Genomic DNA, 139763 nt, shown 5'->3' with positions numbered 1-139763 from the left:
GGTGCAGGCTTTGACAAGTGATATATTATTCTATATTATCTCCTGCTCAGTTTTATTGGATTCATTTCCCAGAAGCATAACAACGAAGGGAACAAGCGCTCCGCTTCAATGCGAAGGCCAGTTTAAAAAGCTGATTACTCAACATCCAAAGAAATGTTTTAAGCAAACTCTTAAAACCACAATGAAACAATTCTGCGGACAGGGTAAGGAGGAACACTTAAGCAGCTGAAGTAATTCAGAATGTCCACTAACCCTAATACACCATGTGGTTTGTGATCTCTGGAAAAGTGAAGCACTTGAAAACAGTCAGATTTGAATATAACCATCCCCCCTCCCATTCCTTCCTACTCTGTGGGAACAAACTCAGTGGGACGAGAGACCCTTGCATTTATTTTCTTTCAAAAATCTGAGTTATGGACTGTAATAATGCTGTCACCTCTTGTTCTTTTTGTCTGATCCAAGCTGTGTTTGTGGTAAATCTCCTGTCATACCAGCGGACGCAATGGCATTAACATTAGAAACCAGAGGAAGCCTGGTTGCAGGCCACCCAGGTTTTCCTGGGATCCAGAGAGCTAGGAAATATATATTTTGGACAAGTCACAGGAATACCCTCGCATTTCCTATTATTAATTTTGCGCAGGCGACCAACCCTGCTCTATAAATCATACCTGTGGTTTATAAAAGGCCAGTCAGTTTCTCCTCTCTGACTCCTCTGGTCTGCCTATTGTCTGTCTTCCTACCTGCTAATCTGCCTTCTTACCCCAACAAGCATGAATGTCACCTATAATGCAACACATACGCACGATATACTGGAGACTTTAAACGCTATTATGAGTCCAGCATGTTAGAAAATAAGTCTGGACAAGTGGAAACTGGAACATTTGTGTTATTACAACATCAGAGCTTCTTAGCAGAGGAAACTGCGGTGAGAGCTGGCAACTCAAAACATCCTTCGCCCTTCATCCTAATCAGACCAGGCTCGTGGATTATTTCTCCATGAATGTGGATGGAAGACAGACGCAGGGACTCAAACAGCAGGGTCAGACAGGCTGTTAACAGAATACTTTAAGACTATGCTTCTGAGTTGACAATAAACCAAGAAGTGGTTGCAACAGCTAAAGAAATTAAAACCCCTTTGATCCTTTGATGTTTTCTGTCTTCGTTTTCAGTTTTGAAATACCTGTTTATCTTTTTCTCCAAGCACATTGTACAGAACACACTGGTTTTTATCAGGGTGTGTCTTGGCTCGGTTTAGATTTATTGCTTTTACTGCCTTATTTACCACTTTGAACTTTATAAGTTGAAACTTTGCGCAGCTCCCAGCATCCTGAGAGAGGATGGGGCCGAAGGAACGAAGGAAGGAAAAGGAACCTTATTCGAGTTGAAAAATGTCAAATCTGGATCTGTCTGAGCACCAACAACTGATTTGGTATCAGCACGCACCTATTTGTAGTCAGAAACTCTTTCATTTCTGCGTAGTACCAGCAGACTGGAAACGCCTCTAAACAATGTTAAACAGTAGCTTGGGTCAAACTAAACCTCCTTAAGGTTGAAATTGATCTGCAGTCAAGATATCTGTAAACTTTCTACCAGAAAGCACTCTGGGACTATCAAGTTCATCTATTGTTTAACACAGCAGGCCATTCTACCCCCCACCCCCCTCTGTTATTGCATGGACCTTAATCCCATTTGTAAAAAAAAATTTGATTTTTATCTCTCTGGTGATTTCAGTGCTGGAAACACAGGAGAGGAACTGCTTGTGAAACCTTGAGCGATTACTAGAGTAATTTATTTTCGTGCCTGTGGCATTGACAGTGCGAGGAAGTGGCAGCTCCTGCTGTGATGCATGGCTTGAACATGAATGGGCATGAGCAGAGCTGTTGGCCATTGTATAGAGACAATGGCAGGCCCAGCTTATTTTACGCCCTGCGACGAACAGCCCCCCTCTGCCCCCCAAAGGAAATGAATAATATAAAGAGTAAAATAAATTGCTCAGATCCAGAACAATGAATTACTAAGATTCCACTATCCACTGGCTGTTGTAGTAAAGCTTCTTCTTAATAATGAAAAAATGGTCTATACTTTTTTTGATTGACTAATTACGTGACATGGTGCCTTAAATTCAAATAGTTGCTAACTCAGCAAGACTAAAAGCCAAACACCATCCTATGTATAAGCAGCAGCAACAGAGAAAGACGCTAACAGACACACGGATTTACATTAGGCTATGAAACTAACTGCAGATACAGGTGGTGAACATTGTTCTTAGAGAAACAAGAGCAAAAGTAATATTTATTTTTATTATTATTGTATTATTTATTAATGCCCCTACATTGCCCATGTCAAAAAAAGTTGTTTTGGTTCATTTATGTATCTGGTTCATTCTAGATACGAAATAAAGGGTGGTGGTAAATAGTTCATTTATTGTTTAGAAATGTATTACTCATGGTTACGAAATAGCCCAATTATGTGACCTTACAAAAGAAGACACAAGACAGAAATGGAAAACAAGTTTAGATTCTGTAATCATCAGTTATTAACAACAGCATGCAAGTGTCTGTGGTTACGTGATTGAAGAAAATAGATTTGAAGACCTTAATAAGTCACTGACCTTAGTTACACACCAGATTGGTCACAAATAGAGTCATCGACGGTGCAGTTGTGTTGCGTTATCTCCAACTATATGAGCACTTTTACAGCTAAAGTTGTAATAAAGTCAGAAGGTCCTTGTAATGACTTGCTATTATTAGTAATTTATTTGTGAATGGATCAATTGTGTTTTGTTTTCTTTTTATACAGCAATATGAAGTAAGAGCAGGAGACACTGGAGGGATGTTGTGGTGGTTCTTTCACTAGTAGTAACAGAGTAAATGTGCTGAGGAAACATATTTACTCAGAAATATTGCACAACTCAGTCATTTATTTTTCTGCACATAGATTAGTCAATTCCTTAATTTCTTAAAAAAAAGGTCCACCTCTCCAGATTTAAGTAAACACAATGCTACACTTCTCTAATTATACAAGCATGTTTGATCCAGGTCTTGACTAATTTAATGTTGTAAAAAAAGAAGAAAAAAAAACCACATCAACTGGGGCCAAATACTCAAACAATAAAAATTCCTCCCTTTACTGAGCATAATTCAAATCTTTGTTGATTTAGTGAGTGTCTGTCTGGCCGTGTTTACGTGCTGAGCGGTGAGAAACTTTGTCTTTCAGACAGCTGGACTCATAAAGAAGGACCTACATGGAATGTGCCAGTAAAGATGAGCGGTGGAGACTCTCTGTGTGAATGTGTTTAGATTCTGTGTCATCCAAGTGCATTAGGTTGAATGTAAACACCCGCCGCAGACATTTACTGAAACTGGTCTGCATACTTGCTCCCGGACCAAACAGACGGCACCCGGTGCCGCGTGCTAATGCCGTATCTGTTCAGCTGTATTGATTTAAACCCGCAAAGGTGCTTTTGTATGAGGTGGTCCGACATGTCCTCTCATCATCTTCTTCCAAATCGAGACTGATCGTTTGAAGAATGTCTAAACAAAGTGGAGGAAATTCATCATATCAAAACTGCTCTAGGTTTTATTTGGGCCTCTGGTATCTCTCATCTCTTTTGGAACATGACAGTAATTACTGCCATCAACGTGCTCGTCTGGAGCCATCAGCCAAGAGTGTGTAGGCTGCTTCTCCTCAGCTGATCGGACAAAGACTTCTGACATCAGCTCTGCTTTTGTTTAAACAGAGCCTGAAGTATAATGAAGATAATCGCAGACGAGGCCAGATTTATTCCTGCTTGTCACATTGGTCTAATTCATACATTAAGTTAATGGTTACTGGGAGGATAATCTTATAAACACGGTAAAGTATTAGCCACAGTAAAGAATGTGTGGCTAAAGCCAAGCTGAAATGGTCATAAAGAGACCTTTCTATTTGTTATATACCAGGGAGTCTGTTTAATGTCAACAGGGCCGTCTTCATTTATGTTAACATAAGCAGAAATGAAGGTTGTTAGCTGTAGACCGTTGGTTTGTAATCCTGTGTTGTGACTGGCTCGCAGTGCTAACAGCTAAAGGCTGACCTTGCATCAGTGTTTTACAGCAGCAGCATGCATGTGAGCTGCACATTTGTAAATGTTATCGACTTGTATGCCAGTGCAACCATGCCGCTACACTGAGCTCCTTTCTTCTTCCACTCGAGTTGCCAGCAACACTGGCGGGGAAAATAGGGCGCATTGCGGCAGTCAACAGAAGTCAAAGAAAAGTCAATTTTATAGAAAACATTGCAACACATTTCTGCCAGAGGTTCTTCCACTTGCTCAGGCACTTTCATAGACTTCCTTCCACAAAATAGCAGCCATCTGGCATCCTCAAAATGCAGTGACAAAAGAATAAAGGCATGCGTTTCCATTCTAGAATGGAGGAGTAAAACATCCCTCACAGTCTTCTGCTACTCTGCAGTGAAAGATTTGCCTCTAATATGGTTGTTCGATCCAGGGCTGCTGCTACAACAGAGGTAGAACAATTTCGATTCCAGGACCTTTGCAAGTGGGATGTTCAAAGACAGTGACAGACACCCTTTGTGTTGAAGACTACAGCTTTTCTGTGTCTGACCTGCTAACATTTTCCAACTTGACTGCACCATTTACGTCAAAGCTGACATTTTACAATGGGTCGTATATTGTAGCTAAAGTTTACAGCAACTTTTTAAAAGCCAAACACACCCACAAACAATCCTTCATCCTCAAATGTGCCTGACGATCTATAATAGGGTAGTCATGCAGAGTTTTGATATGAGTGTCCAGTGCAGCTGGATGCTGGAGGTTAAGTGCTTTGCTCAAGAGCACACTGATGTCATCACTGCAGGCAGGACAAAGAAGGAATCATTCCTCTCTCACTCTGTCAGACGTGCTGAGCCAAACTGGAGTTTTCACCTGGCGCCCAGCCAGTTCCATCCATGCTGATATACAGTAGTATGTAAAATTTGTAGTTGTCTTGTGTCAATGCAGAGAAGCAACATCACGATTTATATCTGTTTTAGTTAAGTTAATAAAAAAATCCCATCGACTCAAAAGACATAGACTGCTCTGTTGGGTGGGTCAGAAAAGTCTGTAGAGAGAATTAATATATGTGATAAATGTTGGGTACAATAAGACAAAAAACCACAGTCCAGCAGGAGTTGGCAGTTTGTCTTTACAATGTTCCATGAGCTGTGAACTGTGCTCCAATTTCATGCTTGTTTGACAATGTTGTCACCCTTTTCCCCCTTAAACATAAACCACTAAGCACACTTGTAAAAATTATGACTATTAAATGAAAATACAAATCGTCTTTCTGCATTAAAAGCGCTGACTGATTTGCAATTCTCATTAGGCGCTACTCGATAAGGTTTCACACCGTTATGTCTTATGATGTCAGCTTTTCCCTCGTAGCAACGGGCTCCGACACGTATTCACTCAAAGGGAACTGGCGTAGCTAAATCAAGCATAAAATCTTTATAATACCCCAATAAAACACAGGCGGGGAGAGAAAACAGGCACCTCTGGAGAGAGAAATGTGCATAACATCAACAATCGCCGGCAAAACGTGAAATAAAGACAGTGACCTCTGGTCCCGCCACTCTAGCCTCGCTCTCATTCATCAGCTGCGAGTCTCCACTAAAAGCAGCCTTAAAACTCGTTGGCACTCGTGCTCTAAAATATGTCCTACTGGATGGACACAAGTGTCAATGAGGTGGTATTTCTCAGGCCCCTCGTCTTTCCGTTATCACAGGATGTGGAGTCAGGGAGAGTGAGGGAGCAGAGAGGGGAGGACTGGAGCCCTAAAGCATGATTTACTTGACCTTGCAGTGCTGGAACTCACAGCCAGAGCCTCATTAATTCCCAGGGTCATTCCTTTTGGACATAAATTGGTTAGAAATGGGAACGTGTGGATGACTTCCAGACATACACAAAGAGTTATGAAATCTCTGGCCTTACCCAGCTCCTCCCCGGGTCTACTCAGACGCTCACTCCTGGTCCGAAACGTTTCTAAATCTTCAGGCCTAAATGCTCAAAGGAGGGAGACTACTCCTAATTCTGGGAGGAGGCTGATGGACCGTTTTGTGCTTATTAGGCAGCAAATATGCTGTTGTTTTAAGAGATGATCAACTGTGAATGGTTCTTCACTCCCATCCATTCTGAAGCCTTGGTCTGTCTTTTGTTTGGGGAAAAAGGAGCGCAAGGAGCAGCAGGGCTGAGAGAGAAGCCCAATAAATTACACTAATGCACACATTTAAAGGAGCTCATATTCCCCCTGGCCTGTTATCAAGACTCCTCCAGTGAGAATGTAAACTACCTCTTTCTGTCCCACTCCCCAGGCCCAATATTTAATGTTATCATGCTTTACAACAAGTCCACTGTTTATGTTATGACTAATAAAGGGCAGATTATTTCAACTTTTTCTCACTATATCATATTGGCTTAGTCATTAGTCAGGCAAATAGTTGTCTAATGGTGCTGGAGGGCTCATTAATTCAAGTAGATAGACCCAGATTTGTGTAAACACTGTGAAGTCAGGGTGGGTGAATCACACCTTGGGTTTATAGACAGAGACAGAGGGGGAGGACGGGCTATATGAGCCCACACAAGAAAGCCGTGGAAAGGAAAACAAGCGTAATCCTGCTGATAAAAGCTGGATTGTTTCAAAGTTTATTTGGACACGCGGTGCCTAGCTGAGGTTAACCCTAATGAGACAGCAGCCTGTCCAGGGTGGATTCATCACCCCGGGATTGGGGTTATCACCTTCTGTCGTGCTCCACTACTTTTAATCAGGCTCCTCTCTGGTCGCTCCCTATCAGCAGCCGTCCATCTCCAGAGCTGTCGGCATCCATCAGGAGCTGCAGACAGGCCCGGCGAGCACGTCTGAGGAGTGCATTAGTGAATTATTACCATTTGGTTAAGCCTCAGTGTCTGTCACGTCAGAAAACGTGAACACACTTTTATGTGCATGCACTTACCTCCTTGAGAAGTCATGGAAAAGTTGGTAGATGGGGCGAGGCAGTCGTGGGACCAGTGCTGTGATGCTGTAGAAGGTCAAGGCACTTCCATAGTGCAGATCCTTAGAAGTATAATGGTTTCAACTGGATCCAGCAAATGCTTTTTCAGACAGAGATCTATGAAGAATCCTTTGAGTCAAAAGGTTTCCAGGAGGAAGCCTTGTTCCACAGAGCACATTTACAGCCTAATTTGTACAAACCCCATCCAAAGCAGAGCAGCCTTAGTGGAACACCTTAAAGATCTTGATCTCATTCCTGCAGAACTATTTTGTTTTCAGAACTCCAGAAATCAAACCTGTTGAATGTTTAAATCAGCTAAAGATCCATCACTCTAAATAATAATAAGAATAATGCTTGTTTGGTGGATCTAAATTAATAAAACATTAAAGGTTAATGGAAATACCCACATGGGTTTCGGATGACAGTGGTATTCTACAAATAAATACGAGTATCTGTGATTTGGAGCAAACACAAATGAGGGTGGGGATAGATTATTTTCATGGTGAGGGTGATTTACTGATGTTGGGGTTGCTCACCACCATGACACGACCCACTCCCACCTAATCAACACGCCCCCGCAGCAGCAAACAAATCACAGTTACATCCATTTTGGTGTTGTTCTGCAGAGGCGAGGTGACGCGTTCCTGCAGATCTTCATCTGCATCCTTGTCCTAAAAGAATAAATAAAGCTATCTAAGTCTGCAGTGAAGTAAAATACACAAACCTTAGATGCTTGAGAGGGAACCTTAAATCACTCATTGTTGATGTTTAGACCAGTTAAGTCAATAATGTCCATCTTGTGCAGTGATAAGCGATATTGCAGGGTGACTCCTTACCATTACTTCTCTGTGGCAGGTGGAGTTTTCTTATAGCAAAAACATCACATGTTCTGTGGGAAAGCAGCCGCGAAGGTAAAGGAATAATAAGATTGTAGTTTAGGACACTTTTTTGTGACAGTGCCTGTGGGCAAAGAAGCATCGGGGTTGTGAGTGTTTGGTCAAGGTGATAATGAAGAGAAAAGCTTTCACTGTTTCGCTCTTCACTCCATAGGAGAGAAAAGAAAGAAATATTGAATTCCCCTCAGATTCTGCATGTAGAGAGTTAGAGCAGGAGGAGAAATGTGTTACCGGAAGCAAACAACATGTAATGACACAAACAAAGGAGGAGGAAGGGGGGGTCAGACCAGGGTCATAGCCATAATTTTAGTACTGAGGTCAAGCATGAGTCAAAGGGCCCCCAGTGCAACCACAACAGCCTCAGTGAAACAACAGTTTTTGCTGAATGAATTGCTAAATTGGGGGAGGGGGCATGTTTTGATGGCGCAAAAGAAGAAAGGGTTTCCATTGTTGTCAAGGTGTTAAGAAGTTCACTTTACATGATTTCCTGTAAACTACAATCATTTAGGTTCATAGGAGTTCGATGATGAATTTATCAAAAAAAACACGGAATACTCTCAGCAGATATATTCTATCCTATTGTTTCTATTATACCGGTGAGCTTTTTTTTAACATGCATTTTAGGAGGTGATCATAAACCGCTGGCCATTTCAAACCAAATCCTTTCCTTTCAGCTTCTCAAGAGTTATTTATCTTAGCTTTAGGCTGTTATCCATCAAAAATCCGCTGGCTTTGCGTAGCTGCAGGAGCGGCAGGAGCAATATGGAGATGTCATTTTTTGACTGGAAATCTGAGATGAGCATAATTTTGAAATGTCCGACATTTGCAGTGCAAATCTGCTACAGCGGACGGATTGATGACTGAAATAAGTTTTAGTTGTCATCCTGTAAAAATACGCAGCTGCGTTTCAACGATTGAGCCATTCGGCGGCGTGACAGCTCGAGATGAATTGAACGCTCGACCTCGCCGAATAATGGAAAATTTACACTAAACCTGTTTCAGCTTTAGATGACATACTCCTCTTCCCCCACAACATCCCATAGGCAATAATTACAGGCAGTGTAGCATGTGCACGTCGTGTGGCCCGCACTCGCGGCTGCGTACAGCCCTGTATTCCATCACAGACTTTAATGGAAGCCAGATGTTTCCTCGTCTTTTGAAGGCTTATAATCAATAGCCTCTCTCCGACTTTCTCTGCCTTTGACGACTTGTTGCGTGTCAAAGGCTTGTGCGTGTCTGCACTGCAAACAAGTGCGTCAAAAGTGAGATTAACTTATTGGATTCCCCCCGTGGGATGTTGTTTGGAGGAGGAGGGGGTTTTGGGTGCAAGAGGCGAGAGCTGATCCCTCCCTGTAGCCTCGACGAGCTACATGACACTGAAGCACTTTTTTTTTCTTGTTTTTTTTCCTCCCAGCGCTCACACATCATCACTGGGATACCAAGAGAAATCCTGGGGAGGGGATTCCCAGAGAAAAAAAGGGAAAATCTGTCCAAATAAATAACCTAAAGTGGTACTCGTGGTGACACAGTGCATCTCCATTTCCTGTGACTGTTTCCTGCAGTCAGGACCAGACTGACAGGATTGCTTTATATCTCAATGAACTAAGGTGCACCGGGGGAGCGCTACGAAGCAGATGCCCTTTGATTTCCAGTGTGAGTGGAAGCCAGGGGTACATGTAGCACCGGGTAACTGCGGGGTCCGACCTCCAACCTGTAACATGACCTGATGGATGTTACGAGCCTCAGGTCAAACGTGCACCGGAAACAAGGTGTCGCATGTGTGCAGCCAGGATGTTGGGTTCTTCAATTCAGTGAAATTCAACGGTTGAATTTTGTCCCCCCCCCACACACACACACACACATACAGGACACAGGCGAACGAGATGACCGAGAAAACCACATTGTCTAGAACGTGGATTCAAACCTTCTGTTTGGTTTTACTGTGCAGGCGTGTGGAAGCAATGCGATAAATCAGCTGCAAACTAAACAAATGAGCAAATGGCAAATGCACATATCTTTTTGCATCGCTGCAGTCCCACATACATTTGCTGAAGACATTGAAGCTGTTAAGCCAAAAAAATCCACCCCAAAAATTTGAGTTACTGCAGCTACTGGTGTCCTCATCCTATATAAAAAAAAAGAAAAGACATGCAGGGCGCAGCAGAGAGATTTCAGATTAATGACAGTTTGGATCGCATTCTTGCAGCTTTTGTTGTCCTCTTTAATTCAGCTGGTGTTGCCAGATTGTTTAAACTTTGATTTGGACACAAACTGGAATTCTGTCAGCAGCAAATGATGGATGCTTGTGATTTACAGTGCGGGTAATAATTCTGTGTGTTTTCAGCTTTCAAAGGCTGGGCGAGCTCGTGGCAGGAAAAGTGATCTCTTGGGGTGAACTGTCTGTCACTTTTCAGCTCGTCACCAGTCATTTGGTGTGTGTCATGCTTCCTGCATTTCATTTAACAGTATGGACAATAAATTAGACTGAAACACAACCCCTCTGCTGAGCTCATGAGAAATATGATTGTAATTCAGTTATATATGGGCAGGAATGTATTTATTTTTCATTTAAGGAATTCCAGAAGATATGTATTTTAGTGGTTTTTCTAAAACTTGACTATATTGTCTATAACTGACTACTTGACTAAGTTATGTAATATGGTGATGTCACAATAGGCTTCGGGTTAAAAGGTAAATTTCTACTTGTACAAACTGTTTGAGTGACAATCAAATATTTGTCATAATCTGAAAAATGTTTTATGAAATGTTTTATCACACTAATGGTGTGTGACCGTGTGCAGTAAGAAAAGAGTCTGTCGCAGGCTCCAGGTCGTCGTAAATGATCCTGCCGCTTGATCTGACGTGACCGTTTCTCCATCTGCCCGTGCGTGAGCGCAAACTGCCCTTTAATGTTCCTCGTGCGCTGGGGCAGGGGCTGTTCCTGATGAGCGCCGCAGAGAAAGTGAGCGCCAGATCTGCCTCGGCATTTGTCCCAAGTGGGAAGAACTCCATCCCCACTGATAGAGGCAGCTGGCTGTGGCGACGCTCAGTAAAGTTTTACAGTCAGATATGCACAGATGATCGGACCAGCTGTGCAGTGTGATGTATATTACTAAACAAACCCTGCAGGAACTGAACTCTCACCCCTTGCACATATGGGTTACAGGACTTGCACTCTTGCTCTTTTTCATGCACTTAAGTATGTGCAAACATTACCCATGCATTCACACACACACACACACACACACACACACACACACACACACACACACACACACACGCACACACATGCCGGCCTTTGGGTCAGAAAAGGAAGGTCACTATGCAACCGTTTGTGTTGAAATTATACTGAAGACACGTTACTGTTACAGTGACCACATTAATGCAAAGAGGGGCACTAATAATGATACCTCACCCGTGTCCAAATCTGTCTGCTAAATCAGTTAAAAGGAAGTGTGGAGGAAGTGAAACAACGCAACTTTCTATAAATCACCTGTTGACTCTCACTTGTGTGTCTCCTCTCTGGTTGCTGAGGTAACGAACATGTGGTGCATGCACAGACCAATTTGCTTCGATCAGAAGGAGCTGTGTGATACTTAGCAGGACCCGCAAAGCCCCCACGGTTCTCTCCTCCAATCGCTGTGTTTATTTTGGAACAAGAACAAGATAAACTGAAGTGACGTGTTATTTATTTCCCTCGCTCTTGCCCTCGCCTCCCCTTTACAAGCCGAGTTGGAACGGAGAATTCCTTAATAATCCATCAATATCAGTCCATAGTATGTGTTCGCTGGAGTGTCAGCATCAAACACACACACACACACACACACACACACACACACACTAACAAACATATGCATAATGGAGTGTGACCAGGTCCAATGCTACAACACGGGTAGATAATAAGAGGGCACTATCAGATAAAAGCCCATGAGCAATGAGCCGGCTGACAAGCTGATTGTGACTGTTGCCCGGGGTGGTCTTCCGGTGGAAAGTAAACAAAATCATGGTTTCCTGCATGGCTTTAAGGTGTGAAATTCAGTATTAAACTGCACTAAATCTCTTCAACTGTCAATGCACAGCTGTTCTATAGAAGACGACAGCTAAAAACAAAAGTTACAGATCAAAGGTTACAGATTAGGTTTACTATTTTTTTCTTTGCGTCAGAGCATCTGACTTCTATAGCTTTTCATGTGACTTCAGCAAATGACTTGACATTACTTTGGCTCCCATGATATGCACTTTGCCTCTTTTTTTTTTTTTTAAACAGTGTCGTTTCATTTTAGCTGTTCTCCATAAAACACCATCTGTGAACCGTGATAAGAACCAAAAACGGGAAATGAACAAACCTCAATCTATACTCAGCAGAGTTAGAATGCATCTCCAGAGAGGCCACGCAGGTGACTTGAGCTGCAGCGCATCAGACTGTAACAAAATGACTTTCAGATTTTCATTCTCATTACAGGTTTCTTGTATTTTATACAGTATGTCATAATGACGTTGTTTGATATTTTTTCAGATAATTTAAAATATGGTAAAGTCACTGTTGGAACAGTTTCACTTCATCTTCAGTTGCAGGTATATCACAGCACTACTGGTTCTCTGACTTGCTTTTAGTTCCACTGTTATGGACGGTTACTTGACAACTACAGGGAATTTATTTGTCCATGAACCACACACAGTGGGAGGTGTAGCTAAGGTAAGTTAGAGGTGGTTTTGTGGTATGATTTCATTTTCAGGCACAAAACCTTGAGAGGTTAGGAAAAAGCAATGAAGACAATGTATTTTGTTACTTGAAACATGTGATTGACAGAAGCAAGCTGTAATTTTTGTGAATTTGGAAGCCTTAAAACAACAATTTGTGAGGGGAGAATCGTTCAGCCACTAGACAACAGAGAGTACAAATTAAAAGTAGAGTGACGATGGATTAATAACAAAAACCTTTAATTGGGGCATTGTAAAATATGACTTTTACAGGTGAGGACATATTGAAGGGTGATTACCGGAGGGAAGTTAAGGCCAAACATGAGTTTACAAAGGGGGGAAGTGACTTTTGTTCACAACAGTTCTGTTTTTATGATTTGCTCTGTATTAGAAAGTCATGCGTGTATATTCAGAGCATGCACTTAAATAATTAGAAACTCAAATCCTCAATCTGGTGCCCTCACCAAGAGAAATAATAATTCCGTGCTCCTGAAAGCAGCGTTTCTCTCTCTCATTTGCAAGCGCGTAAAACATCAAGTGGATCTGATGTTTGGACTGAACCCACGGTTGGTTTGCAAGCCGCAAGCGTTTGCTGAGAGCCGAGTGAAAATTTGCTGCCGATGACAGGCCATGTGAAATAAATGTGCTTTTTACATCCTCCCTTTTGTGTTTGCGTCTCGGCGGGTGACCAGAGATCGGCCGTAACCCCCCCCCCCCCTTGTGCTTCGCTCAATGAATTTGGCCTCTGCAGACGTGAGCAGTCGGCCGGACCGCCGCCATTTCACAGCCCTAATTAATACCAAACCTCTGCGCCCTTCACAAATTATAGCATATACCACACAGAGTTGGCTCAAGACTGCAGTCTGCAGTCTGCAATAAAATGTTTCCTTCATGGCCACATTAAAACCAGGGCGGTAGGTGGGAGGACTGGAAGCTCCTGACTGGTTACTGTTGGCCATCCACTCTGACTTTTCAGGCTGTGCATTATTTGTGAAGGGTGGTGAGAGAAACTTGCTGTCCAGATGGTGAATCCTCCATTGTCGGAGCCATCCAAGGTCAAGCAGCAGAGCGTAAAGGGAGAACTTCTCTCCCAGGCTCTGAAGGGTGGATGGCCACCCCGCAATGCCCTGCAGGCCGTGGTCTGCAGCCAGTGCAGCAGTAGGTAACAGTGGAGCCAAGGTGGAGGGAGAAAGGAAGGGAGGAAACTCGGAGAGAAACCATGAAAAATGTGGAGCATGAAAATGTCTCCCTTGGTTTATGGCAGCACGGCCAGGCTTCCAAAAGAAACACATCTTTAAATTTAACTTGAGATGTCGTTTTTTGGGTTTTTTTTTTTTTTTGCTTCATCCACTCCCAACTGTTGGCAAGGGCATGGATCTGGAAGCTGTGCCAAGATGCTTGGAAACTGCGACCATGTTAAAAAAGCACTCAATAATGTGGCTTTTTTGGAAATGTGGTGACAGCTCCTGTAAGAGGGGCTCGGCTTTCAGCGCCGGCGAACATGTTTTGTACGTGTGCAGCTGCAGAACTGGCCTCAAGAAAAAAACCCTCCTCAAGGCATTTTCACCAGGGTTTAAGATGAAGTGTAAGGGAATATATCACTGAAATATGCAGATTATTTTGCTGATATTTCAGTTTCACGTGCAGTATATCTGAGTGTCTCGTGGCTTTTACAGTTTTTCCATATCAAATTCAGGCAAGCTCTTATTTCAGGGGGAAAACTTCTGGAATGGATGCCCATAAATAAAAGATTTGATACTGGTTATTCCAACAAACTGGGCTAAAATGATAGGGCTGTCTGGAAACACTTTGGCCTGTTATCAAATTAAAAGTTCTTCCCATGTAGTATTTTTCTGTTCTCGGGAGACAGTCACCTCTCACGCCAGCAGTTCACTGCTCATTTAGGAAAAGAGCATCCAGTCGATGCCATAAATCAGTGTCTGATGGAACAAACACACCAGTGGAGGAACCAGAGGCACCTCCAGAGCGCTGAGCTGATACAGCGTCTGTATAAAACGCTCCACTGATGGTGAACACATTTGCAGCGTAGCTCATCATAACCCAGAGTTAACACCTCCGATCGCTGCAGGCACCATGAGCATTGATTTGTGCCGCAGGGATTGAAAAATGTTGAATCACCTGTAATTGAAAGTGATATTGTGTTTCAGGTCAGAGGTTACGTTTGCAAGCTAACCCACTACAATAATCTGCAGGTTGTTTGTTATTTTACAAGGTAAAAATAGAAATGCCTGCAAAAAAAAAAACCATATGTTAACCAGGTTAAAATATTTAGTGTAATATACTTTATTTGTTTTCTTATTTGTGGAAGGTGTTTCATAAAAACTCTTATTATTTCCTGTATCAACCCACAGCAATATCAATTATTTTAAATATCAATCTTTTAAAATCTTTTTTTTGTCTATTTCTGTTTTTTAGTAAACTAATATTTCCATTTGTCTAACAGCAACATTACTAGCTGTAACTGATCTCGACCAAATTCAGCATGAATCCAAAACTTAAGCTAAATTGTAACCCAGTAATGTGAAGGAAATTACATTTAGTTCATCACCAAGCATGCTTGTTCTAATATTACAGAAAGATTTGATTTTTGGAAGGATTATTGGTACAAAACTTAAACTTCAAGGTGGTACATTCAGCTTAATAGGAAGTGGAATTATTTTCATTTTCATTTACACAACAAGTCCATCCTGATCCAATGAAACCACATGATTAATCATTTTGAAATAGATGTGTGTGTCACAGATTTGAGGTGTTTCCAACCTAAGTACCATCAGAAGATTATATCATCATCGCCACGTCATTAACGGAGTGAGGATGAAGAGTCGTGCGCTCGATTAGAGTTTTTTGATTAGACCAGCGTTCTTCCTTTTCCTCCTCGAGGCCTCCGTGTTGACACTGGAGAGGAAATCTCTATCAGGCTACAAAACAGCCCCACAAATAATGTTTCCAAGCTCGAGATACGTCAAAGGCTTCAGTCACGTTAATCCCACGGCCTCCCCTCTTCTCTCGGACGCAATTTGTTTTACGCAGTCGCTCTTTCAAAGCGTCAAGCCACGGCCAAACCTGCAGAGGCTGGTGTGTTTTACGGGTTGCCCTGCGCTGGGCTGCCAAAAGGGAAGAATAGGACAGCTTTTAATGGAAGGGGGGAAAGGCTGACATTAAATACAGGCCAGATGGACTTTCTCCGATCCTGCTCATAAAAAGTTCAGAAGACAGTTCACAAATCAAGGCCTCTCGGTATTATGTTAAGCGTTTGGATTGTTATTGTTATTGTACATTTGCAAATACTAATGTAATTTATGGATTTTTCGAGCATACCTCCAGACTCATCCAGCTGAGCAATTTAATATGTGAATGTTTTACAGTTAATATTAGCTTAATAAAGTGCCCGCTGCTTTTACAACCTTCCATGGAAACTGTGGCAACTATGACACCTTTTTCCTCAGCATTCAGCAAAGGTCGCGGATTAAAATGGCGGCTGGCGCTCGCCCCGTAAGCCGCCACGAGGCCCGTGTCTGTCCACCGAAACGTCTCTTGCTCACGGAAATATGTGGCAGCAGGTAAATCGTAGATCAGCGTGAAGGGAAAAGTGAAATTCAAGATGCTGAGATGGAAAAAATTCAGAGCTCTCTGGGGCTTGTTCCCCTTTCCGGACGAGGAGAAAGCGGACCCCATGGTGGCGAGATTCTGTGGTGGTCTGTATGTTTGGGTCATTCACTAGGATATTAATAGTTTTATGACAAAAAGTATGATTGAGACACCAACCTGAGACATAGAGTGATGCCATGAGTTAGATGGACTCTCTTACACTTTGATTACTGTCGATTTAGGAAGGACTTTTAAATTTTGAAGCTATTTTCCACATTAAAATAAAAAAAACATGTGAATGATAGAATATTTGAATACAGTTCAAAAGACTTGCAGACACATAGATGCAGTAATATTAGAGTAATTATAATTCTTCCTGCAATAAAAAAAAGTCTCACAATTTTAGTTTTGGGAGTGGTGTGGATATGCATTTGATTTATTCTTTATGGAAAAATACTGTTATTAATGAAATTTTTAAAAAGTATGACTGTAGAAACTGCAGGAGAGTGGCCAATAAAGGCAAACTGAGGAAGTGCAAAGATGTAAAACATTTACTTGTTTTAAATCCGAGTGGAAGCGTCACCAGCAGACGTCTTCTCCCAGCGACCGAGCCTCCGATGGTCCAGGCCAAACAGCCTAAAACGATGCCCGAGCGCTGGACCCAAGCAGCGTGACTCAAAGCTCTCGTCTTACACAACCAGCTGACACTGAGCTGCAGCTGCGTCTGAAAAACACTTATTCAGTAGGAATTTTCTGGAGAGGTCATCACGCATTAGCACCAAAAATCCTTTTTTTTTAGAGTATTTGACAGTTTTGACAGAGAACTGATGCTTAAAGTCACAGCCTCAGCACATTCTGTTTTTTAACGGAATCGCAATGAATTTTGCAGTTAACAGGGGAAAGTGTGGTTTATTTAAGATTTACAGGACTCTTTTAAATTATGATTCATCTGACAGAGGCAGGTGGACGTAAATGGACACGTGAAGGGAGGGAGTGTGAGATTACATCACATCATTAAACATCCTTAAACATGTTTAATGGGTCTCTGAGTGCAGTTGCAGGGAAAAGGTGAAATTCTTTTATCTTAAATCTTGAAAAGTCATCACTGACTGTCATGATGATGCTGTTTGAGAGACATGACTTTCCTCTTAATCTGTGAGTGGCGTAATAACCTTTATTAAAACAGAAGTGCAGCTCTGAGGTCAGCAGGGAGGTTATGAGCACCGCTATCAATGGAGGAGATTGTTGATTGTATCTTGAGTCTGGCACATAAAATATATTGACCCTATAGCTATCTGGAGCCAGTAAATATACACAAACTATAAATTAGCCCCTTCTTCTTCTTTAGGATTAATATTGAGTAAATATTTGTTACTTAAAGGAAGAGATTTTACAAGAGGAAGTACAATCAGTATATCTTGTACTTAATCTATTATTAATTTAACAACATTGCGTTAACCTACTCTTTTATTTACTGTATCTGTATATAGTTCCACATGTCTTTCAATTATTGATTATATTTTACCGTTATTGTTCTGTCTATTTATTCTACAGTTATAATAATAATAATAATAATAAAAAAAATAATTGTTCCGTTTTATAAGAAATACTTTATTTACATCACTTTCAGTGCAAATTATTACAAATTATTATTAACAAAAATAGCACAACTATATATGCAAGAGCGAAATAAACAAGAAGACGTGAGCCAAGTGCTCTTAACCTTCAATTCACAACTGCAGCTTTCCTTCAGACGAAGAAAAGAGACGCATGCAGAAGCTCTTGAGAAGAGCCCGACAGTGAGTGGAGGAGGCCAAGAGTCCATTTTATTAGAAATGTAAATAGTCTCTGCCGTCATCATCACAGCGACGGTTCGAAAGGAAGAAACACATTCATAAATTAAATCGGGCGTTTTTCTCTTGGGTTAAAGTAATGCTTAAACAGTAACAGCGTCGCTGCAGCTCCACTTCCTTGCAGGATTCAACCGGGGCCTTCGGAGCCCCGCTCCGGGGGAAGGGGAGCGTTGAAATCAGCGGCTCCTCCTGTCAGGATATTCAGACCTCGTTGCTGTAGTTCGTGGATCTCACCGTTTCCTTCATATCAGCACCTGGGAGGCCGCTGTGTCCGTGACACTGACCGCTGTCTGCGCGCTGCCCCCCGGCGCGCTCCCCGTCATGATCACGCTGGCTTTGTTCAGGTCAGAAACGTCCAAGTGCTCCTCGGAGTTGTCCTCCGGCGTCCCCGCGTCGGATTCACACTCGCTTCTTTCGTCGCTCTCACACTCCGAGTCTAGCGGCTCTTTGGCCTCCCTGTTGCCGGACTCTGACGCACTGGTGTCGGGCTGCTCCTTCTCCTTGTCCTTCTGAGCCTGGGCCTCTTTGGAGTGTCTCCACTTCATGCGCCTGTTCTGGAACCAGACCTTCACCTGAAAACGCAGGTGCAGACGACCACAGCTATAAACCGCTGTTATTATAATATGGTCTTCCCGTAAAAATGAGAGAGACTCAATGACCAAAATAATGGCTGACCCTCTTTATTTTTATATCCATATTAAAAATGAACGAAAACGCCTCCGTTGTGGCAGGTTCACGTACATTAACCTTTTTTTTTTTAATTCAAGCGTTTTGTTTGCTTGCTTGTAATATTTACAGCTGCTGCCGTGCGTGATAAACAGTTCAGATCACTTGCTCAATATGTAGAAAATTGCTATCTTTTTTTAGCTTGAATTAATATGATATTAACATGATATTAATTTAATAAAAGTGTCAATCCTCTCCTGGATCTTTCTTAGACCTTTTGCGATGTTATAACTGATGCTCAAAAATAAATTTCTTGCAATCTAGTCTTTGATATATAAGAGGAATTTTAAAGGATTTTTTTTCCCAAACTCATGGAAAAGGTGGCTGTATTGCATAAGGGAAAAAAATCCCAAACACATAGCAGCTGTTTAACTTCAAAAGGGTGAATATTTGCCTCAAAACCACTGAAAATTAAAAAATAAATAAACTGGTGAGAAAAGTCACATCTTGGACTTATTTTCTTCTCTAATCAAGGAATATTGTAAATAAAAACAAAACCTCAGGAAAGATGTTGCTAGATCATCTACATCAAAGGTTTTGCATGCAGAGCGTGTAATATTTATTTATTGTGGTTTTTTTAATTGCATTCGTGGACATTTTACGCGCCAGGTTTCTCTTCTCTCTCCTCATGTCCTACCTGCGCGTCTGTCAGGCCGAGCATGGCAGCCAGCTGTTTTCTGTCCGGTTTGGTGACGTATTTCTGGATCTCAAATCTCTTCTCCAGCCCCTTCCTCTGCAGGTTAGAGAAGACGGCCCTGGACCATGACCTTTTCCTCTTGTACGTCTGCGGCATGGTGTCCTTGGTCAGGACTGCGTAAGGCCCTGGAAGACACAAGGAGGAGGCGGTGGTGAGAGGAAAGAAGAACAGAAAGCTGGAGCCATCTTTCAGGTGTCATCAAACTGCGCTGTTCCAGCCTCCTGCCTGCTCCAGCCCCCAGCAGCCATGTCTCTACCTGGGAAGGTGTCCTGAAACTGATGCTGGCCTGTTTGCCTGCCGTTGCCGCCGGTGCTGCTGCCTAGTGCGCTCATCATGGAGGCCGCGTCACTCATCCCGGAGTCTATGGAGGAGAAGTACTGGCTGGCCGATGGTTGGACTGGGATGTGCATCCCTGACTGACGATTCGAGCTAACGATGGATGTGAGATCTGTTGCAGAGCGAGAGTTAAAAATTGGACTATTTATTTTTATTTATTGATTTATTTTTTGCGTGTCTGCCAGTGTTTTTGAACAAACGCCCCGCCGCTGCTGTTTGTAACTGATTTCTGACCTTTGACCTCTCTGATTTAGGAGCTAAAGAGGACTCAGGGCATGGGACGCTGAGGCCGTTTAAATTCTGCCTGCTTTCGTACGGGGTTAATTGGATTCCCTCGTAATACCAGTGAGAAGAAGTAGTCCCACTCTAATCTGTTCTCCCTTTTTACTTGGAACACTTGATAAAAACCCACTCTCACCTCTCAATGATGACTTTTCTCTGCCTTTTGGATCAAAGTCCGTCGATAATATCCGGTCAATTCCGAATTTAAGGTCTTTGCTGGAAGGCGGAGGGGCTTGCTGGGAGTTATAAGGCGTTCTGGAGACTGATGTGAGCTGTAGTCCGTGTCTGTGGTAAGGGGAGCCCGGGCTCATCCGCGGACCGTACACCGACGGCTCCGGTGCGACAGGAGAAGGACGCAGCGGCGAACTGCCGGGGTGCCCCTGTTGCGATCGGTGGTGCGCTACATGCACCATGAGGGCCGACGACCCCGGGATGTTCTCGACGTCTCCCGCCTGCAGAATATCGGCGATGCAAAACGACGGTTTCTTCACGGTATCCACGGCGAATCCCCCCGCGCAGTACGCGGACCACAGGCTAAAGTTTGACGCGTAAAACGGATTGAGCCCAGCCGTGTACATCATGCAGCCGCGAGTGTGCCCGAGAGTTTGTCGGTGGACTTTAAGAAAGCTCAGGCACGCAAAGGCAGAGAATAAAGCGCGTTTACAGCGAGGACAGACCACCGTCCTCTTTGCGCCAGTGCCAAAATCGTTCTCTTGACTCTGAAATCCAAACCCTGCAGTTCCACCCTGAGCGACTACCGACGCAGCGATTGGCTGCTCCCACCACCAATGGGATGGGCAGGATTAGCCGATGGCACGCCCTTGTAATTGAGATGAAGCGTAAAATACACGCACACACACACACTCACGCACGCACACGCAAACGAGCGAGAACACTCCAAGTAATTCTGATCCCGAGGTGATGGATGGATCACTTAAAGAGATGCTTCACTCCTCACTGCTTAAAAACAGACACCAACTTTTGTCTTATATATATTTAGTCTTTCGTAGAAATTGCCGTTAATATTATCCCCCAGTTTCCACATTCCCCTGCTTCATAAAAACCATTAAAAAGCCCAAAGCTTAAACTGTAGAAATGGAATAATACAGAACTAATAATGAAGCGTTCTCGGGCATTCATTATAACCCAGGAGAGCGACTATTAGCTCCGTCTCATCCTGTTTTTGATGGGCTGGGGTTCGTGTTAAATGAGCGGATATTCCTGCTAGATTTGCCCCCCAAAATAGAACCTGTATTAGTATTTTAGGATACAGAAGAAATCCTTATTTCTTCCGGAGCGGGGCTGCTGGTGGGGGGTGGACTTTATAATGACTGTTAGAACTTCCCTTTTTCAATATTTGTGCAACTTTATCTCGACCGGCAAGTTGCACGGTGACGCAAATCCGTCCCCACGCTCATAATAAACAGAGGAAACGTATTCTCCTCTAAAACGAAAACACAATTAACTTCAGAGGTGATACTTTATCCGCAAGGCCCCTCAAGATTCACACGTTGGTTCTTTTCTAAATGGGATTTTTTTTATCGTTTAGGATGAATAAGATGTCACTCTGCACAGATCGGGCATTGCGCCCTTTCTTACCCACGCGCGCTCCCGCGCAGCTCCCGATTCCCTTGCATCTTTGGAAACAATGGCCTCTGGATTCGGTTCCATGCGGTTTGGATCCATGCAGGCGGAAGGGCCGATGACCCTGGCTGCCTCCTATCATGCTGTTTTCGAGTGACACTTTTCCGGGTTAAATTTAGAAATAAGCTTGTTTTAACGTTTGCCCTCCATCACGCAGTCAAAACAATCCAGGGAAGAGGATGTAGCGGCGCGCAGCACGCTCGAGTTATTTCAGGTGCAGATCAGCTTTTTCAATGGGAAGTGTTGAAGCCCCCAACAGAACCAGGGCGGACTGAAGGGCCCAGATCAGCAGATGTGTTCACTTACAATGAAATAATGCCGAATGTTATAGTTGTTTTTAAAAAAAAAAAAAAAAAAAACAACCAAACATACATTTGTCCTATAATACGTTCAAATTTGAGGCATTTATCAATCGTAAAATGAAACACAAAAAAGAAGTAAACAAACAAAGCAATAAAATAAAATAAAATAGATAACCAATAACGCAATAGAAGTCTGTTTTACCCCCAGCTGCGGGTCCAGCAGGTCAGACGTCTGTCAACAGATTTAAAAATGAAACTACTTTCCATGAAAAGAATTTTAAAAACAGACCTCGAATCTTGTATGCATCGAAAATAAAGGTTTGTTCCTGATGTCAAATGGGCCTCAAGTAAAGTGACTTTTAACGGATATTAAAGGAAATAATTTTTGTCTCTCGAAATGATTAATAACATTACCACATGCACGTGCACGTTGTCAAAACAAAGACAAATCTTTCTAAAATTTGGTTAATTTCGCAGCCCTTCTCACCTCGTTTGGGCGTGCGTCTCTCTCGCGCGCGTGCTGACGTGACCGTCCCCAGCTCGTCCTCATCCTGCCGCCCCGCGCACGGGATCGGCCCGGACCGCACTTCCTTAGACGTCAGTGATCTTATAGAAGGTGTAACATAAGTGGAATCACATTGTATACAGCTGCTGATTTTACCAAACCGATCTATTTTTTTAAATTCTGCACTTAATTTGAATCGTTGCATTCAGATAATCAACTGAACAAACTCACCCCCCAATAAATGAGTTCATTGGAATGATTAGAATCAAGTATTCTGACATAAATGAAAGATTTATGGTGGACTCATAATTAGTGACATTCATGCCAGCAGTGGTTTAAACTTGTGATTATTTGTTAGTGTTTCAGACGCCGAGCCGAGCTGCTGCTGCCCACCTGAGGCTGAGGCTCACCCCCGTCTGCCCGGGCCCATTGTTGTCTCTTGATTGCTCCCTGTGTGTTTTTCAGGAAGTCTTATCAGCCAGGAGGAAACGTGAACGAGCACCTCGGAGCGTAGCTCTGCGGGATCACAGGACAGAATTAAACGATCTCCATTATTATACCGAGAATTATTGCTCCACCTCCGTAAGGCTGCGCCTCTAAACCAAGATTACTATTTCTGGCAATGTTTGTCTCAGGAAGGAACCTTCGCAGATTTAATGGGACCTGGGCTATTGTGCGGCCTTCTGTATGGCACCCTGCCATCATTTCCACAGGGAGGGAAAAAAGCAGCCGAGGATGTTGTCTAAAGTGAATTTCAAACAAGAGAGTTGTGTTTAAGTGATCCTGAATGCAGCCAATATATTTCCCACAGTCACGTCTCTGTAGGAGGAGATGAGTTTAATTTGTGTCAGGGCAATTTAAGATAAAGTAATGTTGAGCAATTTGCATGCTTTTATCTGACAAAAAAATGGGTGTTGTGATCAGCATAATGTCCAGGATGGATAAAACTGGAAATATAGCACCAAAATACATGTTACAGCTGCACCGGGATGAAAACTATTCAAGTTAATTAAATAAGTAACGCAGAAACTATTTATATTAAAAACCCAAGTAATTATTCACAAAATAAGTGATAACACAAAGCAAATAAAACAAAGAAGCTTCTCAAGTATCGATCATTGCCAAAGGGTTTTATAGTTTGGTTTTATATTTAGTGAGACTGCCTTAAATAAACTGTGCCAAACGTGAAATAGACACGATTACAACAAAGCTGCTGGAACAGGAAGCATTTAATTCTATTTTTGCTCGCAGCAGCACAGGCAGATTTATTTCAAATCTCTTTTTCTAAAGAAAAAATAAAAGGGTTTTGGTTACCGTGACCTTTGACCTCTGACCACCAATATCAAATCATTTTTCGATGGGATCCCTGAGACGCCGCAGTCGCAGCGCCTCCTCAGATAGCTGCTCCGGGGAGACGCAATTAATAACTGCAGCTGTCAGGAGGACGTGCACAAACGCAGCATCGCAACAAAACGCTGTTAAATGGCCGAAAATGGACGGTGAAGAGAGAGAACCTCATAATTATATTTCAGGAGTCTGAATATGAGCTCGGTGTGTGTGTGTGTGTGTGTGTGTGTGTGTGTGTGTGTGTGTGTGTGTGTGTGTGTGTGTGTGTGTAGAAGAAAGAATTTCTTCAGGGTTGATGGTTGAAACGGCTTATATAAAATAACAGATCTTGAGGTCACTGGATGCAGGTCATGTGATTAAAAGAAGAGAAAAATTCCACCGCAGCAGTTTGGGTAGGGGTTTGGGTGGGGGGGGGGGGGGGCGGGGTAAACATGACGGGTTCATTAACTGGACACTGGAGTGGGGCACTAATCACACTCTCCCTCAGCTATAAACAGCCTAAAGGAGCCGCTTTAATGGAACCTTTTTAAATACGACCGTGACTCTTGTCCCCCGTGTTTATGTTCCAACAGATTAAAGTTGCCTCTTGTGCCACAGGTCGGGGGCCTTTCTGCGGCTCCGGCGTGCGAGCGTACACACACTTAAATCATGTACAGTTATCTAAATACTGCAGGAGGGGAACTAATGGAAACACAAAAGGTCTTTATAACAAACTGCTAAGAGTTGCTGCTGCCGCCGTGTTTCTAATGAGCTGCCACCAGGAAGCATAAACCTCCACATAAATAAATATGTTTATATTGAACGTGGGCTTTTAATTCAACACCACAAGTTGCAGCTCTTGCCATGTGCTGCCTTTTCGTGGTTGGTTGTCGAGATGTCACTCAAAGGGCTGTTATTTCTCTTTTGATTTAGTGTTTAAAAGATGCCAAATGAAGGGTTCTAATAGATTTCTAAATGCTGTTAAATGTGTTGGGCCATGAGTCAGTCACGGTGCACAGTGGCAGCAGGCTGACGCAAAGCAGAGCGTCTCTCTAATAGTTCACGTCTCGGTCAATCTGCTGCTGTATGACTGCAGCAGTGGAAAAATATGATTCATCAGAGAGGAAAGTGCACAACAGCAGGTCTGAATGTAATCTATCTATCTATCTATCTATCTATCTATCTATCTATCTATCTATCTATCTATCTATCTATCTATCTATCTCTCTCTCTCTCTCTCTCTCTCTATCTCTATCTCTCTGTCTCTATCTGTCTATCTCTCTCTATCTATCTATCTATCTATCTGTCTATCTCTCTCTCTCTATCTATCTATCTTGGGCTTATTCTGACTGTTATTTTATGGGAATTATTTTGTGCTCATGGGAGGAAAATTTTGACTACTGGAAATGTTTTCCACAGTCCCCGTGGGAGCTTCTGCCCTGGCTTGTTATTATATCCAATTTTATTTATTTATTTCAACGTCAGAGGCTGTAGGTTCCCCTGCAGCTGCACTTAATCGTAGCTTTTATGGAAACTATAAATGGACACTCTTGTGTCTTCTACTTGCACGTGTGTTTCAAGTCATTTTGGTTATTGTGATCAGCTCCTATAAAGACCTTGATTAGATTCGCAGTAGTATTTACATTTTATGGCTAAATGCTGCCACCTAGTCGCCAAAAATATTATTAGCTGTGACTAACGTGAGGCACGTGCGCAGAAAACCATTAGTATGATGATGTAGCTTAAGAGGATTTACATATTTAATAGTTTGAAATTCTATTATTGTTTCTCATACATCTATCCATTTTAATCAGTAAAGTAAATCCAAGGTAACCATGTTGATAAATGCAGCCGGATGCGTGTTGTATATTAACCAACATGTATGTACTCAATTAACACATTTCCCTTCACCCAGATCCTGTTCCTGGACAGGGTCATGTGTGCAGATCCCAGGGGGCTTCTGGGCTTCACCTTTGACCCCGTGGTTGTGCACGCATGCGGCCTTCAGGGAGGGTAAAGAGGAAGCGAGGACAGGTGTCAGCTGCTGTTCACATTAGTGAGACTCCTGCATGTATAAGTACTGTAATACTTTCCTTTAATTTGTCCACTTAACTGTTTTTTCCCATCTATTACATCATATCTACTGCTGTTTTCTGCAGTGCAACAGTGAGTGAAACTTTGATTACACCATCCAAATGTGATTTATTGACGATTCCCTTTCTTCCCTATTTTATAGCCAACGCAGCAAACCAGAGGTCTGACAATGATGTGCTAACATGTGCACAATGTAATGTATGAGTTGTAAAAAAAAAAAAAAAACCACAGATGAAACTGCTGACCTCCACATCAGACAAAAGGGAAGCTTTTTTTTTAAAAAAAATAAAAAAACTATTTTAAAGTTAGAACTATGCAGATATTGTCCACAGTACACAGCCTGGTGTAACTGCTGTGTCAATTAAAATCAGTGACAATTAAAAAAATAACATTTCAAAATGTGCATCTGGTCAAGAAAATTGGAAAAACAAATTTAAAAGCTGTTTTTATAAGATGTTATTTAGTGAATCCATACTACTTCAGTTCAAGTCCTTAAAAAAAAAATCATAAAATAACCTGAGGCCAACGAGATGAGATTAAGGTTTTGTTGTGCACATGGTGACGACTGTGAAGTACTTCCTTTGACGTATTTGTCATTCAGATTGAAACGTGTTGAGGTATGATTAAAACGGACTATGGCTGACAGTGTGAAAGAAAGGTGACAGAGTCCAGAACACTGAGCCACCCTTTAGCTGTTGTCTGCACCCTGCACTCCTCCGTCACCCAACAGTCTCTCTCTTTCCTCTGCACTGTCCTCTGCGTTCGTCAGCGTGTTGCAGCACGGCAGCTTGGCCAGCAGGGGGCGGTGGAGTCCATTGTAAAGCGCCGTGCCCGCCAGCAGGACCAAGAAACCCAGCACCTGCAGGCCTTGAAACTTCTCCCACCCCAGCGCCAGGCTCACCACCCAGATGACCAGCGTGCGCAAGCTGTCCAGCACCATGCGGGTGGTGGCACTGATCTCTTTAGTGACACTGATCCCGGCGAAGTTGAAGAAGGCGATGCTGACGGTGTTGCCCAGCAGAGCCAACAAGATGAGGGGCTGGTTGCCGATCTGACAGAAGGCATCGATTGCATCCTCCAGGACTTGACGCGGGTTGTCACCGAAGCTCCCGACGGGAATAAAATACATGGGGATGAGGAGCAGCGACAGGACAACAAACCCAAAAAAACCTGGGAAGACACAACATTTACACAAGTTTGTAACATCAGTTTTAACTTAGAACCTGCTCATGGAAGCTTTCAAAGAAAACTTAAATTGTTTACTGAAGTAAGAACACATTTTCTAGTCCGGCAGCATTCCAGTAGCAAATATACCAGAGCAAGATAGAAGGGAATGTGTTCACTTTTGCTTTCAGAATCAATTTTCTAAACACAAACACACATAGATACACATAAAAACCACAAAAAGACGTGTTCCTGTTGGAAGTAAAACAGCTACAGTTGTGCAATTTAGAAATCAATCTGCACGAGAGGTGAAGAAAATGAAAATGTTTGGGAAACTGAAGGCAAATGTAGCAGAGTTGGAGGTTTTAGTTTCTGCAGCTCGTGTATTCACTTGCAAGTGGCTTGATAAGAAGTATTGACTTCCAAGGGTGTGTTTAGGTTTTCATCTGTCTGTCGTGACTTGAAACAGCAGATCGTCAATGAGTTCAGGGTTGTGGCCTGATAAAAGGATTGACCTTCTAGACATCTGCAAGTGGAATCGCTGATAATCATTAACTGACAACAACCACATCCTCTTTCCAGGCATAAATAAGAATATTGCTTCATAAAGCATCTAGAGCAGACAGGGTTGTCTTAAAGGGGTTTACAGGCACCTAGACCAACAGTGAAAAAGGGCATTTTCAGCAGCATCAGGGTCACTAAAAGATATTTATCAATTATGTAGTTTATACTGCATTAATGGTCAAAACTAATAAAAAAAATGATTTCCTGATATGTGACAATGACTTTTGCAGTTGTCACTATTGAGTTCTTCAGCTGTTCTGTAAAGGTCATGACCCTCGAACCCCTGGAATACCCATATTAAATTGCTGCTGTACCTTCCGTGCCGACAGCCCGGAGAGGATGGACGTCATGTTTGTAGACAAACTTCTCCTCCAGGACCATCTGGACCGAAACGATGATCTGAGCCATGATGATTAGAAGGTCTCCTGCAGGAAAGAGAGGACATCAGCTACTTGGATTAGGTCCGGTTCCATCGGATAACACAAGGGCGGGAGAACAAACCTGTGATGACTTCGCTGATTTTGTGTGAGTCATCGTGCCCGCTGAAGAGGTCGGCGAGCCCCACGATCACCAGCCCTAGGATGGTGATGAAGATGCCGATCCACTGACTGGGCGCCAGGCGTCGGCCCAGGAAGGCGACCGAGAGCAGGCCGGTGAAGATAATGACAGCCCCACGCAACATCTGGAAACTGGAGGCACTGGTCATGTTGAGAGCTACAACCAGAGACAAAAGGAAACAACATATCTAAAACACAAAAAAGTTAAAGAGTCCGGGGCCGATGGTGTCCACGTTCCTTCCTGAGGTACTTACCGACATACATGATGGAGGTGGCCATCATGTCACACATGGCAGGTGGGAAAAAGAGGAGCGGATTGAAGCTCTGACCCGGGTTCATCTTGGGTTCTGGGCTTTGTCTGTCACGACAAATTAAGATGTAGAAGACGACAAGGCAGCTCAACTCGCCCAGAAACATCCCCACTGCCTGTGGAGGAACAGAGGGGGGGGAAGCCTACGTTGATGCCTCACTTTAATCAGCCGATGCGTCAATCTCATAGTTTCACTTTCATACTTCACCTGGAGAAATGGGTGAGAGAACTTATGTTCAGGGTCGTCATGGCAACCCTTGGCTGAAAACATGTCGGCCCATCTGTCAGACAGAAAGACATAATTACAACGTAGTTACAGGAATAATTAACGATCGTTTTCCGAGGTAGACATGGATCATTTCACCCACATCTGCATCAAACTGAACTCAAACGCAAAGTGGAGAACTTTGATGACAACTTCTGCTTGATTTACCGTCTAGTGGAAAATCAGTAATACTGCAAAGTCATATGACCTGATTAAGCTACTGTCAAAGTTAATGAGTACGCATCCTGACGACTTTCAGTCAGATTGTCAGGGGAAGCATGACCAGCATGTGAGCAGACTGTCTGCAAAAAAAAAATGCAAGACAAGGGAATGAGGGCTGCAGAAGTGATGGCACAGCACTCGAAACACAACTAGTTTAAAGCTTATAAAAATGGGCTCCATGCCTCTAATGTAGCCTCTTATTTTTAGAGCATGTATTTCTTGATTGTACTAATGCATATAAGATACAGAACCTTAATTTTGACAGCAACATTTTTCCATGAAGTTGATTTCTTTGGATATGAACATGCGTGAGTGTGTGTGTTCCATGCTGTGAAGTGAGGACCAAATTGCACATTTTTGGGAAGTGAGAACATTTGGCTGGATTTCACATCTATGAAAGGCTGCCCAGGGTTGGTTTAAAGGTTAAAATGTGGGTGAAGGTTAGAACCAGGTTAGGCTTTTGGTTAGTGTGATGGGATGGAGAACGTAAAGTCAATGAAAGTCCTCACAAAGATAGAAGCATAACATACGCGTGTCAGCTCATTAGATTTAACCAGTAATTCAGCTACACTTATTATTAGGAAGAATCTACTTCCTGTTCTGAATTTGTGGACGGTCAATGGTTTCGTTTTGTATTGTTAAATAGTGGGTGAGAAACACTGAATCGACTCAAAATACAGGACAGTTTTTGATCTAAGATAAAAATGACTAACTGTAGATAAGTATCTGCTTCCTGGCATCATCAATCAGATCATCAATCGATCGGTTTCACTAACGTTGGGATTTCTATCTCCTTAGCCAATTTAAAGAATTTATCACGATGTTGATGGTTTGATGAGCTCTCTTGAAGCCCCCATACTAAATAGCCACTTAGCTCCTTATGTAGCAAGTTAGCGTTTGCAACGTGAACTACACATGTAAGTATACGGTGACAAGCTAATCGTTTGAACGTAATAAGCCACACAGCTTTGCAAATTACCTAAAGATTTGTTTATTAATCATACATACGCAATTAAGTATTTTAACTAACCTTCAGGACAGCCGACCTACATTGTAATAACGTAAACACATGACACTAATTGAAATACTGAAGTCACTCACTTTGCTGATAACGTATTAATTGAGCCCGTGGTGAGCATAAGTCCAGCCAGGAACAGTTGATAATTTGTCCAAGCCATGCTGGACGTTTGACGGGACAAACAGAGGAAGGAAAGCAACAACAGAAGTGGTTTTATTCACAAAGACCCAGGTCGGCATTGACACTCTCTCCTCCCTCGACCGTAAACGCCACATGACAACTCAGAGTCAGCTGACCACGGTGCTGCATTCAGGAGCATCGGAAATAACAAAGCCGACAGGGGTGCGACCGAAAGTGAAGGTAGAAACTTTTTTTTTAAAAAAGGTTTTAATTAAGGACATTTAATACAATCAGAATGATTAATTGAACCTAATCCTAATGATTAGTTGATTTGGATAGTTTAATTTGTTTTTACAACCGTTTTAAAACGCGGGTGTTAGAATCACAAAACGATTCAAGACCTGGAAAAAGTCGCTCATCTTAAAATGTATTAGTTAATCATTTACCATCATTCTCATATCGTCTTGTACAATCGCCTAATAAAGCACAAAAGGTTTTATTTTCGGTGAGGCTTTTGATGACCGAGCAGATCCCAGCAACGAAATGTTACATTTTTGCTCAAAAAATGAAGGTAAACGAAATATTTGCATTTAATTTTCTTCATGAATAAAAAAAAATCCGGTTGAAATCATCATTGTTTGCATAGTGCAGTTTGTCTGAAACAAAATAATTTGGGAGCAATAACACTGAGCTCTCCAAAGTTACAGTCCTCCAGACCATCAATCAACCAAGTGCCAAACTGGTCAGACTGGATAATGTTGACACGAAACATGAAAAGAACCCAGGAAACCAGCAGGGGGCGACAAAGTCCAGAAGGAAATAGAGGATTTAAGCGCAGCAGCAGTAAATTTCTTCCCCGTGTGGCCTCGAGTTATTTAAAAATAGGCCATGCACTCCATCATCCATGAGATTACTGTTCTTTGAAAACTGGAGGCCAAAAGCTAAAAATAAATGATCTAACAGTCAAAAGTTAAGATATCAATGAACCTGATGAGCCAGCATCACATGAGATAACTCCAGACACTGCACCAGGAAGAGCCTGGGAAAGCTTCAATACCTTCAAAACATTTGCGAGCTCAAACGTTTCATGATAAACACACACCAATTGTTATCAGGAATATGCTCTTGTCTACTGATTTCTTTTCTTTGTAAGCTCTGGAGACCGAACAGAGAGAATTGCTCTGGGATGCCTACAGAGGAAAGCTGGGTGGTCCACTTAATGAATTTAGAAAGAAAAAAAAAAGTGATTGTAAAACATTACATAGTGGATTTGAACAATCCTCTTTTATCGAGTCATCTCCAAAACCGATTACCACCAAAAGCCTGATTCCTTTAACAAAAGAAGAAATTGGCATTTTGTGTGAACTTATTAAGAAAAACCCTGACATAACATTGGCCCTAATGTGCCACAAATCCATGCGTGATGAAAGCAGCTACCCTCCAGCGATGCGAGGAAGGACCTGCGGAAGCACAGAGGTATCGGTGGGGGGGGGGGTCACTCAGCCAAGGCCGTGGAGGTGTGCCACGGTAAGCTGAGCAGCAGTTCACAGCTTCTTTTGCGGCGCCACGTCCACCTTTTATGCACTGAAGCTCAAAAGGCCAAACTGAGGTGAGTTCAGGATCACTGGGCTTCGCTCACCTGTGGCCACAGAGCAGACGCCTGCAGCCTCTGGGGTTATATAACACGTCCATCAGCAATCAGAGACCATTTGCATCAAACATCACCTGCTGGCAGCGAAACCATTAACTGCCTGACTCTAATCTCCCACAAGTCTTTTGAATGCATTTCGCTTGTCGTCACGTCATTTTTGCTGCTTTTGTTTTTCATTCCACTGAGAGATAAGAAACACTTTAGCTGGAGGTCACTCAAGAGCCACATTGATTGAGAGAAAAACGTGTTAATTGACCATTACAACCCGCTGACCTGTGCTTGCTCAATAGTCTCCAGGTGGATCGATAAACTTGGATGTGGTGAGCAGATGCAGTCCTGACCAGTGACGCCAGACCGTGTTATCAAGCCTCAGAGCAGGGTTTAATGTCATGTTCAAGTGGTTTGAGTGGATGTTGATCATGAAGTTATTTTTTTTCATGACGGTCTTCATCTCGCAAGACAATAATATTTGGATATTTAAGATAGCCGCTTTAAAAGAAGCCTATCTTAGGCGCATTAAAAGGGACGATAATCTGGTTTATTGTAACATTTTTATCACTTATACTGTATATGAGCAATATGCCACTTTAGGACTTGGGAGAAGGAAGAAAATAGTTCATGTTCAATCTGTAGCCAAACAAAACTGCAATGAATGTTTCAAAAGCATGATCATACCAGAAATATGAAACTATAACAGCTGTAACACGTGTGCATGCAATATATGAAGATAATGTCATAAGTTGAAGAATGAAGAATTAAAGAAATAATAGGAAGGATCAGACATCACATTCGGCGCAGAAATGACAGGATTGTATTTCACACAGAACAGGTTTGAACTACTGCTTTGCTGCACCTGACCTGTGACCCATTGTCTTTCCTGTCCTGTCGCCTCGTCCGTGTCACACTCTCACTGTATCATCAGCAAACCACTACTGTTGTCGTGACGATGCGTCAGCCACTGAGGGCTGTCATCAGTTATGCAATTGCTCTCCAGTGGTCCTCAATGCTCCTCGTGTGGCCTTGAAAGCCCCTGGAAAGCGCAGGAAATTTTAAATAAATGATCTATTTAAGTGGTATCGTGACTTTTATCGCTCTCTTTAGATCTGAATGAGTGCCGACGTGACCTTAGACAAGTAGAAAAGTGTGTGTGTCTTTTTAGAACATCTATTGCTGTTGGTACAGGAAGTGCCGTGATACATCATGAGGTCATCAAGGACAAAGTATTTTTCTTTCTTTGCTCATGCTGATAATTACATCATACCCTCGTGTCATTGTCCAGTTACTAAAGTTCAGCACTGAAGATCATGAACAAGTTGGAAATAAAGAAGAAAGATTTACTGCTTAAGAAAAACCGAGAGGCTGTGGGTTCCTGAGGGAATGTTCCTGTGATGGTAAAGCTTATGCTTTTCTTCTGAGCACATACTGATCACATGCTTCCATAATTAAAGTTGTTTCAGTGTTAAATCCTGATGATAGTTTATTATTCTGACTTGAATGTGTCGTTTTTGGATCAAAACAATGAAATCTCATGTGTAATAGTATTAGCAAGCTAATGCAAACACCAATAATCACTCAAAAATAAAGATTATTTGACTACCACCACAAAAAAAATGTAAAAAAAATCAATCAAATCCATTCATGGAACTAAAATTGGAACCTATTAGAATTTTATGATGCTGTCATTATTCACACCTGAGCCGTCCAGGAGCCATGTCACATTCCGCGCTGTTCTTACACAAGCCATGTGTATGAATTTCACAACGGTCACTTCCACTCACGTCTGCGCTGATTATCTAACCTTCGAGGAGCTCCGCTACAGTGCTGGGGCGTGCGATGGGGTGCGGAGGGCCTGGCAAATATTCCTGCGGATGTTCTTAGAGGACACCTAATCACAAGTGACACGGAGACAGCGCGGCAGTCCTGATAGTAATTCAAGCTGAAGCCAGAAACATTTCTGAGGCCCTCAGCAGTTCTTTCTGGATATGAGGGCATGTGCGCGGTGGTGATGCGGGCTGATACCTATTTCAGTCATTTACTGGTCGCACACTTTAGGCGGATTGTAACGTGATAAAAATAGGCTCTTTTTTTGCATGTATTCCACCATTTTTAAGTTGTTTAATGCTCTTTTTAAAATGAAATTGAAATAAACGGGTGTCAAAGCAGACACTCCGAGACTCTGACGCTCCGAGGTTGACGCGCTGCTTTTAAGGCTTGAAAATCAATGCACTGTGGCCTCAAAGAGAGAAAAAAGAAGTGGCCGAGGAGGGCAGAGAAGATGAAACGTCACATCTATATCAGAAAAAGAAAAGGCGCATTATGATGTGCTGTTTGAGCTCTTCCACCAGCTCCTCCTTCAGGGATGGATTAATAATTGGCACAGCTCGTTTGGGCACCGGTAGGTCGCCTCTCTCTGTCGGTCTCTTTTTCCCTCCTCACAGTTTCTGATGTCAGATCACGCTGGCAGACGCCCCCCCGTTAGTCACGTCCACCCTTGCAGACCCACTGATGATCCAACACCAGATACTTCAATCAGCAGGTCTCTGGCCCAGAGCTCAGATATGGCCTGTAAAAGCGCTTGATGTTCCTGCATCAGAAGACAGACCAGAGCTTAGGGAGGGTGGAGGGAGAGGTCACACGCAGAGCCCTGATGATCAAGACAATCTGCCACCCTGGGCTTTTTTTTATTAAGTAATCTGAACGTAAGCACCACTTATATGTACAGTATATGGTTGTTCAGGCTCCAGGAGGATCCTGCAGCTTGCAGCAACAGAGGTGAAAAGTGGGGGTAGTGGGGGTTGGAGCGGCATTAGGAGGCAGCAGAGCTTCGCCCGAGGTCACGCTTATGTAAGACCGCTAATGTCACACCGTCACATACTGTATGAGGAGACCCGCCCGGTCGCCGGCTGCCACTTCCCCTTTACGTCAGTGTGCAGAGGCCCAGTGATGTTTCCAAGTGGACGCCGTCTGAAGCAAGTGATGCGTAGGGCGCATCAGTCAGGGCGGACTAACGCAGAAAGTCAAGGATTTTTGCAAGAATGGCGTGCGGAAAAACTTTTGGAGAAGGGAGAATGACAGGAGGGGAAGAGGAAGCAAAATGGTGGTAGGAACTAGCAAAAGAAAGAACGGTGGGGGTCAGTGATTGGATCAAGATTGAAGCGGTAGCAGCTTTCATTGCAATGAAGTCACAGAACTCGTTGAACTTTTATTTAGATCCATTCTTGCCACTGATCCATCAATGCCTTCTGGTTTTGGATGCATGTGTACAAAGTCCTTTGGTAAAAGGATTTCCTGTTGCCAATAACATAGAGAGCAGGTGAGAGAAGGGCACTATCCAGTGATGCTGATATTTAGAAAGGCCATCAGGTGCTTCACTGACAACACATTCCCCTTCACTTATTAGATTTGAACTTTGTAAATGCTGATGAGGCATACTTTAACATAATGGGGTGATGTTGAGAGTCCTGCTGGTCTGTTAGAACTTGTTGACTATCAATAAATACTCAACTGTACTTACATCACATGTGACCAACAGGTGACGGGGCTGCAAGAGACACCCGACCAACTGAAACTGGAATTAAGGGTGAGCTATATACTGTATTTTACCATTAACATTTCTAATGACATAGACTTTGGCAATTGGATGTTTGTCACAATTTGCCTCCAAATTCCTGTTTGTGATTGAGGAAAATGCTTGTTGCTATGAACCTGAAGCTTCTGCAGCATCACTCTGATGCTAAAGGTTAGACGACCCTGGTCATTGAGCATTAGCTTACCTAGCACAGAGAGTACAGATTTACTGACTGCCAGCTCTCTCAATGACAAAGGCTTTCAGCTGAATCTTAAAAATAGGGAGTCAGCCTCCCTGGGGGGCTGAACACTGGAGGCTCAGCCACCCATTTGAGAGCAGACCACATACATCACTGCTTAGCTTTCCTACCCCAAAAATGTTTCTAGATTCTTTTGGTGTGGGGACACTTCAGGGGTTCTTTCCTTCGCCATTATTACATAACAGACTCAGCAACAACATGCAGGCAGCGGGCCGATAATTGTCATTTTTGATTTTGCATGATTTAATCTGGCTTTGGGAGGTGGCGTTGCATCAACATCTGGACACCATCAAAATGTTACAGCAATGCCAGCATGAGTTAACTGTCTGAGCTTGCAGTCAGACAGTAAAGTGGAAATAGCTTTTGATCGTGGCACAGCAGTGCAGAATAAAAGATTCAACTGAAGTTAAATAGAAAGTTGGGTGAATATGCATTTATTTGCCCTTTTGAAATGGACATGAAACTGGCGGCAACATTTCAAGAAGCAGCATTTAAATATCAGCTTGCCACGGAAATTAGAATGAATAAAAAGTCCTTTCTTGGTTTAAAATGGGCTCCTTGTTTGTGCATCATGGGACAAAGGACAAGCAAATAATATAAACAGGGGACTGTAAAAATTGGGACTTTTTAAGAGCTTTTTTTAGGTGACAAAGATCCTTGGGACTCTTCAAAAATGTTTCTGTTTTTGCAAGGAAGCTTCATCAGTGGGGAAAAAACAGGAAAGAAGGATTTGTGCAATATGCTGTTGCTGACAATGACATGCTAGCTGATAATATGTGATATGATGTTAGTTTCCTCCCGGAGAGACGGTTCTCAGCACATAAAAAGACATTTCCTCCCCGTGTGATTAACAACAGAGTGGAACGGGCCATTAACGGCATTCTCCGCTCATGAGATAAAGCTCCTGGCAGACAGCCGCTTTTTCAGTTCCCAGTGAAAAATGAGTTCCTTCAATGCAGAGAAATGCTGTTGAAATGTGAGGGGAACTCCATACTGAGCATTCCAAGCAGGGAAAAATTCAGCATCCACCAAGCAACTGCTGGCATCCTTCTCTGGTGACTTTGCTTCACCACCTTTGAAAGAGAAGAGTCTGAAGATTATTCTGAGCAGCAACGACGCGGCCAAAGAAGCAGGAAAAGCTGGGGGAGAGTGAAAGAACGCCGCTGTTTTAATAGTTTTCTTGTTTTTGAAGGATCAGGTTAACTAACATTAACTAACATTTGGAAAGATGTTTTTTTTTCTGATGAGGAAATCGTTGTGGGCACAGTTGTGGAAATAAATAACAAGGACACACACACACACACACACACACACTTCACTCTGTTTACAACTAATTTTAATTTCAAAATCACTTTAACGATCTTGAACTGAATAGTCTTGATTGCCACAATTAGACTGGAAGGTTATGACTTGAGTTGTTCTTGTGAACCCAGAAATTACTTTCGAGGCGCACAGCGGTCATGCCCCGCCCCCAAACCCTATTGTTAATTTTCGAACTCTTGATTAGACATCGTGTTGATTGGTCAGTGTTCCACTTTAAGAGGCCCTTTCATTTCTGTGATCATCATCAATTCTGTGGGCCTCGTTTGTAGAAGCTGAACACGAAACAGTGGGGGGGAGTTCCATACTTACATACTTAAAAACTCAATTTTGTGTAGCGACGCGCATAATTTCTCCATCTCTGTTGTGAAAGTTTATTGCCGACACAAATGTAGGATTTTTAGTCATCCGCTCGTAACCTTTTTAGGTTAATAGTACGGAAAATGGGTTTAGTTTAGGAGCCACTTCAGACTGAAGTATTAGTCCGTTCATTTGTCATGTCTAAACACACAGATCCCGCAGGGATACACACAGGAGACATGTTTTGTGAAAGCAAGATGCAAAGTTTTGGTTGGTAGAACTATTGATTCAACTTAATTTCCAAGTCTGGATTTGCTTATGGTAACCTAAAATGAAATAAACCAGTTTTATATTGAATAAAGGACAATTCACTGTTAACAATGGTACAAGCATCCAGATCCAGCAGGATCCACGCCACCATGTCACCATCACTGGGTCTGCTGGATGAAACAAACACGGAATCACATCTCAATTGCACAGTACAAATCAAGTGAAACTGAATTCAAACTGAAAGGTGTGGCAGTTATATAAAGGATATCATGCACAGGGATGACGAAACTCGGTCCTAATTTAAGGTTATGTAACTCTAAACCTCGCCGGGACATTTTCCCGTGATTAAACTGATGCGACACGGAGAAATATAAAGAATATTCAACATTTGCTGCGTCCGAACAGGCGAGCTCGTATGAGGGCCCGCTGACTAATTTATACTTTGTCTTACACACACCATCATAAACTTGCATATACATCACTATACTTACGCACACTCACTATTAAACTCCCTTTACACGAGTGCATAGTCGTGTACATGAGAGTGTAGTAGCGTGTGTGAGAATAATTTGAGAAAAATTCTCAGTTCTTGAATGGTTGTCCCTTAAGAGGCATGAGGGTTCACAGATATGACCCGTCTGCACAAGCATGACTGAGAGGGGAATCGGCAGAGTGGGAGAGATTCCTGGGAGCGTCATTAATGCGATAGTCTCTCACATACACAACTGTACACTTTCATATTTACATATATAAGGAGTATAATAGTGAGTTTGTGTAAGTAAAGTGGTGTATATGCAAGATTATGATAGTGTGTGTAAGAAAAGTTTGAATTACTTCATAGGCAGCCCCTAATAGAATATAGAACCACAGCAACACACACACACACACACACACACACACACACACACACACACACACACACGCGCGCACACACACACACACACACACACACACACACACACACACACACATACACACCAGAGCCATAAGGATGGGCCAGTGATGTTTTTACATTTTAACTGTCAATGGTAATTCGCATCACTCCAGTTTGTACATCAAATGACTCATTTCCTACTGAAATAAAATAATAAGATGCATACAAAAAAATGGAAAAATCTGCCACTCACGTTGAACAATTACTTTAATGTTTTAAGACATGGGCACACAGTTACATGTCCAAATGATCATGTATAGACTTAAGTTACCAGGGAGAAACAAAAGTCCACCGGTCGTTGTGATCTTTGTCCCTTGAAGTGAAGTAACAGAGTGGAGGTAGCGCTATCATTGAAGATTATGGTCCGGGGAGCCATCCTTGTGTCCGAAACAACCACAGCGGTGTGTACCTGGAGCCTTAATTTAGCAAGCTGAGGTGGAGGTTGCTCAGTGTGTGTGTGTGTGTGTGTGTGGTGTGTGTGTGTGTGTGTGTGTGTGTGTGTGTGTGTGTGCGTGCGTGCGTGCGTGCGTGCGTGTGTGTGTGTGTGTGTGTGTAAAGTGCAGTATCAAGGGAATCAGATTTTGTTTCTCATAACACCAATAGTCACGAGTAGCTATCGGTACGTTTCGAAAATCAAGTCTCTAAATGAGAAAATATTGAATATGAGACTTTCCCTTGGGTATTTTTGGAATTTTGGCCTTATTTACACACATTGCTTAAAAAAAAAAACCTCATTGGATAATCTGTCAACAGTAAATCACGATGAAGGGGTGAAAAAATTATAGACAACTAGAGATTTCAACATTAACAAGATCAAAACTATTATAGTCAACACTTAAATACTAAATGACCCTTTAAATTAAACCATATTCCATTCTGATGAATCAGAAGCTAAATAAAACTACAAAGAAGTCACCTGACTGTGTAACGTTCAGAGACACTTCTTTAACTCAGGTGGCTAAAGATCAAGTGTCCTTTGGTAGAAATGGAGCAAAGGTGTAAAAAAGTGCATGAGGTGCAAATGCTGAGGCCATTTATTAGTGAGGTGTAGTGCTCGGTCAACCATTAGTAACACAAAAAGTATAAAGTCAAAGATCTCAAACTGAAAAGAAAGAATAATGTAGGTGAATAATTTACACAAAACAGAACTCGGTTTTATTACATTTAAATTAAAATAGTGCACTGAAATCCAGTGTCCTGAAGCAACCGTCTCTCTGCGGTGCAGCAGTAAATAAGACATGACTCCTAACTAAGCGCGAAGTGAGCGTGCATGCTCTCAGAACAGAGTTACACCATGTGAAGACGTAATGGGTGGTGGGGTCTGATACGGGCAGCAGGGAGGATTTACAGAGATGTCCTCTAACAAGACGGTCAAGTCCTGCCTGCGAGCTCCTTCCCAATCAAAACAATCTCTCATTAAACCCTATATCACAGCTGATGCAACAAAGCCAAACAGTTGGGTCGAACCCGATCCTTAGTCACAGAAAAAAAAACATAAAAGCATGTAAAATTACTGAAAAAAATATGATTTTTGACCCCCCTACTGGTGTCAAAGTGTCCGCGTATATACACATTTACATTTATTTGAATTAAATGTTTTGTACAACCAAAATCGTCCCAACAACATGAAATACACCCCCAAACCCCTCTTTTTCTGTTAACACATTTAACACATAATGTGTGTGGAGAGAACATCCTTCAACATGTCATTTAACTTCCAATGTATGGAAAGAGAGCAACGCAACTCTGGCGGTTACAGTCCCGGAGTCTGTAAGGAACAGTCCTCAAACAAGCGTCTCTGAAGACGTTTGGGGGTTTTTGATCACTTAAACAGTTTGGTCTACGGATGGAAACCAGCTGGGATCCAGAGTCCCTTCCCCGACAGAAGAGCGAGGCCAGCTTCAGGAGAGGCGTGACTCCAGGAGGTCCTTGTATCCACCAGAGACCATCAGCTAAGTCAATGCTGTAACAGACGCTCTCTGCATCACTGCACGTCCACACCAGGGACCTTTCTGTGTCTCCTGCTGGATTAGATGGAGCTTCTGCGTTTGTTGAGCCGCCTGTAGTTGCTGATGCTGTGCAGACCGGTGGACACCGAGCTGATGCCTGAGTGACGTTGCAGGCTGCACACGCAGCCGTTAGAGTGCAGAGGGTTGGAAAAAGCCTCCCCCTGCTCCATGTACGTGTCGGAGGTGGAGAGGTCACGCGGGATAATCATGGGGATGGAGTATTGCAGCTTCTCTCTGCTCTTGTACCAAAGGCAGGAGCACATGGATTGGAAGTGCAGCACCTCAGCGTAAACGTTGCGCAGGCCGCGGCTCGCCGCCCCTCCTCCGCTTCCACCGACTGCGCTCACCCCGCCGCATCCGGACGGCGTGGAGGGCGAGGAGGTTGGGTCCGTGGAACAGTGGATGTGTCCGCCCGCCTGGCCGTTGTGAGCGAGCAGTGCCCTCTGCTCAGCATCCCGCTTCTCGTCCTCAGCGTTCATGGTCATGAAGCGCAGCACTGCCAAGTTGAGGAAGGCTCCGATCACGGCCAGTCCCGTCAGGATGTAGATGAAGCTGAAGGCCACGTATTTGGGCTTGGTCTGCAGAGCTTGTTCATTCTGCAGGGCCACGTAGTCCCCAAAGCCGATGGTGGTGAGCGTGATGAAGCAGTAGTAATAAGCGTGGAAGAAACTCCATCCTTCAAAGTGGGAAAAGGCCAGTGCCCCTATGCACAGCGTGCTCATGCAGGATATGACACCGATAATCAGCATGTTGACCATGGACACCTCTGTGCGCCTCATTCCCAGGCACTTTTTCAGGCGGTGAAGCAGATATCTGACACAAGTGTTGATGCGCTCACCAACGCTCTGGAACATGACCAAAGTGAGAGGGATGCCCAGAAGTGCGTACACCATACAGAATATCTTCCCTCCATCTGTGCTGGGTGCTGCATGGCCGTATCCTAGGAGGAGAGGGAGAAAGGAGCATGGTTACCGGAGCAGAATTTATTAAATCTGCAGAGGACAGGGGTCTTAGAACAAAAGGCTGCAGGCTGGGAAGGGTAGTCAAACCTGGAATTGACAGATAAATGACTGATTTCTATTCTTCAGGGAGCAGCGCTGATAAATTCAGAGACTCTTCAGTTCACGTTCTGTAATTAAAGATGATAATGCACAGCAGCCACTGGTATTGATCTTGCTCGTGGAGAGGGAGCCTGAATAATTCATTCGCAATCGGTCTGCTGTGGGGTACATTCACTGCTAATTAATCAAAGCAAACCAAAATAACAAGGTAGCCCATTGCAAATATCAGTCAGAGCCACGAGTGAAGGATCTGAGACTACCTGCAACGAGGAGGCAGTCACTAATGGAAAATACAGAGGAGAAGATTACTGAACTGGTAGGAGACCACAAAAGAGCAGTGGAGGTTGAAAAGCACACAGGTGAGCTATGTTAGGCAACCAATCACACGAGAGACAGCATCCATCCTGAGGAACAGGCAATCTGAAGTAAACTAATGGCCGATGTTAGGTTGATGCGTGTTCATGGGTTCATTTTTGTTTTAAACTGTCATTTTAATGACATAATTGTTCAGCGCAGCTATATGGCCTGCAGAAAAAAAACGTCGGTGGCTGCCTTCTTGGAGAGACTGCAACAGCCCGGGCAGCAAATAAAGTCTTCTGGCCTCACTTTAGTACAGTTGCAGTAAGTGATGACACACTACCCACTCTTTATTTTTTAAATCACTTTGTCAGGTTGTGACAAACCTTGAGAACAATATTCGAGCTCAAGACTTGAAGCACTCTCATCTGAAAAGACTTCCCGTGGAATATATCGTAAGATGACAGTCGCACTGACTTCCATGACTGTTTAACTACCGTACCAGTCTACCAATTTACTATCTCAGATTTATGCTCCTGTTTTTTAAACATTCATTCCATTCATACCATTGACTCAGTACAGTTTCATGCCAGTATTGCCGGTTGTGATTGTGATGCTACAGAAAACACTTCAGAAAAGCTTTCACACTTAAAATGCTGTGTGTTTCACAGGGATTTTCACAGTAGGTGTGCTATGTGCTAGGATTTTCATGGTTCATGATGCATGTTCTCAGCGTATGTACTCAGTGCCTTTCAAACAACCTACAATGGCAGGATGCTAATCTCACAAAAGCAAAAAAGAAAGTCGAAACTTCTTAACAATTCAGAGGAGGAAAAAGCTTGACGCATCTTCAGGTGAGGACAGAGACTGGAGCTGCAGGCCTGTCAAAGCTGTCAGCAGCTGGGAGCATCTTTCTGACGCAAGAGGATGACTGAGATGACAGTGGAACCCGTCACCCGTGGACGCGAGCGCTGGAATGGACATGACCAGCAGCCCCACTGCAGACTGAGGACACACACTCATGACATAGGCTCATTCTTCCTTCTCCTCCCCCCACTTGACACCCCCCCCCCCCCCCCCCACCCCCCCCCCAACCTCACATGTGACATAACATGCTGGCACACAGAATAAAGCCGCTGGGAGCACTTTTACTGTTTGTGTTGATCAGAATCATTTTGCAGCTCTGGGAGTGGTGACAGGACCAAAAGGTTGGATTGCATTGATGTGGAAATGTTGTTTCCAGTTACCCTGGTGACCCTGGTGACCCTGGCTAAAACATTTACCATATGAAAGGCTAAATGAAAATCACCCAGCAAAACACCGAGCCTTAAAAAGACAGACAGCAGGACCATCATCAACAGAACACAGGTGCACCAGCACATAGATTCCCTCCTTCATGTTGCTTCTCTTTACAGAATTTAAAGGCAGAATTAATTCCACGCAAAAAAGAAATATCCACTAGAATTAGTAGAAAGAATGATCTATTTGATACTGTAGTCATAGATGAAAAGTGATTGGTCAGATAATTGATTTTAGAGTTGAATCATCTGACATTCACTTTAATTTGCTTCAAATTATAATGTTTACCCTGCTCAGATGTGCTGAATGAAATTTCTGACGTGCGTGACTCCACCTTGTCAGGAACGGTATGTATCATAATCATTTCACCTTCGGGTCCGCTGATCTCTCTGAAGAAGACAGCTCACTTGTGTGGCACCTGTCTCGAAAGCACATCACCAACTGCATCCCGAGTCTTCATCAGCCTGTTTAATTATGTAGCAAGACAAACAGCTTTTGAAAATACATCAAAGACTGGCATAATGTGCCTGGTCGGGCTCCAGTTCTCTGTCAGCCAATTCAATTTTCAATGATTACCAGGAACAATGTGTTGGGTGTATTCTTTAAACACCTCATTGCACATTATGGGCACAATTCACAAAGATGTGCAGCAGGTCACTATTGGAAAAAATTGTATACGAGCCAAAGTGCCATTAATGAAGAGCCAAGATATTCAATATGTGCTTAGCTGGCCAATCAATGGGAAGGCAAGTGTTTTATAATACAATATATTGGCATGTGGTGTTTGTAACAAGATGGAGAATCTTCACACGTGTGGTCTCTGGAGAGGAGACGCTCGGACTGCAGATTCGGGAACAGAAACGCTCCCGGCAGCGCTGCTCTCCAGGGTTCAGTACGGACTTGATAATGTCCTCAGACATCTTTGTACCCCGGAGAACAGCTACTGCCATGATGTATAATGCACACACCAGTGCGGGTCTCCAGTTCAGCTTGAAAATTTTTAAAGAGAAAAAGCCCCTTTCTGGATTGTTCTGAACACATCTAGTCCTCTTTAGCTCTACTCTACATTTATGTTAAAAAATGAACAGTGACACTGACTCTTGAAGAAACATCCCATATTTATCTGTGCATCGCCGTGGTCAATGACGTCACTCCTCCTGCAGGGTTCGGAGGTGTCACACTCACAATAGTCACCAGAACATCGTCGTCCTAGTCCTCCAACGTCCATTTCACCTTCATCTGTGCTGGCGCCGTCAGCAACATGCTGCACATATCTGAGAATGTTCTGAGTAACCATGCAAATAAACACAGATCCGGTTGTCCTCTTGGTACACGCTGTCCACCCCCTGCTTCCCAGCACCGCTCACTTTGGTCCACAGCTGTGTCGGGCCAAACAAACCACCAGAATCCCCTCAGCTTCATGCAGTGACGCGGCGTGAGACGTCAAAAGCGCTCTTCGATTTCTCCCATATTATGTTTCGTCAGACAGAACCTCGTCAATTCCCACTCACAGACGCCTCAAACTCCGGGCGACCCCATGGATGTTTATTCAGGCAGTAAAACACAGTGCTGGTCCTCCCACCTCCCTCAATTACTCTGTCCAGCATTTGACCCACAAGGCCTTACTGACAACTGCTGGGCAGCCATGCATGTGAAAGCAACGAGTTCTAGGAACAGGTTTTATCAACGTTCTGTCCCCGTCGGACGTCAGAGACTTCTTTTGGTGATTATTTTGGCCAAAGGATTTTTGTTTTTCTCCCCCCCTCTTTTCTGTGTTAGTTTTATTTCTTCTCTGCATTTATCTTTGATTTAGAGTGAATATGATCTTGACTCCTCCTAAACTCAGACAAACCCTCTTTTCTGATATTAAAGACCAACAAAGCATAATCTGACAGAAACATCTGCTCTTGTAATTTGCACCTAAGAAACAATTGGATAATTGTTTCTTGAGTTAATTTAGATTTAATATCCAAGGAAAAGCACCATCACTGAGGCAGACTAAAGGGACTCTATCTCTTTTATTATGTGTAAAATGGCCGTGGTCCTGTAAGGATGTTTGCCCGACCAGAACAAATGTCATCAGTCTACTGTGGTTTAAACTCGCTGGTGTCTCTGAAACATCAGTCACACTGTTCAGGCAACTATTCAGAATTCCGGATTATAATTCCAGGCAGTTTCATGTTGCTGAGCAATTTATCATCCATTAATTTAGGTGCCAGAGAAAAGGATCAGAGATATAACAAATTTCCAGTTAAGAACTCCATTATTTTCAGACCAGTTCACTAAATTGTGTCTCCTCTTTGAGGGTGGAATCTTTCTGGTAACATATATGCAGTATATTGTCATTAAATCATGTCCTCTCACTAAAAATGACCACATGATCTCCTTTAAATGCCTTTTGGGTTCCAACAATTAAATCCGAGATTTAAGATTAGCTTGCTTGAACAAGTACTTCAGTGTTGTGTTTGGCTGGAATTTGAAGTCTTCTAGGTTAAAAGTTTGTTTCTTTTTTTGATTCTTTTAGACATTAAAACAATCTAGTGGGAAAAGACCATTTTAATGAATTCCTGTTGGAAAAACTAACTTCATTGGATTTAGGTAACATTTGAATGAAGAATAGAGCAATTAAGCATTCCTATCATTGCTTTTTATCTTGGACCAGACCCATTGGAAGGAGTTAGTATGTTATGTTCACTGCCTGTCAGTCTTATCTTCTACATTATCCTGCCACTGCTTTCAGCTGAGTGTACAATATTAAGACTAATCTCTCAAATCAGACTTTCATTATATTCGCGACAGCAAACAATGGGCCTGTCGAGTCTGTACAAGACAAAGCCAGACAAACACGCGGGAAAGAAGCGGAGGATATGGGATATATTCATCACAACGTGATCTGATGGGATGCCAGAGGAGACAGCACATTGGCAAAGCGTCTGTCTGGGTTCACTTTTAACTTGGTTACCACTGTGTGGGCTCCAAACCGGGCCTGGGAGCATGTGCTCTTACTCATCTCACAGCTGGGGCCCAAACACTAAAACATCACAAGCCTGAAGTCCAAAGTGACAAGAGGGTAAATCTGAGAGCTGTGAATCTGCTGCCTCTGCCCTGTTAAAGCACCTGTGATGTAGTAAAACCCTCTTGTCATCATGCAATACACCCACAACATTCACAGATTATGTGCAGAAGCACTTTATCCTCCATCAAAAGCACTACTCTACCATCTGTCTGCAGCGGAACATTCCACTCCTCTGTTTTGCTTCTGCTGTGAAAGAAAAAAAGAACCTTGCATCATGGTTTATATCCAAAAAAAGACTCTTTAGGTTCCTTTTTAGGGGATATGAAAAGCAACCTTGGCAGACCACATTTTTTTCCATGAGGTCAGTTTGCAAGGCCTTCTAAGAAGAATGTCAGCTCCCAGAGAGCATCGACTAATTGACCCAATATACAACTGATACTGATATGCAGCGGAGAGCAACATGCAGCTGGACAAACTAGGAATACCATTTTGTGCAACAAGTAATGCGCATGGCTGCCATGAGGAGACAGCGCTAGGTTAGTTCGAGGCATGACAGCAGACAAAAAGAGAGATGAATGATCTGACAATGTATGTGTTGCTGCAATGATTGACAGCCAATCCGACCAATCAGATGGGAGACGTGGCGGCAGGAGAGCTACCGGTGATAAGAAGGGTTGTCGCTCCGCTAACATCAATATGAATCAAGAGGAGAAAAAGGTCAGAACGAGAGCAGGCTCGTGCTCCGCTTGATGGCTTCTATGTTGTAAAAAAGAGAAGAAAAAAAATTTTGATCCCTCTTTCCAGAACAAGCCAGTCACGTAACTTCATTCATTATTTCAACCTGACAACTCGTAATCCTGCCCAACATTAATTTGTGCCACAAATTAATCACAAGCGTACAAGCAGAGTCCAGAATTTATTGATGCTTAAACTCCGTCCTGCTGCACTGCTGTGCCTGTTATAACATGTATTATCAGTTCACTGCTCCTGTGTGATTGCTGTGATTACCTCATTCAGTGATTGACAAGAGACTTCTTCATGTTAGAGATAACAGTAATTCAATTTTTACACAAACAGAATATCTTCACACTATGAAAGGGGCCAATTGCAGAATGAATTTAGACACAACCTTTATACACATAAATGGATTATATCGACTAGCTCACAACAAAATAGACCATCATATTAAAATAAGCATGAAACAGCAAGTCTGACTATCTGATTATTGTGTATTTTTTTTATAAGGGTAAAGAGAAATATTAAACCTAAATAAGCTGGCTTACTTAAGCAGTTTGGTTACCTAAAAGGATCAGACCGCTGATAACTCGCTGATAACTGGTTTTAAAAGCCAGTATGTGTTTATATAATTAATAACTACGCATAAACATTTGGAATCATTGAGGCTAAAAAGCCTGGCTAGCAGTGGGCTAATGAATAAAGGGCTTCAATGTCTAATGGGACACATCAACAGTTTAAAATAACTGATGCTAATGTATAAATGTTTGAAATGACAGAATATAATGGGTAAATGTTTACATAGCTGAAAGTGGTGTACAAGCACTTAAAATATATACTGGGTCTACATGGACACATGGTGAAATATCCAGATTCTGCAGTTTCAAGAGGAGCTGCTGGTTGGGAAAAAAAATGTACGGAGGCATTAGCTGCTGACATGTGGTTAAAATATCTGCAGTTATGTAACAGAACACCAAGTTCAGGTAAAATTACAGTCAAAAATTTGACTTCACCTCAGTGAAGAGGATCCGTGCCGCGCAGCAGGTGTTGGAACACGCTAGGGTCTGAATAACTGGATGCGTGTCACCGCCGGGGACGAGGATCATTTTCTCCAGAATATAAAAAGAGCAGAGACACACTTACATCTAGGCTAGGAACTGGGCCAACTGTGAATCATGAAAATTCACACTCTATTAGCAACATTTGAGTCATTTGCTCTCCAGACAGCTCCTGCTTTTTTTGCCACACCTGGAGGTGTCGAGACAGCTGATCCATCAGAGTGTAAACAACCGTTCTCCAGTCCAGCCCCGGAAAACTGCACATGAAAATAAGGAACGCGTCTTTCCGAATGCAGCTGCAAATGTGACGAGTAATTCGTGGTAGTCTGGTCTGCAGCTTGGTCATGTTTTATTCAGTCGGATGCTCTGTTAATAAATATCTGCCGTTGTGTCGCCAGGTCGCTCTTCACATTTGTTTTCCTCCCAGCTCTGACCGTCTCCAGGTCTCTATATCCACTCCTCGTGCACAGCTTTGTCACCTGGACTGTCACCTGGCTCCATGCACGCCTCGCTGCAGCTTGGATAAGGTGCTCTCCTGAACATGACGTCTGCTGGGTTACTTGTACATTGAGCCTTCCTTCCCCAGCAAAATGGAGACCATATAGAAAACAAACAGTGTTATTAATGCAAGCAATAAACATTCTCTGCCTTCCTGCTTGAAAGAAGATGAGGCCACAAATTGCCTCTGCCACATGCACAGCGCTTCAGCCTCATCAATATTACAGTGTTGCTGCAACATTAGGCTTTTTATTGTTACCGGTACACATAAGTTGAGCCTTTTTATGGAGGTAACTCTGCTGAAGAGATATTCATACAGGTGCATCAAACTATGGACTATCTAAATATTTTATGCCTCTAGTTGCTGGACTGAAGGTGAAAAAGCCCTAGAAATTAGGCCCAGTTGTCTTGTAGGCTCTATTCTGGTGGGCTACAGTTCTTCCTCCCACCATCGAGTAAAGGAAAAATCAGGCCAAACCAGAATCCTCTTTGTTTAATTAATTCCTTCTTTTGAGGTGTTGATCCTGATTTGGATTCACATGACAACAGGGATGAGGCGTCTATGGCAGTAGCTCTTTAAAGTCCTGACTTTGTCTGCACTGGCTTCAGCAGCATGGGGGTGTTAGAGACATGAACACACACGGAGGAGCGAGCAGATAGCAATGTTCTGCTGGAGACACTGTTGCCACAGTGGAAAGCTATCACATATCATGTCACGTGACCGTGTGGCGACCGTATGCAATTAAACCAAGGATCAGATCTTATTATGGTGTTATATGAACCTTTATAAGTGCTGCTGTGTCAGATCCTTGTCTGTGGTGTACTCAACAGAATGACTCCTATCGATCAATTGATGCTAATCTGAACAAAAGGGGGGTGGGGGGGGGGGGTTATTAGGGACATAATGCTATTTTATTTTGGCTTCCACTAAGTGACAAATGGTGGCTAAAGACTTAGCAATCAAACACTTTTGCTCTTTCATTAAGAGCAAAAGTAATGTAAAATACATACAGTACACAGACACACATCCTTGTATCTTTGCGAGGACTTTTATGGAAATAATGCATTCCCCAGCTCCTTACACTGCCCGTAACCATCCCACCTAACTCCTTAACCTTAATCTTTACCTGTAACCCTAACCAAAACCCAATTCTAACCTCAATTTTAAAAACAATGTCTTAATCTTCAGAGTCCCTAAGAATTATGAGGACCAGCTAAAATATTTTCACATCCTGAAAATGTTTTCACTAGTAGCATGGCTGATGTTATTTCTTTCTTTCCATATCCCACTTTAAATACTGGGTGAAGTCACTAGTATTGAACTGACCTTAATCCTGCCCTCCTTTTGGTCAGCCACATGACCAACAAACATGCTGTCCTTGGACGACTGAGCGACCACCCAGATATAAGTGTGCTGGGTCTCCTTGTCACCTTGGAGAGCTTAACCACCGCTTCGGGCTGCCCATATGGCGGACACGGACAGACAAGGAGCTGTGACTCAGCTCCACCTCCACTCAAGCTGCAGCCTCACCTCAACAGACTTGGGTCCCACCATACCTGAACATGTCTTTAATTTACGACAGCTCTTACTTGGAGATAATTAACTCTAATTTTAAAGGACAGGGACATGAACATGTAATTTCACTGAAGGTAGGATTCCAGTAATAATAAAATGTGTAGGTGTAGGTACTTATTTGAGAAAAAAGGATCAAATCTAAACTCAAAGTATTCTTTGGTTTTAAAAGCCACATTTTACTGTATGGACCACTGTATGGATCAGTTCCTGTTCCTGTTCCCATAATCCAGTGTCTCCCAAAATGAAGCATTTGATTTGTAATATTTGATTTATACTATAATCTTAGATCTCAACAGGAGTGTGAAGTGTTGATAATTATCCCTCGTACTGGGAAATAAAAGACTGATGAACATATCCATCACTTCCGCTAGATGCCGATGTGATTTCCTTATCAGAAAATGTAAAACAGATTGTTTTAAACTGCATCTCATGCAAACAGCTGGCCTGAAATCAAAGGAGGGAAAGATTTTACTTGAAGTGATAATTAAAGATTTTAAAAATGATGGAAAAGGTGACTTGTTTCTATTGATGACAACACGGCTTCAATCTGTGCTCAAGTCAGAATCAGGACAGGCTCGTGACTCTGATACAGGAAATAACTCACCGGTGAAGCACCATGACTCCTAAACTGCGTCTGCACGTGCAGTCCAGTAAATGAGTGTTGTGACACAGAGAGCAGTAACCAAACACCGTAAATATCAGCCGACATCACCTCTACTTTTACAGTGTCGGCAGGCAGGTTTACAGGAAAGCTATACATGTCTTTTTGTGATGTGGAGTTTTTTTTCCACTCCAAAGAAGGAGTTCAAATGCTCCCAGCTTTATGTTTGGATTTCCTCAAACTGGGAGGCGCAGGCGGTCTCATTAGTACCGCGCAGTGAAGGCAGAAAGCAGATTACTGGCACATCTGTTACAGCTGTGGTGATCCCACATATTTCCAAATAAATCGTTTTGCAGCTCACCAGGATCTATGATGGGATCTCCTTCTGCTTGGCTTAAATCATTCATGTTTGTTTCCCTAACAACAGTTATGCAGAAGGAAATGTTGTTTTAAGTTCTGAGGCTATAAACTGCACGGCAGAGAGGCCTGAAGGTGACAGGCTGATGCAGCTAGCATGTCCTATCTTCCTGTTCCCACTCTATGGGCCAGTGTGTGGGAGCCCTGCGCTCTAAAAGTTGTACTAGAAAAACTTTTTGAAAGCGAGACAAAAGATCTAGAGTGTCAGAATTCTATAAAAGCACTGGTTTAGACTGCGTACACATTTTCTTATTGTTTCTAATGCAAGGAAATCTCCAGAAATTAGGTTCAGCGTTAGCCCTCACACGCACTGGGGCTCGGGAACGTGGCTACTCTAAATCGAGACAAGAGCTGATCAAGCAACCCTGCTATGGGATGAAGTGATAAAAGATGGATCCATGGGTGTCAGCCTTAAAAACTAATCATATTATGTGATAGTAATGTCAGAGAAAAGATCATTATTGAAGAACTTTTTTGGAAGCCTCCGAATTTAAGCTGCCCCCTCTTGCAAAGAGCACAGGCGTGAAGAGGAAGCACGCTGCTGCTGACGGCTGTGATATTGGGATTATTCAGGAGAAAATAGGTTAGCAGCCAGCCCTTTTCTTTTTTTGTCCTTCAGTATGGATATTAAATGTGTACTCCTAAGCTCATAAGCTTGCGCTCTGATTGCAGCCCTCAGGGGTAAACATGACTCACCTATCACTGTTATTGTTATTATCATTAGGCCCCATTGTGTGACAGTCCACTTCATCCAGGTTGGCTTGTTGTGAGATTAAACAGATGCTGGAAACAAATTGGAAAATGAATTCCCCCAGGAGACAGTGCAGAGGCAGGTGAGCAACAGTCACCCCGAGATGTCAGGCGGGATCATTCCAGGGCTCTGAGCCAGTCGGGCTATAGCTCAAAGCTAACACAACATCCCAGCCCGCTGAAGCCTCCAAAAACAGCCCCTCGCCGCAGAGCTGGAGCCAGCCGCAGCCGTCAGGAGGGGAGTGAGTTGTGAGAAAATCACTACAGGTTGTTATGACGAGGACTGTGATGCAAGTGCTTCGCAACCGTAAACACGAGGAGTTAGCCTCTCACCTTTCTCTGCTGTGTTTACACAATGCTGCACAGCGATCCCGTCTGATGTGGAAAATTTGACTTCTTTGGCACGTGCGTGCTGCAAAGACAGCTCGGAGCTTCAGGAGTATAATCAACTGTTAGCTGACTGGTCCGAGCCCCGGAGAAATATGTGTGAGTCAGGTTTCGTGACTCTCTGTCCTCTGTGGGGACAATTTCTCTGGCTGTGTGGCAAAAGCTGCATATCAGCCGAGATATAAATCTAATTTCCGTGGCCTCTGGTGCCACTAATAGTTCCAAAGAAAAAGCAGCTTTGATTTTTAAGGCAACTAAGTGATAATGCTTGAGAGGCATTAGTGAGACAGAAGAATTTGTCTGCATTAGGGTTTTGGGAGGTTCAGCTTTAATGTAGAAAGAAGAGGTCAAGCACAGTACAACTTGTTCTAATTGTTATGAGCTTGACAGTGCAAATTTCTCAATACATTTTAAACCTTTTTACAGTGAAATAATCAGGCAGCCACTGTAGAATAGAATGATTGTGAGTCTTTGTGAACGCCGTTAGTGCCTAATGGCCACAACTTCATTATAGGCTGAAAATTGCCCCTTTAGTTTCCCCAAGTTGATGTACCTTGGCAATCAGACACTGACTCCCTTCAGTGCAATCTGAGGAAAAGATATAGCACAAAGGTAATTCACCTTTCATTATAATGACAAGCTTTCCTTTGAAAAGAGTTTATAGTTTCAGGATTGTTTTAATCGGAAAATTAGATAAATGGCAACATCAGATTTTGTAAATTTCCTCCCTTTGTTAAAGCTGCCAGTACAAAAGGTTAACGCTTCCAGTAAAACCATCATTTTTATTACGTCTGACCAGCATTGTTCCGGGAATCATACCCCAACCAAAGCATCTTCACAAGTTTCCAATACTTTTCCTTTTCGGGTCAGCGAAGGGGAAACGCACGGTGGCGCCGCTAAATTCAGAGACAGATTCACCGAACGTGTTGCGCAAACGTGACCCTGTCAAGAGCTGTGATGAGATTGAACCTAGATGTCATGTAACTGTCAGCGGTGGAGAATGAAAAAAGGAGGTGAAACGCTCTCTGAATATATGTGCATATGAAAACAGGAATTATGATTTCCAACTCAAAGGCAGGAAGCTCCGGTGACCAGGGCTTTGTGCTCAGGCCTCTGCACTACCACAGATAACAATAGAATATTCAGCAGCGACAGCACCGATGTGACACGTAGCTGTGAAGGTGTGAAGCACTGGGGCGCATCGCAGTTAATCTCACACTTTCACTGTAAGGATTAGGGCATTAATAGAGCAGCCCTCACTAAAAGCTCAGAGTCACATAGTCCAGGACATGAGATTATAGTCATTCTTCTGTTCAGAGGGGGGAAAAGAGGACAAATAGCTCTTATTTGTACTAAAATTAATCTTTTTTTTAAAGAGAGAATGAATCAAGGGCTGCAGATATACCAGATTCGCTGCTTCACAAAGCCAAATAAATACCAAGTCATATTTTCCTTTGTGAGCCAGGCAAGCGCTCAACTTTCCATTGAGGCAGCGTAGCATAAAGCAGACGTACAATAGATAAACATTCAGCGGCCATGTGAACAGAACAGCAGCCACAACTTGAGCACTTTCTCAGACATTACTCTTTCAGACAGAGCAGCAACAAGTTCACTCAGCCAAACACTTTTAACTCTTTAACCTTCTGCTGCAGCAACACAAAGCTAAAATATCAGCAGTGCTGCTAAAATACTGAAGTTTGCCAATGCAAATTTAACTGGTTTTAGTTAGCCGAGTAAAGTACAGTAAAGGTGGGTTTAAAGTGAGTACAGATCACATTAAATCTTTTTGTTCTTCTTTCCTTTGAGGTAAACACATTTGAGAAGCTGCGGTTATGATTTCACTTGACACGATTTAAAAAGGTCACACGGAAAAAGGTCACGTACAGTAAGCAGCAGAACGGCCACGTGCGCTCTCTGTCATGACACGATACTGTTACATATAATCATGTGACCTGACAAGATGCTTCCATGAAATGAGAGTTCTCTTTTTTTGGGCCTGAGCTTTCAGAGTGGTTGCGGCGCTAATTAGCATGGCGCTAATGTTCACATTCAGACCTCTGGGAAGACCTTTAAAAAGAGAAAAGAAGCTTAGTGATTCAGAAACAGAGGGCATTTCTTTTGTTTTGCATCGCTGTGTCACGTTACATCTGCGCGTGCAGTGTGGTGACTGAGGAGGAGCGCACGTCACTGCGAACCGCGATAAGGATCTGTGCGAGGTGATTTACTTTTTTGTTTGGCCCCTTTCATGCGAGCGTCAGGGAGAGTTCCAGGTACCTTATCTCCAGCACCGCCTGAATTACAGCAGCAGTGTTGCAGCAGGCCTGGTGATTCATTCACTCCCACTGTAAAACAAAACATGGATCTCCATACATTTGCTCTTCTACATCTGCACCACAGAACAGGTCACACTGGATTCTTTTTTTGCCAGAAGGCAACAGGACAAACATGGACGAGGACTCAAGTGTCAATCCCTGTTAGCAGGACAGAAACCTCAAACACAGCGGCGCTCTGAGCACAATAGATGGCTTGTTGATAAATCCATAAAGAAGGCAATGCTGAGAAAGGTGTGACGAGCCTCTGACAACCAAAAAAGGAGTACTCTTGCGTGTCTCGCAGCTCCACCACTGATCCTGGTGGGCCACGACTTTAGCAGAAGATGGTAGAACTCTTAAGAATTAGAATTTCAGCTCCGTTTTCTTCTCTGCCTGAGCTGGTGGCAGATGTGCCCCAGCAAGAACATCAGACCCGGGTTAATCATTTCCAATTAAGACCAATCAGTGTTGCTCTGCCTATTTTAATATTATTATTCCTGTGAGAATAATTGATCATAATTAAGAGCCGACCACACACCTGTAGTCCAGGCGGGGATGCAGCGAAGACGTAATAGCAAAGTAACAGCGAAGACACTAATGGAAGTGATTATCGTTAAGATCTCAGGAGGCATCCTGTAATGATGAAGTCCCAACTGACATCGCATAAAGGTGGATAAAGCATTAAATATTTAAAGTTTTGTTGTCACACTTATACAAAGATTAGAATCATTGCTCCACAGAGGGCAGGATGAACAGGTCTGCCTGTTTTCAGGGGCAGCTGCTTTACATTCACTCATTAATGTGCTGCCATATTTGGTAGCTTCCCTGCACATTAAGAGCTGATGGAGCGGAGCTGGAAGGGCATCTGCTCTCTCACTGCTGCCTGGAAAGCATATTTTCCTCACCAGACCGGAGCTTTGGATGTTTTTTTCCCCCCCTGACCCTCAGAGTTTGCACATCCTGAATGCATTTGCTCTCCATCCACAGATACCACGATCTCATTGACCACAGATGATCGGAGAAGCACTGAGCTCATGTCTGCGACGAAAAACTGCCAATAGCCTTTGAAGAAGTGAATCACAATAACAAAATTCCTTGCAGGTGATTTGGAAAGAATGTTTTTTTAAAGTGCAACCATATGGTGGCAGCCCTATTCCTGGAGAGTTGTTGTTTGGTGGCAGAAGAAAAAGATTAATGACCTCAGACATTAGAAATTAGATGAGAAGACACAAATGAGAAGGCCGTTGCTCTCAGTGACCTCAAAACAAACCAAAAAAATGAAATGATACATATGATACGAACAATATCCATTACCAATTGCACCAAATAAAATAGTGACATAATTACTTGGATTACTGTCACCAGGAGGGCACCATTAATGCAGTTCTACAAACTCATTGAAGGTTAGTGAAGGTTAGTGCGTGTCAGTGCAATTTCCCCGATGTGGGATCAATAAAGTCTTTTATCCTTATCCTTATCCTTAGTGGCTTACATGACCACAACTGCATTAATGCATTAGTTCAAAACTAAAACTCACGGCTTCTCCGCTGACCCGTAAGCATATAAAAATGCATTTTTGAATATGTATATGTCTTCTGTAGATTTGACTTCAGGTCTGTGTGTGTGTGTTCTTGTACAGGCCACAAACTGAGGACCAGAATTTGCCTTTCACTACCTCAGTGGGGACCTTTTGGCTGGTTCTCACAACTTTAAAGGTCAATTTTAGAGGTAGGAGTAAGATTGAGGTTAGAATTTGGGTTACGTTTCGGGTCAGGCTTGCAGATGTGTCTAATAAAGTCCGTGTAAGGTTCTAGAGAATGATTTATGTTATGAATGTCATCACAAAGCTAGTGTGTGCATATCGTATCACGTGTCATCAGGACTATTCTGTTTAAACAATGGATAAAAATAAAGAAATGAGATGGAAAAAACCAACAGATGACATGGGGATGACCCACTATTGGGTTTCACCTGAGGGTTCAGACAGTGAGGATAAGCATTTCCACTGCCCCCTGGTGGTAGGTTGCTGTAAATAATTAAATAAAGTCAGATTTCTTATTTGTCCAATCACAGGCGAGCTGTGCTTGCCAGGTCCCTTTTTGTTGTTAAAAACTAGCTTGTTTCAAAATCGCCAGTTCTTAACTGCTTTATTGTGCACATTTGTCTTTGGCGGAATATATCTTGCCCTTAAACTCCTGCATTAATCTTGTTTTATTCCTCAGTAGATGAAGGAGGTTTGGCTTGTTTTTACTGTAAATGTTCCTCCATATAGATAATTAGATGTGCTCATTTAGAGGATTAGCTGTTGTCCCCATTAGTGTTTGGATATTGAATGTACAGTGCAGAAGCTGCGGTGTTAATGTTGTGTACCAGAAGGCCAATGGAGCCGAGAGGATCTGCTGTTGTCATTAATACTTAATAAGAGGCTGTGGAGCCAATCACTGTGTGTCTAGCAGCCTCTGGACTCACAATTACAGGACGCGGCCACTAACACCCGGGGTTGGGTTAGCATACAGATAGCATCTGATAGCGTTACAAGTCACAGGTCACAACACAACAGCCCCAGTCACCAAATACACGGGGGAAGGCTCAAATAAGAGAGGCGGACAAAGAAGGCTAGTAAATAAATGAGAGGAATTAGTTAAAGGAGGTGGTATCGCTGCAAAAGTCGGAAAAGAAGATGCGGTCCGCTCACGTGCTCTGTCACCGCGGCCTTATTTGGTCGGGTTCATAGATTGTATATAAAGAAGGATTACACGTCTTCCCTTCCTCTCTCTGTCTGAACTAAATGTGAATTTCAAAGCTGCTCAGATATGACAGCTGTTGATATCTTGGAGCGGGTAAGTGACCCTGCGGTGGCGCGGCACCACCGACTTCCAGCCCAAACCTGTCTGAGTCGTGGTGGCGACTGTCAGTCGGAGGACATTATTGTCTGCTCTACAGCAGCGATCTTCAGACCTAGGCTCCAAGGGTGCATCTCTGTGTCTATAGCAGGTTCAGGTCAGCAGGTGACGCCTTCAAAAGAATGGATTCCAAAATAAGCGGTGCGTACGTGAGCAGAATGTTAAACTCAATTTGTCCTCTTAAAGTGTTTCCAGCTTCGATTGGTGCAACTGGTGCAAAACAAAATGAGAAACTCCTGAGTTCTCCTGAGTTAAGAGTTATGGCCTGATTTAAGATAAGCGTGGAAAAGACAGATTTATAGGAGCGCAATCTGAACGTCAGGGGTGTCATTACTCTCTTCCATTTACATTTTGCAACAAGCTCAACTCAGATTGATGAGCTGGGAGAGAATCATATTTCCTATTGCCAGTTCAAATAAAGTTTAATTTAAGGTTGTTGTTATAAGATTGTTATGCAACCAGAGGAGCAAACAGGCCGTGTGAGTAAAGAGCTGGGAGCTTTGTGATCTTGGAGGGCCTTTAAGATCACTCCTAACTCCTAAAGTGAGAGCGCATGAACGTCTCATCTGGAATTTCCAGGAGCATCATTTTAATGACAACTTTTGGTTCTGGATAAGAGAATTTCATTTGGAGTGATGTCCGTCCTTAATCGTCCTCGGCTCAACTTCCACAGATTTGAATTTTAGGACAAACATTTAAAAAAAAAAGGAGAAGCTCAGATGACAACTTCATTTGAAAAACCAAACAGTGGGAACTCTGTCTCTTCAATTCAGTTTGATGAATTTAAACAAAGAATTTCAACCATCTCTGACTTGGGAGAAGACTAATAAATAATAATTAACTAGTTAATTAGCAACTAATAATTTACATACATGAGACATACTTGTGTGATACTCACTGTGCGCTTTTCATATGATATCAATGTATAATCTTACCCCAAAAAATGTATGTTATTATTATATTTTAATAGCATTTAAAAATAATATCAATGTTACATGGCCCAATATTTATTTATAAGTCAAAAGTGATGTGTTTCTAAGTCTTTTGGGGTAATATAGTTGTATTTACTGTAATAGATAGATAGATAGATAGATAGATAGATAGATAGATAGATAGATAGATAGATAGATAGATAGATAGATAGATAGATAGATAGATAGATAGATAGATAGATAGATAGATAGATAGATAGATAGATAGATAGATAGAGACGATATTTCAGGCTTTTTTGCGTAATTTCAGCGTTTTACCTGCCGTAAGTAAGACAAGCAAGAAGCTTGAACTTATTATCTCCATTCAAAGTTGGCCGTGAAGCGCTCTTACCGATGGTTGTGATCACCGTGATGGCGAAGTAAAAGGAGCCGGCGAATTTCCACTGCATGCCGGCTTTGTGCGGCTTCAGCTGCAGGACCACCTTCTCCAGCCGGTCAAAGTCCGCCTCGGTCAAGTTAAACGCGCTGAGCAGTTCCCTCTTCTTCCTGTCCAGCGCATTCCTCTGGGTCGTCTCCGTCCGGGACTCCAGCGCGTCGAAGATCGCCGCTCCAACTATCAGGTAGGTGAAGGTGCAGATGATGAGGGCCAGGGTCCTCACGTTTTGCCTCTTCATGGTGTGTGCGGTGCGTCAGGGGGACGAGCTGAGTGTCTGCGCGGCTCTGGAGGACGGAGAGCTCGGCTGGTTCATGACTGTCCGCGCTGCTCTAGCGGCGCTGAGAGGCTCTGATGACTTTATGAGGACAGGAGCTGTTCATTCAGCACCACCCCTCCGTCCCTCCCTCCATCCATCCCTCCCTCCCTCCCTCCTCCATCCTTTCATCCAGGCAGGGCTCATTCACTGTTCAGTAAGCAGAACATTTTCTGAAGAGCAATACCTCAAGGGAGCACTGCGAGAACTTTTCAACAAGAAAAATGACACAAACTGGCTTCGACAGCCCTAATTATTCTTTAAAATCGAACCAAGCAAGATTGAAATGTGCATATCCGTCCCTGAAAGCCATTATTTATGTATCTATATATTTGTTTATTTATTGCAAACTAACAAATGAGTCGACAAAGTTTGGCTATAATGTCAGTGTTCGACCAGAGAACAGATTTAATCAAAATTATGATTTTTTTTATTGTATTTTTTTTAACACTTTTCACCCTGGTGGCCTATAGGCCTCCTTAACTGTGGCTTGTGGGTTCAAGCCCAATCTTACATGTTTTGTCCAAACACATGTGAAGTTTTGATGGAGCACCATTTGCAGGTATCAACTTTGAGCTTTCTCCCTTTGATGCTTCACTCTTCTTCATTCTGATTTACCTTTTATTACCTTTTATTATCCAGGCAGACTCCACCACTGAACTCACTACTTGTCTGTAGACATTAGCATCCCGGGAGACTACAACAATGGCTAACCTCAACATTTGGTGGTGTTTTTTCCTTCAACAAGCCGACCACCACAATCGACAGAGCGCCCGCTGTATCGGGGAATGAAGCATCATCTTTAACGTCAACAACGGCCACGCCTCCTCTAGAGGCTGAAATCTACTGGAGTCAGTAAGCATCACAACAGGGGTTAAACTCTGTCGACTTCAATACCTTAAGCTAAGAGGTCAAAATAAACCAGAAAACTGAGACCTAAAATGCGTTGTTTGTCTTCTCCCTTTGGGGGCTGGGGGTGAAATCCTTCCGAACTCGCGTCCATGCTGTGAGAGGATGTCACATGAAAGAAAACGACTGCGTTCATATGATACATGAAATGTCTCCCAATAAAGCCTCTCCGCCATCCAGCTGTGACGTTTCCTCTGGGGTAAAGTAAAATGTTTTGCTCTCCGAGCATATCCATCCCACTCCAGGGTAAATAAATTCAATTATTGTGTGTTTACACTGAGCAACGACGTTTTTTGTTTTTTTTAAGCTGAAAAAGAAACATGTGATGACGATTATTTGGCGCTGGGACCCGAAATTTCAAGTGAAAACATAACTGGAACTCAATGTGATGACCCCGAGTGTCACATGTTTCCAGCCCGCAGTTCCCTGATGTGCTATACGTCTTTGAGATGGAGACAATTCCGGCGAATATGTTACGTCCAAGATTTCGTGCCTTTTATCCCATCATTAAGCTCGTTTTTTCTCACAGATTTTCTTCTGAGCGCGGACAGATTTGTGTTTCCTTAAAGCAGTTTTACACTTCCTGTTCCTCTTCCTGTGACCACCTGCTCTGCCATTAACTGACAGAGCCTGGCTAATCTTAAGGTTGTGATCCTGTGGCCAAAAATAGCTCTGGCTTCAATAACCAGGTCGATCTGGTCACCAGCGACTGAGCGTGTTTAAATCCTCGCAAACCCAGATGCTGCATGCATCCGACTCATCAATACGTCAATTAATCCATGACAATTTGCTAGAAATTGTGGCCTTTAGGGGGAATGATCGTCTCTTCAATTCTCTTCAGTTATCTACTATCGCCTCTCATCCTATGCAGACAGATGTGTGGGCGGAGCCTAAGCCAACAATTGACAAGTCGTTTGTTCATCGCAGGGTTGTTCCAGTGACGATATATCGGCGTGTATCTTGTTAAATGTTAAATATGACTCATAGGTGAGTTTAAAAGTGCCCTTCGTCAGGGTGTCTTTTCAGTTGAATGGAAAGTGGATTAAAGTCACACAATGACCCGGCAACCAGTGTGATTCATTGTCCACTGTCTGTTGGAATTTATTCCTGACTCCTACTCTCATCATTCTAGCTGCAACCTCTCATAATCGGTTGCAGGCCGCCTCCATGATGACTTCTTACCCGTGTGTGACAGGATAGGCCTGAGATGCCTGCGACACCGGCAGACCAAAGTTGCAATTTCCCAGCTTAGGATCAATGCAGAGCATCTCTTCTATCCGACAGCATGTGTGCAGCTGACACGGGCTGCGCTCCTCACGACAGCACAGATAACATTACATAATGCCATCATATGAGGACATCATTAAGGCAACACCACGGAGACAAAAGTCATAACAACACCCCAGAGCATTCTGGGAGGGGGTCCCCTCAGCTGCCAGTATCTCGTTGTGCGGCGGTTCGGCGTGCCCGCAGCTCCCCGCTGACATTCAATTAGATCCCTTCATTTTGTCTTTGTTTGTTTCGCTCCCGTGACTCCGCTGCAGCTCCTGCTGCCATTTGTCAATTATTCCAAACAGCTCTTCAGTTACAGTTATGGGCTCAGGAGCTCTGTCGCACCAGTGCGACACACCCGTGCACCTGCTCCTTAACCTGCTTCGATATGTGAGTCTTCATTCATTTGAAACCATGGCTAGTTTCTCTAAATATGGCTGCGATATAATGATTGATTGCACAAAAAGACCTCATTGAGGTGCTTTGACCCTAGTGCAACCGTGCAGCTTCATTTGTGTAAAGTCTGCACAATTGACATGAAACGTGCTTTGCTGGTGTTTGACCATGTGATGAAGCTAGTTCCCTGGCTGGAATGGGGGGGGGGGGGGTGATGTTTGATGATGATATTACATTGAAATGACTGAATCTCTGGTTACTCCAGAGTCTTCGAAAAGCTCCACCTGTACAGCCTGCGATTATTCTGCACACAAGTTCTCCCCCAGATCGTGTCTGCGCCGGCCTTTTAACTCTTCCAGACATCTCAAATATAAATGCCAGCCTGCCAACCCTGCTTTCATCTCTGTCCGTGCCGCATTAACATCATCTGCATTAATAAACGCAGTCATGTGTCTGATGCGCTATTACGTAACACTAGTTGCGACCACGTTCCTTGATGACTGACAGAGCATATATGGGGAACTTGCCTGGAGATCATCTTGAATGTAAATGATGCTATGTAAATAAAACCAAATCAAATGTACTGAGGGCGGCAGTGGTTAACAAGGATTAGCCAGTTCATTATGACTATTAATTCATCAATAAAGTAAACTATATATATTATTTCACATTTTTATTTCAGGTTTCAGCTGCTTTTAGCATTATGATGACAGCACAATATCATATTCAATGATCTGGAAAGCGTGATACAGAAGATGTCTTGTATTTCACACAGTCCAATGAACACCTGGTCGATTTGACCTGGACGTGAAGTTCTCTGAACGACCCACACACTCCTGGCTGTGTGAGGGAAACATACTTGTTGGATTTGCTGTTAATTGAATCCACTTCTCTCCAAAGTTCTGTGCTTTGCTGCGACACTGACAGCACTTAGTGACGCTTGATGGGATGGAAGGAGGTTCAAAAAGCAAGAGCTTTAAACTGCACTCAGAGAGAAAAAGCAGCATTTCAAGGTGTGTTTGAGCGGGGTGGCGGGCCGCATGATGAGATTTATTCCTCGGCTGGAAATATGTGCAGCTGCAGGCAGTGGCCAGAACTCCTGCACAGATATGTGAACCAATGTGACCACACTACAGTTCTTGTTCTGTGCCCTCCCTCTTTGGTAATAAAGGTCAATGTCGAGCACCAGGACATTCACACACTGCACATTAAATCCCTTTGTGTCTGTGGTTTCCATAAGAACAAAGGAAAATGATAAAATAAAATAAAAATAATAATAATTAAAAATCCCAAATCTTCAGAAAAACATCCTATAATATTCACAACATCATAAGCTAAAGCTAAAAACTGCATGAATTAGACAATACAGAAGCAGGTTGTTACACAGACTGATAAATGTGTGTTAAACCCACTCAGGTGGCTTAAAACCCTTCATGTTTTATATATTTTGCCGACCATCAAAAGCAGCTGAATATCATCAGCAGATGTGCATAAACTCAGTGCTGAAGCAATGTGAAAGCGACAGATTCATCTGAGATGACTGAAACCTTCCAACTAATGTCCTCGGGACTTTGCCAGACTGACCTAATAATTTATGGATGATATTCAGGTACATATAGAATTAAAATCTCTGGGGTAAGATGTGGCTTTAACTGTCAACTGATTAATTCTTGAGACGAACCTGCTGATCTTCTTCCTCCATGTGTTATTAATGAGGCTTGGGTTCACGACACAGTCCTTCTCTTCAAGTGTTGCCTGGGGCTTTGGACTGCACCTTAAAAGCTTGAGCGTCTTTTAGAGCGGCATCCTTGTGCAGACGGAAAGGTTTACCTAATAAGATATGTCATGTCTTGTTGACACAGGAAGTGTGTCTCTGGAATGCTTCATGAGGTTCATAATGTGCTCCTTCTGCACAAGTGAAAATGAAAGTAGTAAATCTTAAAAATGAAGTTCGGGAATACAAGCTTTCATAAAAACAGAAACAGGCGTTCTTCAGAATTTTTTGCAACCAGTATATAAGCCCTTTAGAAAAGAAGCATAATCTAATCATAATTTTTCCATAATCTAAAACTGCATAACAAGGTCCTCATCTGTGCTGAGTTATAATAAATATATAAGTAGGTGCCCAAATGGTATTGGTGTGCAACCCTGAAGGGTTTCAAATTCATCTCGTGTAGTTCGTATTTCCACCGCTAGGTGGTACTATATCCCACACATGGACCTTTCACGTTTGGTGCTGACGAGAAATGAAATAAACATTTCGTGAATCTTTTCAAACTCAACAGTAAGATTTTTGCACTGTTGAGATGGGGGGGTTTCACACAGGTCAAGGATGAATTTTTGATTACCTATTAATCACACAATGTGACAGCTTTATATGAATATTACAATATTTAGTTGATGCTTCCATCATGATTTGGTTATGCAGTCAAAGACCAAGAATAGACTAAACAGTGGCCGTGTTCTGCCGTAAATTGAATTTGCGAATCAAATCAAAGTAGACCTGACATAAATCTGTCACACTGATGGCTTTGGTCATTTGATAGTCTGGGTGATATTGTTTATAAAAACTATTTTAAGGCATAACGTGGGCGTGAGCAGACTGGAAAATGTATTACGCAGCAATTATACACTGATAAGAGATTTATCCCCAAGCTGTTTTTGAGTGGAGAGAGCAGGGGTCAGCAGTTCTGACCACATGCGACTCCCATAATCACACCACGGGACACATTTGCATCTGAAGGGAAACTGGACCACACACAAGTGAAGAACGCTGCTGTTTATGCTTTTAGAGATAAGGAGCATCAGGATTTACATTATCAGCCACATGGATAAGTAGCGGACAACTCTTCTGGTACCTTAAAGATGCTACAACAGCCCCATCTTGAGGAGATGTTTTATACAGTTGCGCATTAGAAACGTTACTTTTGTGCCACGTTATATACGTGTATATATATGTAGGTATTTTATTCCAGGGTTATTCTATTCAAAGAAGACCACTGGCTGAAAATTGTAAGTTTTGTATTTAGAAATGCCAAAATGATGTTTGTGACAAAAATAAAGAACATACATAAATATATCAAGAGCCCGTTCAGAGTTATCACCATCAAGATGAAACGTTAGGGAGCTAGTTCCTTAAAAAAACAAATAAAAATATTTAAAATACCTAATATCTCACTGCTTGCATATTTATAAATCTATATAATTGATAATTAAATGTTATCAATGTATCGTTACAGCATGGCCACAAGGTGGCAGCAGTTCTCGGCCGTTGTAAACACAACTTTATGATGAACTTCAACGTTTTAGCCATTTGGAAAATCATAACAAAAAAAAACATCAATTAGAATGTGTTTATCCTCAATAATGAAGCTCCAACGCAAGATTTAGTGCCGGAGGGCCGCTCGGCGCCTCCTGACATCAGTCGCACGGCGAACACCGCGACGCAGACGGAGGAGAAACGAGGCGGCGCTACGCTGGAGCAGATGGGTCATATCCTGCACGCAGTCACTTTCCTCGGTCCGCCTTTCGCACTTTATCTCCTGGAAACCTCTGCAGGGACGTAGTGGGACTCAGTCAGCATGGAGGGAGCCAAAGGAGAGGAACGATCCGCCGAACAGGCTGCGTCCCTTTTTGGGACCCCAGAGGTGGAGAGTCAGAGAGGGAACACTGGAGCGGGCAAGAAGAGTAACTGGAAAATCCTTATAGGGGTATGTTTTGACCATAATTCCTATCTGCCTATTCCAAAAGAGCCTAGTTTTTGCCCACATGAGAAGTAGCTACCCCAACTAAGATGTATTTCCCCCCACGATGCAAGCAATAAATCGGATTATTGTAATTTATAGATATGTTCTGGTAGTGCTGGACGTGGACCACGAGGAGCTCACGCGATCCAATGTTTTAAACATTTTTTTTTTAAATTGTTAAACCAAGGCAGAAAGAAAGTTCTGTTTCCAGCAGTTCCCAGCGCAGAAACGTGTGTGAATTGGACTCAGCATCATCACAGCAGTGGTGTTAAAGGACAGAGGAGGCCACTATCACACCTACAGGCCGGCAGTGCTGTAGGTGTGAACGTGGAAAACAAACTGTTGCCACTCAAGTGCAAAGAAACAGGCGCCAAGAGAGTCTGCAGGAGGGGGTGAGGAAAACAATGAAAAGCGAGGAACACGAGGACAGTTCATTCATGGGAGCACACAGTACATGGGATTTACCAATGACAGACCACTCCATACTGACTAAACTCAGTCGTGTCCTGACAGCTCACACATTCAGCCTTTTGCCATTGTGAAATAAGCGCACACTGGGCTGCAGTGTGTTCCTGTTTGTTTGAGCCTGTAAATGCTGTTGCAACATTTTAGATGACAAAGACTTTGGTCATTAATCTTCAAGGCAACTTCAAAACTCTTCAATGGCGCCAACAGTGGAGTTACAGGTGAGCTGAGGAATCTGGCCTGTTTTTCGACAGCCTGGGCTCCATCCGGGTCTCTGTTCCTCTCCTCCAAACGCAGCTGTTCAGAAGTGCAGCCAGGCAGACACGTCATCCATGTGGCACTTTTCGCTGTTGTCAAGGCGTTCCCATCTGTGAATTAGAATAAATTAAAAGCTTTCTGACTCCACATGGATGAAATGAGCTTGATTACCTTCGTATGCCTGGCGATGATAATGATAAGAGTTAAACAGCCCTTCCCTGAACTAAAGTCTTACTTTTCCAAAATGCTCCTCTAATTACATACAGATAAGTTGGGGCTGCAGAAGCCTGCAGCCGACAGAGCTCTGCCTACACCCCCCCTTTGACTTTTTTGATTATAGAGCACCAAAACCAGCGTTGGGACAGTTGGAGATGGCGGTCAGGGAATTTTAAAATGACGGGCACGGCAGCTTTTCATTACATCCAGAATAAAGGACAAATGTCATTCTGGGATTGCAAAAGTCAGAAAAGAGTCCATATTAAGACACGCTAGCATCACAGTGTAACTTTTTAGGAATCGACCCGCCGCGCCTGGTTTTGGGTGAAGCGTAAGGCTGATAATGTTGCCACAGAAGTTGTGCTTATGAGGATTGGTACAGTTTGGAGTCCGGTAGATTTAAGGGCTGTTAGCAGAAACGTTCCTATGTTTCAGTCTGATTACCTACAGATGTCAGCAGCAGGCGGCTCACCAACTGTTCTCATCACTCCTGACATTTGTCGTCTGCCTTCCAGGTGGTGCTGCTGTTGCTACTGGTGGTCATCCTGGCTGTGGTGTTTTCTGTGACCAAGAGCCACGATGAATCAAGTGAGTGTAAACAAAGACTTCCGTGTGCATGCGGACAAAAGCGTTGAAATGTGAGCCCCACCCCTCTAATCTCTTAGCCACAGAGTTTTGCCTGTAATCAGACAGGAAAGAGGTGAAAATATGAGTCAGTGTTTTGGAGTCGTTAAAGGTTTTGCCACCCTCCTCAATTAGAGAATGTGCATTTCTATGAAATATCAGTTTAAACCTATCAAAATGATTGTCACTGACATTAACAGTCATCCTTAAATAAGAATCGTGTCCCTCACGTCAGCCCCAAATTCATGCGAATAGAACCAGTTTTAATAGAGTCCAGCCAAATAGAACTGTAGTGATCGTCCAGGAAAGTAAACATTTTGTAACTCTCGTCCCATGTTTGTGCTCTCAGTGAAGGGTCTCTCTGTTTACCGCAGACAGACAGGAATAACCGTCCTCTCAGGTTACATGTTGGGACGTTCCAGCATGATGACAATGCGAACTCCTGAACAATCAAATAATCTGTGTCCTGGGACCAACTAAGTGAAATTGCCGAGTCGTGCAAGAGCTCCCCTGTGAAGCGTTTAAGAAACTCCGCAGGAGCTCGAGTTACCGACCAGCTGGGGTTAGGGTTAGGGTTAGCAGGCAGAGGAGCGTTAACCCCCAGCGTATGAGCAGTTCATGGGATTTATTTCTGTCAGGCTCCAGTGATGAGGCTTTTTTAGCCCACCGTTCCAAAAACACGTCACAAACACACGTTTGAGTGACACGGGAATGTTCACCCGAGGCTGGCATGTTTTCCAACTCTCCCTCCAAGACGTGGGCAGCAGCGTCGCTGCGCTCTTTGTGCAGAAACCCACCTCGTCCATTTTGGGGGCGGCGGTTCGGACTGCGGGCAACTGCCGCCAGGATGGGTGGGGCTTTTTCTCTACTGTGGCATTCCGCTTTAATTCATAGCAAGCTAATACCAAAGCCAAATGGGCTATTTTCTCCTCATGACTCACTCGCAAACATGTACTTTCTCTCACTTTGATGCAACTTTGCAGGAAACTTCACATTTTTCACCAGGCTGCTATTGGAAGTGCAGCCTTTGGACAAAGATGGAAATAAAAAATAAATACTGTTAGATAAAGATAAAGTTAAACCCAAAACTGTTGTTTCCTGGAGACAGAGCACCCCAGTGTCTGACCTGGAGGGGCAGCGAGGAAGGGCGTCTCATAAATATGCTCTTCCTCTGTCCTGTCCTTTATTTTCATAAATATACGTGGAACTAGTTCAAGTTGGGCCTTGAAAAAACCTGTGAGGTGGTGATGTAGCTTCCTGGATGTAGAACTTGTGCCCTTAGTAGTGACCTTTAGAATGAGTTTCCAAACACACCCGACAGTAGACAATCACAGGTAGGATGTCATATACTCCCACGGTGCGGAAAACACTCTGATTTATCAAATTATCTGATCAGGATCTCTCACAGTCAAACACAGATGTTCACAGATGTCTTATTTCATAACTGGAACAGGAAAAATATATATGAATGTTCCTGGAGAAGAAAAGGTGAAAGTAGGTTAATAACAATTCATTTCCTTTTTCCTTTTTATGCCTTTGACCCACAGATCAAACTAAGGATTCACCAGGTTAATATCTGCTATCTGTCCAGGACTTAGTGTACAGATGGCTCTGGTATCCATGACAACACAGACCAGTGGTCAAGATTCTGTGATTCATTTCTTTGTGTGAAACAACTAATGTATTTTCCCAGCGAATCGCATAAATGATGCAGTAACACAGATAATAACACTCTTAACTTATCAGCTAAGCTGCATTTCCCTTTGACACCATTAGACCGTGTGTTTTTCATCCTTATTTGGAAATGAGTTTTACATCACATTAATGAGAATGTTAAGAGGAAAAAAATGCTCATCTCTTCATCAGGAGGAGAACTCTGGCTGCAGCAGACCGATGAAGGAATTCAGCAGCCACAGTGTCCATCGGGGTAACGTGATGTTTTTGTTTTTACACCTGTAAAGTCAGAAATGAGGCCGTTACAGTGGAAAGTTCTGTCTATCTTCTATTACATCATCTCCTCTCATCTGTGTCTTTCGTCATTGTTGGTGGCCGACCAAGAAAAAAGTCACCATCTATATGAGAACTAGGCTAACTGCAGCGATGAATGCGTCCTGTGTGGTTGTACACGGTCAAAAGCTTTTGTTTGCTTTTCTCTCCTGCTGAGGGTGTAACCAGACAGACTTTAACGCTGTGGAACGAAAAAGTTATGACTATAAATAAAGTTGTGTTTAGTTTGAAAGTGTCCTTTCAAATTCCTTAAGTCGGCAATTACACATGCTTACACTTACTCAGTCAGTTATTTTTATCACTCCTTTGGCCAGACTACACTTGCGGATGATTTGTTCTCAAAAGATGTCTATATTTTTGTTTTTTAAATGCTAACTTTTCTGAAAACATGTTGGCCTGTAGTTTATGGGCAACAGTTGAGACCTCCGGCAGCTAGAGGGCAGCGTGACAGTTTGTCTTCAGCTGTTTGACACTGTAGCCAAGTGTAACAACAAAACTAAGAATCAAGAACTCAATATGTCGTAACTACAGTTTATATAGATGTACAACCTAACAGCCCTCCTACGTAAAGTGAAGCATCTTAGTACCAGATATTTATTTAGTCTTCTGTTTTTCTTCCTGTTGTTACCACTTTTTGCAGCTTTTCCAAGCCTCCCCTCATCCTGGTGTCTCTGGACGGTTTCCGGGCAGAATACCTGAAAGACCACAGTAGCCACATTCCCGTCATCAATAAGCTGCGTAAGTCAGCAGCAGAGTTGATTCCTGAGCTGGTGGTGTGTTTGGACCGCATGAGGAGTGACAGACGAACACTCTGTTGCAGGAAAGGCTGGAACCACAACAGCACACCTGAGGCCTGTCTATCCCACAAAGACCTTCCCCAACCATTACACCATCGTCACTGTGAGTTGTAGCCTTTATCTGTGATCTACAAAAGTTAAGGAGGATTTTATTACAAGTACAAGAACATTTCCTCCTCCACCAATCGCATGAAACGATGGAAATATATATAATATAACCTGAACAAACAAACAAAAATAGCCAAGTTAAAATATGCTAGCACCCCCGGCTGAAATGCTGCCAGAGGAAATGGAATCCATGTGTGCAACAGACCAGAAAGCAGAAGTTGCATGTGGTGGAGCAGCTCAACTGCCACCAGACCTCTGTGGCATTTATATTGTAATTGTTCAGTCATTCACATTGATGCAGCATTTAAGGTTAATTAGTCTGTGAATCTGAACATTTGAACCGATCGGGGGTGAAGCTCTTTCTGTGGGGCGTTCAAGGTACCCCAATTGTTTTTGGTGTGTTTTAGTTTCCTGATATACACCAACTCTGACTCGACTTTACAGTGGGACTGTTCAGTGTGCCGCGCTGCTGTTTGAGATCATCATTTGGAGTTTTTCCCTTCATGGAATCCACAGTACTATTAAGATTTTTTTCAAAGAGCAGCCGCAGAGCTGGCAGGGAGTTCCTGGAATCACACCCAGACATTTCTGTGGTTACTACAGTATTTATGACCCCATGACGTCCCTGCAGCCAAAAGCAGCCGGCGTTGATTGAGCGTTGTTATCTGCCACTGCTGCAGGGTCTGTATCCCGAGTCTCACGGGATCGTGGACAACAAGATGTACGATGTGTCCCGGAACGCTTTCTTCAGCCTGAAGACGGAAGAGAAGTTTAACTCAAAGTGGTACCAAGGAGAGCCAGTAAGTGAAGGATGGGCTTCCCGGTCGGGAGATCGAATCTGTGGCAAATCTGAGGCATTTTCATGGAATTATTCTGTCACGCTCCGGCCTGACAAAGATGGATTTTCACCACTGATTAATGACCAATAGTGCTTCATCAATCTCATCCCTTCTCCTTGCGATAGGAAGCCCTCTCAAATAGAGCATGCAGGGTCAGCGGCTCTGTCAGGAACAGAGAGGAAAAATCACTCTTAATGCAGCTTTTCCCAATGATCGAAATAATGGAACCGCTGCTGCACGAAGGGACAATCAGATATTGAGCCATCTCTGGACTCTGAGAGGTTCCATTGAACTTGACTCCATTTAGCTTGATGGCTTTAGGAGCATATGTGACCTTCGACCCCTTTGAATTGAGTTTACAGCATCTTCCCCACATCTGAGCCTGACCCAGAGTTCTAATCCTTCAGTAAAAAATGAAAGGAGTTCAAGCTCTAAGTGAACGTAGGGGTGATTTTCAAAGGGCGTTTAATCGAGTGAAACGTGTGTGAAGTGGTCGTGTCACCTTCTCAGATCTGGGTCACAGCCATTCGTCAGAAACTGAAGACGGCGACCTTCTTCTGGCCCGGGTCAGACGTCGCCATCAACGGCACCTTTCCGAACTTGTACAAGAAGTATGACAGGTAAGAGCGGCTCCGTGTTACAGGCTCAGTCCCACAGGATCCTGTTTAGTTTCTAGGTCGCGTCTTCTAAAGTTAAAGAAAAGCAGCAGATGTGGCGATCTCGCACTCACGGTCCATTTCTTCGTGGTGCACAGGAGCGTTTCCTTCGAGGACAGAGTGGCGACGCTGTTCGACTGGCTCAGTTTACCTGAAGATCAAAGGTAAATCTGGCGCCTCAAAGCTACGGGAATCTGCCGCGTTCCTGGTCATCACGGCAGCTGTTGTTGTTTCAGGCCTGACTTTTACACCCTGTACCTGGAGGAACCGGATGCATCCGGTCATCGATACGGCCCGACGAGCAGCGAGGTCAGACATTCTCTTAATATTTATCCTGCGGGATTTTGCCTCGTTTAAGGGAGAGAGGTGTCACAGCACCCTGGTGGGGTCAAAGTTCAACCTGGGAAAGCAGCTGAATTCAGACACCCCTTCATCAACTGTGGCAGCAGCATCTGTTGCCACAAGACGGCGTTGTCTATTTAGCATGTTTGACAGGAAGTGATGTCAGTGGCCACTTCTGTGCCTTCAGGTGGTCAGCGCTTTGAGAAAAGTCGATGGAATTCTGGGAATTCTGATGGACGGGCTGATCCAGAGAGGCCTGCTGCGCTGCGTCAACGTGATCGTTGTGTCGGATCACGGTGAGCTCGCTGTCACACACACACACACACACACACACAAAAAGAGAATCCTTTATGGGAAAGAGAACGGGTTGATGTTGTTGTTGTGTGTCACAGGTATGGAGGAGGCCTCGTGTGAAAGGGCCGTATTTGTGTCAAACTACCTGGAAAATACGGACGACTTCAACCTCATCCAGGGCCCGGCTGCTCGCATCAGACCCACCCGCCTCCCTGAGAACTACTTCTCCTGTGAGTTCCCGTGCACGGCATCATTGAGCGTGTGTCTCATTTCTGACCGCCGGCCTCTGTTTTTCCCCCTCAGTCAACTACGAGGGCCTGGTGAAGAACCTATCGGTATGCCAACTATTCCAAATGGATAATTTTGTACTCATAATGGGGATGAGGGACGATCCCACAGTTCAGCTCCGTGAGAAACAAGTCTTCTGTCCCTGACTCCCGTCTGCTGTGTGTATTCTGAAGTGCAGGACCGCTAATCAGGTAATGACACCATACCTGAAAGAAAACCTCCCCAAACGGCTGCACTTCGCCTACAACAACCGCATCGAGAGAGGTCACCTGTACATGAAGAGTGGATGGCAGGCTGCGCTGTGAGTCTCTTCGGCCCGTTCAGGTCGCAGCGAGGCAGAGTCACGTGGCGTAAATTTCTGTCTCTCTTCAGGGGGTGCTATAAACGGCTATTGTACAATGATCACCTATCCATTTTGTTATGCTGTGTAGCCTAAATGTGGAGAAGATAAAGAAAAACCAAAGCAATATCAGGAAAAGTGATTATATGCGTTTATAGGATCAATTTAAAACCACGTAGCATAAAGAAATAACAAACTGACTCAATTCTGCTCAGCCGGATGTGATCTGATGGTATAAAATCACTTTATAAGCGTGTGTGAGCCAGATTTTAAGGTATCAGGGCAACGGCGCCGCTATCATTTATGATGAATGTTGGACAAAATGTGGGAGACGAGGGATGGTAGCAATCATGCAATCATGGAACCATACGGCTGAAATGACTCAGCGTTTAAGTTACTTAGAGTTCAGCTTTGCCCACCCTGGAATTCTTTAGGATTAATGGAGCCGCATTGCTCTCATCCCTGTGTTTACTTTCCCTGTCTGGACAAGCCTTTTCCTTTCTCTCTCTCAACAGCAACCGCAAGGAAGTCAAATACTGCACGGGGGGATTCCACGGCTCTGATAACCTCTTCACCAACATGCAGGTCAGAGGGCTCCTCACTGTTACATCTTCCTAATCTAGCATCATAATCTGGAAGAACGACGGGAGCGGCTCGCTGTTGTTCCGTTCTGTTTGTAGTGCTGTTGAATTACAGCCGGAACGGATCCATCCGTATATGGATTTTCATTTTTGGCATCCTCAAGTCCCTCCCCTGTGAGATGGAGGTATCAGTTGTAATTTCACTGCTTTGAAAGACACAGGAAGTCCCACCAGGGTGTTGCGTGGTGCTCTAAATGCTACTCCAAAGCCTTCATTTGAACTTGCTGCGATCGCGTTTGTTTCTGTCTGCCACGTTCAAGTCAGTCATCATAATGCGTCTGTTTTTGTTGCCAGACGTGGTTTACACTGGAATTCAAATAAGTATAATTGGCTTACAAGGTTGAGTTGGAAGAAAAGTAAACAGTCCGGCCAGTTGCTTTTTTCCCTGCCCACACACAGCAGTAGAAGAGCCGCGAGGGCCCGGCACACACACTCCTCTTCCCGGCACATACACTCCTCTTCCCGGCACACACACTTCTTTCCCCTGCACATGTGTCTAAATCCCACCCAGATGGCCCCTTTCCAAGGTTATGTGAGGTCATTCTGCTGCGTTAGTTTATTTTAGCTCTTTGTGCAGGTTGTGTGGATTTTGATACCGGCGTTGCAGCTAAAATGGTCCTCAAACACAAATGAATCAAAGAACAAATGTCACTCTTCCGCAGGCGATCTTCCTTGGTCACGGTCCAGGATTTAAGTACAACACAGTCGTGGAGCCCTTTGAAAACATTGAAATATATAACCTCATGTGTGGTAAGTATATCTTCATATCTCTATTGCAAATTGACATCAACAAACATGCTGAGTTTGCCATGAGAGAAGGATATGAAATCTGGATATGATACAGGTTGCCAGGCAACCAGAGAACACACTTTGGTACAAAACAATCTCTCTGCATTCAAATAGTATGGTTAAAATGTGATTTTAATTGAAATGACTAGCATTAGCAGTGCTGGGCTCACTCGTGATGGCATCTTAAACCACTCTAGAAGTGTTTGGTTTTCATTTTTTTTAAATGTTTCTTTTCATCAGCTGCTTTGAATGAGTACAATTTCCAACCTTTGATGTTATCAAAGCTCACCACTGCAGCCTTTTATGGGGCGGCAGCCTGAGAGGGCAGTGAGGACGGTAGTGTTGCGACCTGTGATCGGCAGCTTGTTTAGATGGCAGTAATTTCGATCTTTTTGTTGAGAACATGATCACAGTGATCACTTTTTGGTGATATTTGTCATAGTTTTGGCAGTTCAAAAGAAGGACCAGGTGAACTGACTCCTGAATGTAGCTTAAAGCTAAAATCACTTGGGCAATCTGGACGTCACAACGGAGAAGAACCTAACTTCTGCCTCACAATCTTTACACAATCATATTACACACAGGCTGATTAGTTGTCTTCCTCGATGTGATGGATTAAATGTAGGCAGCAACAGCCACATCACCTCCATGCTCTCCATTTCCTCTCCAGACCTCCTTGGGATCCGTCCTGCTCCAAACAATGGCTCGCACGGCAGTCTGAATCACCTCTTGAGGCGTCCCGTCCACTTACCGGTGCATCCGGCACAGCTCTCACATGACAGCCAGTGCGAGGCCAACTCCTCCGTCCCAGCCCCCCATCCACCATGTGCCTGCAGTTTCCAAACCCAGGAAATGGTACGTGTTGATCCGGGCCGCCGAACATTCTCACTGGTGCAAGGTGGCGGCCTCGCACGCAAGCTAACAGTGGCGATTTCCTTTCAGGAGGCCGCCCTGAACAGCCAGATGCAGATTAATGACAGTAGGTTTCTTATTGTTTCTTTTAGTGCTCATTTCCTTTTGCATCAACATTCTCACCTTTTTCATCCAGGCACTAAAGCGAAGCTCCGTCGCCTCCACCAACCTTTCGGCACCCCCGGAGTCCTCCAGGCCGGGGTCACCTTCTGCCTCCTCCATCACGTCGACTACCTCAACGGCTACAGCCGCGACCGCCTCATGCCCCTCTGGGTGTCTTACACCATCCAACCGGTTGTGAGTTCTGCCACTCGTGTTTCATGTGGGGTTCTAGTTTGACGGGAGAGTGTGAGAGGGTGTTTGGTATTTAAAACAGCTTCTCTGAGCAACTAAAACACTTGTCTTTCTCGCGGTGCAGTTGGGCTTTAGTGTAAACGATGACCTCAGGGCGAGCCGCCTCCTCTGGGAGGGTTCACACTGTTGTGCTTTGCTGTCTCAATGATGGAGCATCGAAGCGCTATTGATGTTAGCTTTATAAGGAGTCTTTCCCGTTCAAACCGAGCAGGCTGACATTTCTATTCCTGCACGTACAGGCTATTTTGCAATTAAATAATTAACCAGCGCCTTTATTTAAACCTTTGAAGTAAAAATAGTTTTACAGATTCAACAAGGCGCCCAGCGATGGGTGTTTTTTTCAGTAATTCAGCTCAATCTCAAAGGGGATTTTCAGATAAACTGTTCCAAATGTGAACATATCGGTATGGAAAATGTTACCATGCTGAAATTTTAAATCTGCATGAATGTTCATGTCTAGTGAACATCCATCTGTTAACATTTCATTGAGCCTGCTCATGTTTAGCTGTGCTTGGAGGTGTTAGCAAATGTCATGTGTGTCGTGTATTGCTGCAAGTGCGGTATTCTCATTCACATTTAAAAAAAAAAAAAGTTCCTCCATTTGGCTCTGCATCTTTGTGTCTACAGTTTATCTTAGTCTGTTCGTTAATTCATAATAATAGACATTTTTTCCCCACACTGTTGCTACTCACGGATCATTTCTCTCAGACCAGAGTCCAACCCCTGAGCCCGGGGTCAGTGGAGTGTGTTCGTGCTGACGTGCGAGTTCCAGCAGCCACCGGCCAGCTGTGTCTGCCCTATGGCCTCCTGCACCCCCCTAGTGAGTGTGTGTCCGTGTGTGTGTGTGTGTGTGTTTGAGGACATGCTGTCCTCAGCTTGGTGTTGAATTCAACATGACATGTTTTAGAGGCACATTCAGATGTAAAAATGCACCCGCACGCTCATCCTGTTAACTCACGTGTCTCTGAAGAGAAATGAATTTCATTTTTAACATGAAACTTACTAATGTAAAGGACTTAAAACAATTCTACTGGTAGTTGTTTCCTTGATTGTGACACCGCCATCACAGGAATTCTATGTTTGAATATGTACCCTTATTTCAAAGATTTTAGAGTTGCTGAATTGTCCCTTTCGCTGTTTAGATCTGAGCGTCCTGGGGTCTCCCACAGACTCTAAGATCACGAGCAACGTAGCACCAATGTTCCCTGCATTCACAGGTGAGACGGAGACTTAATTTGTTCGACTTCTGCGGTGGAATTTATATAAAATAATTCAACTTGGTTATGAAACGGGTCTGATTTATAGACTGGCCTGTCGCCCGGCTGCATTAAAGGTGATTCAGATAGAATGACACACAAGTTAAAGTAGACCTTTGACTTAAGCTAGTCATTATGTAATTATGATCCCATGCAGCAGCATACAGCATGTGCGTAGTTCGCAAACATTTGGTCATTTGTTGTGTGTGTGTGTGTGTGTGTTTTGGGGTTTTTTTGCCAGAGGATTTAATCAATGGGAGGGACACAAATAGCTTTGGAACTTTACAGGGGCCACCCATATTGTGAATGGAAACTCTGAGATGAGGGATCCCGCAGAGAGAAAATTCCCCGCAAACTTTATATTATGCACCGATAGTGCCTCCTGGTGGCACATATGTGGAATTACAGCGAGGAGCGGGCTGTGGGAAATGGCCAGGTTTGAGATAAAACTTGGAAATAAATTTAAAAAACAACAAAAAAGTCAAAGTCAATTGACTTTAACTGGTAATGGCCAAGACTGAATTTGTGTTATCATGCTTACCAGGTAGGATTTATCATTCTTGCTTTTTTTGTGCTTTGTGTGATCTTCCCACAGGTGTTTGGAATCATATACACGATGTTCTCCTCCCAAAGTATTCCCAAGAGCTGAACGGCGTGAACGTCATGAGCGGGCCCATATTCGATAAAGACTTTGACGGAAATGTTGATCCCCTGGAAGCGAGCTCAGGGTAGGGCGCGCGTTGGTGCAAGACAGAGTTTACAGTTTGCCAGTTGACCGGCATTGTGTCATTTCCCGTCTGTTCACCTTAAGAAATCTTTTTCGCCATCAGCTTCTCAAGTTTTCATGTTAATCCGCAAGCTCACGTTCGTTTGTCAACTGTTGCCGTTAAACTTTTTTTTTTTAAACACAATGAATTTCCTCCTTTTTTTCTTCTTTTTTGACCATTTTATCCCTTTGAGGGGATGACAGGGTGGACGCTGCATAAGGGCAAAGGCAGATCAGCAGTAGAAAGCTAAATTTATTGTATTTAAAAATATCCTGGTGGTCCGGTGCTGTCCAGCAGCCCACTCTGCGCCACTAACTTTATTAACAAGTTGAAAATCGGATCAGCTTTTTTTCCTGCCAGCTCAATAAATCGAAGAACTCAGTGAGGGTTGCAGTTTCTGATCTTGTTCCTTTGCCGTCCAGGAACGGGGCCCTGGGCTCGCCCACACATTTCTTCATCATCCTGACCAGCTGCAGGAACCCGACCTTCAGCCCCGTCGACTGTGTGGGTCCCCTGCGGGTCCGGTCCTTCGTCCTACCTCACAGAGAGGATCACACAGAGAGCTGCGCTGTGAGTGACCCCTCTGGCTGCCTCTGCAGGACCCAGCTGACACATCCCACACTGGAAAACATGATCGTGCATCACATCCCTTCACTTTTTTCCTCAGATGGGGTCAGACCTGACGTGGGTGGAGGACTGGCTGCAGCTCCACGTGTCCCGAGTGCGAGACATCGAGCTCCTGACTGGACTGAGCTTCTACCACGACAGGCTGTCGGTGGAGGAGACGCTAGAGCTGAAGACTTTTATACACAGTGCACAAAATCACTGACTGAATCCGTAACGTCCAGAAGGAGCCATGTCCATTCTGTCCATCAAGACTCCGTCCACAGAGACACGGACAGAGGACCTACAGCGTGGGTCTGAAAACCATCCCTGTGCTCACATTTCCAGCCAGATTTTTCCTTTGATTTTGTATCTGTAATTTGGAATATTTTATAAAGTTCTGACTCTGATCTGTCTGGGGTTTTTTCCCATGCTGATACAAATATTTTTTTGGAACCAAAGACACATCTGCTGAGCAGCTGCACTGTTTTCTTAAAACGTTATCATGACCGAAATAAAAGATAGAGGAGTGGAAGAGGTTCTGAGCCTTTCATCCGAACTTCGTTGCGTTTCGGCCTGTGGTTTTTTAGGTCACATCGTCCCACCCTTGCACAAGCCTTTGTGAATTTCCCATTTGGCGCCACCACGCCAAACAAGCCATTTGTAGAAAAATGAGCACCTTCCATTTTCATTTCAGGGCTGGATTTTCTTTTCTACTGCAGACTCATCACGTCTGCACTTACCTGCTCTCAGACGCTTTGCAGGCAGAAAAACTGAACTTTCGCATGGTAGATGGTGCTTTTTGGGGGGTGGGGGGGGGGGGGGTGCTTCAGATTGCACAACATGTGTGAAACCCAAAAGGAAGGAAACTGAGCTCTTTTATCTTTCGTGCTGTGTATAAATTCTGCCACTTCCTCTGGCTGACCACTCCAGTACAGCGGGCCTGATGGTAAGATCTTTGCAGTCTTCTCTCCTCTGTGTGTGTGTGTGTGTGTTGTGTGTGTGTGTGGGGGGGGGGGGGGTTAAAAGGGGCACGTCAGTAGACTCAACATTGTGGGTCGCACCTCAATGGTGACCTTTGACATTCCAGTTTTGATCCCAATCGATTTGATCCCTCGGCAGACCAGTCAGATCTCCCACCGTGTTGAACATAGTTTGCCAACACCCCCTGAAAGAACCCGTCTGCTCAGTGAAACAGAAACCTGGTTGCTGCTGTCGCACAGCTTCCACTATGTGGTGATCAGGCTGCATCACAGTGGTCTTCCAGGAAGACACCACGTGAGCAGGGTTTTTTCTTTCCTCGTCTACTCTTCCATATTTGGGTGACAGCATCTACGCTCTAGTGTCCTTTACTGTCACTGCTGCGGTGGGCTCACGCCCCTTCTTCTTAGATAGGAACTCGCACTCATTACCGAACTGACCTGAATCATGAGTGCGCTCTTCGTGGGAAATGCCAAATGAGTCTGTTGACGTGCCAATGGTCGTGTCACGCCGGGTTCCCTGGAACCCTTCGAACCAGGAGATCTTTAAATAACACCTTACAGAGTAGAATCGACAACTGACCCTGAGTCAGCCTGTACGGCAACCAAACTAAGGTCCGCCCGTGCAAAAATGGGACATAGGGCCCCCACAACCACGCAAGGGTGCACAAAATTGTTGCTCAAAGGGGCAAAACTCACAAGGACACAGGGCGAAAGACAGATGAACTGACCGGCAGACAAAAAGAAGGAAGTGCAGCACACCGTGGGCCATCAATAATGCAAGGCTTGGCATTTAGTTTGTTGTGGCATCAGTGAAGCACCACTGCTCTTCCTGCCACCGAGGGACCAGGAGCAGTGGATGAGGGAGGGGAGGACGAGGACGCGCAGCAGAGAATCAGCCGCGCCTCTGAGTTTCACTCCTCCTCAGATCCTGTATGGGGAGGTTCTCGCTGACTGTGCCACCATGTCGACTTGGTGCCTGCATCAATATTGAAACAGGGGCTTTTTGCAAACGCTCGTGGAGCTCTGACGTGGACAGAGATCAGCGTCAGGAGACGAGGGGACGCCGCAGATTAAAAATAACCCTCTCTCCCTCTCTCTCTTTGTCTTCTCAAAGAGGAGGGACCTGTAGGGGGAGGTTTTAAGAGACGCAGAGAGAGAGAGAGAGAGCCAGAGAGATGAGCGCCAGTGACTGTTTTCTGAAGATGGATTTAGGTTTGCTTCAGTCTCAGGAGCGAGAAAGAGTCCTGGAGGTTCTCAGAAGGGACAAGCAGCTGCGCACCATAGAGGAGAACAGGATAAGGTGAGGCTTTATGGGCAGGAACCCACAAATATAATGGTTATCAAACTTTTCCACTGCTCAGTTTAAAGACTGCTTGTCACTGTCCTCAGGAGGATGAAGCATGAACTCCAGGAGCTGCGAAGGAGAGGCGCAAAGAGCTACACCCGCCAGTACGGCGAGCGGACGTGTGCCCGCTGCCAGAGGCCACTGGGAAAGTTCTGGAACTTGGGTGCCGTGTGCCTCGGATGCAGCCACAGGATCTGCAGCAAGTGCCGCGTGGGCGTGGGAACGGAGGACTGGAGGTGCACGGTCTGCCACGCCTGCAGGTTAACCTCATTCTTGACTTACTGTTACTGAGCACGCCATCCAAACTTGGTGCACGAGCACCTGAACCTCATAATTGCTCATGATGTCATGAGAACTTTGTTTTTGGTACATGACCGGATAGTTAAATGTCTTGGAGGATGTGAATGCCACAATAAACCTGCAAACAAGCTTTTCTGCTGCTACCACAGGGCTACAAATGTTACTACTAGTTTATTCGTGGTCGAAAATGAAACAACTTTTTCAAATTTGAAGTCTGTGAAGACTGTGATCTTCAACTGGTGCATTTTAAATGTGCAAAAAGTACAACTTGCTGGGGAAAACGTGGAGAGACAGTAAAGGAGCAAAGCTTTTCCAAAGACTGAATAAACATTAAAGATGAGCGGTTGTTTTCATTTGTTTTTCCTTTCAGAGAAGTGAAGTTCAGATCAGGAGACTGGTTCATAGAGATGAGGGCAAACAAATTTCCAGTCACCGCAGGTTTGTTTAAATGACTATATTTTTTAAAGGTTCAATGCAATATTGATGTTCTATTCTGAGCGATAAAATATGGAGGATCCCAGCAGAATTTACACAGTGAATCCATGTGTGTGTGTGTGTGTGTGTGTACGCACTCGCGCGCGCGATGTAACATTTCTTGTCTTTTCCTCAGACAAATACGAGACCACTGGAGAGAAGCTGTTACAGGCGTACAGCGTCCACAGGTGCTCTTCAGTGTTCTCTTATCCATTTTAAATGCTTCTGAAAAAGGCACACTGGAAAATCTTACTCTCCCCTCACTCATTTTTAGCAGCCACATATCAGTCATACCTCCTACTCCTCCACCTCACATGGATCAGCAGTTCCTGAGCAGACTGGGGGTAAGGCATGCACATGTTTCCAGTGTTACTGATGACATGGGGGTGTTGAACGTGCAACCTGAGGGACAAATGAACGTTCTGCTCCACAGGATTTTAAAGACTCAAAGCCTTTCACCAAGTCTGTTGAGGATCTGATGGTGTCCTTCACAAGTCAAATTAAAAGTAAGTTTTGCTTTTGAGTGTGGAGTTATGCAACTTGACGAGATTAGATGCTAGATTTCAATCACACACACAGATACACGCACACACAAACCGCAAAGGAAGCAGCGCCTCACCGTCCAAACAGCTTAAGCAGAAACTGCAGATGCAGGATGATGAAGACAGATTAGTCTTTTAAACTGAGCTCAGTCCTTCCGCTTTGCGCTTCCTCAAAACAGAGATTTCCACCTCACAAAACGACGTGAGAGGAGATCTGCTGAGTGTCAACAGCAACCGGAGACGGTCCCACTTTCAGTACAGCACACAGAAGAGCCTGTCTGACACCGAAATCAACAAATCCGGCCACGTGAGTAGCTGCAGCAATAGAACAGACATGCCTGAATGAGGGTAACCTGGGAAATTAACCAGTCTGCTACTGATGGTCCAGCTCTACCATGGTCCCAGTTTACCAAACCTGTTCAAAAAAGACAGTGACCAGGAAGAGTCTTCCACTGGAGCAGAAGAAGAGACCTCCTTTGGTTCTGATTATTCAATAGGGAAGAGGGTAGGAAGATTAAAATACTACTAAAAATCTGCTCTGGTCTCGGAGTCTGGAGTCATTCTGCCTTTGCAAGTGTAAAACGGGGCCTTCTGTCTGTGTTGGACCCCCCTCAGGGCAGCAACAGCAGCAACAGCACAGACTGCGGAGTGTTCGAGAGCGTCAGTGTGACGGGAGAGCTGGAACTTTCCCTCAGCTACAACGCCAAGAATTCCTGTCTGGAGGTCACGGTGGGCGCCGGCAGAAATCTCAGCTATGGAGACCCCAAGAAGAAGAAGTGTCACCCGTGAGCTTAGTGTCCTCTACAGCACGCCTTCGCCTCCGTGCAACACCAACCTCAGCATCTTGCACGTCTCTTCTCAGATACGTCAAACTGTGCGTGCTTCCAGAGAAGAGCAGCAAACTGAAGACGGCCGTAAAGAAAAACACCACAGATCCCATTTTCAATGAGGTTTTAAAGGTAAATGTAATTATTTGGATTGTTAACTCTTTGTGTTCTGTAGTTTCATTTGTCTGTTTCGCAGTATCGCGTAGAGCGCCACCTGCTGCTTGGGAAACGACTCCAGGCCTCCGTGTGGCATTCAAGGACCCTGAAACGGAAATCCTTCCTCGGTGAGGTCCTCATCCCCCTGGACGGCTGGAGGTTCGAGGACAAGGCTTTCCAGTACTCCAACTGGTATCCGCTCAGTCCGAAGGTGAAACAACGAGGTTCATTTATTATCTGTGATCAAAATAATATTGATATGGGGGCAAAAGATTCAAAACGTCTGCGTCTTCTAAAAAAACCTTCCAGCTCTTATTCTTCTGTAAAGCTATTAAATTGTTACTCATGTTTCATTATAAAGTTGCCTATAAGGTTTCCCTCCTTATATGTCTTTAGGTTTTAATCTGGACACAGTCAGGCTAACTCTTATTTCCAGTCTTTAGCTGAACTAATGGCCTCCAATAAGCACCAGGATGTAGTAAAACTCAATATGAAACATAAGTTAATAAGGTGGATGCATTCTTTTTTCTTTTCTTTTTTTTTGGTTAAATGTAATTTGCCATCTTTGGAATGTCTTTGCAAGAGTAAGTGTTTTGATTGCTTTATGACTACATGTTTTTAATAATACTGTAGTGTAATATATATGCATTTATATTTAGTTTTTACTTATTCTTACATCGACCTTCAAACCATGAAAGCCATATGGTTAAAAATAATATTTCTGCTTATTTTGACTTAATTTCTTTCTGATTTCCTGTTCCAACCTTAGTGTCCTGAAGGTAGCGCTCTGGAGCTGGACTGAGGAATACTGAGCTGCATCAGCGACAGTAAGAATTATACTCTTATATTATAAATCGATCCTTTTCGATTAATAGTTAATCGATTAATGCATCACAAAAAAATAAATTCATGGGTTGAGTCTATGGTTATCATATGGTGACCGTAAACCATCCTAGATGAAGTGATAAGTGATGGTCACTAGAGGGCGGTATAGCACTCATTTTGAACACTTGTTCGGTTTCGGTTAAACCGCTTGTTACAATGATCAAGTGCCTTCATTAAAGTTGCCAAACACCTTCTGTCTGCAAACAATTTAGGACACATGTGTCAGAGTGTAAATATGCTGCATTGTAGTTCTGCACAAGGTGCGTCCTGTGTGTTCTGGAGTGTTTCTTTTAATCAATACATAAGAGACTTAAGGGTTTAATAAGCATGAGTGTGTATTTATGTCAATTATTTGTGTGTGTGTGTGTGTGTGTGTGTGTGTGTGTGTGTGTGTGTGTGTGTGTGTGTGTGTGTGTGTGCGCGCGTGCGTGCGTGCTTAGGTGTCTGATGCTAGGAGGAGGCTCTCACAGACAACTCCCACTCCAAAGGGTGACACCAGATTTCACAAAGACCATCCCTTTTTATGAGACAGAGGACTTCTGTTTATTTATGTCATAAATTAATTACACTATTGTTATCTCTATTTACTTGTATTGAATAAACTATATATGGCTTATGAAACGTGAATGTGTCTGAATTTACACTCTTCATCCTACTGTCATCGTAAGGATAAATACATTCATAATCAAGAAAATGTATTTGTATATATTAGAAACTGCAAAATTTAACATAGATATATCTACAATAGAGCTTAGAGTAATGGTAACATTTAGAGATCACTTTTTTGTGGATAATACATATAGCTGTTTGTTGAACTGGAGTAAATTATTTTATTCTACTCATATTTCGAGTTAATAAAAAAATCCTAAAAAGACATAATAAAGCTAAAATTTACCATTGAACTATATATAAGTGTAAATAGTCCCAGTTTTAAAATCCTGGAAGAGACACTTGATGAGAGTCGCAGGAAAGGAAGTGACTTTAGAATGAGCTCTTGCGATGTTTCCGTCTGTACAAAGAAGCCTTTGTAGTGCCAGTGGAAGCCTGCTGGATGTGAAAGAAATCCTCAGGCTCTGGTTTCTAAGGAAAAAAGAAAACCTGTAGGAGATCTGCTGATGTCACGCACCCGGTATTCTCCATTAACCCCCTTTTATCTGCTGGGTTTCCACAACGACCAGTGTGAGATCAGCAGTCCTGAGCTATTGATCACGTATTGCTGGAGCAGATCCTCAGGGAAACATGAATATATTTAAAGTTGATTCATCCTGTGGAGGTGAGAGGTCCAGTTTCTCATTTACAGAAAACTTTAGGATGGAAACAGTAATCCTCAGTCAAAATGATGAATAATATTTTTAATCGTCAATACATTGAAGACTTAATTATAAAATCCTGTTCATATAGAAAGGCCAGCAGTGCCGTTTCCAGCGTGTTTCGTCATGGTATTTATGACTCTAGTCCACGTGCACAGAGGTGAGATGCTGGCTGGATCACTCTGCCATCACTAAGTGGCAAAATTTCCACAGAAAATGGACCACAGCCCTCAAGTTGACTCCTGCCAAGATCCAAAAAACTTTTCTTTCTGCACTATGAGAACCAACCAGGACAGAGAAAGGCCGCTCAGGATGCTGCAAGCACGTTCAAAACCAGCGCTTACATCTCACTCCAGCAGTGACACAATGGTGAAAAAAGAGAAGAAACATGCACGAACGTCCCAGTTAGCATACGGGTCCAGGGATAAAGACATGCTGTCAACTGCAAAATCATAATAAACAATAATAATCAAAAGTACCTAATCTCCTTTACTGATTCAATGACATGGAGCTGGATATGTCCAACAGTAAATAATAATAAGTTACAGGTAAATCTCTTTAATATAGTGATTTAAAAGACAATCATACCGGAACATAAGACTGCACTCATTTTGGTCAAAATATAACATTTTTAAAAGTTTGCAGTATAATTAGAAGATAAAATAGCAAAAATATACAAACCAAGATGAAATCCCCTTTTTTGTATCCCGTATACATACATAAATATCTAAACTAGATATGATTTTAAACTACTGTATCACAATATTAAACATAGATGCAGGTGCTCAAATATAATAGAAAACAATGACATCGTGCCATTTCCCTCCTTGCACTGTTTTGCCCTTTCTGAGTGGTCGCTATAACAACAGGCTGTCCATTCTTCCATCAAAACAAAGCCGGATTTTACTGCATACTGTATGTGCACATGAAATTTAATTAAAAAATAAAAATAAAAATAAAAATAACAGGTGAGTTACACTCTTTCAACACCCCTCTGGATCAGAAGACTAAATATATCAGTGGTGACTTGTGACTAATTGAGGTTCGATAATGGAAATAAGTTCGAAAATGAACAGGAGACGAAGGTTTTGGCACTAAGATTTCTGGCAAAAGCCCCGCTGGGCCGTCCGTGATGGGAGCGCGTCTCTCGGCGCCGCTTCAGTGTGCGTCGCCGCGTGTTAATGTGCGTCAGTCAAATAGCGAGACGGAGTGACCAGTCAGAAAGGGTCGGTTATCTGAAGGTCCAAGACGCTCTTTTGTTTCCTTTTTCTTTACATGGCTTCAAACTCGTCGATCCTCTGCTTTGTGTTGCCCTGCCGGATCTGTCGCAGCGTCTTGTATTTGTCCCGGCCGGCCTTGACGTTGTCGCTGTGAAGGAGGTCGTTCTGGGTGTCTTTGGATTCGTCGCGCGCCTGGGCCAGCTCTTGTGTCAAGGTCTGAGGGACGCACAGAGATAGAGAGGTCGGTCGTACAGAACAGACTGAAGTTAGAGTGTAAAACATGAAGCAGACACGCAAGCCTCCATTAGGGTGAAGAGCCCGTATAATCTGGGGGCGTCACAGTGGCGAATCTCACCAAACCTGCTCAGGTAAAACGAACTTGGCTCGTTTGGTTTCGAAACAGTTGGGAAAGAAGCGGCGCGGTATCTCTCTGACCTTCAGCTGCTTCTGAACGCGCTCGTTCTTCTCAGCCTCGGTGAGACGGTCCTCCTCCCTGCGGTGATCGTTGATGCCGTCGATGTGCAGGTCGGCGCTGTGCGTGCTGTTGTTCTCCTCGCTGTCGCTGTTGTCGTCCATGTGGTCGTACATGGGGGGAGGCGGGGGAGGAGGGGGCGCCACCATCACCATGTGCAGCTCATCCCTGGTCTTCTGCAGATCTTCCTGGGCTTCCTTTGCCTGGTTCAAAGACGGAACAAGTCAATCACAGACACGTTTGTGTCTCAATGAGAGGCGCTAGAACAGGGGTGGGCAAACATTTTGATTCGTGGGCCACAATGGGTTTTAACATTTGACAAAGGGGCCGGACCAGGAGCTGATGGATGGATGGAGAGCTTTGGTAACCTCACCTCATTGGAGAAAAAATACACATCTTGGGATATGGAGAAAACATGTGCTTTAATTTCAAATGAAAATGGAGACAAAATATCTGACTTTGGAATGAGTCTTAAAACACTTAAAATCAAATGAATAAAATGTGCCTTTTAAAAAAAATTAATAACCATTTCTATTTTAAAGCACTGAAAGTTCTGTTATCCTTCAGGATATCACCATCACTCTCCTCCTGACTGTCTTTTTTCTAGTGGGAAAACACCAGAATTGCAGTGAAAATTTAACATTAACAAGGTTTATTCATTTAATTTGTCAAGTTTGGCGGGCCGGATTAAAACGTTTAACGGGCCGCGTGTGGCCCCCGGGCCTTAGTTTGCCCATGCCTGCGCTAGAATAACAAAATCTAGCATCTTAATTACAATCACCAGTCACTCCTGAAGACAAAGGCAAGACTACTTAAAACTACATTCATTCTGGCTATAGATTAGAACTACGAGCAGCGACATGAGTTCATTCTGACCTTATTCTGCCACAACATGGCATCCTCTTCTTTGCGTTTCTTGGCATCCTCGAGCGCGGCGATCCGGGCGGTGTAATCTGCCAGCTCTGCCGCCTGAAACGATAGAACAGCAGAGCACTTCCTGAGGGCTGCAGGCGTAGTACCGGGTGAAGCAAGAGCAGCTGTTTATACCACATGCAGAGGCAGGCTGTCACTTAAATGTGACACTTTAGTTGCATGTGAAGCGGAGGCGCAGTAACAACTGACACACCCGTTCGCTGCGCATCTGCACAGAAAATGAAAATACTCACCAGCATTCAGTGCTACAAAACAGTGTCACCATTTTTCCCCGTCACAGGTGAAGCAGCGTCCACTGTATGTTTGTTTTTCTACAGGAGCCACAGTAACCGTGCGTCTATGCAAACCGGACGCCTGAATTGTGGATTGTGTTGCTAAAGTCTGGCCAAAGTATTAGCATACTGACCAGCTGCTCTTTGCTTTTCTGCTGGGATTCAGCCAGACAGGCCAGTTCCTCTTTAGCCAACAGAGCAGACTGGCGTTCTGACTCCAGACGAGCTGCATCATCCTTCGCACGCCTCCACTCCTCTTCCAGCATCGTGGCTCTCTCGACCTGGTCCTTCATTTCTGGAAGTACATTGTAAAAAAAATAAATAATGTGGATCTCATTTGCGCTTAAATTCCTTTATGCCTGTAAGCACCAAGTTCAGTTTTAGCTATTATTGAAGCCTATGTAATGTATATGCTCTTTGTCCTGAGAGCTGCAAAATGATTTAAGAGCAGGATAATGTCACATGTCCAGAAACCACAGCAGAGGCTAGCTTCAACAGTAAAGACAATTAAGGCCTCACCCTTCTCTGATTTCTTCATCTGCTCTTTAAACTGGTACAGCTTCAACATCAGATCCTTGTTCTCTCGCTCCATCTGCTCCTTCTCTCTCTCGATGCTCATTCTCTCCTTCCTCTCTTTCTCCAGCTGCTCTCTGCAGGTGAGACACAGTCACAGCAGATGCGTCAAATCTTCTAGAACAAACTACAACTTTAACCAAAGTGTGTCGCACAATATTACTCTTAAGGAAATATTGAAAGTCTGATGCCAAGCAGATAAATGAAGAGTCCGAGTATCGCTAAGAACACGCAAAACACGTTGTGGTAATTTGTTTTTTGTCCTTTACACTTTTCATTTGTCTAGAATTCTGTGGGAAAGCTTCCGGTAAGTGAAAATGTTTATTGTGGGATTTGGTGTGTCGGCTCAACAGCTCATTAGCTTATTAGCTGCAGCAACAGGCTGATGTGTCTCTTAAGGTTAAATTAAGTCGACATTAACCATCTCAAGGGACCCACAAGCCTCGTGCTGGACACCAGCCTGACTTCTCTTACAAACAGTGAGTGCTACTGTCAGCTACTGTTTGCATGTCCACTGGGGCCTGATGGTGTCAGTCTTCTCCCCCTGGTATTTACTATGTTGTCTGCTTGATGTTACATCACCCTGTTTGGACAGCTGGAAAGAGCAGACAGCAGGTCGGCAGCTGTGGTCGAGGCTGAGGTCAACATCCATTCACTCTCTGCTAAGGATATTCAGGAGGCAGATTTCCTCTGCTTTCAACAGGAATGTCTCCTTTCATCCAATTAATGGTCTCATTTTACTCCCTGGAATACTTGTAGAAAAGCTGGATAAGAAGAAATAGACTAAAACTGACGTGCTAATCTGTTGGATCATAGGAATTGTTCATTCTACAGAAAAAACTACACAAGTAGTTCCCTATGTATCTAATTTTTATACAGGCATTCATCAGGGAAAGAACCTACAGATGAATTCATTCTGGAGAAAGGGAAATTCCAGATGTTTCGGGGCATCTCATTACCTTTTCTTCTGCTTCTGCTGCTTCTCGTCGCGGGCCTGAGCTTTCATCTGCTGCACCTCGATGGTGTCGGGCTTGCGGCGGCGCATGTACAGCTCGTGGTTGCCCATGCACAGCTGCAGGATGCGCTTGTTTATGCGCAGTCTTGGCGTGTAAAAGACAAAGTCCTGAGATTGCGGTGGAGAGGGATAAATAAACATAAACGGCCACATGTGGTGATGTGATGCCACAAGCAAACCGTAACAAGAGACGGAGGAAAATTTGGGCTGAGAAGAGGGAAATATAAACGCAGGCAGCTGCCGCCAATGTGATACTCACAGGAGACTTTTTGTCGATGGGCTTGATGATAAACTTCTTATCGTTAAAGGAAATGTTTCTGATCTCACTCCACGGAAAACCGATCTTTGGGGTCAGTCTGAGGAAGACAGCGCAGGAAGATTAGCGTTAAACTTGACACAGAATCACAGAAAACCACCACAATAAGACAGGAGAAGAGAAAAAAAGGAAAAATCCAAAATTAGTTTAAATTAATGGCTAGAACTAAACTTTTATTTATTACAAGTAAGAGTTTTGATATAACTATCATGCCCACTTCCTCTCATACCTGCCTAGTGGTGCTAGAAACACCTGCAGTATTGCTGTAGTTTAGAGAAGAAGCCACTAACCAGCAGCAAAATACTTTGGAAGCGTGTTGACTGACTGCACTGGAAGGTCACTATCAGCTTTTGACCTTGATTCTTACGGAACATGAAAAACAGAAACAATGCAAAATATGCAGTTCCTCTTCACTTCGGATAATGCAAATTGAAAAGGTTTATTAGCGATTAGCGATCTGCTAATACAAGACACAGACAAGCAGTTTGCTGATCCAGCAGATAATTACTGTAGCCAAGACCAACAACTGTTTGGAACCCTCTGAAGGTAAAGACTTATGGTTCAACAGAACAGCAGATAACAAAAGGTAACAAAGAGTTAACCAGAATGAAGTCTTGGCTGCACTGCTGCATTGTGGGCCAGCTGCCCCCATTAGAGCCATGGCATTGTAGGTTAGCTTCACATTCTTAAGTGCCGCGCAGCTTGAAAAACCAGTTGATGTAGCCATGGTTACGGCAGAGGGCACCGTGGAGAAGAGGTAATACTTACTGAAGCCGGCAAGAACATAAAAACACAGACTCTTGACAGGAAAGTTGCTGAAACTTTAAAACATGCCAGAAGAAATGGGCCAAACACTAATCACAACAGAAGATACAGTTAATAAGTCCTTTTATCTGAAAATAAAGACTAAAACGAAAGCTTCTACTAATACAGGAAAAATATTGCATCAGCCAGGAAAGCCAGATTAATGTAAAAAGACACACAGGCTGGCAACAGGTAATAAAGGCTGGAGAACTTTATTACCCAGGTTCAATTTTTAAACGGAAGGCAAGTCCTGGAGGCAGAAGTGTGCGTTTAACGCAGTCCACTTTGCTCCACGAAAGCTACAGAACAGATTGTATTTCAGCAGTTGGGAGGTGTTTACTCCCAACAATGACCAGCTCAACAAAACATGGCAATCTCAGCCAAGGCCTGGCTGGATTGTGCCAAAATCGCTTCCACAAAATGTCGACACAATGCCAACAAAGAGAAGCAATCGCTGTGCACACACTCAGATCTGGCCCAACAGGTCTGCCTGAGTGTTACAATTTTAGGAAAAATGCAGCTCCGAGTCAGTCAGTAGAAATAACAGAAGATAAAGTTGGTGCAAGAGCAACCACTGCCATCTAAATGCAACATATAGCATATTTAGAGTAAGAATGAGTATACATCAGCATTTTTGTTATTCATTTGATTATTTTAGTCCGGATGCAGCTAGGGAATGTGTTTGGGTGTGGATTAGTATGAAGAATGAAACAGTAAAAATGTTAAAATGGTACACACAAGCTCATGCTAAAGAGGAACTAATATGCCGTGTTCCTATGTAATCTAGGTGTGAACAAACAAACTCTTAATTAAATTAAAACCACAAAGCTTTAGCGACACTCTAACATATCACAAATGAATCTGTCTGCAGTTTGTTGTTAAATGTCCCAAACATCCAATCTGGCCTTCAGCATTACTCCTGTCACACATGTAGAAGAATGGTGCAGCACAGACCAGGACCTGGCTCAGCCTGTTTATCTCTGTCACATGACCGCACTAAACCTCATGCTAGAACAGACAAAACGGTTTCATCCTGTCAAAGAACAGTGCTTACTTGTCTTCCTTCTCATAGATGTTGAGTCCCAGGGCATCTACTCCCAGCCACAGCGCGGTTCCCTTCTTATTCTTAATCTCAAAGTAGTTGACTCCATACATCTCCAGGTCTTGGGCAATCTTTAGATACTCCATCATGGCATCCTCTCTGCAGGGAGGATGAAATGGCATCATGCTTTCAGTCAAAAAGAATGGCAGAGAACAATAATCCCTTTATGTAATATACTCACTTTATTGTCCCACTATGCTCTTCGTGCCACACCTGAATCCTCTCCTCCCACTGTTCTCTGGACAACTTGTGTTGCTCCATAACTCTACGGAGAGCAAAGACGAAGAGACCATTTAAACATACGTGACATACCGACTCATTCAATTCAACTTTATTTATAAAGAGTCTGTTACAATCGAGATTGTCATTGTATTTGTGGAAAACCAGAGCACAGAAAGCAAGCGGCATAAGGGAAAGAACAGGAGGAGTCTCGTATTAGGGGACCCTGTTGCTGGTGGCCAGGCGGCTAAAGGAGGAGAAGGTGAGATAGGGGAGCGCAAAAGAGTGAGAGGGAACTTGCACTTCCTGTACAGATTCTATAATTAAATCTATGTTTGTGCTCCACTTCAAAGAAGCTGCTAATCTGATTCTATTCATTTCTTTCTTTGTGTAATTCAGGACACATCTGGCAGTCACAATGGCTGCACTGACCCAACCATTATGATTCATGGAGCAACGCTGGCCAAGAGCCTGGGGAATATCTTCAGGTTTAGGCGTGTCTCACCTGTGCGGCAGCAAGCGTTCAGACACCAGGTATCCGGGTCGGTGGAGCTCTTTGTTGTAGTCTTCAAACTTGGCCTGGACGGAGTAGGAGGCGAGCAGAACGGCTGTCTCTGGTGGACAGTAGACCTCGTCGCTCAAGATGCTCTCCTTCACCTGCAGGAAGAAAAGCTTCTGGGTGATGCTCTGGATCAGCTCCTCCGACACATCCTCCGGAAAGAACTTGGCCCGAAATTTGAACTGCAGCGGGTTCTCCTTCTTAACATCCTGTGACGTGACCTAAAGAGAAAGCACAGGATTTAAGTCACATCATGTGAGCATTAAGAGCAACGAGGACATTATGGAATCAATGCCTGGAGCTTTTCAGATCAGCTGAAATTAGAGGAACAACCACCATCCAGGTCCAAATAATGGGCCCCTTTTACCACTTCAAGGCCTCACTGGTTTTATTTACAAGTGACTTATTTATGGTATATCTTGTTTTCTATTTAACTGATTGGCTAATCATTTTGGCTTTAGGGCTAATCTTAACAGTCAGTTTGGCACATTTTGTGCACTGATGAAACACGTCACACCTCCTTTGTTTCAGGGTGTCCTGCTGTTTTCAAAAGTGGTTTGATTATCATTCTCGTTTTATGGAAATGTGATTTAATAAGTCCTTGCTGCTCTATGTACTCACACAATGTACCTCTTCCTTTGATTCTGAACGGGGACAAAGCAGTCTTGACAAGGACAAAGTGAACAACAATAAAGACGTTTCAGACAGGAATTATCTTTGAAAAAAAGGGTAAAGTTGTCTTCTAAAAAAATGTGACTCAGTTTTCACTACATTAAAGTCTTTAAGGAAATCCTTCACCCCACCCCCTGGTTCTAATCTGTTCTATATGGGACCAGAGGGGTCATGAGCAGCTTCACGGACACAAAGTAACTTTACTTTAGTTGGGGACACCTGAGGAGGGGGAGCTGTGCTGGGTCACACTAAGTTCATCATGCTCAGATCAAATAAACCACATCCAGATGACTCCATGCAGAGAGCAAGGGTCTAAACACGGCCGTAAAGGCAAACACTAAGCTACGATTGTATCGACAAATCAGAGGAATGCATTCTTCTTCTACATTTAGAGATTTTGACCTCATAAAGAGAGGTGAGTGGCTGGGACATTAAATAACCATCGAGGTATGCAGGTAGCTGAATGAGTGAGACAATAGTGGAATTTCACTCTACCCGACTGAAAACTGTGACATCATTTCATCTCCAACCAGGTTGTACTGACCACCTGCGTGTAACAGTACCGACGACCATAATGACGTCTGAGGACCAGGAGTGGAAAAGTTTCCCCACCTTCTGTGGAAAAATACCACCATACTAGATCTTACCTTTTTGTCCAGTCTTAGCCAAGTGGTGTAGCCTTTGTTGTCGGTGTACTGAAGTCCAAAGTACCAGATCTCACGTAAACCGATGGTTTTCACCACCTGCGGAGGAAGAACAAACAAATCGAAACGGGTTTTGCTCATTTTAGGCGCTGTGAGAACTTCACATGCTGCTTTTCTCATAGCCAGAAATCAAGATGTAATGGTTTGAGCACAGCTTTGCGGTTCAACAATGCACAAAATACTTCAATAAAAGCAAACAATTCGGATCGTATGACAGGAACAAAAGACTCTCAAAAGGTTTTACAGACGCTGCTAATGTTACCTAATGATGACATGTCCAGAGGGATAATCTAGTGAACAGCCCATGTAACATTATAGGCCTGAGTTTAGCTAATGACCATCCATCTACAGACAGTCATAAAATTTCTCTTGGAAATATACAATATGTCATAAAATGGAAGATAAATGTTTTTATGGAGGGACACATAAGCCCTTAAAATTAATCACTAGTTTAATTATTCAATGTTGCTTTTGCATTGTGTTATTATTACTATCATTTATTTATTTATGGATCTCACTGTTCCTGCCAGACAGTGAAAACAGAGTTTGGGCATGTATTTGGATAGTTTTGTGATTTTAAAAAAAATAGGGTCTCAATATCAGCTTTTCTCAACTATTTTTTCCAGCAACACATGCACCACTCCGGTCTGTTGCCCCAGAACACAACCAAGCATTGATCTTTCACAGAGTGGTCCTATTGTTTGAACAGTGAGGAGGAGGGATACAGTGTAACAAGGGTGTGCTGCATAACCAGCGTCCTGTCATTGACCCTAGAAACGGACTCGCTAATTTGGGGTGAGGCGGCAGCAGAGGAAGGAGGTGTGTTGCGTCAATGCTTGACAAATCATGAACATTTCATATTTCGATTACAAATACACCGGAGGCAATTTTTTTTAAAGAAGACTGATCGGAAGACGTTACTGTTCGTCCAGTCTCTCATTGGGAGACTCTAGCAGAGAGTGAAACGACACTTATATGTGTGGAAAAATCATATGTGCTGCAGAGAGTTACTATTTTCCACTGACTTCTGTGGGAAAAACCCTCAGCAAGCACAGACTCTTTAGACGGAGTGATTTTTCCAACAGACCCATATTGCTGTTTTGACTTTTTTTGCATGCAGCTGACCCTTCTGGGTGCACTGCTGCAAAATGTTCCACCAAAGCTAGTGGCTGTGTGTTACCCTGCCTGGGAGAAGTCAGACTAGACTCCATTCAAGCCTATTGCCAAAGATAATCTCCAGACAAGGTTAAAATTAAATTCAAACTCCTCCCTCTCGCTGGATGACCTAAAATATAGGGCAGGCTGACCTGTGGGGGTAGAAATTAATGGTTTTTGTTCACAGTCTTTTTTCTTGGTGGTTTGCTGGAGGAGACTTGAAATAAGAGCGCACTAAACACGGAGCCTCACCTGTAATGAAACTTATCAGGCCCCTGAAAACAATCAACCCTTTCATGGTCATTCTGCTTTGAGGGGCACCAGGGGAGAGGATACCAGAATTTCTCAGGGGTAAAGCTACTGTGCAGGGCTTTGGTGCAACACTTACGCTTTCAGAGAGGTAGCAAATATCTGCACCAACAGGTAAAAACAAGCAGTAATAACATGCCATAAGTGATCCGATCGGTAGCAAAGGAAAACTGAAGATAACGACTAAAGTTCATCAGAAGAAGATTAAATCTGAATCCGGAGATTTGGCTTTCAGAGAGGTTGGTTTGGTAGACTGCCCTGACCTGAGTCAAAGGGATTAACCGCTACTAATTAAAATTAGGGCGAGAACTGGCTCCAATGCAAAACCCACTAATGCTGCAGGCTGTCCCACAGGATGTTGACTGCAGCGTCCTCCTGCGCCAATGAGACTGGGAATACAGTGTACAGCAACCTGAATACTGAGGCCGAAGTTGTGCAGCGGCCGACGAGGGGAAGGGAGGAGGCCACTCAATCACGGCCCAGACAGGCACAAATATTAAGGTACTGCTCAGTCACATACGTGATGTTGCTAAAAGTTAGCAGTGCGATAGCTCTGCAAGGCCACAGAGGAAAGAACTTCCTCCGGAGTTCGGATTCTTGCTTAGACATGTACGTTGGGCGTGTAAAACTGTGCTGGTTTCACAATTGTTATTTCTATTATAGAGACTTGGAATGAGTTCAAAACATCATTGCTTTGTTTTTCAATGATGCAATCTTTTAGTCGTCACACTGGTCCTGTTTTTCCACCCATCCGACCAGGTTTTCATGCACTGTAGCGACAGTTTTAGTTCCTTTCTTAACCACATTTATGCAAAGAGATCGTCGGGTGTCAGGGCGATGAGAGGTGTCTCAACATGGCAAAATAAACCGGCTGCAGACAAAATTCAACTGCATTCAACTGCAGCAGGAGCAGCACACTCAAGTATGGATGTGAAACAGAATAAGGGTGTGTTGGGGAGCGGCAGAGGTTTCAAGGTGTTTCATAGCAGCCTGACAGTGACGAAGGTTGGGATCAGCGTTAGCCACAGGGGCCACGCCAGACCTCACACTTGCCTATGAAATGACCTCACCGCTGTTACTCAGCATTTCCACATAACATGTTTAACAACTTGTACTTACAGAATGTTCCTTCACAGCTGACGGCCAGCCGAACGCAGCGGTTTGCAGTCGAGCTCCAGACCGACCAATAAAGCTAAATGTCAGCCACGCTGAGAACAGCTGCTGTTTGAGATAAGGCTATTCAGGTTCAAATAAAGCCCTGAACTGTCACTGACACTATCACAGGGAATGTGTGGTTATCTGGGGCACACCCCGCTGAGGGCCATTCTCACAAGCAGGCGGAGGATTTCACCTCAAAATGGAGATGTCACATGTTGATGCTTGATTGCTGACCGGAGCCCCATTCATTGGTCCAGTGGAGAAATAAATCAGGAGCGTCTCCCTGTCTGTCCCTTTGCACAGGCAGCACAGCAGCACAATCGGTTAATTCCATCCATTTAATAATTCCACTTCTATTTAGAATTCACTTACACGTATGACACAAACTTCCAGTCTCAATAAGGCAGAAACAGAGGTCAACGCAGGGGAGCAGCGAGGAGCCCAAACCACTGACTATATGTGACATCACCATAGTCCACGTCTAATAAGGAGCTAATTATTTGTTTCTGTTTCCATTGAAGGGCCGTTTAAATGCAGGATTCAGATCTGAGCAGATAACCCCATAAGGTATTCTGATAACCTTTAACACCGCCTCCTGTCAAAGCGGCAGCAGCATCTCTATTATTTCCTTATTTTCTGGCCCTGTGTTTTTTCTCTTCACAGTAATGAGCACGGATTTCAGCTCTTAATGCGTTAGAGACTGAATGCTGCAGTTTGTCAAAGTGTAAGAAGTTTACGTGTCATACGGAAAAAGTCATACGACCCTTGGGGGGGGGGGGGGGGTCACATCTCTGTTCATGGTAGGGCTTTAATAACTAACATCTCTGAGTCTTTGTGAGGGTAGAACATGGACAGGGATCCTAAATGGTGTCCTTATGATTTTGTACAAAAAATAAAGAATTAATTTGTCATCCCGCATTTATTGGCCTGGAGAGAGTCTGGAGGATGTGAGAGACCGCAGTGCCAGAGGAGAGGTGCGGTTGGAGGACATGGGGATGTGGCTGACCACACTGAGCCACGTCCGACTGACTGCCAACGGCAGCAAGATGAGCAGGACACACATGAATATAGGAATAATTTGAAGAGAGAAAGAGGAACATGCAGGTAAGAGTGAAAAGACCACATATCCTCAGAGCTCTTGGATCTTTTCAGCATCATGGGACTGTCTTAGGACCAAGAAGCCCACGCAATGATCTCAGAGTCCAAAAATAAAGACATCTGCGTTCACACCCAGCTCCTCTGGGCAAAATCCTGATTAAGTCGGGATTAAAGTGCATATGTGAAAAGGGCATTTGGCTAAAGACAAAAGGAAGACATGGGAAACCTACCAGCAAATGCAACTGATGCTCAAATCCCTTTAGAGAAAATCAACACGGCATGATAGGATTTATGTTTGGTTTTAGGGTTTTTTTTTAAGTGCAGACGCGACTTCTCTGACGTGCTGTCAGCTACACTTGCCATTGAAAAACCAGTTATACAGGATGCAGCTAAAACAATGTCTTTCCTCCCACAGTGCTGTGACAGGAGGAGCTCGATCTAATCAGGCCTCATCTACGTTTGGATTTTAGAGCCTTCACAATAGAATTTTACAGCACAAAAGCTGGGCCAATACAAATGCAAGGCCACACAAGACAATGAGTGTTTTAATATACATTACAATTCAGCATAAGGCCACCCCTCGGTATTAGATCACCTCATCCGCTACAATGTACAGACAAAGCCCTTAATGCAATATTCAATACAAATCTGGTGACAGAGCTGCGAACAATCAGAAATAGCAGTATTCCCTTATTATTATTAGACTATTATTATTCAACTTGCTTTAAAAAACAAAACAATAGTCAGTTTCCTAAAACTGTGCCAGAAACTAGCAGTATATCATGGCAATGCCAATTTAATCATGGAAATCAGCACCCTCTATGAATGGATGTTTCTGTTCCTGGCCACTATTCCTTTTTCTGCACTTACAATTGTGCAGGAACTGTTTCTTTTTTAATACCCTCCTCGCCAGGGCGACAGACCAGGCCCATGTTGTCTCATCTGTCAGAGGTAAGTTTTCAGCCCAGGAAGTAATGAAAGGAACAAACTCTGACGATGATAACAGACAAACGCGCTCTCTCTGGGTGAGAATGATGGCTGTCTGAGCGCAGAAAGAAAAATGTCAGCGCACCAGTTCACTTAGGCTTTGTTTTATTAGGTGAAATATACCTTCAACCTTTTAGATTTTACCAGAGTGATCAATATCGATTTCACAGCATGTTGATGCACTACAATATTTACCTGCAGCAACATTATGGTTCATGCATTAGTAAAAGCAGAAATATAATGAACTTTTCTTTCCAATTCCATGAAATCGATTTTATTTAAAAAATGGGTTTTTCCTTTTTTTTTTCATGGTGCAGTATCAGTATGACTGGGTTTAAAACTGATGCAGTACCTGCTCCAACAACTGCTTCCCCAAAGTGCTGGGCTGGATGGCAAACTCCAGCTCAGCGTCCATGGTAATGACGTGAACATTGATCTGTGGAAAGATGAGAGAAAACAGAGGTTCAAATGCTGCTACAGCAACAGGGAGGGGTTTCCCCCATAAGGGCTAACAGACAGTAAAGCACACGGAGTGAGCGAGTGAGCGAGTGAGTGTGTGTGTGTGTGTGTGTGTGTGTGTGTGTGTGTGTGTGTGTGTGTGTGTGTGTGTGTGTGTGAGTGAGTGTGTGTGTGTGTGCGCGCTAAGGGGGTGTATTTGCACAGTAAACACACAGGGCTCTGTGTTTATCTCCGCTTCTTCTGAGCCAAACGGGCTGAATGTGACCAGAATTCTGTTGCAAAGCTGTTTTTGGAAACAATGTATGAATGAAGCATTAAGGAAAACTGGTGTGTTGGAAGGCCGGTCCCACTCAATACGAAGCAAACTCAATGAAAGATCCACTGCTGCACCACTGAATCCACCCGCAGAAACTCGGGCTTTTGGTGGTGTGGTTAATAATTGATCAGAATGTCCAATGTAAATAAAAAAGATTCCTTTTTCGGAGAACCTCTCAACGAGCAGGCATTTTTATGTCTACCTAGAACGCCCCGCCAGAGCCATTATTGTGTGACTGGAACCACCGCAAGAGTAGCATGCTAATAAAGTGGCATCTTTGTAGCACATTGTGATCGGCGCCGCGGCTCAATTCAGTGACGTCCGAGTTGTGGCTGTAGTGACAATCTGGTGACTCATGGGCTACACAAGCTGAGCAACTAACTGACAGGCTCTAATCCCGAGAGACGGGCAAATCCAATCACAGCGCTGCCTGATAAGCACCTCTGCGCTGTCCAGGATACTGGAAGGACACCGTTTGTCTAGACAGTGGATGTTCAAATGTGCTTTCTTTACCAAAAGATTAAGAGTTGCGCAACCTTCGGGGGCGTTTACACAGAAAACTGAGTAAATGGGTTGGTCATACGCCACATGTGCATTCACTCTACACCACCGTACAAAGATCCCCTTTTACCCCAACCGTCAGCTGGTTTCTGCTGGGCTCGTTTGTAAAGTTCAACAGTTTTTACTTTGAACACTTTGAAAATCGTCTGGGAGGAAAGTGTTTCAGTAGCAGCAGCTCGTCTTGCATCAGCGTCCATCAAGAGCTGGTGCTGAAGGAGCGGGAAGAAAGGAAAAAAAGCTGCTCCAACATGCAGAGAATGGAACATAAGAAAGTGCCAGCAGAAACCACTGACTGGTGTGTGATCCGAAACTGAGTCACAATAAACTCAGCCCATGCAGAGCGGTAAAGAAAACATGGCACATATACTAAAAATATACCCGGCAAAGACTTGGGGCTCCACAATCAGTCATTTCAGTCGGGGGGAACGTACAGCGGGAACAAATAGTCTACATAAACCCCCACTTTCCAACTCAGGACTGTAAATACTGGCTTATGTGTTTCACCTAAAGGAGGGTCTTCTCACAGCTGACAGGAGGGCATTCACGCAGGAAAAAGGTAGAGGACACAGTTTCCAGGTGGATGGTGCTGCAGGAACTAGTGTAATGTTCCTGGAACTATTTTTCTGGAGTATGTTCAACTAATAGTTGTACTTACAATTATATATGTCACATATCAACAGATGTTCCAAACCCCTAAAGGACAAGCACAGACAGTCCTCCCCTATTCAATGAAACCAGGAATGGAAAATCCTTCATCCTCATGGTAACAATAAGTTAGAGAAATGAGGCGGTCGTCAACTCTAAACTCAACTGTGGATAGGAGACGCTGCATTCTACTGCATGGACCGTACAATATTTAACCTCCTGTAGTCTGACCTCCTTCACCAGAGTCTGTTGTAATGGAGGTCACCATGGGGATTGTGAGTGTGATGCACTCATAAACGTCACATTTCGGTCTACACGGGCGATCAGTGGAGGGGACGAGAAAGCTTATGGTGGTTTCACGGGTTATCGCGTTTTGGGTTTTTTGAGGGGGTTTTACCACATTATCGGAAGTCGCTGTGCTTTTGTTTTCTATGTTTCCTGTATGAACGCTCAGGAAGGGTGTAGGCAGTATAAAAAGCAACAAATGAGGTTTTTACAGTGCATCACTCCAACAGGGGCAGTCTTACATCATAAAAAAATAGCAGAAAGTTGTTGTTTTTTCCAAGCCTGGCTACTGGAAACCACAGGATAGTGTTGGCTAATTTGGCTAGCTGGACACTTGTGTGACCAAGCAGCTATGGAGGCACTCCACAGGGCACCTTGCTAGGCAACTGTAAATGTTATTATTCCTGTCAGCTCTTTAGCATAGTCCAGAAAGACGTTATCATCCATGTACAGAACAATGTTGTTGCGCACCACTCTCCACACTGACAGTTGTAGTTAAGATATTGAGATTATTTCAACGTTACATTAAACTACATGCAGCACGGCTCTGAGATGTTAAAGGAACCATAACTGATAAGCCCATCAAGCCTGAGAGTCAACACACTGTTTACTGTAAAACCACCAACTAAAAACAACGTGACTAGAGTCTGTGCTGGTAACCACACCTTGTACCGGTTGTGTCACCCGGCCGCGGAGAAAATGAGGCACTGGGAGAGTCGGGGAAGACTATCGTTTTCTTTTGACAATGTCTCATTCAGATGAGCCAAACATGACTCACACAAGCATCAGTGATGAAGACTTCCAATAGCTGCTGGGCGTCTCGGGCCGTAGCAGTTAAAACAAATATATTGCCTTTGTTTCCGCACACACTGTCCTGTTGGGTTTTTTGCACAGGGGCCGTTTAAGCACCTTGTTTCCAGTTTGAACCTGCTAATTAACAATTTTCTTTTGGTAATTTCTACTGTTAATCAGTTGGTAAACTCATCAGGAGCCTGTTTTTTATTTTGGGGGGGGGGGGGGTTACGTCTAGATTTATAAAGGTGAGCCCTTTTGTTAAAATCCTTTAAACCAGTTTTTCCAGGAAGTGTTTCCCCTGTTTCTGGTTCATATCCAGTAAATTCAGGAGGCTCTGATAAAAGACTGAAATCAAAAGGAAACCTTGTGTCAAAACTGATTTGTTTTTTCCTCTTTAACACGAAAGGCGATATGCTACCAGACAGCGATGACATCATTTCCACAGCGATGCTCATGACAACCGTACTAAACAAACTGACAACATTCTTGTCCTCAAAGAGTGTTTGAGTACCTCAACATGGGCTTTCTTCACTTTCCTCACATGCTCTCTGTCCAGCAGAAATAAGCTGCGACGCTCTCGTTTCCCCTGGACTTACGAAAACCTTTTTGAGTTCACTGACTTCACAAATGACTGAACTTTCTATTCAAGTTTAAATTTGAGGAACAGATGTTTGGATAAAAATGAGGTAATTCATATGTGTAATTCAAACAAAATGATCCTATCAGGATGCCCTCAACTTCTCCTTTAAGCTGTATAACAACAGTCAGCAAAGAAACTTTTTTGCCACCTATAAGCAAAAAACTGGAGGAGGGACACATGACGTTCTGTGCTATAATAGCTGGGGTGGGGCCAATTAGTAAAGGATAATTAAAAGAAAAACATGTTTTATTAATAATGACAGTTTCTTTTTATTTAAACAGATTTCTAACTGCATCAAATTAAAATCAAAAAGTTTTTCTGCAGCAAAGTTGCTGATGGATCCTGAAACGTATGGACCCGTGGGTGTGTGAGGAGCATGTGATCTGAGGGTAACACAGGAACCCATTGATGTTTTAATCGTCTGTGATACAATGGAAAATTGCATTGCTTTATTCTGGTTGTGGCCTGCTCAATAAATGAACCACGTTTAAGCCCCTTTTGGCTTTTTTTCTGGATTCATTAGCGTGGAATTTGTGTTATGCAATAAATAAAAAGTTCACAGATCACTCAGCCGCCCTGAACGCACCACGGAGGTCTTCTGTCATTCCCATCTGTCATTCAAAATATCATTAAAAACACACTTCATACAAATTTAACAAATCTCTTTCCATTTCGCTTTTAAGTTTCACATTTTTAAGTTAGAAACCTACTTCGCCAGTCCGGCATCCTTCACCGACCTGCCTATTCATTCAATTGACGAAGCCAACTTTTTAAGATAGAATTTTGTAAATGTGATGATCTTCCCCCTCATGCTACAATTTCCAACACTTAACTTAAAAGAAATAGTAACTTACCGCTTTCGGCATGTTTGAGTCCTCTGAGGAGCCACAGAAAAGGCGAAAAAATGTTTCCAAGCGGAAAAGGGTGTTTACCGTGTGGCTGTACTTCTCACTGTACCGATCTGAAAAGAGAGCAAGTGAAAAGACGGAATTCAGTCACTTGTGCGCTACTTAAAGCCGGCGATGAGAAGCGCGACACTCCCGCAGGCGACAGTCATCAGGCTGAATCACCAAAGTGAAACTGAACGCAGCTAACGCGGACGATAACGGAAGTGATCTACGGGCGTTTCAAAATAAATGTACAATAACGATCCTGCGTTATTAAAGTTTAGATGAAAATAGACTTGCTTCGTTAACTTAGTATGCATCCGACACAGTTACGTGTATTCGGTTTGTAAATAAAGTACTACACTAAAGCTGCAAATCAAGAGTACTATTCACTGCAACCTATTAAAATTCAATGTAAGACTGTTAAAAAGGTGCTCACTAGTGTAGTCCTGTCAGCAATCTGGCTTTCACAGGCAACTATTTCTTACACTGAAATTCCTTTTAGCTTAGCCTCAATGGTAAATGATGCGTAAAGCCAACAGGGAATTTGTTATCGCTATGGCCGTTGTTTGACCAGTTACACAGATCAGCGTTTTAAAATGCAAGTAAAAAGCTTATTAGTAACACATGCTTGCAGCCATTTTTGGAAAGGTATATGGATTTCTTTTCTTTTTTTTAAATGTAAAAAAAAAAAAAAGAAAGAAAGAAATAGTTACACCATTTATTAGCTACTATGCAGGCCGATTTTTATGAGATAACTGCTTTGTTATCTTTGTTCACTCATTAAAAGAATAAACTAGTCGCTGAAGTGATGTCATTCCTACTGTCTGGCATTTGACTTAACTGGAATGCGCCACGTTTTAATATCTGTCCCCCTGCGTTCCCTCAGGTGGAATTCTGATTTAGGAGCGTTTCTAACGACAGCTGCCTTGGAAATCAAAGTACCGACGTAGTTTTTTTCTGAAAAGTGAAACCGGAAATGCTACATTTTTATTCTACCTTTACATCACTTAGTCATTCAAGTACCACAGGTTAAATATGGTACTCAGAATGCCTCACCCACTACAGAAACTGTTAAACAGTTCCCACCTCACTCTGTTTTAGTCTGGATTTGACATCATTATTTCCTAAGAAACTTTCACCTCTCTTGGGATTAATAGCTGCCATTTGTTCTGGAAATTAAGTAACTGTAATCACCTCGCCTCGCCAGTCTGATACATCAGCGCAATATACTCTTATGTTTAAGATATACAAATACAGTATTACAAATTGAGGGCGTTCCTGGCTGTCTTGTTATGCACAGGTACACACCCACGGATCCGCCATCCGATCGAACGAGGCAATTATATTTCCAAAAGTTTTGCATAAAGAGAATACCGGTGTGCGTTAAAAGAGGTTATATTGGTCCTCTTTGTGCGGAAGCTTCCTTTGATTTTCCCTATTGTAATCCCTCTGACACCTGTTGTGATGTCAGCTTTACTCCTGCACAGCATTATTGCGCTCGATGACGAACAAACTTAAAATGGTGCAACAGTTTCTTCCTAAATGTCAATAGAACTGGGGTGTGGATGGGAGATGATGAGTGTTCGGACAGAGATTTAGCCCCCCCCACCCCCGCAGACTCACCAAGGTGCAACATGGCGTTACATTCCATCGTTACGCACAGTGGCGCACGACGGAGCCTGTTCCACTTCTCACCGGTACAATGAGAAGGCCTGCGCTGAACAGGACGGAGAGGCGAAACTGAATTTGCAGAAGGGTGTTTTCAGTGAATAAATGCCGGAAATCCGAGCTGGAGGGTTTTTTTTTTCTTGTTTTGTTTTAGACTAACACTTAATCATCAAACAGTCAAATTTACGAATGTGTCTACTTTATGCATGTACTTTAGTTCAACTCAATTTAGAAGTTTATGTTGAATATTACCCATTTTGTGTCATCGTTTGTTGTGGGTTTTTTTACATGGTTAATAAAAATCAGTGGCATAACTACATCAATAATAATGTCTCTCGGGGGATTCGACCTCTCTGGCGGCAGAAAGTGTTTCACCACGGATGCGGCTGGTGGAGGAAGTGGGCGTCACCCACCTGCTGTGCAACAAGGAAGTGGTCCAAACAGAGGGGCGGTGTCTAAGGTGCGCTGACCAATGAGATGAGGAGATTAAAATAGAGACGTATATATAAGGTTAGACCTCACATTGGAAACCAAAAGAATGAGTTTACTCGAGTTTGTCACGTTATGACCATCCAACTCTGTCATTTACTGTTGTCTAGTCAATGAAGCCATCAATACAGTTAATAGGTTGAAAACCTTTTTACCAAAAGATTTTTCCTCTTCAAATTTAATTATAATTTTGGATTTAAATTTCATAAAAAGGTTTATTTACCGAGTCATAAATAGGGAAAAATATGGTAACTGTCTGAAGTAATCAATTTTACAGACACATTTGTGCAGAGTACGAAAACGAATCGCATACCATACTATTACTTATATTTAAATGCTTTGACTTTGTGTTAATTGAATCGAGTCCTTCAAAAGCAGCTGCATCAAGGTAACAGCGCCACCTGTCGTGTTATCCTGGTATGAGCAGGCTCTAATATATGTTATCAATATTTCCCTGTAAAGCCATTGTTTCAAAGAGAAGCAGCCTTATGAAACACATCTGCCCCGTAAACTCCATCATCACTGTGGGAGAATCCGCATCATGGAGACACAAGAGGAAGACAAAAATGACTCACATGATGGAGGCCTTCATACAGATGCAAAGGAAACTGGATGATGACTTCAAGCTCACACATGGATCTGTCACCGTCAGGAGTTGGAGATGTTCAGCGACAGCGTCAGCAGCACAGTCTCAGTAGATGTTCCTGAAGGTGCTTTTCCTCTCTGCACAGGTCCCCAAATCCACACTACTCCGCACTACTTCTTCTCTGCCCACAAGAATACCCTTTATTTATTTTTTTTAACATTTTCTTGTTCGGTTAATAAACAGTTTACCACTGGCATTGGATAAATCTATTCATTTGAAGGAAGGGTTAACGTTTCAATATTAAAGAGTCCAAACATTTTGACAAGACATAAAATGAGCATGCCTGCTGAGCCTTTCACTCTTTTCTCATACATTCCAATATCAATAAATGCTATAACAAATACTATATATAATAAGAAATACCTGACATTGATTGAGCATCAGGTCAAACTTTATTGGTCACTGGCAAGACCTACAGGCTTGCAAAATATGCACACAATGCATCTCTACTGGTGTGCAAAGCTGTTGTCCTATAGAAATCATTGCACTCCTCTACATCATTAATGTCCTCTTGCACATCTGTGCAATCACAATCCTCACTGTTTTCCTCACAGAAATTGTGAAGCACACAACAGGCTGAGATCACAGTGTTGATGTTGTTAATGTTACAGTCACACCTCTTCATCAGACACTGCCATCTTTCTTTGAGGCGTCCAAACGCCCTCTTTGCAGTGATCCGAGCTTTGCTGACATGGTTGTTGAAAGTAAGCTGCGCAGGGTTAGTGTGTTGGTTTTCAGGGAACGGTGTCATCAGCCATGGCAGAAGTGGATATGCCCCATCGCCCAGTATTGCCACTGGGACACTTTCACCTCCAAACCTCTCTGTGATATGCGGGAACAGCATACCACTCTGACCCCTCTCATATAAGGATGAGTTGCCAAAAACCGTAGCATCACTGAGTTTGCCAGGCCAACCCACATTGATGTCCCAGAACCGAAGACGATGGTCAACCACACCTTGTAGGATGACCGAGTAGAATCCTTTACTGTTGTAGTAGTCTGCAGGTCTTTCATTTGGGGCTAGAATTCCAATATGAGCTCGATCAATAGCCCCGCCACATTGTGGGAAACCCCACTTGTCTCTGAACCCTTGAATAATTAACTTAAACTCTTCCTCTGAGGGTGTTTGGATGTAGAGGGGTAGCATCTTGTTAACAATGGCTGAAGCTACATCATTTGCAATTGTAACTGCGGTAGACTGGCCAATCCCAAATAAATGAGAAATTGTCTGGAACCCCACATTTGTGGCCAATCTCCAGATACACAGTGCCACACGCTGCTCCACAGGCACTGGGTTTCTGAATGTGGTCATCTGTCGTTGAAGGTGTGGTCTGAGGATGTCACACAACTGCTGGAACGTGGTTTTCCTCATTTTAAAATTTAGCTGCCACTCATAGTCAGTCCAGTTGGCGTTAACTTGCTCCCACCATGCACCACTTCTCTGCCGAACCCAAACGGTCCTACAGAAAAAGGAGAAGATATGTAAAGACATTGTGGAGTGATGCAAACTAGTACCTGGATCCATTTGAGGAATAATGTAACTAGTACATTGCAGTGAACAAGTCAAATCTCAAATTGTGGGAAACACTGCACAATCTAGGAACACAATCCATCTTTTTATGGCTTTACAATACAGTGATAACTTCATTTAACATGAGCTGGTGATTATCTGTGGTATTCTATCTTGGGGATTTTAAGGACCTCCTCTATGAATGAATACATATACATATAAACATATAAAGACAGATATGAAGAGAAACAATTAATTAGAAGGATAACCAGGTGAGAACAAGGGAGGGGCAACATAAATGTGAGACATCAATATAGACCCATCCTAGACAGGAGTACTTAGTATAATGAAACGCTATGAATACAGCATAACAATGATGCTTCTCGAGAACTGGCATCTCGGAACTTTTACTTTATCAACGGTTCTTACCTTCTGACAGCATGGAAACTGTAGTTAGCTAACAGAGCCTCGAAGTCTTCCCGTGATTCCTGCTGCCTCCGTAAAAACCTTTGTTGGTGTGCAACGCGATTAACTGCGCGTCGCCGCCTTGCGCAGTCAATAAACGTGGACATTGGCGAGGGATTATTTTGAGAATTGATCAAAAAACCCAACAAAGCCATTAACGCGTGAGCCTTTTTTTGGGTTCATTCTCCATTGACACAGCGCTGCAGCTTGCTTGTAAACAACGGTCGCTTAATGATGACGTTAACCCATGCGTGAGTCGTAACGTGATGACGTTGGCGTGCGCTTGAGCTCTCCACAGGTGCAGGTGATACCCTCTTTCTAGTTATTTAAAATGCAGGTAAAATCACATGTTCGAACATTATCCACCTTAAATTTAGAATACGGAAAATGCATAATATTAAAATGACACCCCGACTAAATAAGGTTTCTGGTATAATAGTACACTTTGAAGTAATGGAAAAGAAGTTACCCTCATTAAACCAGGTAATATTGTGAATATGCCTTTTAATTCAGTCTGAACTGTGAGCACGCTTGACTTATTACTTTCTGTAAAAAATATGAATGCTTCTTTTCATTATACTATATTAAAATGTATTGTTTGAACAATGTCACTTTATCTTAACTTCTCAACCAAACATGACTCAATAGTTGTATCAGTTTTATTTACCAATAAATAAAGGTGTTAAAAAATCCTGAGTTGACAAGACTGAGTCATTTTACACGGAGCATTTCACCAAGAATTATGCACTCTTGCTGATTTTCGTTTTTTACGAATCACCATTATTTCACAAGCACTCTCCCAAACACAGACTCACACCCACTGTTGTGTTGAGATAATCCGCATGTTCGACGTATTCTGGACAGTTGTAACTCTAATGGCATGACAATGCTCAAGTCTCTGACTTGAATATTCTGTTGAGACTAAAAACAGGCTCAGAAATTCACTCCTTTCATCTCCACCTCGTTCGCTGATTTGTTTTTGTGACATCGATAACAGTACAAAATTTTTAAAGATACGACAAGGCCGCCCAAAAAGCAACCAAGGCCCACAACCACTGGTATCCACACAGGCAAGGACGGGGGGCACTCCGGCAAAGGGGGGGGTGTTACAGAGCTGGTGGTGCTGCTGGAGGCAGGAGCATGAGTTGTGGTGGTAGTGGGGGAGATCTCTGGATGATTTTGACTATTGACTTTGGTGAAAATGTAGGGGTGGACCTATAGGAGACACCAGCAGAATTACAGATATGTGAAGGATATAAATAAAAGAGGAAATTTTACTTGAAACTGTATATTGTGACCTAAAAATGCCAAACACTTCACATGAATGATTAAATTGTTAATAATGAGCACAAATATCACAAGAATAGATAAAAACTGTAGTAAATCCTTTAGATTCCTGTGGTGTCTGATGGAATCATCAACACAAGACATCCCCACATACCTCTGTAGGACAGTGAATCTTGGAACGGTCATAAGTGAAGTTATTGAAGGCCTGCTTCCGGCCTACAGGCTCCAACTGCGAAGACAAAGAGAGCTTTTATAAAAACCCAAAACGCCGCAGCACTTTTTGTCTGCTGCCTGGTGTGATTCCGTCCTCACCATGTTATTCCAAAGAGCGATGGCCATCTCCGCATGAGCTCGCTCGCTGATGTGGAAACAATCCACCGAGAAGAAGCTTGTGTCGACTTCTCCCACCTGATGGATGGAGTTCAAGATTTAAATCCTGCTCACTTTTCATTGTTCCTGGTAAACATGCTGCCTGAAAATCTAGCTTACACCAATATTAGGTATAAATGAAGTCTGTAAAAAGGGTTGAAGGACAACAGCAAAGTCGTCTTTTCCATCGTAGCGATTTCCTGAAATAAGATGCTGGATCTCAACCTGGGGAAATAAAGAAGAGACATATGGAGCTCCATTTAAGATGTGATGTTTTTATGTCGTTGTTCTACCTGATACTCGTGATTAACTCTTTTTATCTCTTGAAGTTCTGGGGAGGTTTCATCTGCATTGACAACACAAGGACAGCTGGTCCTGCAAAGAACAAAATCAAATTTTACTTTCACACATCACTAGGAAGGAGTTGCAGCCCATTTTCATCATAAATTTCTAATTTGTAATTAATCCAGATTTTAGTTATTCAGCCCCCCCCCTCAAAAAAAAACAAAAACAATTTAAGAGGCCTTCTAAATCTCAGTCAGCTTCTTAGTATAGGGCGTCCCCTACAGACCATTTTATGATACTACAAGAAAAACGCCACATGGATGGAAAGCTAATGTGACTACTTCAAACTTCTAAGCTTCAAATTTTGTATTTGGAATATGCAAACATACAAAACAAACCTTTGCAGAAGGGAACAGCCAAGCGTGTTCCTCTTTACTGTTTTCAGTAAATGTATTTCCATGAGCTGCACGACATTAACCAACACTCGTGGCATCTAAAGACAAAAAAAAGGCTGAAATCTATTTGTGATGGAAGCAGATGACCATAAATTGCTTTATTTTCTTTCTTACCTCTGCAAACAACATGTCTAATGTGAGCATAAGACTCTGGCTGTAGTTTTTGGGTGACAGGTTATTCTGAAAATAATATGCAAAAATTGATTTCACTGCCATTCCACAAAAAGAAATATGAAGTTTTTGACGAAAATAGGACTCACTTGGTCTGTACAATATTCACAAAGGTCTTTGCCGCCGGTAAATATCGTCACAAGTTTCCAATCATTTTCAAAATTTATGTCCTGAGTAGCAGATGCCCATGACATAAGAATAAACAGCTAGGAAAACAAATTGAGGACTCAGTTTTCTTATTTGTTTGAAAGGTTTTACCTTGTTTTCCTTCATTGCCTTGATGAGGTCTTTGGCCTGTTGTAAGGTCTCACTGTAATGGTGCAAATACAGGTAGACGTGGTCAGAAAAAGGACAGCTTTTACTCAACCTGAGAGACTCTGAAAAACAAAATGCACATACGAAGCCTTGGCTCCAGCTACAGCCATGTTCAAGCCATTCTGTTTTGGAAACTTGTCTTTAGAAAAACCCTTTAAAGATGGGTTGAACTTCTTTAAGATGTCTGAGGAAAAAAGGGACATAGAACGATTTATTGATGAGCACGCGCAACCAATCAATGCAGCCGAAAACACCAACAGCACTCTCAACCATCCCCCACTGTCCTATTTCGCCATCGAGAAGAAAAACGATGGGGTTGTTGCAGAAAAATGATTTATTCATGAACATAAACTCACTTGGTAGTGTTGTGACGCTTTCCAGCATATTATCTCCCCCGATGCTGCGGGAGAAGGACATTAAACATCAGCACAGTCGTGAAATGTGACACGGTCTCGTAGCTCTGCTGTACTGTACCTCCATGACACCCCTTTATACTTTCTGTTGAGTTCAAACAGGTTTTTAGATTTGGCGGCAGTGCCTACCTGCAAACACAGAGTAAACGGGCTACATGCAGTATAATCCTGAGGACAGCGAGTAGATTGAGTCGGAGTACTGGACCATAAAGAGGATAATCATCACAGGCATAAACTGATCTATCTCTTAGGTTTTCTTGAGGGCTCATAGGTTAATGATCACATAAACATGATATTTAGTCACAACTAGAGCATAATGTGTAAAAAAAAATCCCATATTGTGTTTTAATACTAACTGTGACAGAGTCTCCCAGTGCTGCTACCACGGTGATGTCTGCAGGCCTCAGCTTGTGAACTGCAAATACAAGATAAAGAGAATGAATGCTGCACAATGCCAGATCCATGCTGCAGCCTCGGTTTACCGCCAACCCTGGTGTCTGGGTTCTGACCCACCTGAAGTCGGTACAGTCTGAGATGCAGCAAGGTTGACACAAGAGAAGTCACTTCCCCAGTTCTAAAGAAGAAAAGGGATATAAATCCAAATGTTTCCGTGTTCTGGGATAAGTGACATGACCATCGCGGATGGAGACTGGGTGCTTACTGGGTTCGGTTCAGGTGCAGGAGAAGGTTTCACGTACGTGTAGTCGCTGTTATTAAAAGTCCGAATAAATGGTGAAGCCTGAAAATGAATTACAGAAGGGACATGATACTGAACACAAGAGGTTCTATAACTCCAAATGATGGATGGATGGATGGATGGATGGATGGATGGATGGATGGATGGATGGATGGATGGATGGATGGATGGATGGATGGATGGATGGATGGATGGATGGATGGATGGATGGATGCCTACCTTGCTTGGACATTTCAGGCTAACGTTTGCAGTAAAATCCTGTGTGTACGTCTTATTTCCCAGAGGTTCCAGCTGATAAAAGATGTGGTGAAATCGTTTAAATTTATGTTACATAAACCTTGAAGTTCCTGATGAACTGGGATGATGACATCACAGCCTGTTCTTGCGTAAAACTCACCATGTTGTTCCAGAGGGAACGAGCCATCAGCGTTTGGGCCCTCTGGCTTAGATGGAAGCAATCAGCACTAAAGAAGGAGCGGTCAGGTCGGCCATCCTGAACAGGAAAACGGGAATGTTTGAACAATTGGGACAATTTGATTGATTCATTGAGTAACAATTGGTTCTTTTTCAGTTACCAAAGCACATCTTATAAAATCTTTTTTAAAAGCTGGTGTGGAGTCAAATGTGTGACCAGTGTTAAATCCCCAGAGGTGCACAAATGCCAAGTATGTTTGCTTTGTTGTTTTATATTTTAAATTATTAGCAAAGCTCTGAGCTGGCATATGTAAATATTGATTTCGGAGCCCAGTTCGAATCATTTCTCCCCCAAAAAACAGAGTTTAGTCACTGACTGGCAATCTGGGAAGAACGATTTCTCTGAAGAAAGGCTGGATGACGACAGTGAAGTCTTCACGAGTGTCGTAGCGGCTGGATTCCACGAGGTCGTGCAGCACGCGCTGAAGGAACAGAGGAGGAGTAAGTGTCTGAAGAATCAGCACGTGTAATTGAGACCATCGTGTTTCCAACCTGATATTGTCTGTTGAGCTTCTCGACTTTCTGAAGAGCTTCTGAGTTTGACTTTGGCAGAATAACACAAGGGCACAAAAAACTAGCAAAATCAAATGTTATTATTTGTAATAGCATCCTCCCCTCACATAATTGTTGATGGAAAAAGAGATTTCTCTCACTTTAACAGCCACGTTGGACATTTGAGGGAAGGGTCCATGTGTAATTCCCTGAGAGGAGTGACAGAGAGAGGCTCTACTAAGTTCACCAGAGCTCGAGGCACCTGGACAAAGACAGCAACATTGAACCAGAGCAGGAAGATGAACAATAAGAGATGACATGCTACATAATAAATGTGATTTTACCTCCTTATGTAAATAATCCAGGCTATCTCGGATATGGCGAACATAGTTCTCAGCAGAGAAGAGCAGCTGTAAAGAGACAGGACAAAAATGAGACACAGTCCTGGAACTCGAGGGGTAACATTTTTAATTGCTTCTCCACTCACGGTGTTTTGACAGTGGTCACAGATGTCGTTTCCACCAATAAAGATGGTGATCAGCTTCCAATCTGATTCAAAATTGATTCCCTAGAGAAGAAAACAGGTGAGTAATAAGCAATCATGTAAAGAGAGACCATTTTGCAAAAGTATGAGTAAAAAGGAGAAATCAAATTTGAATTTGCCAAATTTGGAAGAGCTGAAACTTGATCATCAGACAAAAATGTAAACTCACTGAGGTATTTTTCATCCTTGCAACCAAAGCTTTTATCTGTGGCGCTAAGTCCCTTAAAACACAAACACAACGTTCAGTCTTCACAGATTTCATCTGCGAAGTTGTATTTTAAAAGCCAAAACATTGAAACGAGATCTGCAAATCAGTGTTTTTCAGGGAGGCGCTTCCTCGGTTACTTTAGGGGGAGTCTGATGTATCTTACTTGGTCTTAGCTCCGGCCACAGCCTGGTTCAGGAAGGCCTGGGGGGTGTCCTGCTTTCCGATGCCAGACGAGTAACCCGTCACGTTGGGGTTAAAATGCTTTAAGATATCTGTCATTACAAAAATGAAAACGATTCACTAATTTTGGTTATTTGAACTGAGTTGAAGGGATGAAGAGAACTCACTGGGCAGCGTGGTGACGGAGGTGAGGTTCCCCTCTCCGCCGATACTTTAACACACAAATGAGAGAAAAGATGGACGTGGAAATGATTTGTGTTTAATGATTTTTAACACCGGTTGTTGGCCTACCTCCATGATAAACCTCTGTACTGAGTCAGGACATCCAGGATGTTGTGGGGACTCGCTGCTATACCGTTTCCTGCCTGAGGATGGAAGCAGGTTGTGTAACGGAATGATTCCCAGCACAAATCCAAATATGTTCAGTTCTGCTACTGGATACGGGATGACGAAATATTTCCCTTTCTGATCTGAAGTTACTGATGATAGTTGGACATTATATCGGGGTTATAAAACAACGAGTTTGATGATATTTTTTTTCTAGAGGATTTTAACTTGTACTTTTCATTTTGCAGTTTAAAGAATTAAACAAGGTAGCGTAATCTCATTTGTTTAACGCACCAGAGCATAAGAACATTTAAAATGTTATATCAACACTCACTGTTAGAGAGTCGCCCACTGCAGCCACCACTTTAATATCTCCAGGTCTTAGTTTGTGGACTGAGAAATTACAAATATTGGTTAATTATTGCAGCTCATTAACATGCTAATAAAATAAGTAACCTAGTTGTATTGAGAGTGAAACAAACTCATTACATAGCACGAGAAAAGGCTGTGTAAGAGCTCTGGAAGACTAAAAATAGCCATAACCACAGATTTTTAACAAAATATATCCATATGACTAAAAATGTCACATCTTTGTATTGACCTACCTGAGGTGGGGATGGAGGGGGAGGAGCTGAGGTCCTCACAGGGCACCTCTGTGCCTGTATGCTGAGCAGACACACAAGCCATTCAGAGTCAGGATGATTAAGTACATTCCAGTGAGGCTATTGATGCTACTCACTGGGTTCATGCGAGGAGGGGCCTCTCTGCTGGCATATGAAGGGGAGTTTCCCTCTGTCCTCAAATAGGGCCGGTCCTTGGGGAGGGAAATGTCATGAAATTCCTTTTTTAAAAACAACCATGCCTTAATGTGCCGCTTCCACTGTATTTGTGTGAGATTTCACGGCGATTCACCTCGGTTGGACATGGCAAGGAGACGATCTTTCCTCGGTCGTCCGTGGGGGGTTGACCGTTTTGGGGCTGTAGCTAATAGACAGGAACATTTTCCTTTAATAGGAGAGTGTGTGTGTCTGTGTATGTTTGCATTAAACATTCGGGTGGGGGGAGTGGAGACGTATATTGTGTTGAGCCTCACCAGGTGGGTCCACATTTGCACCAGCAGGTTGTCAGTCTGTTGCGATAACCATTGAGGCGTCGCACTCTAATGATTAAAACAGCGTGGTTAGATGCAGAAAGCAACTCCTCGTTTCATCCTGCATGGAGATCGTTTCTGTATCCATCACATATATTTATATTTCACACTTACCCTACTTAATTCTGCAGGTTCACATTGGACAAAGACAAAGCAGATGCTGCAGGTTTCAATATTATCAGACTGGAACTGCATCTTTTAAAATTTGATATATTCCTATTTTTCCTATTTTCAAACCTCTTCTGATATGAATCGGCCATTAGTTGCCTTTTAGATGGTGTTAATGTTAACTAATGTTCTAAAGGCTTTAAAGACCATCTGTCCTCCTACATTTTGGGTTCTCTTTACCAAAATGTGTGATCTTTTCTCACTGTTCTTCTATAAGTCCTTATTAGGGTTAGTAGTGGGCTTATACATTAAGCTTAAGACTTAGAGGTTAGTCACCCAAAACAACCACAGAAGAATAAAAAAACGAACTACACCTAACAAGAACAAAACATTGATGTACAAATAATGACACCAAATCCTTCAAAAACAACTTTTCAACTTACTGAGACAGACAACATGTCTGAAATCAAAGGTGTTTCCTGCAAAACTACTGTGAAGTCATCTCTGTTGCCATACCGACGTGTGGTTATTATTAGGTCCTCCAAGGACTCCTGCAGGAGAAAAGTGAGGGACAAGTTTAGACAACATCACGTGAGACATCATCACAAACAGTTTTTATAGCAAGATTGAACTAACCTGCAGAGCGTGAGTCAGTAGGGCCCTCTGAAGTCGGACTTCTCCTTCGCTGTTGGTCTCCGTGCACGCGCACATCCTGTCAGTGAAGCACCAAATTCATGGTTTCACAAACAGCTCCTACAAACCTAGTTCAGGTATTTCCTTTTTTCAGAATGATGCCTGTAATAACATCAAACTCACCTGCTCAGGAACCTGTCACGTTCTCCATCCCACACGGCAACACTGACGATGGCTCTCCTCAGCTGCGTCACGCACAGACAGTTCAAACACCAAAAGAGATTAATCTTCAGCAAAACATCAGAGCATCAGAGCGTCTATCACCAAAACTACCTGAGAGTGCAGGAACCTGAGTGTGTTGTCCACCTCCTGAACCACAGCTTTGACAACAGCCTCGACCTGGAATGCAACAGTAAGTGTGAAACTACGTCATTGCGGCTATTAGGTGCCACGGCTGCTCACAGATACTGTATTTTATCGTCAAAATAAATGTAGAGACAGTTTGAGCCAGGTTTGGCACCTGCAGACCCTGGATAACAATGAATAATCTGGTTTAAATGTATAGTATAGTATAGTAGGAATGACACCATTCCTACTATACTTGTTCAGATGTAGATCTCAATGCAGCGTAAAGTGTTCTGTGGACTGTGGTCGCCTCTCTACCAACGCAGTTTCCTGTTTTCAGTGAACTGTCCCGTAAACTGTAAATGGATGAGTTTTATTGTACCTGCTGCTGCTCACAGGCACAGAATTGATCCATCTGGATGAAGAGGAGGAGCAACTTCCAGTCTCTTCCCACAGCCACACTCTGTATAGTAAATAAAATGACTTTGAATTTTTTAATTCTCAATTTAAAAAGACAGAACACCTTCAGGACACTGCCGAGGTACCCTTGAGCAAGGTACCGAAACCAGAAATGCTCATATAGGGCCCTGCAATGGACTCATCCAGGGGTGGACCCTGCCTTCGTCCATTGTGTACCCTCCCCGAGACACGAAAGGGGATAAAGAAGACAAGAGGAAGAATAAATAAAGACCTACCTGGTTGTTTTGCAGGTGTGGGGATACCTCCTTCGCCTGCTCCAACAAAGTGCTACAAGAGCCAAACACCAAAGGAGAAAACGGCCATGAATCACGTGGAACCGACCAAAGTCACACGTTTCTGATGAGAGAGGAGGTGGAACGTGTACCTGTGCCTAACATACTGAGGGGCGTATGAACTGGATCCATCTGAGGGTGGACTGATGAGCGCAGGATTGAACAGCGTCATCAGCTCTGATGGACACAAGTTTGTACGGAGGATTAGCAACAGTTTTATAGCCTACCTACAGTATGTGCAACGCATACATGTGTGATAAAGGGAAATTCATATGCAGTATGCCTGTGATTTGATTGATGATTGTTGCATCACTGCTGATAAGAGCAGAACTTCAAACAAAGTGACAATTGCTAACTTAGATCAGGTTTAACAGAACAAAAGTTGCAGAAAAGTGTCATTAACGCGTGCATAAATACACATTTCTAAATAATGATACAACAGTGACACAATAATGATGATAAAATACAATAATGATACATGGGAATTTAAGCGGTGCTGCAGGTGTTCGGTTGAGACGGTACCTTTTTAAACCGATCAGAGTCTGCTGCAGATTATCACAGACTGTGTGCTATCAGCTCAGTAAAGGTATAAAGTGTAAAGACGTTAATATCAAGGTCCTTAGTGTATTCTTCTGTGCGTTTATCAGTCAAGAATAGTGAAAGTGTGCTCAAGACACAGAACCAGAGTCAACATTAGAAGAAATATCGACAGAAACCTCCTACCTCTGAGTCTTGATGTCACTGTGGATAACTCGGCGCTGCAAGGGCGATGAAGTGAATTTTTAAAAAATGATCCGGTTGAGTGTCTTTGCAGCATATTTTAGACACCATAGTGCAAATATGAGTGCGGTTGAACCCACCCGTGTCCATGAGTTCCGATGGTGGCAAACGCAGCCACGTCTGAGGGCCTAATGCTGTTGACTGTGAGGAGGAAAATCAAATATTCAGTTATAGAAACATTTTCAGCGTCGTCGGGTACATTGATAAATCACCAACTGTATGATGGTGAAGTTTTGCTGTTGATTATTGACCAGTTTGAACTGCTGTGACTGAAACGCAACATCTGGTATTTAAGGTTCTACATGGAATTCAGAGCAGCTGCATTATGCTACATTTGGCTCATTATGGCCTCCTTTGCTTTGTGGGGTCCAATGATGCTGCAAATTTAAATAGAGATTTATCTTATCCCAGAGTAAATAGAGTATATCATTATAAAAAACACATTTCTGCCATTGTTTAAGTCAGTAGCTCACTCCTTCTTACCATTGGATGGGGGAGAGGGAGAGGGGAAGATCTGAGTGCAAGGCAGCCCACTTACTGAAATCAGACAAGAGTGCACTTAGAGGACATTGAAAGTAATGGAATCCAAAGCCTTTTAAAGTATTATACAGTAGGACTTCAGAAGTAGAGATTTCCTATACTGGAAAAGAAAGTTTCAGTTAAATAAAATCAAAAAATAAAACCAATCAGTGGTCTTTTAAGAAATAAAAGCGAAGACGATCCCTTCTCTCAAGATAGGAGCACTAAAGTGAAAGCAGGGTTGAATAAAACCATAGAAACCTGGTGTCCATGAGAGTCCCAGAACTGTGATCAGAACCAGTTCTGAAAACATCTTCCCTCCGAATCTGCTGTGATTTTTTTCCTCTTTTCCTCAACCTTCCTTCCCCTCGTCTCTCCGCTGTTAGCTGTCAGTCTATGTCAATACGGCCGGGACATTATACACATCATAAATGTCCTGGGGGGAGGGACTGGCCTGCTCGATCAAAGGACAGTCAAGCTTTTATAATAGAATAGGGAACAATAAATAAGGGACGGTGGTTGTGTTGGTTATGTGATGATTTAATGCAACTGTGGTCTGTCCGTCATATAAATTAAATAGGAACAGGACCCCGTGCACATACCTAAGAGTGTGTTACTTCTGGATCATACCCCCAAAACAAACGAACAAAAGCACGTTCACAAAAAGAAGCCGAAGCATGCTCCAAATTGTCAAGTTGCTTCAAGTTAAATAAATAAATAAACCAATCAAATAGGTATAATGACATAAAACGGTGACATCCCGGTCACATCGGCATCGGTTTTTAGAAAATTCAGTGAGAGATTCAGGGGTCATTAATGAGTAAAAACTTCCCGACTTTCCCAAACAGCTGCTTATTGTCAGACAGATAGCTTCACATTTATACCTCAAAGGTCAAGAATGGCCCCACTGCCCTGCCCTCGCTGTTCAGGCTCTTTTCCTGCCGGTTTCATGGCGTGATAGGGCAGGTTCAAGGTGAGGAGGGGTTATTTTGGTACTTTTGAGAAGTCTATCTCAGCCTTATCTATTTATGACCAATAAGGAAAAATATTGTTTTTCCTATCCACCTCTTATATCTGTTACATATATGTGAAATAAATGGACCGGGGATTAATTTTGATTTATCAAGAGAAAATGTGTTCCACAAATCGTTGTTTCACATAAGAGTTGAAAGATTCTCAACGCTCTTATACTAAAGATGGGAGACAGTGGCTTTTTTAGAGTAGCGATGCGATGCCCCTTAGAGTTCATAAAACACTCTTTTGTGGGTTTTTTTTAACAGTGATGCTTTCAGTTGTAAAGATTAAATCACTCCTACCTCTTATCTGATTTGTGAAGTGACTAATTGTCAGAAGGTCAGAAAAGGATAGTTTTCAACAAAAACACAAAAAACACGAAATGAAATCATTGCAAAAACAAAATTCAGACTATCTGATGATCGACAACGGTTGATTAAGAGAATTGTTTTCATGAATAACATCCTGAATATTTCTGTTACACACATTCATTTTACAAGTAGTGCCAAAAAAGAGAAAATGTGCATTTTTCTCCTGTCTTACCACATGATCTGTTGCAGATACCGAACCAAATACATACAGAACACTACTGAGGTTTGATCCGTACATTTCTTTAAACTGCCTTGAGGCAGAGCTTTAATGTTGCAGAAATAAGAATGCTGATCACCATAATCCTGATATGAGTTCAAACTACATTTGCTGGCTGTTATCTCCCCTCAAGGACATCAACTCTGCATGAACCGCTGATGAAACATGGCCGTTATCATCCTCATCTATTCATATCTATTCATATCATATGAGCTCAAATAGATGGGCTGAACAGTTTGTCCTGCAGCCATCACAGTCTGTATGATCAACGACCAACTGATCGAGTTGTTTTGAACAGAAGTCGCAATAAATGAGGGGCCAGAATGGATCTTAGGGGAGGTAATGTTTAATTGAGTACTGGGTCAGGTTTTTATGTATCCTGTTACTACACATTGGCCATTTTTTTAAGAATTAGATGACTGGAACTTCCTCTCCTTTTAGCCTCTCAGTCCCAATATAACCAGCCCATTAAGCCATCGCATTTCCACTATGACCAGTGTGGCAATGTTAGTCACTACCATCTCTATCTTTTGGGGGGGCAGCCTACTCTGGTCACATGAATTCATCTTTTAGAACATGCAATTATCAAGTTTAACACATAGAATTTACTACATTGTGTCTTGAATCAAGCCATTATTTTAGTCACCATGAGATTAATTGAAAGAGTTATATACTGTATGTTTGTATGTTGACAGTTTTTTTGAAATGGGAGTATTACCAAATTTACACGGTAGACCTCTAAACATGGAATAGAGTGAGTTATAATACAATAAATTAAAAAGATAAATGTTATTTTACACAATCATATTACTGACCTACTAAATGTCTAAATAATTCCATTATCTTTCAAATTCATATCGGATTGTACTAAAAAAACAAACAAAAAAAAACAGGACGTATTGTTGCAAATTGTCTGGCCAGTCGTTTTTTTAAAAAAAGTAAACGCTTGAAGCACGAAACATTGAGACGTGCGTGCGTAAAACTGTGATTTGCGCCCCTTGTGGCGTCAAAATATCACGTGCAGGTTTGTGTTATTTAGAGAGGGGAAACGGAAATTAATAAGGGTGGTATTCAAAATAAAAGCATATATTAACTTTCATGATAACTATCATGATACTACTGCTATTTATAATCTAGTGATCATAATAATGAGAGCGAAGACAATTATATCACGAATTACAGTCTGGATGTTTGGTATTATGTTTAGTAATAAAAAATTGAATACCGGTATACAGTGCCAGCATTCTCTTACTTTGAAACGTCTACCCAGAAATAATTTCTCTCATTATCACTAGCTATCTTCTGCTTTTGTAGCTGGCTGATTACGTCAAATATTGCGTTATTGTTGTTAAATGCAACAACGACACAAACATATTGTTTCTTTACTTTAAAGGCAACCAGGAAAATTAAAGGTCTGGGGCTACAGAGTCACCATTTGTCACCTAAGTAGAGGTGTACTAGCTAACGTTGCGAGGTAAGTCATTTGAGTTAACACTGCCCTCTTAGCAACAGTCTTTATGGCGTCGACATTCTTTATCCATTTTTGCCACGTACGTATTTAAGCAGTAGCCGTTACGTGAGTGTTTTGTGTTTCAGGGCCTTACTTCTTCCTTGTTCTATTTCACTGAAAAATAAGCTGTTAACAGTTTTTGTCTTGTGCTAAGCTTTGTTGACAATCCATATGATGCATTCAGGTGAGCTCTGGACATTCATATACTCCCCAGTCACAACTAGATGTATCTGCGTCGCACAATTCTTAAAAGATTTTTTTTAAAAGCAAACTTTTATAATCATAGACATTTATTATATGACCTATAATCAATTTTGAATAAGCAGTCAATGTAATTCACTAATTGTCATCATCAATCATCATAATGCATCACTGACATCTCCAAGTCTACAACCTTTTGACTCTAAAGAACGCAATTATATCTAGCTTTTTTGCTATTGTCACTCAAAGCGGTTCTAAGAGGAATTTTTTGGGTTTTTTTACTAGCTGTTTGTTCCCACGATGGGGAGGATCTTCTTGGATCACATCGGCGGAGCTCGCCTCTTCTCTTGCGCCAATTGTGACACCATTCTGACCAACCGAGCTGAGCTCATCTCAACGCGGTTCACTGGAGCCACAGGCCGAGCTTTCCTGTTCAACAAGGTATCTGTCAGCAAAGTTTAATCCAGCGATATTTAAAACACTTGCTCACCCATCCCATGATTGCCACTGCCATTTTAGTTGTGTATGTCTGTGACATACTTCTGCCTTTATATTGATTTAAAATAATCATTGATTTGGTTTTTGCCACTATGGATAGACAGAATTTTACTAGATCTGTCACTTAAATTAACATTAATGTATTGATTTGCAACTATTAAAAAAATAGATATCTGGACTTCACACTACAGTATCTGACTGCTGGTTTCCAGGTTGTGAATCTGCAGCACAGTGAGGTGCAAGACAGAGTGATGCTGACGGGGAGACACATGGTGCGGGACGTCAGCTGCAAGAACTGCAACAGCAAACTGGGCTGGATGTACGAGTTTGCTACAGAGGAAAGTCAGCGTTACAAGGAGGGCCGTGTCATCTTGGAGAGAGCGCTGGTGAGGGAGAGCGAAGGCTTTGAGCATGTTCCCTCTGACGACTCATGAGTTTCATTGTGTTGCCATCGTGATGCTCAATCCATGCAAACAGCAGCAGCTCCTCTAAGTGTATGGATGGTGTTCCACTCGTGATCAGAGCTACGACAACTGTTTGTTCTGTGCACCATATTTATAACGTCAACTGTGGACATTTTCTCGTAACTTAGAACATCTGTGATTTGGTTCAGTGGTGGATAATGACACCATTTTCCCAACCTCCCTGCAGCTTCTGTTTGTGCCCAACAGGAAGTGATGTTTGTAAAATGCTGGTGAAATAACACTTAGCTCCTGCAGTTTCTGCTGTGCAATACATTTCCCGCTCTTATTTACTGTGACACTATGCTAGAAATCATTCCAAATAATATTAAAATTACATTTGATTTTGCAGCCTCTATAGTTAGCCTCTAGAAAAAAGTTTGTTAATAAGAAACAGAAAGAGAGGAAATATTAATGGTGTTATCAAACCCAAGTCAAACCTGTAGGTTTTAATAACAGTAGAGGCAATGGAAAAACGAATAACTCCACTTTATTTTGTATTATAAATGGTGATGATGAAAACACGTCTTTTGCATTCAGTTTGTTGATTTTATTATTAAATTATTATATTATTTTAAAAACCTGATTTTTTACACACACTTGTGATAAAAAACGATCCAGGATAGAATACATTTTTATAATATGTATTCATAAACATAATGTAATATACCCACTTTTTGTAGGAATTGCTAACTAACTGGGATATTCATCTATATTGATATTTCTCCAGTAGCCCAGAATTGACAAACAGGGCCAAAGTACAAACTATTTATTAGTGTAAAATCTTGTGTAAAAGTCAAATTTTTATTTTTATTTACACTATATAAACAGTTTTAATTATACAATGGCGAAACCTATGGATCTAAACCATTGAAAAAACTTCCCACCACTGTTTTATTATTTGCAATGGTTTAGATGAGTATAAAGGCAAGGTTTTGTTTTGTTTTATGCTGCATTAATACACGTGTTTCTGTGAGCACGAGGAAACGCGTGACAGTAACAACAAAACAAACGCTCCTCGTGAAGTTGACTCGTGATGCATCATGGGAAATGCAGGAACTTAGACGTCCCAGGCAGTAGCGAATGAAACGGTTTCCCGTCCTTATGTCCCCTTTTTAAACCTATATATAAGGAAATTTTAAACAGCTTTAACAGCATGTAACTTGAAAAACTGATACGTGTCACCGGGACGAACACAAACCAGAGCAACGATGGCCGCTGGTGAGATTAAACAGCGAATTTTAACTAGCTTCATAGGCTAATATTATCGCTGTGCCTGTAGTAATATCACCGTTATCAGCAGACGATTACAAAACACAGGATTGATAAGTTACATTCTGCATAAGTTTCTGTTTAGAATTTGCTTAAAGAATGCTGCGCTTGATTGTTTCTCATTGTTGCACACGGTCATATATAATACGCAGGAGTAATGACCGTTAGTTTAGTTCATATCTACTCGACCGTGACATTTTCTCCTTATTTCTTCTCAGAAAATGTGAGTGTGGTCTTCAAGCTGTACTGTCTCACAGTGATGACACTGGTGGCAGCTACATATACAGTAGCACTTCGGTACACAAGAACAATCCCATCAGGAGATCTGTATTTCTCCACGACTGCGGTCTGCATCACTGAGGTCGTTAAATTAATACTGAGTCTGGGGATGCTTATAAAGTAAGTGATTATGAGGCTGTTGACAGAATTCAATTAACTCATTTATGACGTCTACGGGTATGAAATGTCCTTACTCAGTCTGCACTCATGTATGATGCCTTGTGCTTGTTCACAGACAGCACTAAAGATTTTGCACATTCAAATAAATGAAAGCTAGTTTCATTAACGGGCATTCTCTGTGCTTGGCAAAAACCATGCAGTCATCTCAAGTATCCAATGTGAAACGTAGCAAATGTGACTAATGTGTATAAAATCAGAAAATAAATTCTAAATGACAGGTAAAAGTTAGAATGAGAAAAACAAATGGATTAACTCAAGCCCCGGAGAGTGTACCGAATTCATTCTTATTTGTGGCAAAAAGGGGTAATTTACTCCTCATAAATGTTTCTTTATTTGTTTTGTGTTCCAGAGAAACAGGAAGTCCGGTCAGACTGAAGAACGCCATCGTGGAGCATGTTTTCTGCAGTCCAAAAGAGCTGCTGAAGCTGAGCGTACCCTCAGTAGTGTATGCGGTTCAGAATAACATGGCCTTTCTCGCTCTGAGTAACCTTGATGCTGCTGTTTATCAGGTACAAACTGAACGCTGTCGTAGTTTAAACAATGTCTAGGTGTGTTGAAGAATCTGTTCGGCTTCCCACAGTTTTTACACACTTTATAGATCACAAGGCAGATAAGAGAAAAGGAATAGATATTAACTGGCACTTTTATTATAGAAATAGAAAATATTAATTTACTCTTATTATTTTCAGGTAATTATGTTTTTCAGGCCAATATTAATGACAAATAAAAGAAATTGACGTATGAATGTGTTTCCCTTTGCAGGTGACCTATCAGCTGAAGATCCCGTGCACGGCGTTGTGCACCGTCCTCATGCTGAACCGCTCTCTCAGTCGACTGCAGTGGTTCTCGGTATTCGTGCTCTGTGGGGGCGTCATTCTGGTCCAGTGGAAGCCGGCAGAGGCCTCAAAGGTTCTGGTAGGTGTGGTTTGAGTGAAACTATGTAAAAAGTAGCTCCGATTTAATAATTATGCCCACTGGCTCACTGTCACGATTCAGATTTTCAGCAAATATCCAACATCAAACTGCAGTTGATGTATCCTTCCCCGTTTTCAGGTCGAACAGAATCCTTTGGTGGGCTTCGTTGCCATTGCTGTCGCTGTCCTTTGCTCAGGATTTGCAGGTATAATAAAGAAGAGGTCATTATTATCACATAATTCTTTCAAAATCATTCTGGAAGTGGCTCTAATACAGCCAAAATCCCGAAAGCTTCAAACTTGCGGCCACTGCTGAGCCAGTGACGCTGCCTCATGCCCTTTCAATATGTAATGCTGATATTGTTGTCTTTTTTTGATCAAGGTGTGTACTTTGAGAAGGTGTTAAAGAGCTCCGATACATCTCTGTGGGTGAGAAACATCCAGATGTACCTGTCCGGCATCGTGGTCACCTTGATTGGCGTTTACGTCAACGATGGTGAAAAGGTCCTGGAGAAAGGCTTCTTCTTTGGGTACACCTCCTGGGTCTGCTTCGTAGTATGTAAGTGTAATAAAGCAAAAGTATTTTCTACAAATGCTTCCTCCGTGTGACTTTACCCTTGCACCTCCAGTCTTGGCCAGTGTGGGTGGCCTATACACATCTGTGGTGGTGAAGTACACAGATAACATTATGAAGGGCTTCTCCGCTGCAGCCGCCATTGTCCTGTCAACCGTTGCATCAGTCATCTTGTTCGGACTTCAGATAAGTACGTCGGATGTCTTTTAAAATTGTTACGTTACTGATATATTTCTGCACGGGCTTAAGTTTCCAGGCAGAAATGACACATAAAAACCACATTTTTTTGGAAATGTCTGAGTTGCTCTTTCTTACACAGCGCTGTCATTTGCTTCTGGAGCCATCTTGGTGTGCGTGGCCATCTACTTGTATGGGCTCCCAAAGCAGGACACGTCCAAGCTGAGACGGCAGGACTTGCCCCACGATTCCAAAGAGAAACTGATCATGGTGTGAGCCTTGAAGCTTTTACATATCTGCAAGTGCGCGTTTATAATTCCATACAGAACTGTTACTGCTCTGTAATGACGAAGGTTTTATAGCATTTCCAATGTGCAATGTTGGTGTCCTACGTTCTTATATTCTTGATTCTGAATGAGTCCGAATCATAAATGGAGACTTGAAATAACCACAGTTGCTGACTGTATGTCTAATTTAGTTTTTACAAATCCTGTGTGTGATTTTTATTTTCTCCCCAAATGAAATCTGTTGCATCCGTTTCTATTAAAAGTGATTTTTAAAGTGCGATGACGTCACAACTGTTACTGACTGTAAACACATCAACATCCTGTCAAGAAATGTTGACAGCGTAGTTTTCATTCCAAGACGCCCGGTTGTAAAAAGAAACATTTTTTATTTAAACTGAAAACTTTAACTTTACAACCGTTTTGACATTTACATTCTTTCAACTGGTGTGATGCCCAAGATCCTCATCCCGTTGGCCAGGACTGAGCGTGCCCCGCTGAACAGCCGCAACCTAGCCTGTTGTGTAAAACCAGCAAGACAGAATTATACCGCGTCGCCATAATATTTGAGGCAGTTTTACATTTAAATCAAACACTGTGTACCTGTGCAACCTCCCGCGAGCTTCCCTTCACTGGTAACTCTCTGTGTGCTGAGGCAATCAGGTGACTGCCAGTGATGACAGATTAGCCCAATTAAAATGCAGCAAACACAGATACATATACACACACACTCCTCTCTCCTACCTGAGCTTCAGTAAAAAGTTGACCAGATGTTTGGGCTGCAGATCCTGAGCCGACTGGTGGAGCACCTCGTCATAGCTGCAAACAAGGTGCAGATGAATCACGCCTGCTTTGGTCACAGTTGACTGCTGCGTGTAATCTAAGACGTGTTCGCTGACCGTAGAAGGTGCTGCAGGACGGTGATGCTCGTGCGGTCGAGCAGGAGGGATGGGTCAAATTCACACGCTCCTGCCGCTTCGCTGCTCCGCATCAGGCTGCAATAACAACACTGTGACAAATGCATTCGAGTTAAACTGGTTTAAATCCTATGAGTTTCAACTTAAGGGTGAACCTGCAGAGTCGTGCATGTGTGTACTGCAGAAACACTCCCGTGTCCCCCTGAGCCTGCAGCACCCGGTCCCAGTCAAACGTGTAGTCTGACAGCAGAGGACCTTTGAAATCCTGACAGAAAATCCAAAAAACCCATCAACACAGATGATCGCAGATGCATGACAGTTAAATCTAAGCGGTTGTGCTTTGATGTCCCAGTTTACCTGGACGATGAGAGCAGTGATTCCCACTTTCTCTGCTGTTTCTTCTGGGTTCTCCATTTCCTTTGTGGCTGAAGGCAGAGTAATAATCATCCTTGACCCTTAATACAAACTTTTCAGCACCAATCTTATGGATATTCATTGATCTAATTATACTATGAATAAAATATATATTATTAATTACAGTTAAACTGAACCCAGTAATGCATTTAGCATCAAGTTCCCCTCAGCTACTTTTAAGAGAAGGGGAAGATAATATAAAACCAGTAAAAGAGTAACAGACTGGCTGCGGCAACAATGCACATCTCTTGGTCAAAGGTCAGCCTTATCCTGTTTGTCTTTCACATCAAACAGCTGATCAGGTCAAGTGTGTAAATTAAATCCTGAAGGTGGGGCGGATTTTACTTTTAGACTGCTCCATGTTGCGCAGCATTCTGGTTCGAGCTTCATCCAGCACGTCCTCCAGAAACACCACCTCGCCACTGCGGGTTTTCATGCCCCGCACCAGACCAAAGGGCACATGCTGACATCTGAAAACAGAGGAGACATTATCTTCAACTAAAAAGTATAAGTGCAAGCAGACTATTGCTACCTGTCTGCCCAGGGATGTCCCAACGTGTGCAAAAGCTGGAACAGCTGGCTGAAGTGGTTCGACTGGCTTTTGTCCGTCTTGAAAGGAAATAAAGAGCAACATCAACGTTATCCTGGCAAGAAGAAATCTACGTCCGGACACAATCACAGATCAGCGGCAGTCGGTATTTATCCTGTGGATGTTTCATATCGGTTTACTCACCACATAAATCATCTCATCAAAACTGTATTTGTTCATCCTGTCGATGGCTGCAGCAATGTCTCTGAAATGGGATAAGACATATTATCCCATCCCTGCTTCCGAAGTTCAGTCATTTGTTGGAAGATTGGGCTTCAGAGTTCAAACCTGGTGATGTAGAGACTGGTACCGTCGCTGCGGAGCAGCGTACAGACATTGCTCATGTCTCCATCGGGGGAAAGATCCACGACGCCGGTTCCTTTACTGTAAATATGCACAGTTTTCCATCGAACCATCAGCAATCAACAATCACCAGAATTTAGCAATTTGAAATAAGCGTGGTTACAGTCAGATGCGAAAACGCCCTTCTGTCTCTTTATAATACTTCAAAAGGGATATGAATATGCAACGGGCATAACCGAATGGCCTCTAGAAGTGTTTATTAGCGTCACACACACACACACACACAGTTACATACTCTGAGGTTTTCAACAGGCCTCGTCCCTGCAGCTGCTGCAGCACCTCCTCCACTCCATCTTGATGACAAGACTCCCCTGAGTAAATATCAAAGCGGACTCCTAATCGCTAAAATAAATCAAAGGAGCGTGAGGATATTAGCTGTTCTTTACAACAGATGAGCTTATTCTGGGAGGTTTCCTCCTCATGCATTATGAGCTGTTACTGTGACCAGATGGAGGAACCTTGTAAACACGTTGGTACTCCTCCACTGTGATCTCTCTGAATTGCTTCCATAAAGACACGGCCTTGTTCTCGTGCTGCTCCAGCCGTCGAAAGAAATCTCTGGCCGCCTGCTTCATCTGCTCATTGTGCTCTGCTTCCTGATTCACTGTAACATAAACCTGTGAAAAAATATATATACATAATAACAACTTTCCAAAATGACATCTCTACATCTTTAGTGTTGGGCAGGAAAAACCTCAGACTGCACAGAGTGATTGCACTTCTCAGATATCTTCAGTATCGATTCACCTCAAATAAGTGCTGTAAGGGATTCTGTTTTAGATTCTCCTGAGATCCATATTGGTCAAAACCGGCTCCCAACAAGCCTAAAATCACACGCAGCAAACACTGTTCACACACTGCGGAGCTTTCAGGTCCCAACCAGACCAGAGATTACTAGTTTTGTATAAAATGCACTCACCAAACTGCATACCCCAGTCTCCAAGGTAGTTCATTCGAATAACGTTGTTTCCGAGAGTCTGCTTTAGATTAGCGATGAAGTTGCCTGGACAGGGAAACTGAATTTCATAAACAGACCGAAACTGACAAATAATAACGTCCTAAAGTTAAAAAAAAAACAAACAAAACAACAAAACAAGGCAGATACTGAAAAACCTCACCAATAACTGTGGATCGCAAATGTCCAGCGTGGAATTTTTTTGCAATATTTGGAGAGCTGCAACAGGAAAACACAGTGTTGCTCAGCAACATCCATGTTGATCTTGACGCCACATTAAAAGAACAAACATACCTGAACTCGACTAATGTCGTTCCTCTACTAAGAGACCTGAGAAGGTCACTGTTTAATCCAAAACTCTCATCATGGCCCTTTCCAAATGGTGCCAAAATTTTCTAAAGTAAGCAGATTAAATTCAGCAGGTGCAGCCAAAATTGCTCCTTTTGCCACAGCTGGAGAATAAGTGAAAAAACCTGGACAAGTAGCTTGCGATGAACTTTGAAGTTGATCACACCAGATCCAGCAGATACAGCTTCCACCACACTGTCAGGATTTAACTGAATAACAAAAAGAGGACCTTAATGACAAATTACTACATATTAAGGGATCACTTCTAATAAATAAGAGCTTTTAAACATTTGTGATAAGGACAAAACATTCAAAACTAGCTAAAACCTAAAAGTCAGTTTCCATCAATTCAACATGGGAGCCGATGCTGCAGTTGGAAACACGTGTGAAAACCCGTTATTAACACCAATAATAACACTGGTATCCCCCAGGGCTGCAGTTATCCATATAGTTATTCTTGATTAACAAAATCATATAAATTATAAAGAAATTGTTCCTTTAAAGGATCTAAACAAAAGATGTTGATTACACTTTTTCAGAGCATAAACAGGAGATCTATTATACAGTTAACAGTACAATATTCACAGCCTTTTTATTCACTATTATGTGTTATGAAATCAGAACTTTGAAGAGGGATCTCACCTGAGAGGCTAAATGTTCTGTCTGCAGCTGAATGTCACCACTGGACGGTAAAACCCCCCGGACTCGTAATGTGCTGATTGACAGTTTAAAATCAGTAGTTTGCCTGAGGGAGAAAAGGTCCAGAAAGCTGTAACTACAGAGGTTTAGCACTAACAAGGTACCTATTGGAGAGGTCATGGTGAATGAAAACCCTTAACTGTTTCCTAAATACTGGAACTGCTGACAGAGCTGGCGTGATGGCATCCTCCGACTGTTGCAGCTTCTTGCCCAACTGTAGTTATGTACAAAATTAATTCCAATTAAAAACGTACATCTATTCTGGCAGGTTTACCCAAGACAATGTTGTCGTCACAAGGGTCAAAGCTGACAACTTAGTACTAGCCTGTCGTGTCACATTTAATGCCTTGTTTTACCTTTTCCGCAATTCTTTGTCTAAAGAAACACGCCATGCCGTTGATACATACTGTATTAAATTTGTTAGAAAAACTGGCATTAATTTCAATGAAAACACATCACATGTTCATTGCTGCTATTGCACTTCCGCCTTAACTACGCCACTTCCTATTTAGCTGACCAATCAGGAGCTTTAATCCGCATTACGCGTTTTACGCAGACATGGTGCGCTCGATTTCATTCACGGCATCTCTCGCCGGTGCGACCGGCTCCGTATTTCATTGATAACCGACTAAGTTCCAGTTTAGAGGTGCTGCTACTGAACTTTAACATTTACATCTTTTTCCCCAACTATCTTTAAATACTTGGAACGCTAATATGTTTGGCACTCTTAGAAATACTGTGAGCTTATCACAACAGAGAAATCCTCCATTTAAAGAGCACTCTTGCACTCACCCAGTTAAAACCTGCACATGTTCAGGATACCATCAAAACTGAATTAACACTGAAAAAGGTGTGTAAACAGGTTACTTTTTTAATTACAGCTCTCGAATACCAACAGCAAATAAAACAATTATTTGATACAATGAATGAAAGTCAAGCAAAAGAAAAAATAAAGACAGTGTACAGTGTATACAAACATAATATAGCAGTAATCACCAGTACAGTTTAAAACAATGAAGATAGGCCAAGATGCCTGCACTCCGGACTGAAGGCAGCCTTGATTAAATGTTCACTCCCTTTTTAGAAATGTTTGACAGAGAATCAACACAACTAAATTCTTCTCTGTAAAAAAGACAAAATAAAATATAAAAGGCCTTTTATGGAGGCAGGAGCCAGCCTTAATGCAGGCATCAGAACAAATCCAAATAAATATTGACATTTAAGAGGCAACTTGTCCTGGAGCCTTGAACAGGATGGCAGCAGGGAGCCTTCCAAACCCTGGAAAACACAGCAAACTTTGATGGCACCAATTGATGCCCGAGGCAGCGAGTCCACATAGAGGCAGAATGGCACAGCTAGGAATTACGGCCAACTAGACCCGTCGAGTTCCTGGAGTAATTTGCAGCAAATTTAGTTCTGCATATCAGACGCCGACACTCAAGAAACATCTGTGGACAAGAAGACATTGAAATGAATGTGTGAGGACATTTTCATCAATATAATCATTCACATTAACGACTAACACGCAATCTTGGACTTGAAGTTTTTAAAAATATTAGTGCTAAAAAAAAGGCTTATTCTAATTTCTCAACATTAAACTCAACTAGCTGAAGGGAAATAGGACATATTAAATTCCGATGCCTTTACAGATTCCCAACAGTGAACAAACCCTTCTCAGGCATTTACTGCTGACTCGGGTTTTATAATTAACTACTTACAGCTCGCTGGCTGTTCTTCAAACCGTCGCAACAGCTGATCATGTGTGAACTTGACAAACGCGTCATATTGCTCTGTTGGAGGAAACATTTTTGGCAAATGAATCAAAAATGCTCTTAAAGCAGTTATTTATAGAACTGAAAAGAAAAACACCACACAGACAGACCTGCCAGCTTTGTCGTCAATATCTCGTCGTACTCTTCACGGATTTTGTCTTCACGCTCTTTCAGTAGTCTTTCACAGATCATCCCAACCTGCCTGAGGGAGAATAAAGGTTGTTCTTTCCTGTTGGGAGATGTGGCAGCTGAGGATGTACCTGTTAGAGGAGAGATACTGACATCAAATGCTGAAAATGGAACATTTTTGGCACATCGAGCACTGTACCACAGCCAGACTTTTCCCCGCACGTCTCATTTGGAAGGTGTCCTGCTTCAGTGTGGGTGCACAGCCACTACAAAAACTAGGGTTCCTCATTTTACATCAATGGCAGCAAATGGTTTATTTTGCTGTCCATGCAGAAGCAAAAACACAAGGTGACCTGAATGGAACCACAATAGACATTTGCTGTGCTGACAAGGGAACTTTCCATCCCCTTTCCTAAGGTACAGACAGAGTCCATAGTGTATATTATTACTTGTCAGTAGACCTGGAAGCTACAAGGCAAAAAAGGCTGAGCTGGGGAGTGTGCGGGTTATCAGTTTGTGTGCAAAAGGGGTATATGGTATATCGTATAATAAACCACCTTCATGGCTAGCATGTTCCAAAGCAGGGGTCATCAGCCCAGTCCTACAAGCTCAAAAATACAGTCGGGGTTTCTGTACTACCAGGTAGACAACTGCTTAAAAGCCCTCCTAAAAGAAAACTGGGCTCCCGGGTGTATATCATCATTTGTCTGTAGGCCCAGAAGGACAGAAAGCCCGGCTGGATTACAGGCCTTGTTGGACTCGGCTGATGACCACTGCTGTACAGCAGAAACAAAGCATAGAAGGACTTGCAACAAAAACAAGTGGATCAAGCATTTCTCTTGAAGACCCTCAATGCCATTCACCTGGTAGAGCTAAGCAACTGGGAATGCTTTGCAGATCCAGAGGACAACAGCCATCTGCCTGCTGGAAAGCATTATCCAGGTGTCTCCTTTTCTGCAGCCTCTTGTATTCTTGCTTGATATTGTGTAGGATTTGCTCTAAAACACAAAGACATTTCTAAAATTAGGCAACGCACAGCTCAATATGCCAGACAACACTTTGCGGCAACAAGTGTACAACATTTAAAAGACAACATGGGATCCGTTTCCCGATTCTTTGCCCATCACTTCCATAATTCATTAAACTATGCCCTGCGAAATCACATGGGCCACACACTTTTTAAAAGTGGCAATGCTAACAATTGTAGTTATTTTGTTTGTTAATTTGCATCGGAAGTAGCGTTTTTACACAAAAGCCGGTACATGCTAATGCTATTAGATACTTGCTAACTAAATGTACTGCGGTGTCCAGATGGCGATACTATTTGGGAGCCAAAATAAGATTATATGAATGCGGTTTATCATTTATCTGCTACCTGTTGTAAGTCTGGACGACACTTCACCGAAGGGTGACGGCTCCATACGCAAATATTTTTGTGGCGAAGAGACAGGAGACATCATCGGCGTGCACCTCCTCCGTTTAGGCGAAGCGGGGTTCATTAGCGGATCAAAGTCCAGGGTCCGTTTCAAAGTAGCTCCACAAGCCATCACACCGAACTGTATTTAAAAAATTGTCTATCAGAAAGAAATTTGATATGAATCAGTGGAGGAACTGGGCCCTATGGCTGCGTGCCTTCAATGCTAGCTTGTGGCTACCGATTCCGGAGTTCACGCAAATAAAGATAATCTCGTCTCTGCTTGTCTTGTGCGGATAAATCTCATATAGCCGAAGTCATCCGCTATATCTAGATCTACTCTGAATTTTAAAAAATCCCAGCTAAATGTTGCGCAGCCCCGATGACAACAGATTTAGAAGCGCGACTCGATTAAACAGTGGCGCAACAGCCCGAACTGTTAGGCGACGCAGTTGGTTTTGCGCATGCGCAGCAGTATGACAGCTTGTAGTTTTTTTATCCTACTAACCAGTTGCCTTTATGTCCTTAAAAACTACATTTCCCGGAGGAGTTAAATGCGATTGCTTTTTTCAAATTTGCTGTCTGTAAACCAACACTGTACATAAAAAAAGTTTCGATTTCATTTACTGTAAAACCTTCACGATAAAAATATTATGCAATTATGATCAGTATTTACCGGAAAAGTAATCACATCACTAATAGTATTTAAATTACGGCACAATCATTGCAGGAAATGTCAATACCTGCAACAAGTATTAATTAACATTTTCGGTGTTCTGAAGAGCAGACAAAAATACACGGGACTGCAACAGTAAAACTCATTTATTTCCGACAAGTCACAAGAACCTAAACGACTTCTCACCAATCACACCTCACTCTCATTGTTCTGTGTGCAAGTGTAGGTGTCGACTGCAAGTAACATAACGAATATAAACGTGAGGGAGCACTTTTGTAAGGATGCTTTTGTTGCAATCATCCACAAGATGGCGCTAAAGCACCACGGATGCTTGACGCATGGAACCGGTTCGGTTTTTCTTTATATATCAGCGAGTAAACTCAAGCTTTCTGTGGTCATCATCAGGTTAAACAATGCAGACAAAAATGACAACCAGCTGCAACTTTATTCAAAAACAGCAATATTAAAAACACTCGATTGTGATTTTTAGAGTTATTATGATGCCACCACTGCACAGAAGCCACTTGACAGTTGACATTTTGATTTTCAATACTCATTAATACAAGAGGCAGTGAAGCATACTGATAAACGGCTGTCTGGAGCATTACACCAAGATTCATGTCTACAGAACACTTGCAGTGTGAGATTTCTAAATTAAAATTACTACATCACATCTTTTGACTTCCTTTGGTGAGGCCAGTTTGTTGATTTTCCACACAATTCACATACACAAATCCATTCAAGTTACCAATATGAACAAATCACCTTGCCTTGTAGATAAGTAAATTGAACAGCACACATATTTTATTGACTTAAGCTAAAAGTACTTTAGCAGGCCTGTGCACAGGTTGCTTTTATTTTTCAAAATGACACCCCACTGCAACAACAGTACTGAAACAATCACTGCAATGGTCCAAAGGCTCGGGGTTGAAGATATAGACCAAGTCACATGGGGTTGCACACACACATTGCTGAAATTGATAAAATCATAGGTTTCTTGACAGCAGATTTGGCCCAAAGAAATGTTAGTTTGCTACAGTGGTGACCAGCCCACCGATTACAAACTTTTTTTTCCCTCCCAGAAGCATGTGGTTGTGCTGGCCGTGAAGCTGATGGAGTCAATTCAAACACTTTATTAAGCAAGAAAACACTGTACAGTTAGTAGGTTTACATCTTAACAAAGACAGAGCAACAGCTAGATTGTAAAGAAATGGACAAAGGGGACAAGCGTCTCTCTGCCGTAGTAGATACTGCTCCAGTTTTGACACTCTCCACAACCTCGAGTCCATTTATCTCCATCTCTTAGGTTTATTTGTGACGAGATGAGTATATTTTTTATACAGTATATGTAGAGTATGAATCACATGTTAGTGCTTAAAATGTCCTCGTACATTTACCACTCATTGTGAGTGTTGTCAGATGAACTACAAAAATGACAACTTTAATGGCAATTGTAGAAAGAAACAATCAAAATCTGTAACTTTTTTTTTCTTTTTGGACATTTCCTCATGGAAATCTTCAGATGTAACACGAAGCCTTTATAAAGGCAAGAAGAAGTCTTATTTTTGTGCCAGACACGTGTTAAAATGTAAATGACAGTCAAAAACACATCAGTAGCCCCTTTTTCCCCATAGATGTTTTCAAAACCTGAATTCCAGTACAAAAATAGAATATGCTTTCACTAACTGGATGTGGTGAATGTCGTCGCGAGCGTCGGACTCAGCCGTCCGATCGTCATGACGTGATTTAATGGACGTGTAATACCGTTTGGCACTTTGGCACATTGTCCTTAAACAATGCGACTGCTAAATTTCCTACTTGAGGAGGAAGGGTGGTTTTTTTTCAGGAGTGGGTTTTCTTCCTCTCTGTAAATTCTTTTTTACGTGTTAAACGGCATTGTTTGTAGGTGGTGGTGGGGATGGGGAGACATTTACAGGAGTTGAGCATTAGACGGCCTCTGCAGATGTTTCGGTGGACACGGACATTGTTACTTTGGCTATTTTCACAGTGGTCTTCACGCAGCTCTCTGCAGCCCTGTTGGCAGAAATGTTCACATTCCTGTTCTGACAGTCTGACTCGAGGCTATTGTCCAACTGCTGGGCGCTGCCCCTGCAGGCGTGGCAGGAGCTGAGGAAGGCGTGCCGCAGGTCTCTGCTCCTCAGGGCGTAGATGATGGGGTTGACGGTGGAGTTGAGCAGGCACAGCATGCTGCAGAATGCAAACACCGTCTTGATGTTGTCGTCCATCTTCCAGAAGAGGTCGTACACCATGATGGCGAGCAGCGGGCCCCAGCAGATGACCAGCACCACCAGGATGAGCACAAGGGTCTTGGCCAGGCGGATGTCCATGCGGGTCTGCTCCGGCCGAGTGGTCTGGACTTTGGTCCCCTCCGCTGAATAAACCACGAGGCTCTTCTGCGAGGTGCGGCTCAGCATTCGCACAGCATGGTGGTGGGCTTTCCACAGGATGTATATGTAGGCGTAGATGATGAACAGAACCAGCACGCTGGTCACACCGATCCAGAACATCAGGTAGTTCTCATCAATCAGAGGGAATATGTCTGAGCACACCGAGTTGAGGCGTTTGCAGTTCCAGCCCAGCAGAGGTAGCACGGCGATGATGATGGAAATGGTCCACATCATGCAGAAGGCAATGACAGCTTTGGTCCGGGTCACGATGCGCCTGTAGGCGAGCGGCCGGTGTATAGAGATGTAGCGGTCAATGGCGGTGAGGAAAAGGCTGCCCACGGACGCGGTGAAGGATGCCGTGACTCCGCCCAGCTTGAAGAGAAACACGTTGGGGCTGTCTTTCTTGTGGAAAACGTGGAAGTCCAGAAAGCTGTAGACAAATATGACGCTTCCCAGCAGGTCAGCCACAGCCAGGCTGCCTATGAAGTGGTACGAGGGACGGCAGCGGAGGGTTCGGGACTGGAAGATGACGCAGAGCACCACCAGGTTCTCCAGCACCGTGAAGGTGCCCAGAGTCAGAGACAAGACAGCCACAGCCAGCTGCTGGCTGGGCGTCAGGATCATGAAGCACTCCATGTCCATGAAGTTCTCTCCACATTGTATACTGTTCTCATCCCTGGTCGTGTTCCTGTTGCCAAAGAGGTCGGTGGAATTTGTAGGGAAGAAGGGAATGCCTTTGAAAATGAGCTCCTCGTCTGCAGGCACCTTGTTTGGGAAAGAGTTGCTGCGGAACGCAGACAAGGGCTTCTGCAGGGAGAAACCTGTTTTAAAGGCGGCATCGTTGAGGGGGTCGTCGTAGTTGGCGTCGTTGGAACCCAGATACTGCAAACCTGACGTGATAGTCCGGAAGGTGGTGTCCGCCACACCGTCCAGCACAGATTTCATGGCTGTGTCTGATGGTAGTACGGTGGTCTAAGAGGCAAACCTACAAAAACAACATTTCTTTTTTCAATTCACCACAACAGAGCTGTTATTTTAGACACAATGTACCAGCAGGTGGGCAACAAATTTGGACAGAAAGACAATGTATTTTGTGCCTGGATAGAACTACAATTCTTCTACATTTAATCACTAATAAAGCTGCGACATGAATGAACATTTACATTTTGCACTCGAGTGATTTGCGTCGAAAATTTACTAAAGAGATTTTCATGCAGTGGGAATTGAATTGATCGCTTTTTGCCGAGTTTTCTATAGATCTGCCATAAACCACAGTAGTCGTACTTGAAAATCCTACATCACGCGTCCGTGCATGTTCAAAATGATCAAAAACTTCAGCAACGGACATGAACAAAGAGTTTAACGACGACTGATGCAGCCTCATCAAAATGAAAACGCTGTGCAAAACAACATCAATGCACTTCTACTTGAAAGTCTGGTTTGGTGTCAGAAACGTAGAGAGCGTCTCAAAATTTATATCCCTGAGAAATCTGTCCGTCTTTGTCTTAATCTGCTTTTTAAAACGCCCCACGGCGAAGAATATTGCGCATTCACTTTGGAACCCAAAACACGTTCGATCCACTGGTTAAACAAGGCAAACAAGATGACACCAAAATGTTTAAAACAAAATTCTTTACCTTACATAATTGTCCCAAAAGCGCAGAATCGCCCTTTACCGCCGCGCGTTAATCCAAGTCAGAAGCGCATCGTGCAACCAACAGAGGCGTTCTGGAGGGGACAGGTCAACAAGAAAACACGGTTTTGTTCCTAAGTCTTATGGCATTTGGTCAGATTCGGTGAGCCTATGTGACAAATCTCTTGGTTTTCAGAAGTCAGGTGTTGCTCTTGGAGTGCGCTCTGGCTCCGCTGCTGCTGCTGCTGCAGGCTCCAGCATCTCATCCCTCCTTCAGCCTTCACACTTATGAAGCGTCGCTCCTACAAGCCTCATCACGTGTTTTCAGATAGCTTTATCTGCCCAACCCATGAATCTGTCAAGTGGGCTGCTGAGGAACGGGGAGGGGTGGGGGGATCACAACCATGGAGAGCTTATAAAAAAGGAGGGATTTGAATTCCCAAAGCTTCTTTGTGCGTCCAGACAACGTAGCAGCGGGGGAAACGGGGTGAAGACACGACAATGAAGTGTCTTATCTTCTTAATTCACGAGGTAATTGTGAACGCAGTTTCGGGTTGTTGCTGGGGTGGAAAGAATGAAGCAAAACCTGCTTTTTTCCCAAATCCACTGAAATTCAAGCCAAACTGGCCGCAGGCCTGAACACTGTCGGTAAAGTTTGTGGATGAGAAACCGACAGTGGCGATCTCTTGGCTGTTGGTGTGTCAAAGTCAAAAGTGAAGAAATGATCATGCTCCTTTAAAGATCCAACCAGCAAATTCAGGGTAGTAAAATATTTACGACTCTGTTACCACCTGTACCCAGGCGAAGCCGTGTCTTGAATTTACGGACACCCCAAAATACACAAAGGAGGAGCTCCAGCATTAACAGATCACACATAAAATTGCCAAACATTTAGCCACCATTTTAGCTCCTCTGGTAGGAAAACCCACACACTACATCCAAAACTGGCAGGACTTCGCCAACAAGGTTAAGGATTTTAAATTCAATTGATGAAATTTTGGTATCATATGGTGTCACCTCTCTTTTTACTGGATATATAGAAAACCCACCCACACAGATCAATACCTCCTTTTCGACTAGCCTAAGCTAGGCCAATATAACAATTCATTGACCGCTCCCTTTGCTGTAATCAAGAATAACAGAAGTTTAATCATGGTGCCATCTTCTTTAGATGTTCCCGGATCTGTCCAAGCGTTCTCTGTGAATTACCTGCTGGGGTACATTGATTCC

General features: G+C 43.0%; 13 protein-coding genes across 20 annotated transcripts; 4 read left to right on the top strand and 9 right to left on the bottom strand.

Annotated features, from left to right (window-relative positions):
* Nucleotides 1-17822: 17822 nt before the first annotated feature.
* On the bottom strand, nt 17823-20859 carry hlx1 (H2.0-like homeo box 1 (Drosophila)). 2 transcript variants are annotated; one of them, XM_057017420.1, is made up of 4 exons: nt 20266-20858; nt 19768-19959; nt 19452-19636; nt 17823-18660 (listed from the first exon to the last, which is right to left on the bottom strand). In XM_057017420.1, exons 1-4 carry the CDS (start codon nt 20708-20710, stop codon nt 18331-18333), a joined length of 1152 nt encoding a protein of 383 aa, XP_056873400.1. In that variant the 5' UTR covers nt 20711-20858; the 3' UTR covers nt 17823-18330. The 2 variants fall into 2 exon arrangements, with proteins under 2 accessions (XP_056873400.1, XP_056873401.1); XM_057017421.1 differs by lacking the exon at nt 19768-19959 and having other exon boundaries at nt 20266-20859.
* A 5125-nt stretch (nt 20860-25984) lies between these two features.
* Nucleotides 25985-30384, bottom strand: slc35f6 (solute carrier family 35 member F6). Its single transcript, XM_057017192.1, has 6 exons — nt 30184-30384; nt 28804-28876; nt 28540-28711; nt 28230-28442; nt 28043-28153; nt 25985-27170 (listed from the first exon to the last, which is right to left on the bottom strand). The coding sequence occupies exons 1-6, from the start codon at nt 30258-30260 to the stop codon at nt 26689-26691; spliced, it is 1128 nt and encodes a 375-aa protein (XP_056873172.1). The 5' UTR covers nt 30261-30384; the 3' UTR covers nt 25985-26688.
* An 8327-nt stretch (nt 30385-38711) lies between these two features.
* On the bottom strand, nt 38712-59167 carry kcnk3a (potassium channel, subfamily K, member 3a). Of its 2 annotated transcripts, none has more exons than XM_057017422.1 (2): nt 58765-59167; nt 38712-41471 (listed from the first exon to the last, which is right to left on the bottom strand). In XM_057017422.1, the coding sequence occupies exons 1-2, from the start codon at nt 59045-59047 to the stop codon at nt 40552-40554; spliced, it is 1203 nt and encodes a 400-aa protein (XP_056873402.1). In that variant the 5' UTR covers nt 59048-59167; the 3' UTR covers nt 38712-40551. The 2 variants fall into 2 exon arrangements, with proteins under 2 accessions (XP_056873402.1, XP_056873404.1); XM_057017424.1 differs by having other exon boundaries at nt 58692-58823.
* A 5876-nt stretch (nt 59168-65043) lies between these two features.
* Nucleotides 65044-78536, top strand: enpp1 (ectonucleotide pyrophosphatase/phosphodiesterase 1). 2 transcript variants are annotated; one of them, XM_057016333.1, is made up of 23 exons: nt 65044-65409; nt 66900-66972; nt 68875-68935; nt 69656-69753; nt 69836-69915; nt 70601-70720; nt 71270-71379; nt 71514-71579; nt 71652-71724; nt 71945-72053; nt 72150-72281; nt 72355-72386; nt 72513-72640; nt 73195-73264; nt 73983-74070; nt 74780-74964; nt 75052-75088; nt 75158-75318; nt 76084-76195; nt 76518-76592; nt 77227-77359; nt 77821-77968; nt 78066-78536. In XM_057016333.1, the coding sequence occupies exons 1-23, from the start codon at nt 65281-65283 to the stop codon at nt 78225-78227; spliced, it is 2382 nt and encodes a 793-aa protein (XP_056872313.1). In that variant the 5' UTR covers nt 65044-65280; the 3' UTR covers nt 78228-78536. The 2 variants fall into 2 exon arrangements, with proteins under 2 accessions (XP_056872313.1, XP_056872314.1); XM_057016334.1 differs by lacking the exon at nt 65044-65409 and adding an exon at nt 65423-66131.
* A 279-nt stretch (nt 78537-78815) lies between these two features.
* sytl3 (synaptotagmin-like 3) lies at nt 78816-84134 on the top strand. 2 transcript variants are annotated; one of them, XM_057016336.1, is made up of 14 exons: nt 78816-78950; nt 80099-80284; nt 80374-80589; nt 81000-81067; nt 81240-81291; nt 81378-81447; nt 81537-81609; nt 81825-81952; nt 82034-82150; nt 82261-82430; nt 82508-82604; nt 82669-82839; nt 83398-83455; nt 83954-84134. In XM_057016336.1, exons 2-13 carry the CDS (start codon nt 80160-80162, stop codon nt 83428-83430), a joined length of 1320 nt encoding a protein of 439 aa, XP_056872316.1. In that variant the 5' UTR covers nt 78816-78950; nt 80099-80159; the 3' UTR covers nt 83431-83455; nt 83954-84134. The 2 variants fall into 2 exon arrangements, with proteins under 2 accessions (XP_056872316.1, XP_056872317.1); XM_057016337.1 differs by lacking the exon at nt 78816-78950 and having other exon boundaries at nt 79068-80284.
* Nucleotides 84135-84850: 716 nt separating this feature from the next.
* Nucleotides 84851-103166, bottom strand: LOC130515820 (radixin-like). The gene is made up of 13 exons (XM_057016335.1): nt 102947-103166; nt 98744-98827; nt 93628-93723; nt 92255-92529; nt 91712-91795; nt 91483-91629; nt 89568-89664; nt 89253-89416; nt 88240-88370; nt 87855-88015; nt 87392-87484; nt 86479-86718; nt 84851-86259 (listed from the first exon to the last, which is right to left on the bottom strand). The coding sequence occupies exons 1-13, from the start codon at nt 102956-102958 to the stop codon at nt 86095-86097; spliced, it is 1749 nt and encodes a 582-aa protein (XP_056872315.1). The 5' UTR covers nt 102959-103166; the 3' UTR covers nt 84851-86094.
* Nucleotides 103167-106158: 2992 nt separating this feature from the next.
* Nucleotides 106159-108005, bottom strand: LOC130516409 (uncharacterized). The gene is made up of 2 exons (XM_057017470.1): nt 107725-108005; nt 106159-107245 (listed from the first exon to the last, which is right to left on the bottom strand). The coding sequence occupies exons 1-2, from the start codon at nt 107913-107915 to the stop codon at nt 106198-106200; spliced, it is 1239 nt and encodes a 412-aa protein (XP_056873450.1). The 5' UTR covers nt 107916-108005; the 3' UTR covers nt 106159-106197.
* Nucleotides 108006-108247: 242 nt separating this feature from the next.
* LOC130516497 (phospholipase B1, membrane-associated-like) lies at nt 108248-118646 on the bottom strand. Its single transcript, XM_057017597.1, has 42 exons — nt 118526-118646; nt 118229-118282; nt 117826-117886; nt 117689-117723; nt 117058-117142; nt 116909-116960; nt 116596-116676; nt 116202-116267; nt 116052-116113; nt 115872-115947; nt 115679-115786; nt 115071-115136; nt 114890-114961; nt 114717-114791; nt 114583-114643; nt 114312-114370; nt 113942-114015; nt 113818-113861; nt 113634-113742; nt 113432-113483; nt 113206-113286; nt 113063-113128; nt 112880-112980; nt 112719-112800; nt 112544-112648; nt 112150-112245; nt 111972-112043; nt 111717-111794; nt 111569-111629; nt 111412-111470; nt 111117-111184; nt 110999-111042; nt 110727-110826; nt 110586-110637; nt 110417-110497; nt 110271-110336; nt 110100-110194; nt 109710-109791; nt 109537-109641; nt 109360-109455; nt 109202-109276; nt 108248-108975 (listed from the first exon to the last, which is right to left on the bottom strand). The coding sequence occupies exons 1-42, from the start codon at nt 118575-118577 to the stop codon at nt 108694-108696; spliced, it is 3291 nt and encodes a 1096-aa protein (XP_056873577.1). The 5' UTR covers nt 118578-118646; the 3' UTR covers nt 108248-108693.
* A 2485-nt stretch (nt 118647-121131) lies between these two features.
* LOC130516188 (protein yippee-like 5) lies at nt 121132-123060 on the top strand. Of its 2 annotated transcripts, XM_057017064.1 has the most exons (4): nt 121132-121340; nt 121531-121560; nt 121863-122018; nt 122288-123060. In XM_057017064.1, the coding sequence occupies exons 3-4, from the start codon at nt 121878-121880 to the stop codon at nt 122507-122509; spliced, it is 363 nt and encodes a 120-aa protein (XP_056873044.1). In that variant the 5' UTR covers nt 121132-121340; nt 121531-121560; nt 121863-121877; the 3' UTR covers nt 122510-123060. The 2 variants fall into 2 exon arrangements, with proteins under 2 accessions (XP_056873044.1, XP_056873043.1); XM_057017063.1 differs by lacking the exon at nt 121531-121560 and having other exon boundaries at nt 121134-121340.
* Nucleotides 123061-123583: 523 nt separating this feature from the next.
* slc35a1 (solute carrier family 35 member A1) lies at nt 123584-126499 on the top strand. The gene is made up of 8 exons (XM_057017062.1): nt 123584-123757; nt 124027-124207; nt 124617-124776; nt 125030-125182; nt 125321-125387; nt 125564-125740; nt 125811-125945; nt 126075-126499. Exons 1-8 carry the CDS (start codon nt 123748-123750, stop codon nt 126206-126208), a joined length of 1017 nt encoding a protein of 338 aa, XP_056873042.1. The 5' UTR covers nt 123584-123747; the 3' UTR covers nt 126209-126499.
* An 86-nt stretch (nt 126500-126585) lies between these two features.
* On the bottom strand, nt 126586-131001 carry rars2 (arginyl-tRNA synthetase 2, mitochondrial). The gene is made up of 20 exons (XM_057017061.1): nt 130858-131001; nt 130642-130715; nt 130445-130547; nt 129928-130011; nt 129749-129849; nt 129618-129673; nt 129419-129502; nt 129247-129323; nt 128958-129116; nt 128735-128841; nt 128425-128520; nt 128281-128341; nt 128080-128156; nt 127893-128017; nt 127491-127558; nt 127289-127398; nt 127116-127211; nt 126961-127035; nt 126820-126883; nt 126586-126733 (listed from the first exon to the last, which is right to left on the bottom strand). The coding sequence occupies exons 1-20, from the start codon at nt 130891-130893 to the stop codon at nt 126647-126649; spliced, it is 1740 nt and encodes a 579-aa protein (XP_056873041.1). The 5' UTR covers nt 130894-131001; the 3' UTR covers nt 126586-126646.
* A 351-nt stretch (nt 131002-131352) lies between these two features.
* Nucleotides 131353-134276, bottom strand: akirin2 (akirin 2). Of its 2 annotated transcripts, XM_057016953.1 has the most exons (5): nt 133778-134275; nt 133266-133400; nt 132384-132533; nt 132220-132291; nt 131353-131949 (listed from the first exon to the last, which is right to left on the bottom strand). In XM_057016953.1, exons 1-5 carry the CDS (start codon nt 133947-133949, stop codon nt 131939-131941), a joined length of 540 nt encoding a protein of 179 aa, XP_056872933.1. In that variant the 5' UTR covers nt 133950-134275; the 3' UTR covers nt 131353-131938. The 2 variants fall into 2 exon arrangements, with proteins under 2 accessions (XP_056872933.1, XP_056872934.1); XM_057016954.1 differs by lacking the exon at nt 132220-132291 and having other exon boundaries at nt 133778-134276.
* Nucleotides 134277-134620: 344 nt separating this feature from the next.
* Nucleotides 134621-138844, bottom strand: cnr1 (cannabinoid receptor 1). 2 transcript variants are annotated; one of them, XM_057016951.1, is made up of 2 exons: nt 138543-138844; nt 134621-137885 (listed from the first exon to the last, which is right to left on the bottom strand). In XM_057016951.1, exon 2 carries the CDS (start codon nt 137843-137845, stop codon nt 136439-136441), a length of 1407 nt encoding a protein of 468 aa, XP_056872931.1. In that variant the 5' UTR covers nt 137846-137885; nt 138543-138844; the 3' UTR covers nt 134621-136438. The 2 variants fall into 2 exon arrangements, with proteins under 2 accessions (XP_056872931.1, XP_056872930.1); XM_057016950.1 differs by having other exon boundaries at nt 138538-138841.
* Nucleotides 138845-139763: the final 919 nt, after the last annotated feature.

This window comes from Takifugu flavidus, chromosome 19 (genome assembly GCF_003711565.1).
Source record: "Takifugu flavidus isolate HTHZ2018 chromosome 19, ASM371156v2, whole genome shotgun sequence".
Classification (NCBI taxonomy): domain Eukaryota; kingdom Metazoa; phylum Chordata; class Actinopteri; order Tetraodontiformes; family Tetraodontidae; genus Takifugu; species Takifugu flavidus.
The sequence above is the reverse complement of the archived record's forward strand: the minus strand, read 5'-3'. Positions and strand labels throughout refer to the sequence as shown.

Coding starts and splice junctions, on each gene's coding strand:
- hlx1 (XM_057017420.1), bottom strand. CDS start 20,710: ATGATGTACACGGCTGGGCTCAATCCGTTTTACGCGTCAAACTTTAGC. Junction 19,960..20,265: donor AGAAAAGTCATCATTGAGAG/GTGAGAGTGGGT, acceptor GCTCTGCAACAG/ATCTCACATCCATCGTTAGC. Junction 19,637..19,767: donor GTTTCAGGACACCTTCCCAG/GTAGAGACATGG, acceptor TGTGTCTTCCAG/GGCCTTACGCAGTCCTGACC.
- slc35f6 (XM_057017192.1), bottom strand. CDS start 30,260: ATGGCTTGGACAAATTATCAACTGTTCCTGGCTGGACTTATGCTCACC. Junction 28,443..28,539: donor CACCTCCATCATGTATGTCG/GTAAGTACCTCA, acceptor CTCTGGTTGTAG/CTCTCAACATGACCAGTGCC. Junction 28,154..28,229: donor AATCAGCGAAGTCATCACAG/GTTTGTTCTCCC, acceptor TCTTTCCTGCAG/GAGACCTTCTAATCATCATG.
- kcnk3a (XM_057017422.1), bottom strand. CDS start 59,047: ATGAAGAGGCAAAACGTGAGGACCCTGGCCCTCATCATCTGCACCTTC. Junction 41,472..58,764: donor CACGGTGATCACAACCATCG/GTAAGAGCGCTT, acceptor CTCTCCTCCTAG/GATACGGCCATGCAGCACCC.
- enpp1 (XM_057016333.1), top strand. CDS start 65,281: ATGGAGGGAGCCAAAGGAGAGGAACGATCCGCCGAACAGGCTGCGTCC. Junction 72,054..72,149: donor GATCGTTGTGTCGGATCACG/GTGAGCTCGCTG, acceptor TGTGTGTCACAG/GTATGGAGGAGGCCTCGTGT. Junction 74,071..74,779: donor AATATATAACCTCATGTGTG/GTAAGTATATCT, acceptor TTTCCTCTCCAG/ACCTCCTTGGGATCCGTCCT.
- sytl3 (XM_057016336.1), top strand. CDS start 80,160: ATGAGCGCCAGTGACTGTTTTCTGAAGATGGATTTAGGTTTGCTTCAG. Junction 82,151..82,260: donor ATTATTCAATAGGGAAGAGG/GTAGGAAGATTA, acceptor GACCCCCCTCAG/GGCAGCAACAGCAGCAACAG. Junction 82,840..83,397: donor GGTATCCGCTCAGTCCGAAG/GTGAAACAACGA, acceptor TTCCAACCTTAG/TGTCCTGAAGGTAGCGCTCT.
- LOC130515820 (XM_057016335.1), bottom strand. Junction 91,796..92,254: donor GAACGCTTGCTGCCGCACAG/GTGAGACACGCC, acceptor TGCTCTCCGTAG/AGTTATGGAGCAACACAAGT. Junction 86,719..87,391: donor CCATGTTGTGGCAGAATAAG/GTCAGAATGAAC, acceptor TCTTTGAACCAG/GCAAAGGAAGCCCAGGAAGA.
- LOC130516409 (XM_057017470.1), bottom strand. CDS start 107,915: ATGGCTTTGTTGGGTTTTTTGATCAATTCTCAAAATAATCCCTCGCCA. Junction 107,246..107,724: donor AGTTTCCATGCTGTCAGAAG/GTAAGAACCGTT, acceptor CTTTTTCTGTAG/GACCGTTTGGGTTCGGCAGA.
- LOC130516497 (XM_057017597.1), bottom strand. CDS start 118,577: ATGTTTTCAGAACTGGTTCTGATCACAGTTCTGGGACTCTCATGGACA. Junction 115,948..116,051: donor CGTGACAGGTTCCTGAGCAG/GTGAGTTTGATG, acceptor CTTCACTGACAG/GATGTGCGCGTGCACGGAGA. Junction 111,185..111,411: donor CACTGGGAGACTCTGTCACA/GTTAGTATTAAA, acceptor CTGTGTTTGCAG/GTAGGCACTGCCGCCAAATC.
- LOC130516188 (XM_057017064.1), top strand. CDS start 121,878: ATGGGGAGGATCTTCTTGGATCACATCGGCGGAGCTCGCCTCTTCTCT. Junction 122,019..122,287: donor GAGCTTTCCTGTTCAACAAG/GTATCTGTCAGC, acceptor GCTGGTTTCCAG/GTTGTGAATCTGCAGCACAG.
- slc35a1 (XM_057017062.1), top strand. Junction 125,183..125,320: donor CAGAGGCCTCAAAGGTTCTG/GTAGGTGTGGTT, acceptor CCCCGTTTTCAG/GTCGAACAGAATCCTTTGGT. Junction 125,946..126,074: donor CTTGTTCGGACTTCAGATAA/GTACGTCGGATG, acceptor TTTCTTACACAG/CGCTGTCATTTGCTTCTGGA.
- rars2 (XM_057017061.1), bottom strand. CDS start 130,893: ATGGCGTGTTTCTTTAGACAAAGAATTGCGGAAAAG. Junction 129,503..129,617: donor TTTGCGATCCACAGTTATTG/GTGAGGTTTTTC, acceptor TTCCCTGTCCAG/GCAACTTCATCGCTAATCTA. Junction 129,117..129,246: donor CCTTACAGCACTTATTTGAG/GTGAATCGATAC, acceptor ATTTTTTCACAG/GTTTATGTTACAGTGAATCA.
- akirin2 (XM_057016953.1), bottom strand. CDS start 133,949: ATGGCTTGTGGAGCTACTTTGAAACGGACCCTGGACTTTGATCCGCTA. Junction 133,401..133,777: donor GTCGTCCAGACTTACAACAG/GTAGCAGATAAA, acceptor TTTGTGTTTTAG/AGCAAATCCTACACAATATC. Junction 132,292..132,383: donor ATTGACGACAAAGCTGGCAG/GTCTGTCTGTGT, acceptor TTCCTCCAACAG/AGCAATATGACGCGTTTGTC.
- cnr1 (XM_057016951.1), bottom strand. CDS start 137,845: ATGAAATCTGTGCTGGACGGTGTGGCGGACACCACCTTCCGGACTATC.